This window comes from Mustela nivalis, assembly GCF_964662115.1.
Source record: "Mustela nivalis genome assembly, chromosome: 9".
NCBI classification, from domain to species: Eukaryota; Metazoa; Chordata; class Mammalia; order Carnivora; family Mustelidae; genus Mustela; species Mustela nivalis.
This window is the reverse complement of record NC_139028.1, coordinates 117,668,219-117,805,994: the sequence shown is the minus strand read 5'-3', so window position 1 is coordinate 117,805,994 and position 137,776 is coordinate 117,668,219. Positions and strand designations below refer to the sequence as shown.

Sequence of the window (137,776 nt, the reverse complement as noted above, 5' to 3'; positions counted from 1 at the left end):
TGTCTCTGTGGAACTCCTCCTCCCAGAACTTGGGCAGTTTGGAGAAGATGGAGTTGTCGGTGACCTCACTGCCAAGGCTGCCGTCCAGCCAGTCCGAGAGCAAGTCCTTTGCTTCCTCCAGCAGCACCTGAGCAGAAAGAGCGCAACGTCCACACACACGTGCCGGACCGCACCCCGCGCAGTCGGCCGTGGAGATCACGGCCTCGATCACGGCCGCGCACGGCCCTGCTCCACGGAGGGCTGCCGTCCCCGCGAGACGGCGACGCTCCTGTGATCGGCTCAGCACTGAGAGGCACCAGACTGCGAACGGGAGGCTCAGACGCTCGCTGATGCGATCTCAGGACGTCCGCGGCCAGGACGGGTGGGCAGAACCCATCCCAGATAGAAGCGCCAAGGCCACGGCGCCCCGAGAGGCAGCGGCCGTCAACCGAAGATGCCAGCCCCATGTCACGCAAGTGCGGCAATGGTAGGAGACCAGTCCTGTCACCGCAGCACCCACGTCACTCCAGAGAAACATCCATCTGGGACCGGATGTGGGTGTCACGGCTGCAGCCTGAGTCTCGTATGTGGGGGGGACCGAGGCCCACCTCTGGAGGAACCGGGGTCTCCAGCACGTGAACTGGAGCGACAGGGACGTGGGGACGCAGGCGGTCTGGGGTCCCCTGTGAGGGTGAGAGGGCAAAGAACAAAGGGCAGAGGGAGAAAGTGCAGGAAACGTGCATGTGGGAGACACGGGGAGGGCGTGCAGGGTGGGCGCGTGTGGATCCACGAGGCTGACAGGGAAGGGGCGGCTAGGGTGTCCCGCCAAGAGCCCCCAGGTGGGAGGCCAGCGGTGAGGGGGACCCGCCAGGCCACTCGGTCCATAGGCGCAGCACACTGGGGACTGAGTCCCACGCCTGGCCCACGGGCCCCCCTGAGCCTGGCCACCACACTGAGGACACGGGACAGCTGCAGAGCCAGACGTGGCAGGGATCCCGGGCTCTCAGCCCCGGGGCCGGAAACCACCAGGACGAACACGCTCGGGTTCCAGGGCACCAGGCCGCCCGTGGGCAAGAACAGAGGGCACGGCGAGCGGCCAGAAGGCAGTCCTAAGAAAACGGAAGGAGACACCAGAGAGCGGCGCCACCGGGACAGAAACGAAGACCGTCTTCGGTGGGATCATCCGCAGATCGGACGCGGCCGACGGAGGAGTCTCGGAGCTGGGGGACCCCCGAAGAGAAACCCCAATGGCACAGCAGACGGGCTGCCTTCACAGAGACAGAGCGGAGCCCCGCAGAATGGCCAGGGACCGTGGGACAAGCACCAAGAGTGTGCTGGGTGCTCGGGGAGACGCCAGAGGGACAGGAGGGGAAGGAGCAGAGGAACAGCTGGAGTCCACCGGCGGAGGGCGCCCCGCTCACGGCAGAGCCTGGACTGCAGGGACAGGGAGCCCCGGGAACCTCGGGCAGGACACCGCAGCCGGGCCGTCCACGGGCAAGCTGCAGAAAGTCCCAAAAGGAGTCCGAGGACAAACACTTTGCCCATGAGCGAACACGGTAAGAACCACAGCCCCCTCCTCCTCACAAAGCAAGGGATGCAGGGGACACATCAGTGTCCAGAGAAGACACTTGCTACCCTAGAACCTCGGGCCCTGTGAGGTCAACCTTCAAAAGCCAAGGGAAACGGAGGCTCTCGGGCAGGCAAAAGCCGCGGGAACTTATTGCCAGGAGACCTGGTTTGCAAGAAGTGGGAAAAGTTCTTTAGAGAGAACAGACAAAAGAAGTCAGAAGCCTGGGTCTGTGGAGAGCATCGGAGAGAAAATGCAAAGGTAAGGTGAAAACTTGGGTTTTTCCTTTTTAAATAAAAATTGTTTATGTGCTGAGAGGGAGAGTGTGTGTGTGGACGCGAGTGCAGCGGGGGTGGAGGGAGAGAGAATCTCAAGGCCACCCCTGCTGAGCACAGAGCCCAACACCTGGCTCCAGCTCAGGACCCCAAGACCAAGCCCTGAGCTCCACTGGCTGAGACCCCCTGGGCGCCACACAAGTCGCTTTTATTCATTGACTTAACACCTGTTAGATCAAAACAGTAACAGCAAGAAGACATCAGTCTGCGACGCACACGGAGCCCCGCACGCTGGGTTTCCAGACAGGTAAAGAGAGTGACAGTGGCAGCGTGAGGACGGGAGGCAGAAGTAGGTCACTGTCACTGTAAAGCACCCAGGGTAGGGTTGTGCCTTTGAGAGTGGACTAAAATTCATGGGGAGTGTTGCAAACTCTAGGGTGACCGCTAAAAAAAGGTTAACTGATTTGCTCTAAGAAGAGAGAAAGTGGAATCATGGGAAATGCCCAGTCAGAACCACAGACGGCAGGAAGGACCGGAGGACGGGAGAGGGAGCGAGAACGAGGGTGGCGACAGAGTGACCCAGCAGCGAGGGACCCAGCTGTCCCCGTGCCGCTGGGGACGCCAGCGGTCTAAATGCGCCTCACAGCTCAGTTTGGGAGATCAAAATACAAGCCCTGACCGTACGCTGTCACGGGAATCTGCTTTGACTGTAAGACACATACAGACTCGCAGTCGACGGAGACAAACGAGCCACGCTAACAAGAACCGAGACAGAGCAGGAGTGGCTGCTTTCCGACAGCGCCACGTCGCTGGGGGCAAGACGGCCATCAGCGCTAGAGAAGAGCTCGGAGGACAAAGGGGTCCATTCTGCGAGACAGCGGTACTCCCGGGACACGGGCCCAACGGCAGGGCAGCAAGCACAAGAGGCAAAAGCAAACAGAACTAAGGAGAAACAGATGAACCCACGAAGGTGGCTGGGGACTTCAGGACCCTCCCTCGGGCACGCACCAGCCCAGCAGGGGTCAGTGAGGACACAGCTGACCTCAACCACACCCTCGGTCAGTCGGACCTGAAGGACCTCTACAGATCACTGGGTCCCACAGCGGGACACACATTCCTCTCACGCTCTCCTTGAATGTTCACCAGCACCGTCCACAGGCCGGGCCCCACAACATGCCTGAACAAATTCGAAAGAACAGACGTCATACGTGGTGTCTGCTCTCGGACCACCATGGAACCGAACTGGAAATCAGTCAGAGAGAGAGCCGGAACATCCCCACAAACAACACGCTTCCAAAGCACACAAGGGTCAAAGAAGGTACCTTGAGAAAAAATTAAATTTTTTGGAATTAAATGAAAGTGAAAACACAGCTTATCCAAATTGGTGCGATGCAGCGAAATAGCAGTTAGAAGCCCGCAACAGCGGGCGGACGGGTTAGACTCACAGACAGATCTAATGTCTGTCATCCAAGCTTCCACCCCAGGAAAGTAGGAAAACAAGAACAAGTCAACTCCAAAATGACAGAAAAGAAGCAATAAAAATTAAAGCCGAAAACAAGAAATCAACAGAGGAAAATCAACAAATCCAGAAATGGGTTCCTTGAGGAAATAAATGAAATTGTTATGCCTCTAGCCAGGCTACTACCTAAGACAGAGAGAGGCCACAGATTCTAACACCCAAAACGAAGGAGGGACATCACTACAGACCTCACGGAAATTAGAAGCATAACAAAGAAACACTATACAGAACTCCGTGCCCCCAAGTTTGATAACTGTTAATGGTCTGATTCTTTGAAAGACACAAAGTGCCAAAACTTATAATGATACAAAGAATCTGAAGAAGCTTATGAGCCAGTGACGAGATTTAATTAATAATTTATGATTTTCCAAAACAGAAATCACCTGGCCCAGAGGGTTTCACTGGTGAATTTTACCAAACATGTAAGGGACAAATTATATGGATTTTCTATAGTTTCCCAGAGGAAGCAGAGGGACTAGTTCCTATGTCATTCTAGGAGGAAGGCATTACCCTAATACCGAAAACAAAGATACCCCAAGAACAGAAAACTACAGATCAATATTCCTCATTAACATAGATGCAAAAATCCTTAACAATATATTAGCAAATTACAGCCAGAAAAGTCCTAAAAGAATTATATACCGTAGCCGAGTGGCGGCTATCACAGGTATGTAGGGCTGGTTCCACAGCACAAAACCAATCAATGTAAATCATTCCAGCGGCACGGTAAAGAAAGCAAAACGCCGTAATCACACAGATGTGCGAAAAGCATACGGGCACAACCCACACCTGCTCAGGATAAAGTCTCAGTAAACCGGGAATAGCGCCGAACTTCCTCACCTTGATCAGGACAGCAACGGAAGTCACGCAGCTAACATCGTGCTTCGTGGTGAGACACGAGCTTTTCCGTTTAGGTCCAGGGCAAGGCGAGGACATGCTCTCTCGCCACCCCTCCTCCACCTCACCCTGGACGCGCCGGCTCACGTGGCGACAAGTGGAGGAAACAGAAGGCATACTCACGGGGAGCAGGACGTGAGACCGCACGCCAGCATGCGACACGGGGAATCCGCCACAAACACGTTATGTCATACGCCCCAAGACGAAATCCTCAGGTGTAAACCCAACGAACCGTGGGCAAGATCTACACGGGGACGACAGAAGTCTGATGGGAGAAGTCGGAGGACTAACGAGCAGAGCTACTTCCTGCTCACAAGCGGGAGACCCGACCCTGTTGAAATGTCAGGTCTTGCCAACACGATCCACGGATCCGACGCCATCTGCGTCGACATCCCAGCGCGGCACTGCAGTGACATCACATGCGGATTCTCCACTTCCATGGAGGCAAAAACCCCAAAGAGCCAACTCAGTACTGAAGGGGAACAAAGTCGGAGGCCTGACACCACCTGACTTCCAGACGTTCTCCGAAACCGTGGTGACTGGGATGGTGCGGTGTTGGCAGAAGCAGAGACACACAGATCCAGGAGCAGAAGAGAGGGCCCGACCCAGCCCACCCCGACGGAGCTGCCCGATCCGCGACGGGGGAGCAGAGGCCGCTCAGCAGAGACAAATACAGGCTCCTTCGGTAGAAGGTGCAGAACGACCGGACGTCCATGCTCAGAACGAGTCCAGACCCGGTCTCTCACCGTCCGAAACGTGGCTCAGACTGGGTCACCGGCCTGAGAGAGGAAAACCAGACAACTAGAGGGTCACAGAGGAGCAAGGCTCCGTGAGTGCGGGTGGCAGTGACGTCTGTGCCACAACTCTGACGGCACCGTCTGTGAGAGGACGGGGTGGCTACTGGACGCCATCAAAACTAGAATGTCTGCGGCCGGTGGGGGAGCAAGCCGTGTCTGCTGTGCATGGAGCCGCCGCCGGCTGCGTCCCCGTGACACCGCAGATGAGAGGACACGTCCACCCTCCTGGGGGGTTGCCAGACGTATGGCTGCTTCTGGGGATCCGAGAGTTACCCAGACTCCTGGGTCACATGCCCCACGGTCCGGCAGAGCCTTCCCAGGGTTACGGTCTCGAGACGCTTGCAAACGTGCGCCCAGAGATGGACAGAAAATTGTCCCCAACCGTGAACAGAGCAGGCAGATGCAAACCGACAGCATGATGGGACACCGCGTCACGCTCATCGGGAAGCTGATGTGGGAAACAGGGTGACCCGGGCCGGCGGCCATGTGCACAAACCGCTGGCGTGCTGCCGTGGGGGGCAGCGCGGCACTTCCTCCGCATCCCGCAAACCCACCGGCCGCACCGCCCAGCAGCTCCCCTCGGAGTCTCTGCCCAGAAGGACCCGACGCAGGGATCTGAGCGAATCCGAGCACGTCCCTGCTCACAGCTGCGTCACTCGTGATGGCCCGAAGGCGGGAATGACACACATGTGTGTCAGACTCTGAACTGAATACCATATCCGCCAGTTCCCCCTGGTCTGAGAAAGGACACTAGGACACCTGGCACAGCCAAGAGGACATCATACCAAGGGAAAGACACCAGCTGTGAGAGGAGACACCATAGCATGCTGCTTCTATGAAGCCCTGGCGTCCCCAGATTCACAGAGACAGAGGAGACGGTGGGTGCCGGGGCTGGGGAAGGAACGGGGGTCGGTGTCTCAAGGGGACAGAGAGTGGACGGTGGGCGCCAGGGGCGGGGGAGGATGGGGGTCAGAGTCTCACAGGGACAGTCTCTGTCTGAGAAGATGGAAAGTTCCGGAGATGGATAGTGGGACGGCCGCACAACAGTGTGAATGTGTTTAATGCCCCTGAACTCTGCCCCAAAAATGGTTAAGATGGTAAATTTGACAAGTGTACATTTCACCATACTTTCTAAAGGAGAAAGAATCAGTGGACCAATTAAGAAAAAATTCGCCGTGACGCTGCTAGCCATACGGGCACGCGACTGCCGCTCGAGGAGAGGGAGAGCGAGCGGGCGGCCCGTGGCAGGGAGGCCGGCCCGTGGCAGGGAGGCCGGCCGTGACCACGCAGGGGCCCCACGCAGGAGCACGCCAAGGGAAGGCCGCGTCCGCCACGCTCTTTCTCACCAAGCTCAGAACGAGCGGCGCCGGCAGCCTGACGTAAGCGAAGAGGAAAGCGAGAGGGAAGCCTAAACCGCGTGGGCTCCGGGGGCACCTCCTCCCGGGCCTCCAGGCGGGCAGACGCTGTGGCCCGTCTTTTCTGGAGCTCCCGCGTCCCCGAGTGTTGAGAAGGGCCGGCAGGGGGCGCCAGCGTGCAGGAGAAGGGACCCGTGGCGGCCTGCACTGACCGCCTCTCCGGGGAAAGGCTGGCAGGGAGCCGGGGCCGCTTGCACTCCTGCCCTCCGAGGGTCTGAGGGAGAACCTTCCCCAGGGGCAGGAGAGCCCAGCGCAACCTCAGCCTCCCTCTGCTCCCTGAGCAGGGGGACCCCAAGCAGCACCGGAGGGCCAGCGGGAAGACTCCGGAGTCCTGCCGCACACACTCCGGGACCCCCGGCGGCATGAGGACACTGTGTGGCGGCAGGTCGCCGGGGTGCGGCGGGCGTGGGGGGGCCTCACCTCCGCACAGCCGTTGGCTGCCTCCGCCGGGAGGCCGCTCTGCACAGCCCTCTGCAGTGGCTCGGCCGCCAGCTCCACCGCTCGCTGGGTGCGCTCCAGCATCTGCCTTCGGTCGGGGTCCGTGGTCTCCCGTAACTTGGCTGAAAAGGGCTGCAAGCAGAGGACAGGGCAGGCCCATGGGATGCGGCTCAGCATAGCCCCACGTGCCCGGGGGCCCCTCACTGGAGGCGAGAGAGAAGCCTGCGTCCCTAAGGGTGTGGGCCCAGCTTCCCTGCCGGACGGTAAGACGGACGGGGCAGACAGACCCTGAAGGCCGGCTCCTCACGCCTGCCCTGGGGCTGGTGGTCTGATGTCACAGGTTGTGCTCGGGTCACAGGGGCGTCACCTGGGGACTCTGTGAACGTCACGAAAGCACCCATGACCTAGCGGGCCGGCCCCTGGTCGGCCGAAGACGACTAAGCTCTGATTTCACTCCCAGCATTTCTTGTGGATGTAAAACATGGCGGCACACCAGGAATGACCGCCACGGCTCCTCGAACAGTCACTGCTGCTGGGAGCAGGAACCACGTGCTCTGACCTCACGCCCAGCAGGGATGGCCACCGCCTTAGGGACAGCAGGAGTCGGGGAGGAGACAGCGAGGGCCCACCTTCAGGGCGGCGTGAACGTCCTGCAGGACCTGGGCTGCCTGCGGCTGCTTCTCCCGATACCGCTCAAACAGGTAGTTCTGCCGGGCCCTCTTGATGATCTAGAAGGAGAGGGACCCTGGGGTCATGCCCTGTGTAGCAGGCAGGCTCCAAGCCCTGCGCTGCCACGCCACCGCTATTCCTGCGACCATGCTGGTCTCGAGGAAACGGGCCGCCCCCTCCCGGCCTCCCCACGCTGTGCTGCGCAGAAGAGCACGCGCGACCACAGGTCCTGCTGCCACGAAGCCCCACGGGCTGCCATTTTATCAAGTGGGCCGGGACACGCGGGGTTCTCTCGGCCCCCGCACAACGTTATCGGTATAAACTGTGATGCCGCGACGCGGAGATGGCTCACGCCCCGTGCATCCGGCTGAGGCCCCCGCATTTCATCCACAAACGCCGCTTCCTCCCCCGGCCCCACGTGGGCGGACGCGCCGGTCAGAGCCGCACCTTGTCGTCCACGTCTGTGATGTTCATGCAGTAGAAGACGTCATACCCGAAGTAGTCGCGCAGCACCCTCCGCAGGATGTCGAAGGAGATGTAGGACCTGGAGTGTGCGGACACACCTGTCCCACGGCCCGCCGCAGCCCACCGCCCGCCACACTCCCCAGCCTGCTGCGCCGTGGCCACGAGGGCCAGGGGAAGGCCTCCATGGTCCTGCCACCAGTGAGCTGCTGCCCCGTGCAGGGGCTGGGAGCGCCATGGGGCCCGGCCTGCTCCACACCTAGGTTTCCGCCACAGCTGCCTGGTGGGGAACCATGGCCTGCGGTCAAAACATCGGCGCGCAGCCCAGGACGCTGGTCGTGGCGCGACAGGGCAGTGAGCTCGTGGCCCGTGCGCACTCTCCAACTTTCCCATCGTCTACATGGATTACTTACTGAATGGGGGTGTTTGCCTCAAGAACAGGAGATCTCGGAAGGGCCGAGATGCTCTGTGGGACCCACGCCTCCAGACCCCTGGGGACCCCCGGCCCGTGCTGGGTGCCCGGCAGCAGCTCCTACCTGGCGTGCCCCATGTGAGACGCATCGTAGACGGTGGGCCCACAGCAGTACCACGTCACCCTCTTCCCGTGCTGAGGCACGAACACGTCCTGTGTTCAAAATGGAGAACGCCGACCGTCAGCCGCGGAAGAGACGCCGTGTGGGTGCACCTAGCTGGCGACGGAGGGCATGGCTGCTCTACAGAAACTCAACGAGAACAGTCCCGTTCCACGGACAGGAGTCACAGACGCTCGGTGAGGTCGGCTGGAATCGCCGAGACCCCTGCGTCCCCGTCAGCCACCGTGCTCACGGCTGAGATCCCAACCAGCCGCGCTGCTGCCACGGCCACGCGGAGCAGAACACACCAAGCAAACCCCATCCAACCGGGATCCGATCCTGCCGCCTCTCAAAACCCGGTCTCCTCCCAACCTCGCCAACCAGCACCCCCCGCGCCCCCCCTGCTGCGTTCAGCCTGCCCGGAGACAACTGCCGCCACCACGGGGCCTCCCTGAAAGCCAGCGGGCACGTGGCCTGGCTCCGAGTGACGTGTGGCCGGGGCGCTCCAGGCCGCAAGCCCCACAGACAGGCGGTCCTGTCCAGGCGTGCTGCCCCCGGGCGTGCCCGCTGTGGGAGCCGGCTCTGCCCACCCAGGGCCCCATGTGTTAAGGGAGCGAGTGCTGAGCCGTCTCCACTCCCACCTGGACCGCCGGCCGCGGAGCTCGTCCACAGCCGCCCCTGCGCCCCGCCACGCCCCCTTACCTTCCTCCGGGTGAGGCTGTTGTACAGGCGGAGCTTGCACGGAGGGGACCCAGCTGGAGGGCACCACTGAGGCTGCCCCCGCCGGCCTCTACCTGCCAAGGTGGAGAGAACACCAGTCACACTGCACCCGGGCACGGGGTTGTCCTCAGCATGTCGTGACACCGGGCTGGCCGGGGCTCCGTCAGCATCGCCCGTGCCCGACACACCGGTGTCTCTAGTTTGTTCCACTCACAGTCTGTGCAGCAGCAACCGCAGCACGGCCCAGGGTACCTAGGAGAAGGGGTCACACCCCTTCCTCCCCGGCTCCCCAAACCCAGGCCCTCCCTCCACCAACGGACACCACAGTGGACACAGCTCATGGCCACGAGACGGCATGGGCCCTGCAGTGCCAGACACAAGCGCAGCGTACAAGTGGGGGTGCTGGGTAGGGACACGGGCCACTGTCCGGAGCAGCACAGGGCTGACCGGGCCGCAACTAGCTCACAGCCCCAGACACGCGGTAAGAACAGGCTCCAAGCCAGCCCAGCTCCATCGGACGGCGGTAAGCAGCGGCCAGCCCCCCACAGGTCTGCTCCCGCCCCCCCCAGCGTGCTGTCACTCCCTGACTCTGCTGGGACAAGACGCTTGTGGCTTCCAGCTCCACACGGGGGCTCAGCCAACTTGGAAACTGTGGGGTGGCTCTGCCCTCGCGGTCTTCCAGGAGAGACCCTGCCCCCTCGCTGGCACTGCCTCGGGGCTACCCCTGCTGCTCTCGGTGTCCCAGGCCCACGCTGGGTGGCGTGGTTGCGGCCCGCGCCCCGAGAACCCAAGGGGGTGCACCCTGTGTCTGGAGCCCAGCTGCCCCCCAGCACTCGCTCACACTGCGCAGCATGGGCACACGGAGGCCGCCACAGTCCCCGTCCCGCCTCCCCAAGCAGGGAGGGGTCAGCAACACACTGAGCCACCCTCTTCCTCTCCAGTGCCCACCCCTGCCTCGGCCCCCCACGAAGGTTCTCTCTTGTGCCTGCTGGCCTGCCACCGGGGACCCCACAGAGCCCCGCTCGCTGCTTCTGCTGGGAGTCACGGGGAAGGCCGACCCGGGTGTGGCCACGTGCCCCAAGAGTTGCACCTGCCACACAGACGCTGACTTCAGTGACCCACAGCAGAGAGCGCAGGAGGAAGGCCATGGCCACGTGGGTGTGAACGCGAGCGTGTGCACAAGACCAAGTGCGTGTGCGCGGGTGAGCGCATGCATGGGGACGGGGAGCAGGCAGACGAGGAGAGAGCCCCGCACCGGACAGGGGCTACATCCTGCGGTGGCCGCCGGCAAACCGGGGTGGCAGGGCTGGGCGGCACCGTCGGTGTCAGCGGTGCGCACTCCCGAGCTTGGGTGGTGTCTCACGCGCCCCCTGCACCGCCGCAGATGCCCTGGGAGGAAGCTCCGCGGCTGGCACTCGGGGACGATCACCGGCCCTCTGCCTCCCCTCCTGCTCAGACCCCGTGCCCCTGAACAGAGCCAGCGCTGCCCCCTGGGCTGGGCAGGGCCGCCGGCCAGAGGACAGGAGCTTGGGGACCGGCAGCGCCCAGCCCGCCAGGCGGGAAGGCTGACCCGAGACGCCACGGGAACGTGGCAGGACAAAGCCAGGGGCATGACTGGGCTTGAGGGCGTGGGGCACACAAGGACCCCCGACTCAGTGAGGAAACTGTCCTTGAGCGGTCCCTTGTGCCATCCCTGCTAGGAGTCTGAGCCCGGCTCACTCGGGACAGCGGCCTCCTGCGATACTCCACCCCCGTCCGGGCTGCCGCTAGTCTCTCCACAACCCCCGCACCTCCGCCGTGGCAGCCGTCACCCGCGCACAGATTCTGTTTCGGTTTCTGCTCCAACCACTGAGCACAGACCACACACCCGTTTATCCAGCACACACCCAGCCCGCTCTAGGCCCTGTCCTGGGCACACGGTGGACACAAACCCCTGACTCGACAGAACTGCACACGCCGCCAAGGGGCGCTGTGCCCATCTCACCACCCAGGGAGGAGAAACGCTCCCCCGGGACATGGGGTGGGGGCCACGGGGCAGAGGGTGGAGCCGCACCGCGGGGCTCCTCCAGCCACAGGCCCTGAGCTTCCCGCCGTGGGGCCGGGAGCCGGGGCAGACGGGAGAGACCCCGCGGGCGGCGGCAGCAGCATTCCAGACAGAGACACAGCGGGCCAGGCCCTGGCGGGGCATGGGGGGAGGCTGAGGGGACGGGGAGGAGGTCGGAGGGCCACCCACATCCTACTTTTTGCACCTGCAGGTGCCTCGGGCTTTGAGGCCCACAGCCCCAGGGAGGGACACAGAGGGACAGACCAGGCACCAGCCGCCGGAGCAGGGACAAGCTGTCACAGGTCCCGGTGGGATGGGCTTGGAGGGAGTGGGGACAGGGTGCCAGCAAGTGGGGGACTGCGAGAGGCGGCGCTCGTGCCCAGGACAGGACATCAGAGCCCTGAGGCAGAGCAGTGCTCAATTCTGGCAGCAAAGGGGGGCGGCAGGTGCTCAGCCCCTGTCCTCCCGGCGATGTGAGAGATGGTCCTGGGGCCAGCCTGGTCAGCCCGGGCACACGAGTGGACTTGGAGGCAGACAGAGTCAGGAAACGCTGTGGGGTGTCTCTCCCCCGCCTCCAAGCCGCCCGGGACGTGTGGACACGCAGTGCGGCCCTCCACCTCGAGTGCCTGCCTCTGCACGGCTGAAGGGTTTCTGCTCGTTCTCCCGACAAAGTCCTGGACGGACCACGAGCCGGGCCGCTGCCAAGACTGGGATCCCCAGAAGCCCCGACCTCCGCCCCTGCACGCTGTCTCTCAGGAGCTGGGGCCCACGCGGATGTGGCTCCCGACACCATGGATATCACTGCGGTCACCGGACTAGATGCCCGCGGAGAAGACCATGTACACAGAGAGCTCCCACCCCGTGCTGGGGAAGGACTATCCAGAAAACCAAACCACACCCATGTGGGAGAAACAATGTCCGGCCTTGGCCTGCTAGGGCAGAGGGCCCAGCCCAGCGCAGCGGTGCAGGTGCTGGGCAATGCGGAAGGAGCCTGGGAAAGCCCCCAGGAGGCTGCCCCGCTCGGCAAGGACCGGCAGACACAGCACATGGCCCACGCCTCCCACGCAGCCACCTGAGTGCCCAGGCGGAGCTGCTCGACGGCATCAGGTGACTACGGGACGCAGCACCGGGGTTCATCGCAGGAGAGAAACCCTACGGGGCCTCAGACCTTCCAGAAGGACTCCTAAAATAATCGGTGTCATGGCGCCGCCAACAGGCCAGCACCCCAGACTGGAGCTCGAGCTCAAAGCCGAGAAATGACCTTGTTTGGATTTTCAGGGACTTCAACGTCCGCTAACAGTGCTTTAGGCCTTAACCGTCGGACGCCCGGCGGGAACACGCCCCGGAGCGCGGAGAGAACAAAGGAGAAGCAGCGGGTCCAACCGCAGCCAGGCCAGCAGTCAGCGGAGAATGCCAGGCCGCAGCCTGTGACCAGGCCCCCGCCAGACCCCCTCCCCGCCAGGGGCGGCATGCTCTTGCTGTGGCTCCTGCTGTGGCTCTCCCTGGGCTCTGCTACAGCGGCCACGGGCAGTTCGGATCCACGAGGGCTGACACCTCGGCAGAGTCCGTCCTAACCCGCACTCGGGGTGCGTGGTCGGCGGCCGGGGCACCTGCATGCGTGTGGTCACAGGAGCAGCCCCGCGGGCTCCACCGGACTGCCATCGCCCCCAGCCAGCGCCGCACTCCTCTGGGGCCCTGACCTTGGAGGTGGCCGCCGACGGGAGGCGCGCTACCAGCTGCAGAACTCCCTCTGCTACTCACTTGCTTGGCGCCCACAGGGCTCGCCTCTGCCGCAGGGGCCACCCAGGACGGCTTCTATGTGCCTGAACCAGCGGGCCACGTGGAAGAGACGCGGGTCAGCGGGGGGGGCCGAGAGCTGCCTGAACAGGTCCACGTCTGCCTGGGACAGTGAGTACCCTTGGACATAGCTACGCGTGCTGAGGTGCTCGTTCAGGGCCCGCACCCTGGCTGCCTCGTCACTAATGCTCAGGATGGACCTGTAGGCAGGAGCTGGAAAGACAGAGGCACACAGCGTGAGTCAGGGCCCGGGGGCCTCGGGACGAGCGCGGACACGCACAGGGCTTCCCCGGGGAAGGAACCCTGGAAGCAGAACGATGGCCGCGGGGGCTGGGGAGGGGCCCTGGGGAGTGCTGAGTGGGGTTTCGAGCCGCGGGGATGGGACAGCTGGGGAACGGGGCTGCGGTGGTGGCTGCACGGCACGGGAGGCGTGAGGGCCACCACACGGTGCACTCTCCGTAGCACTGCGACAGTGAACGTGACCTTACGTGCATCCCACCTCAACTGAGGGACAACCAGGTTTCCCATCGGCTGAGTCCAAAGCTGCTTTGAACCCCAAAGGCCCTGCCCAGCCAGAGCCCTGCTGCCCAGGGGGCACGCCGACAGGGGACACCCCTCTCGTTCACTCTAGACCTGCAAGAACAAGGCACCTTCCATGTCCACCGTTGGGATCGTCAGAGAAAGCAGACAGACCTTGAGGCGCCCCCCACACACCCCCCACCCCCAGCAGGTGGCTCTGAGGACCCAGCCCGAGGGCTCCTGGGGAGCAGCTCCCATGCCACGGGCCCCACATCCCTGTGGCTCAGATTCTGCCTGAGACCAGGAGGAACGTTCCAGTGGGTCTGTGCCTCCCTCTCTCCTATAGAGGGGCCTGCCCTTGTAAGCCCACCTCACAGCTCCAGCGGGGCATCGGGCTGGAGGCGAAATCCAGGGAGAAGGGAGGCCATGCCTGGCCGAGAGCTCCGGGAAAGCCTAACCCTACGTAAGCATCCGGCTTCCGGAGCACTTTCCGCTCAGCGCCTTCCTCCCAGGGAACTTGTACTTCACCGGGCAACGCGCCTCTGACAGCTCAGCGGCCTGCCAGGGCGCTGCCGGCACGCTCTCGTGATGCAGAAAACAGCGTCCAGTGAGCCCGACGAGAGGACCGGGCAGAGGTGCGGGCAGAGCCGGGGCTGGGGGCCAGCCTCCTGCAGCCCGGCGTCCTCCCCACGCTGGCCCTCCGCATCCCTGCCTCCGCTCCTGCCCGTGCCGCCAGCCCCGGGAGGGAGGGCGTCAGAGCGAGGACAGCACCGCCCCGGTCCAGCCCGCCCCCCACCCCCAGAACAAGCAGACAGGGACCCCCCACCCCCAGAGCAAGCAGACAGGGCACACTCCTCTCATTTGGAACGAGGTCCGCTGACCAGAGCAGACCCCCAGGGCCACGCAGACCCCCAGGGCCAGGCTGCACGTCGAATGGCCGTCCCCGAGGAGCAGGATCAGGGCTGACTGGTAGTTCCCTCTTTTCTCCCCACGTGTCCTCCGAAGAGCATGCACCATTTTTAAAATAAGAACAAGAGGTCAAATGTCCTACCTACCATGCTGGCTTTGAAGCCCCGGTGAGGGACTCAGGGGACACCTGTCCTGCAGGGCGGTGGCTGGGTGAGGCACCATGCCAGGGCAGTGCCGGGGGACTCGGCACTGGGGGGCTCGTGCTGGGGCTCAGTGCTGGGGTCGGCGCTGCGGGGTTTCAGCACTGGGGGGCTCGGTGCTGGGGCCGGGGGCTGGAGCTCCTCCCCGCCTCCATAAAACAGGCTCAGAACCACACACGCCTCGTAAAAGCTGCTGCGTCCCAGTAAAATTACCCTTGCAAACCTTTAAAATACCGCCTGGTGCACAGCCAGCCCCATCAGTCTGCCACTGACGACTACACTTGTCCCTCTGTCATTATCAGAACGGCCCTGAGCGAGTTCACCCGGAGACTACACGCACACTAAAAATGCAGCGTCGGCCACAGCCGTCCCAAGGAGAGGGCCGTCTCGGGGCGTGCAGGCGCGGGGCCCTGGGACGGCAGACAGAGGCCAGGCTCCCAGGCGGCGCGGAGCAGACAGTCGCCGCACTAACTGTGGGGGCTGCACTCAAGCGCGTCTTGAAGAATCTGATAGGAACCAGGTCAGCTCTGACGTGGTTACCGGTTTCGGCCACACCGAGGTCTGGCGAGCCCCGAAGCGAGGCCAGATGGGCCGGTGGGCGAGCAGGATCCCCAGGGGCGGTGGTGGAGGCGCTCGCTGTGCGCCCTGCGTCGGGGTCGGGGGGATGTCGGCCTGCCTGGGCCACCCGCGCACCCACACAGCAAGGGAGCGGCCCCTCTGACCCCGGGAACGCCGTTCTGTGCATGGCCAGCTCAGACCCATCTGTCACCCAGTTTCTCCAAGTTAACCGCTGAAGCCGTCCTAAAACACCTCCCGAGCTCACACAGACCGAACACCAGGCGATCCCCGCACCGGCGGCAACCCCAACCACGCGGCGCGAACCGCAGTCGGGACGCGGCTCCGAGCATCCCCTCCCTCTCCTCCGTCCCTGTCGCCAGCCTTTCAACCTGCCTCTTCTTCCTCCTCTGCTCCAGGCCCAGTGCTCGGGCCAGGCCCACTGAAGCCCTTCAGAATCAGCACCAGGGAGGTGAGGGGGGCCCACAGTGGGTTCGCACAGCAGCTCCCCGGGGGCCCCGGTGCTGGCCCACGGCCTGCAGACCTCCGTGTGCCAGCAGCTCCCTTGCTCAAGGCCAGACGCTTCGCAGGCCTGCCTTCCGCAGGAGCCCCAGGCCAGGGCTGTCTGTGTTTCAAAGAGCAGCCTGGGCTCTGGGGTCAGCACCCCTCCCGCCTCCCCGGCGTAAGGACACTCCGGGCTGCGTCCTGCAGTCGCTCTGCACTCCCAGCCCTACAAACCACTTCCCTTCCACAAACACTCCTCTGGCTCCCAGGCCCCCGTCCTCCATCTCTGGGCTTGGGGCCTGGCCAGCAGACCACTGGCCCCTGCTGCTGCTTGCAGGCCTGGCCCAGTGCAGCCGCCCCCGTGGTCGGATCTCTGGCACTCGGCACGGCCTGGCACAGCAGGTGCTCCACAAGTCCCTAGCGAGCAAATGGGCAACACCCGAGTACATCCTGTGAGCCTCTCGGCGACGCTCTCCTCCTGGACGGGAAGCCATAATGCTCTCACCTGGTGGTTTCACCTTCCCCTGCCTTTCGGAGCTTTCATCAGAATCACGGGCCGCTGCCCAGGTAGCTGCCACCGCGACACCGAGACGGCTTCATCTCTACCCCGAGGGCTCCCTCTCTTACGACTCTTAAATAAAGGTAAACACTCGGAGACATGGAAACACGAGTTCACAGCAGAGCAAATATTTGTCGTCTCTGCATACGCACACTCCATCTCCCTTCGGGAGACACAGCAAAGCACATGGGCTTGGTCTTGCACGCGCCCTGGCACGCACTCCGGCCCGGGGGCTCTCGTTGTGACTCTGATGGAATCAGTCCGATTCTCATCCAAGCCGGCACAGGACGGCGGCTGAGGTCTCCGCCAAGGTCAAACCGCCAGGGCCGGAAGCCTGCCTTGGCCTCCACCGAGCTGCGTGGCCCCGGACAGATCAGGCAACTTCTCAGAACGTCAGGACCGTCGCCTGGACAGCCAGGTAAGGGCAGTACCGGCCACAGGGGCTGCTCTCAGGACGAAAGGACACAACAGTTGTGCTTAGACCAGTGCCCAGAAGAGACGCCGCTGACAGAAATGCGACCAGAGCCTGGTCCGGCGGTCGGACCACATTACAAAGGCCCTTCGGATCACACGGCGTGAAGAATGAGACAGCAAATTTGACAGAGTCCCCCCCAGACTGCCGGCAGCCTGCAGGGCAAGGCCTCTGAGAGGAGCTCCGTCCACCCAGGCGCCCTCAGACAGGAGCCCTGTCTTTCCAGTGTGCCTGGACTGGGGCGGCCCCTCCGAGGAGCCAAGGAGAAGCTGCAAACCCGGTGTCGCCACAAGGAACCAAACACATTCTGAGTCCACCTGAGGTCGAGCTGAAACGGGAAGACGAAACGGGGACCTGGGGAAGGTGCCTGGGGGGCTCGGTCGGTTGGGCTGAGCCGTCTGCTCTGGCTCAGGTCATGATCCTGAAGTTCTGGGATCGAGCCCATGTCTGGCTCCTGGCTGAGCAAGGAGTCTGCTTTTCTGCCCCTCCCCTGGCTCGTGCACTCTCTCTCTCCTGCTCACTCTCTCTCAAACAGATAAATAAAATCTTAAAAAAAAAAAAAAAAAAAAAAAAAAAAACAGGGACACCTGGTGGCTCAGTGGGTTAAAGCCTCTGCCTTCAGCTCAGGTCATGATCTCAGGGTCCTGGGATCGAGTCCTGCATCGGGCTCTCTGCTCAGCAGGGAGCCTGCTTCCTCCTCTCTCTCTCTCTGCCTGCCTCTGCCTACTTGTGATCTTTGTCAAATAAATAAATAAAATCTTTAAATTAAAAAAAAAAAAAAAACAACAACCTGGGAAGACGGTCACTTTCGATGAATCCAACCATTGGAATAAAAAACTTTCAAAAACTGGAAACCGAGGCTAACTACGAGTCTAGTACCCCCCCCACAGCCTTTCCTATTTGATTTTATTTCTTGTTTCCTCGGGGTACGAACACAGATTCTCCACCCTGGAGGAAGCCTAGGGACAGGTGAGGGGAGGGGCAGCAGTGAAGGGAGAGCAGGCGGGCTGTGCTCTGGGCCCCCCTGTAGGACTAGAAAAGTCCATCACCTGTCCGGACGTCCTGGGGGCTTCATTCTAATCTGTAGATCAATCTCCAAAACAGGCCAGTACTTAACCAAGGCTACGAAAACCTGACTTTCTAAAGCAATTAAAAGAAAATACCAACATGTCATTTATGTTCACAAATGAAGCAAAACCACACTTTCATTAAAACACGAAAAAGAACAGAGAAACAAGCTCCAGGTTTCAACCCAGACACAGAGCCCGGCCTGTGCCAGGTGCTGCTGCTCTAAACCCTTTCCGAGGGATGCCCCTCAAGGGTCCATGTCATCTGAGGTGGGCCGCTGGCCCCTGTGTGCTTTCGAGAAAGGGGCTGAGCCCGGAGCCCAGGCCAGCCACAGCGGCTCCGGAGTCAGGGCTGTGAACAGGCGGCTCTTCCCCTGACGTCTGGGGGCCGCCAGGCTCTAGGCAGGTGGGGACGGTGCTGGAATCCTGGCACACCCGTCGGGTGAGGTCCAGCGAGCCCGTCACGCGGGTGCCTCCCACACCACGGGGTTACCCAGGTGGTCAGAGCTCCCCACTTGGCAGCCCAAAGCACTCAGGAGCAAAAGGGACACTCGTGTGTTACACTCGCGTGTTACTGTCACCCGCCAAGAGCAGAAAAACTCTAGTGCAATGTGTCCGGTGGAAGGTCTGCTTCATACCTAGGGATCCCGGTGACCATCTCTGGTGTGGCCAGCAGCCCCCGTCCTGCTTGATGGACGGTGGGAAAAGACCCAGCGCCAGCCCGGCCTGCCGACCGCCGGACCGGGCGCTGGTGACACCAGAGGCCCTGGTGGGCAGAGCTGCTCCCTGAACCCACAGGCGGCAGGCAGGGAAGCGGGGTAATAACGCTCTGACCGCGCAGAGGCCATAGCCAGTGTCTGTGGAGCCCCAGATGGAAGCCTTGTAAAACCCGAGGCCTTTCATGTGTGTGTGCAAACCCCGGCGTCTTCCGCCCACCCCGGCTCGCTGCCAGCCGGTCTGACAACCCCGGCCCTGCGGGTCCCCGGAGCACAGCTGGGGCAGGAGGGGGCGCGGCCGCCCAGGCAGCAGCTAAGGGAAACGGGTGGGGCGGGCCGCCAGGGGACCCCGGCACGGCCCCAGGAAGATGGGGAGGGGGTGGCCTCGGCACAGCCCGGGGCCAAGCGGGGTCCCGGCGAAGCGCGGACAGCGCAGGCCCAGGCCGGGGGTCGCGGGGTGGCCCAGCGCCCGCCAGGCCGCCCCGGAGACCCGCCGGCCCACAAGCCCAGGGTGGTCCCCTGCCCGCCCTGGGGACCCGCCACCCCCAGGCCCGGGGTCACTGCAGGCTGAGCCCGGGGACCGCCACCCTCGGGCCCCGGGTCACTGCAGGCTGAGCCCGGGGACCCGCCGGCCCCCCTGGCCCTCGGTCACTGCCCGCCCGGCCGAGACGCGCCGACCCCTGGGCCGGGGGTCATCCTTCGCCCGCCCCGGGCACGCGCCGAATCCCCGGGCACGCTGTCCCGCCTGCCCCGCCGCGCGCACTCACCCTGCTCCCCCGCGGAACCCGACATCGTGGAAATCCCCAAACAGCAGCCGCGGCAGCAGCTTCCCAGAATCTGATGCAACCACCGCCCCGGAAGTCCCGCCCCGCGCCCGGCCCGACTTCCGGGGCCCGCCCGGTCGCCAGGCAACCACCGGGACTGTAGACGCCGCCGCCTCGAGGAATGCTGGGAGTTGTAGTCGTCGCTGCCGCGCGCGGCCTCCTGGAGCATCCCTGGGGCACCCCTTCCGGGTCCTGACCGGAGACGCCGGACCGGCGCGGGCGCGGGCCTCGGTGCGGGCGTGGGTGCGGGTGTGGGTGCGGGCGTGGGGGGGGATGTTGCTCTTCTGCCTCGCTAGACAGGCATTAAAAACACCGCTCATGGGGCGCCTGCGTGGCTCCGCGGGCTAAAGCCTCTGCTTTCCTCTCGGGTCAGGATCTCAGGGTCCTGGGATCGAGCCCCGCTTCAGGCTGTCTGCTCCGCGGGGAGCCTGCTTCCCTCTCTCTCTGCCTGCCTCTCTCCTACTTTCGATCTCTCTGTCAAATAAATAAAATATTTACAAAAAAAGCAAACACGGCTCATGCATGCCTGTTTAAGTTAGCATTGCACCAAGGGGCATGGGGACAGGCCCCCGCCCGTCAGACGGGGCCGCCCAGAGACAGGAATGGGCTGGCCTGGAGAAGGCCCAGTTGGGAGTAAGCTTAGAGGACGGGCCTGGGGATGCCTGGCGTGCACTCCAGGGAGCCGGCGTCCCAGCAGACGGGCCGCAGCAGAAAGCAAGCCCCTGAGAGCTTCATGTGGGTGCAGGCCACGCTGGAGCAGGCCTGGTGTCATGGAGCCCGAGGGGGAGCCAGGGCTGGACCTTTTAGAAGCATCTTGTAAGCAGAGTCAAGAGGGGTTCCGACAGGATGGCGTGGGGCTGGATTTGTGCTTTAGAATGACCCCAGTGCCGGCTGGCGGCAGAATGGACTGAGGAGACCCAGAGGAAAGCAGGATCGAAGACTTTCAATCCAGAGGAGCATAAATGGCCCCCTTAGTGGGGCGAGCCCAGAGTCCAGGGAGCGCCCCAGGAAGCAGCAAACCCAGGGATGTGGCTGGGGCGCAGGGGGACAAGAGAGTGGGTGGTGACCCACCTCTGAGATGGCTGAGCGGGTGTGGCACCGACTTTCACAGGGAGGAGTTGAGGAGGCTAGGAGCCGGAAGGAAAGACAGACACATCTGCGTGGGACCCCAGGGACCGGTGACGTTCGGGGTGAGGGGCAGGGTGGAGCTCACATTCTGAGGCCATGGGAGGACAGCACAGTCACTTCCAGACACAGACACCCTGGGGGACACCACGCACCGGAGAGGCCCCTCCAGCCTCCAGTCCTCAGGGCAGAGCCCTCCCTCTAGCAAATGACAGCCGTGTGATCCGCTGGGTAGGAAGCCCCCGCCAAGGGCGTCACAGCCAGGTTGTGTGTTCTGTGCCCACCAGAAAGGAAGCAAGTGTGATTTAAAATATAAATCTTATTAGGTAAAGGTTAATTTTTAACTTCAGGAGTCTGGCAGTGGCTCAGTTGGAAAGCACCTGGCTCTGCACTGGACAGGGAGTCTGCCTGGGATTGATCTCCCGCCCCCCCGGCCCTCCCCCTGCTCACACACAAGCGCTCTCCAAGCTAAATAAAAGTACCTTAAAAAAAAAAAAAAAAAAAAAAGATGGGACTGGGGAGAAAGACACACCTTAAGACCCTTCATCTCAGGAAACAAACTGAGGGCTGCTGGAGGGGGGTGGGGACGGACACGGGGAGGGCGCGTGCTACGAGGAGTGCTGTGACATGTGTAAGCCTGACGATTCACAGACCTGCACCCCTGAAGCAAATAATACAATATATGCTAATAAACTTTAAAAAACTGATTAAATTTATTAAAACTTATTAAACTTATTAAAAACAAAAAAAGATTGAAAGAAAAAATACTAAATGCAAAAAAATTTATTAAACTTATTAAAACTTATTAAACTTACCAAAAACAAAAAATAAGATTGAAAGAAAAAACACTATAAATACACAAAACAAACTTATTAAACTTATTAAAAACTAAAAAATTAAGATTGAAAGAAAAAATACTATAAACACACAAAATTTAATTTTTTAATTTAATGCTATAAATATTGCCACTACTTCTGATGTATACATAAAATCAAATCATGATTTTTATAACTGAATTTAACTATATATACTTAAAAATAAAACACTTAACAATTAGGTAGACGGTGCCTGCCACTGAGTTGCTTATACTGAGGCTTATACTGAAGAACCTCAGTCACACTCACACCCCCTTCTACGTCACAGAGACGTCCCAGATCTGAGACCCAAGAGCTGATCAGGGCAGAAAACTCTATCCCCCATGCCTGGGGAAAGGGCTGCCGAGGGAGGGTGCTGCCTGCGGCTCCCCAACCACCCGGCTCAGGACTCGTGGAGACCATGACACCCTGCCCAAATGCAGCACCTCAGCCACAGGCAGTCCCACAGCTCGTCCTGTCAGGCAGGAAGCAGTCTTGCTGGGATCTAGACCCGACCTCCCCATCGCAAACAATCTGCGAATCTATTAGGAAGTGCGGACCGTTCTGTCACGAGCTCAAGAAGGTTCCAGTACGATACAAACTAGGAACGGAGGTCAGATCACATCCATTCAGGACGCCGGTACAGGCATAGCCCGAAGTTTATTGAGAGGTCTCCGCATGCCTGCCCAAGAGTCCTTCGTCGAGTAACCAGTTTATGATATTTTCCAGAGGCATCTGCAGCTGCATCTTATGGAGGGCCGCGAGCAGCCCGAACACGGAGGCGCCGTTCCCCGTGCGGGTCCTCCACACGCGCAGCATCTGGTGGTGCTGTTCCATCACGTCGCCGGGGTACTGGCACTCACAGTTGTCAATGTCACTGTCCCCTAGTCCGAGGAACCTCATGAATGGTTTCCAGTCTCTATCAGAGATGCTGCTTTCAAACTTATAGAAGATCTGGGCTGAGAAAAGTAAAAACGAGGGGGAGAACTGTTGACACGGCCGGTGGGGGGCCACGTGGCACCTGCTGGGGCCTGCTCACCCATGACTCTACCAAGGATTCCCTCCCCCGCTCACTTCTCCTGAAAAAGCACGAACACTTCCTCCCATCGACACGGTATTGAAGGTCCATGAAGCCCACACAACCCTCATTTGACAAACACTGTTCCCCTCGTGTCCCTCTGGAGAGGGAACACACGCATCTCAGGTGGCCAGATGGTCCCCGCGGGGTCACGCAGGCAGGCGGCCCGCTCTGGGAAACAAGGACGCCAGGCCTTGACATTCAGGCCAGACAAGAGGGAGACTTCTCAGTCCCTAGAACAGAGGGGTTCAGACACGTACCTTCGCGGGACGGGTCCCTCACAAAATACTTAGCTTCGTATTCCTACAGAGAGAAGAAACAGGTTGTTCCAGGAGGAGGAAGAAGGCGCGAGGCTGAAGCAGAAGCGCAATCAGGACTGCGGGAGCAATGGGTGCGGACAGGGGAGCCTCAGGGGACACGAGAAGGCATCTGGGGAAACCCCATGGGGGCCGAGCTCACAGCCCTGGCATGTGCTCCAGGTCTAGCCCCCCAACATCACACCCACCCCCCAGAGGTGGCCCCGTGGACCCGGCTCCAGTGGGCGGGCAGGTACCGCTGAACTGTATCACTTCGGGGTGACCTGCTCTGCTCCAGGGAGTACGAGCGGACAGCACAGCACGCCTGTCCCCAGGAAGGCTCCGTGAAGGGCCGGGGGGACGGCAAGGACGAGCCAGCGGAGGACAATGCCAGCGCAGAGTACCTGTGAGCGGCAGCCCCGCCGCCTGTGGTTCCCGCGCACAAAGTTAGACCCTGTCCTTGTCAGGCCGCCTGCTGCGGGCCCGAGGGCCGCACCTTCAGACCCCGGCTCTGCCTCCCCCACAGCTGGACCTGCATGGAACTATCCGCTCTGGGCAGGGGCTGCTCGGCCAGAAGACGGGTAAGAATGCAGGTGCTCCCGAGGCAGGGCTGAGAGGGCCCCCTGGAGCTCCCGCAGAGACGGGCACGGGTCCCGACTTCCACCCTGACCCGTCTCAGAGCCGGCTGAGAATCTGAAGAGTCAGGGGCTCCCTCCCTGCAGTGATGTCCGTGGGCACTCGGCCCAGGAACCCAGTCTCTGCGCTGGAGTTCCCAACCTCCCCGCCCACGCCACGGGACCCCACGGGCCATGGCCTGCGGAACAGGAGCCCTGCGATCTCCTCCCTGGAACCCTGTCCCTCTACTCCCCACCTGTGCCCTGACCTCAGAATTCAGACATCAGGCCTGGCCAGTCTGCAGACCCGAGCTCTGCCCCATGATGCACGCGCTGTCTCCTCTTCCCGAAGAGCCTGACTCCCCAGCACCGCAGAGCGGCTGTCGGCTCCTCCAGTCAAACCCTCCGCAGGGGTCACAAGGGGGACAGACTCCCGCAGCCCCGCTACGGAGCATGGGGGCTATTGCTCTTCCCCGGCGAGCCCGGCCTACACCGTGCAGGGGTGCTGCGTCCGCTCGCCCCTCCCTCGGAAGTCCCTGCTACGCAGAGGCTGGGCCTGGTGCACAGGAGGTGCCAGCCAAGGGGCGTTGGGCCGACCTGAGACCCACACGCGCTGTGGAGGCGATGGCGTCCACACCAGCCGGCTGGGCCTCCTCGGTCCCACTGCGCCCCAGCCACGGGACCCGGACAAGGACGCTCTGGGAGCCCCCGTGCCCACCTCGGTGTCACATCCCCTCCAGGAAGCAGGTGCAGGTGGGGCTCCTACCCCCAGACATGGATGTCCAAACCCCTAACCAGGACTGTAGCTGGGAATAGGCTCGTGGTGGACGACAGAGGCACAACGGCGCGAGGGTCAGCCTCACTGCAGCCTGACCGGCGTCCTCAGGGAAAAGGGAATCTGGACATGGACTCACACACAGGGAGACACCGCGAGGATGGACCCAGATCTTGGGGTGACTCTCCCACAAGCCACCGAGCCCGGCAGTCGGCCACATGCCAGCTGCCACCTGCGGAGAAGCCCGGCCCAGACAGTCTCTCAGCCTGGGCAGCAGCACCCGAGTCCCCACGTCATTCCTGGACTTCCACCCCAGGACGGGGACACAACACACACCCCGGGGGCCGCGGAAGCTGCCCTAGGAAAATCCCACAGGTACCGAGCAGCATGCACGTTGGTACTGAACGCGGAGCCCGGGAGGAGCTCAGGACGCACAGGCCGCCCCGCGGTCCCTCCCGGACGGTTCCGTACCTGCTCCAGGGTCCTCAGGCTGGGGGGCCCAGGGGCCATCGGGTCCACACTCTGGAGCGCCTGCTGTGGCATCACGGGGCTTCCCCCAACTGCCCCCTGCAACGGTTCGGTGGCCTCCGCCGGCTCCTCGGAGGGCGCTGGGCGGGGCGCGGCCGTGGGCGGCGAGGCTGAGCCCTCCCTCTCCAGCCTGGCTCCCGAGGAGGACGCTTCCACGTCAGCGGCGGGCTGCTCGTTCTCAGAATTCAAGGGCACCAAAGACTCACTGTGCCAAGGGGAAGTCTGTGGTCAAGGACAGGGTCGGACAAGGTCGTGTTATTTGGCCCCGGGGCCTGCCCACATAGGCACTTCCCAAGCCCCCACACGGCGGGAAATTCCTGCGGCTTGTGGGGCCGGCAGCAAACAGGCAATTTTAGAGAACAGCTCCCCTGAACCTGTTCGGTCTGAAAGGGACCCCAAAGACAGGGGCATATCTGGTCCTACCGCCTCCTCACAGGGGCGGTCTGCGGCGACCCTGCCCGGGCGAGGCTGGGTGCGCCGTCTTCCCAACAGTCTCGATCACGTCTGTCTCCGGCTCACACTCTGGTAATTCTTGCCGGCTCTGGGACTTTTCCCTGAGGACCCTGCTCAGTGACCTGTGCCACCTGCTGGCTGCTCAGGTGACAGGTAGCACTTAAGAATAGCAACGTATTTTTTCCACTGAAGTAGACCCCACGCCCAGCACGCACCTCAGCGTGGGGCCTGAACTCACAACCTGAGCTGAGTGAGAGTCGTACGCGGAGCTGACTGAGCCACGCAGGCGCCCCGCAATAAAGCATCTTTCGAGGAGGATGCGCACACTGGGTTTGGGGATGAAACGCTCCCGCACACTCAGAGTCTCCACCGTGGTGCAAGCACAACTCTGGAGCCCTCCGGGGACCGGACAAGTCATGCCTCTGGCCCTCTGTGCTTCCCGGCAGGGGTCTAGGACCACCCCGCAGCACCCCCGCGCTGTGCCCGTGGGTCTGCACCCAGAGCTCTACGTCTGCAAGCAGGACCCGACTACAGGAGGTCTCGCTGGACTGACGGGAGCCCTGCCGTAAGGAGTGACCGACCGCCATGGGGAGCGACCTCCAGGAGGCCGACTCGGGGATGCATGGACGCGGGAAGAGAAGCAGACGCGCTGAGACATCAATCCCACAACAACCTGGGTTCCCAGCCCGTCTGAAGAGGCGGGGGGGGGGGGATGCTCACCGGAGCCCTGAAAGAGCCCCGCCCCCGAGTCCAGCCCACAGATTGGAGGCAACAGGCTCTATTGCTTTGTGCTCCCCAGTGGCGCTGACCCGTTCCAGGAGCCCCCGCATGCTCACGCACAGCCCTCTGCCCCGCTGCCCCTCATTTCCACTCTGGCCTAGACTGGCAGAACGGAAGTCTCCGACTAGCATGTTCTGGGGATCCACCAAGGTAGAAGCACACGCGGCTGGAAAGCAGGGGCTCCCGTGCGCCCACTGACTGCCCCCACCCCCTGGAATGTGTTATGGGACTCTGCTGCCACCAAGGCCTGGTGCCATCGTCAGGGAATCCGAAGGGCTATACTTACAGTGCTGCCTGGCCCGTCTGCCGTTCCTGAGGACCAAGAGGAGAAAGAATCAGAACCGCTACCAACAGGGACAATGACTTCTGCAATGGACGACACTGCTCTGAATCTATGACATAGTGTCCTTACCTCTGCAGATGCTGGTGAAACACAACCGAGGCCACAAACCTGCGAGGGGGAACAGGACGTGAGCACAGAGGGTGAGAACAGGGCGGATCACAGGGGAGTACAGGGGGAGCTCAGGAGGCGAGTGTCCCCGGTGCACGGCCCGCACCCGGCTGCCCTGCCTCCCTCCAGGAGCCCCCAGGCTGACGTAACACCCGCCCCTCCCTGCGCCGGGTCCCACAGCGCCCGGACACGGTGTCTCCAGCCAGCTGAGCGGAGGCTCGCGTCTTAAGCGCTGTGTGCCGGGAGCGGGCGGCAGAGCTCTGAGCTCAGACCTGAGAATGCGAAAATGAAACGGCTCTGCTTTAACGGCAGAAGCACCATCGGGGACGCCCAACCGCAGGTCCCTTCGGAGCCCCCGGTGCACCCGCTGCTCTGCCTTCTCCAGGTCTGGCCTGACGCCGACTCACCTTTCCTTTTAAAGAGGCAACAGAAGACGCCAAGGAAGACGCTGATGATGATGAGAACGATCCCCAAAATGACAAGGACTATTTTGAACCAATGGGTGGACACATCCTCGGGTGTTTGTTTTCCTGGAACAGGGCGGGTGGAGCAGGGTCAGGCACGTGCTCCTCACTCACGAGACGAGCTACAGGAAGTCCCCGCTCCAGGAGGAACGGAGGTCCTTCAGGGCCCCAAGCCCTGTCTCCCGCTGACCATGATCCTGAATGTGACGTCCCTCCTGGGAGGCAGGAGAGGCTCATGCTTCCTGTGTCACAGACGAGGGCCCGGGGCTCACAGGACGTGGGATCCTGCGCAGGCGGCTGGAGGCAGCAGGAGCTCTGCATGACCAGATGAGTGGCGAGAGGTCCTGGTTTCCCAGGACTGGGCTCTGCCTCTGCACCTGCACCAGCTTGAGGCACAGGATGGTCAGTCCTGACGGCAGCAAGGCCCACCCACGGTGGCCTGAGGGGCAGGGCAGGTCCACCCTGGGGGAAGAGCTGGCAGAACCACTCAGGTGTCCTGGTCTCTCGCTGGTGACACCACAGCACCAAAAGGACACAAGGACACATGGACACATGGGGCAGGGCAGGCCTGTTAGAGCCTGGATGTCGGCCACCTGAGGCATCGGCATCGGCAGCCAGGGCTGTGAGGGAGGCGACCGGGCAAGTCTTTCACGTGATGCCACCATTTGAGCCAAAGATTTTCTTTATGCCCTGCTTAGGCCGTTCCTAACTTGCTCTTGTTATCTTTGGTGTTAAAAGATGCTTTAAAAGTGCAAGCTCCACGAGTCAGAATGTTCCGTGGGATCCACAAGCTGATGCGGCCACGTAAACGGACACCCCGGACACCCCAACATCCCAGGGCAGCCGGACGACCCAGAGGAAGAGCGAGGGATCCTGTGCCTCTGACGTAAGGGCCTGCTGTGAAGGTGGCCGTGGCCCAAGACGGGACAGGGATGCTCACTGTCCAGCCAGGGCGGCAGCTGGAAGGGACAGTCTTTGCAAAACACAATCATGGGTCATGCGGATGTGCAGGTGGGAAAAACATTCCGAACCCTGAGCTCCTACCCCACACCCGGCCGGGCTCACCGCAGCCCAACGTCTGCAAAGTGGAGCCATACAGAGTCCTTCAAGTGACCAGAGATTTCTCCCGCACGACACCCGCGCCCCAACCACACAGGACACGGTGATATAGGGATGCCATGAAAGTGGAGGTCCCGCCACCAAGACACCCTCGAGCGTCGGATGAGAAGGCACCCGCCGCGGCCGGGATACGACACAAAGGGGCTGTACCCACAAGTTGTGCGCCGGCACCGCCTCTACAGATAACGCTGACCGTCCACGACCCAGCGTGCAAGGGCGAGGGCCCACGTGCGCACGGACTGTTTCAGCGAGTGCGGTCCTGGGCCGCCGGCATGTGTGCTGGTCCGCACCGCCTCCTTAGCACCCCGGTCTCTCTAGTGTACGCTGCGGGAACAGCACAGCAAATGGGTGCGTGTGACACACGACCCAGGAAACGACCGACCGTCTGGGTCTTTGTGGAGGCTGCATTCTACAGGAGGCCCTTTGTAGTTAAGCTTTTGTGGGGAATCAAGGGTTCTCAGTGGATTTTCCACTGTGTGGGGAATCGGTGCCCTCGACCCCACGTTGTTCAGGGGTCCGCTCTAACCCTCAAAACCAAGGAGGGGTGCCTCGGTGGCTCAGTGGGTTAAGCCTCTGCCTTTGGCTCAGGTCATGATCTCAGGGTCCTGGGACTGAGCCCCGCATCGGGCTCTCTGCTCAGCAGGGAGCCTGCTTCCTCCTTTCTCTCTGCCTGCCTCTCTGCCTACTTGGGATCTCTGTCAAATAAATAAAATCTTTAAAAAAAAAAAAAGCTATAAAGCTGTAATACATAAAACAAACAAACAAACAAAAAACACAACCAAGAAGGAACCTGCCCACGACTCAACTTGAAAGCAGCACGAGTCTCGCTCAGACACGGAGCACAAGAGGCCCAAAGGTTGGGTCCTCACCTCGCCTCCCGACTTCTGCACACCTCAAAGGCCTGGGGCCCAACTGAGCACCCCTGAAGGCAGGGACCTGGTCTGGCTCGGGGTCCCACAAAGGCAGTCAGAAGAGGTGTTAACTGAGCGGGAGCAAACCCCAGGGCTCACGGAAGCCAGCCACTCCCTGCCCCTCCTGCTGTGTGGGGGCGCCGGCAGGGAGCGTCCCGGGTCACAAGCCCGGCTGTGTGGGGGCGCCGGCAGGGAGCGTCCCGGGTCACAAGCCCGGTACTGGAGCCAAGCAATCTGCTTGCTCTAGAGCCAGGGCTGTGCACCGCGGCCCTTGGGCCAAATCCAAGCCACTGCCCATTCCTGCACGCTTTCATGGCACCCAGGCCTGCAAAGCCTAAACGTCCTACTTTTATGGGGAGGGTCTCCCGACTTGGATGGAAGACAGAGCACCTGTTTCTTACCTGGTGTGTCTGCACCAGCGTCCGAGTCACAGACCGTATCATGTGTGGCATTGCAGGGCCGAATGACAGCACCAATACATCTGAAAGAGGCAGGACTCTCTCAGCATTGCTCCTCCCTGTCTGGACACGGCCCGAATCATCCTTCTCACCACCCACGGGTCAGGGGTCAGGAGGAACCCCAGCTCCCAGGATGGCTGCCAGCCTTCACCCAGTCACTGCCCGGCATCTCTGCGATGTCTGGCCCAGACTGGTAAACATAAGAGTAAAATAAAGCTCTGTCCTGTGCTCTGGGACCTGTGGGATGGGGGACACCCGCTCCTGGACAGCACTGTGTGTGCTGGGAGAACTGGCCTCCGCACCTGTATCTCTAGTTCCCTCAGGAAAGAGGTTAGCCCAAAGCCAAAGCTCTTGGAAAGGTGGACGTGCGAGGGGAGACAGAGCAGCCAGAGCCTTGATTGAACCTCACCTGAAAGCACTACTGACCTTGGACACTCAGTCCAAGGAAGCTACCGTTCAACACAGCCCGAGGCATGTCAGTTTATAACGTGCCTCACCAATGCCAGCTACTCTTTTAGTGGCTCTGCCACCATTAATGTTCCCCAGAAGGTCCTCCCACATCCGTGCCCACCCAGAACCTCGGAGGGGTGTCTGCAGAGATGCTCACATGACGGATAAGGTCACACCAGACTACGGTGGGCCTTCATCCGTGACCGGTGTCCTTGCAGCAGATCAGCGTGTGCTGGGATAGAGAGAGGGCCATGTGAAGAGACAGACACAAACACGCAAAGCCACCTCATAAAGACAGAAGTGGGCACAGCAGGTAAACCAAGGAGCCCCGAGGAGTGACAGCAACGTCAGAGGCTAGAAGAGGCAAGGCAGGGTCCTTCCCTAGAGTCTGCGGCGGGAGCATGGCCCTGCTGACCCCTGAGTTCAGACTTCTGGTCTCCCAAACTGTGAGAGAACACATTTCTGCTGGTTTTCTCACATGCACCCAGCTGTGGCCCAGAGACGGCAGCCACAGGCCACTCATGGCGCACGAGAGGTCACGCTGCTCTGCGCCCATTCCATCTGCGCAGACCGCTCTTCCCCCAGAACCCTCGATGGCTCCCTCCTCCCCTCCCCTCCCTCTGCGCCTCTTGGAGGTTTCCACCCCTGCTGGGGGCTCAGGGTCCGCCATAGTGTAACTACAGGAGGGCCCACACCCGTGGCCCCACACCTGTTACACCGGAAGCAATTCTCCGCGCAGTTCGGTGAGTCACAGTAGAAGCTCCCCGTCCTGCACTGACACTGCCGGTCGCTGGTCTGCGTGCAGGCTGCCACCACCTCCTGGTCTGTAGGAGGAGGGTTGAGGGTCAGCCCGGGGGACAGGACCGTCTGGCCCATACAGGGCTGCGCGCAGTCCCACGGTGGAGGCCATGGAACTGAGTCCCCCCCCCCGCCCTTCCTTGCAGTGGCAGAGAGGGACCGGACAGCCAGACCTCAGCCCTCCATCCTGGCGAGGGGCCGGGGCTGCCTGCTCTGAAACCACCCCGTGGTTCCGTTCATGTGTCCGCCCCACAGAGAAGAGCACCGCACTGCCAGAGACGCAGTGGGAGAGAAAGCCCAGACGAACAACGGTCCACAGAGACCCCCACCAACTCTGGCAATGCCCACCGCGGGCGTGTTGACGACCACCCCCCGCCTCCGTCCCTTCCTGGGTGCTTCAAGCCAAGAACAGCGTTCCGCGGCCAGATGACGCCAGAACAGAACCACACCCCGCTGGGGCCCGCGTCCCACGCACAGGCAGGATCAGCCCTCCAAAGCCCATCCCCGCGCTTTCGTGCTTCCCGAAACCGGACGCGCCGGCCACGGCACGAAATGGGCCGGAGCACAGCTGGATTCATAGCTTTCCGTACAACGTTCACATAAACGTTCTAGACAACCTCTGCTGGAGCGATCTCAGAGCACCTTGTTTCCTCTGCTAGCGCAGACGGTGTCTTCTTAAGGAATTACGTCCTTTAAAACAACGTGCTGCTCACACAGAAAAAGAAACTTCTGTGTATGTTTCTTGCACAGAGCGTCTCTACAGTCCCGACCCGCAGGCTCACTCTTTAACCACAAGCGCACGTCATCCCGTGTGTAAGAACACCGGGGACTGGTACCCTGGCAGCTCTCCCGTCGAGCCTAATTCCGTCGGGGGCCGTACCGACACGCCCCTAATTCCGTCGGGGGCCGTACGGACAAGCCCAGGCGAGGCGGCGAGGTTTTCCGATCCAAAGATCCCTCTGGGCGGGACGGTGGCTCACTTACCTGCTCGACATGCAGTGCACGGCTGGCAGCTGGTCTGCCCGTTTCGGTGGGCGAGGAAGGTTCCGGGTTCACACTGGCTACACAGCGGAACACCATGGTTTACAACACAGTGTCTGCTGACGTGAGAGCCTGGGAAGGGGGAGGAGGAGAGGTGAGGGAGGAGCCCCGGGGGGGGCGGGCCAGACCCGAACCCTGACGCCTCTACTCGAGGACCAACCCCTGCCAACCATCTCCTTGAAACAATCTTTTTTTTTTTTAAAGACTTTATTTATTTATTTATTTGACACAGAGAGAGACAGAGAGACATCACAAGTAGGCAGAGAGGCAGGCAGAGAGAGAGGAGGAAGCAGACTCAGCAGAGAGCCTGATGTGGGGCTCGATCCCAGGACCCTGAGATCATGACCTGAGCCGAGGCACAGGCTTAACCCACTGAGCCCCCCAGGCGCCCCCTCCTTGAAACATTCTTTATTGACACTTGGCCACACGTGTCCCAGGAACTGGGGACCTGGTGCCCACGGCTTTCAGCGACATGTCGGAACACGTTTCAGCACACGGTTCTGAGCACACACACCAGAGGACCGAGAGCCCCACGTCGGAGGGTCCACCCCTGGCTCCCCAGGGTGGGCTGCACAGCGTCCAACTCATATAAGGGGAACCCCGAGGTCTGGAGACAGAGGTCTCTGACCAGTCCCAGAGGCGCCCCTGCTCTACTGCCTGCCTCGGGCAAAGGCTGTAGTTGAGCCAAGCACACCTCGCTGGGAGAGGTGTGTCACACCTGTGCTTGGCCCACGGGCTGAGTTCACAAGGTTTCCGGGTGAAGAACCTGTGTCTCCTTCGTGCCCACACGGGCTGTGCGTGTGTGCTGTGGGTGCCAGTGTGCACAGGTGTGGACACACACACGCATGGTGCATGCATAGGTGTGCTGGGAGCGTGTAGGGTGAGGGTCCAGGTGTGGATCTTCGGGACCCGAAGCAGGAGCCCTGCAGTGGCCGAGAGTGTCGGAAGGGGAGTGAGGGACACAGTTGGTGAAGGGTGGAGGAACTGGTCACCCCCGAAGGGGGATCCGTGAAGGAACTCTCACGGATCACGTGTGCACATCTGTCTGCGAGTGGAGAGGAGGACGTGGCGTGGGGGCTGGGCAGAGCGGCACTGGGGGCCTGGGGCCCCCACCTGACGCATGGGACTCATTCAGAGACTCCTCACGAAGGCGGATGAGCCTCTGTGGACAAGCTGTGCTTGACGACAGGGCTCACTGCTGCCCCGAGAGGACCCCCTTCCTCAGGTGTCCACAGTCACCCCAATGGGAGGGCGGCGGAGAGTACCGGGCTTGGCCATGCGCCCCCACACTGTCCTCCATCCTCCTCAAGGTACCTCCCCGACAAAACAAGCCCACAACCCTGTTCACATGGGGTGGCCGATGGCCAAGGAGGGGCCCACCCACCTGAGCCAGTGCAGGTCTCCCCACCCAGCTCCTGTGCCAGCCTCCGGCTTTGCTCCAAGGGCCCACAGCTTCCCTTCTCCAGTCTGGGAGGGCCGTCCCACAAGGCTCCAGAAGGTTCCCTGGGACTCACCAGCAGGACACTTCTTGCAGCACCGCTCGAGACCGTCCGGCTTGTACTCATCCAGGCCGCAGTCAGGCTCACCGCCCAGCAGGGGCACCTTCGAGCAGAAAAGGAGATGGGGCCATCAGAGAAGCCGCCGCTGGAGACGGAGCCACACACACCCTCTGGTGGGACAGGAGCAAGCACACAGGGGACAGCCCCTGCCATCTCACGGGGGTCGGCGTTGCTGGGGGACACCTCGTGGGAACTTCCTACGTATCCCCATACTTTTGGACTGTTACTCTGGGGGAAAACGCTCTTTCGTTTCCCTACACAGGTGGCCTGGTCCACTGCTTCTACTGCTGCTGTCTAACCCCCTGGTCTGGCCAGAGCTGAATTGTTTGGGACTAAATATTGTTTTTGGGTTTTTTTCTTTTTTTAAATGATTTACTTCTTTACTTCAGAGGCAGTGCAGGACCGAGGAAAGGGAGCAAGACCCCAAGCAGACTGCGGAGAACCCCCCAAGCCTGCGGAGTGCACAGCCCGACACGGGGTTCAATCCCACGACTCCGAGACTGTGACCTGAGCAGAACCCAAGAGTCGGACGCTCAAAGGGCTGAGCCGCCCCAGCGCCCCGAGGGTTCCGCTTCTGTCCGAGCTCACAGGTGCAGCAGCTACGTGTGTACGAATCAGGAGAGCACGTGGGCCTCCGCTTGGAACAGGGGATGCAGAGTGTGTACCTGCCCCCGCGTGCACACACCGAAACCCCCGGACGCGGTCCCGTGACCGCCGTCCTCACTGCGCGCGCAGCTCGGGCTACTGCTGTGCGAGGTGCAGTCCGCCTCCCGCCAAGCGCGTGCGTCGGTAGGTGTCCCCGACGACGGCAGGCTCTGTGGTCTGCATGCTGAGCCCCACGGCGGGGGGCGAGGGGCTTCACGAGCGCTGCAGGGACGCCGGGCACCCGGGCCGCCTGCTGAATTCCGGTGTGCCAGGCTGCGCACTCGGCGACATTCTCCTCTAACCCGAGGCGGCTAGTGGCGGCCGCTCCTGGCTCCGCTAAGCGGCAGGACACTCTTGCCCGTTCGAGCCGATGGCACTCGGGCTGCGTCCGGCTGGGAAGAGCCTGCCACCCACCTGCGCCGCCCCTGACCGCGGGCCGGCCGCCTCCCCTCTGGCTCCGCAGAGCCCGCCTCGCCACATTTTCCCTTCTTCGCCCGCCCGATGGTTCGGGAAGGAGTTCGACCTGTTCGCAGGTGTGGGACGACAGCCGCGGCGGGGGACGCCGTGTCCGTACCCCACTGTCCCGTGACGACGGCCGCGGCGGGGGACGCCGTGTCCGTACCCCACTCTCCCGTGCAGTCCCTTTCCCTTTCTTTTCCGGCTTCTGCTTCCTTTATTCCTTGTCTCCACTTCCCTTTTCTCCCAGGAAAACGGATGAGATTCCGTTTTTAGTTTTTATTGGTTTCCGTTACATGTTGACTTAGACAAAACAAAACATGGCAGGAGAGTATCTGGATGAGCGCAAGGAAGGAAATCCCATGCAAGTGCGACGACAACACACGCTTCAGGCGGCCTCGAGCGGTGAGGGCACGCGTGCACGACAGCTCCGAGAACACGCACGCAGTGTAGGTGCAGTTCCAAAGGCAACGCCCTCAAGACACTGCTGACCACAGACGGAGAAGACACGGACTTTCCTGAGGCCGACACCCCCTGAACTGTCACCAAAGCCATCGTCGTCACTGAAGGAACCAACTGATGTCGGGCGTCTTTTGAGATGGGGCAGCCGGAAGGACACAGAGTCTCTCCCACGGCACTTTTGCAAAAATGCCAAACGCGAACTTATTCACAGAAAGCCAGCGACGAGCTCCAAATGGAGCCACATTCCCCGAAACCATGGATCAGTACTCGACAAGCACGTGAAGATCATGGAAGAGAAGACAGACTGACAACAATGCGGCCCGAGGGAGACAGGGGTGGGGTAGCAGGTCACTGGCAGGGCGTCAGGGACCCAAGGAAGGCCCCTGCTTCCAAGTCGGCCCCTGGTTCCGAGCGCGCGGCACAGGGGCCGGCTGTAGAGCTCTGCATGGGACCTACCAGCGCCCGGTCTCTGCTGTCTTAGCTCCCTGGGCTTGGTGTTGTGCGGGGCAGGGGAGGATCGTTTTTTCTTTGTTGGGGGCTCATGTGCACGCCCCTCACAAGGAACCACTGGGAAGTGTACAGTGCGGTGGCACCCAGCCCATCGACACGGTTGCACAACCATCTGGACTATTTTGGTAACTTCAAAAGTCAAGCCCTATCTCAAAATGAAACCTGAAAAATTAAAACCCTAGTGAAAAAGGAAAAAAACTCTCACGACAAGAGGAAAGCGGCTTTCCTTTCTGGAACTCAGCCTGGTCAAGAACATAATGGAGGCCGTTTCCTCTGTCCGCCTGAGGCTCTCCAGCTCAGTCAGCAAGCGGACGCTCCATGTGGCAAAGAACAGTAAAAGAAGTCGTGTCCTGTCCCCTACCCGCTCCTGACTCAGGACCACCGGCCTCCGCCCCCTCCGACACCCCAACTCTGCCCAGTGTCCAGTTCAGCCCAGTTCGGCCCAGTGTCCAGCTCTGGGGATGCTGGAACACGGTGCCCCAACCCCCAGCCAGGAGGAGAGCCAGGCTGGGGGGATGGGCGGTCTCACCTGCACCCCCGTGGCACGCTGGGGGCATGTCCTGTGTGTCCTGACCACGCAGGCCCACGACAAGGGTGTGGAAAAACGGAAGCCCACCCCCAAACTCAGCAACCGAGGTAAAGCTATGTGACGCGGTATTTCTAAAGATTGCATCAGCAGACGGCTGCAAGCCTTTGTGAACACAGCTTTCCTGCAGCCAGAGCTGGGGCGCTAGCCTGGCAAGCGGGTGGGCAGGCTGGGACCAAGCACAGGGTCCCATTCTCTTTATCTGAAATGTTTGTACTTTGGCGTGGATTGCTTTCACATGGATTTTCCTTTTATGGATTTTTTATTTTAGAGATTTTATTTATCTATTTGACAGAGATCACAAGTAGACAGAGAGGCAGACAGGGGGTGGGGTGGGGTGGGGGGGCAGGCTCCCTGCCGGGCAGAGAGCCTGATGCAAGGCTCGATCCCAGGTCCCTTAGGTCATGACCTGAGCCAAAGACAGAGGTTCAATCCACTGAGCCCCCCACGCATCCCAGATTTTCCTTTCTCAAAAAGACCACATCGGACTCTTCAGCACACGACCTGAGTTTTGTGGGGACTCCATCATTTTCCACCAGACACAAGCACCCAGCTCACCGCCTCTGGCAGGCACCTCCCTTCCAGATGACTAAGGGTCCCCCATGGTCCCACCGTGGCCCACCTACCAGCAGCAATGCCCCCACCGCCATGGGGCTCACCCCAGCCCCAGGTCCCCCTGCTCCCCGCCCTCCCCTCAGGCCCCTGCCAGCAGCCCCCCAAGCTCCAAGTCCCCTCCGACCCCTTCACATCTGGGCCAAGATATCCCTAAGGAATTGCTGTGCTGTTGGGAGCCACAGCCATCCAGCACTCCCAGACCCCCGGCACTCGAGGGGGGAAGCCCTGAGGGGCCTGCAAGCAGCCAAACCCGTCAGGGAACGAGAAAGTGCCCCCGCTCTCAAGTGAGCACTTCCCTCCCAGCAACCCTGGCCCCACGAAGTGGAAGGTCCTCTGGGGAGGGACACCGCGGGAGTCACCAGCCATGCCGCCTGCTTTGAAAAGGCCCCAGAGGGGTTCCCTGAGCCGCGGCTGTGACGCAGCCACGTAGAAGGGAAGGGACGCATTTGCCCTGCATCCTTTAAGGCAGGCCGGGGGGCTATTTCCAGAAGGCGCGGGTCCCCGGTTCTCCCAGCCCGGAAGCTTCAGCCTGTAGGACAGGAGGCTGATGGAAGAACCGACCCGAACAGGCGCCAAGTGACACACTCTGATGCATGACCGCATCTCGCGGACTCAAAGGCTCGCTGCTTCTGCACAGCACGGGACACCGTCGGAAGGGAGCAGACACATGCGAGCCGTACGTCCAACCAGGACTTGACACCCAGCACAGGCAGAGAGCTCACACAGCACCGTAGCAGAACACCGAACTGCCGGTGAAAACACGGGCATAGGACCCGAGCAGACACTTTCCCGAAGGACACAGATGGTCGTCAAACCTGTGAGAAGATGCTGGACGTCACTCATCGTCAGGGAAACGCAAATCAAAGCCCCAGTGACGTATCACCTGACACCTGTCAGAACAGCTGGATCAGAGACATCAGCAGTGTCGGTGAGGATGCGGAGAGGGACCCCCGCACACACACACACTGTCGCGGGCATTCGGATGAGAGCAGCTCCTCTGGGGAACACTCTGGAGGTTCCTCGCCAGACTAAACACAGAACTACCCTACGACCCAGCAACTCAACCTCTGGGTCGTCTGAGAAGACCCACGGAGCCCCGTGTCGCCGCAACATCATTCCCATCGGCCCCGACACAGCAGCAGCCAGACTCCACAGACAGATGAACACGCAAGGAACGCGTGGTAGATGGACAAGGTGCAATATTCGCCACAAAAACCAATGAAACTCACAATAAAAAGGAGAGAAAGAAATGCCCTCTGGGTCAAGTTTTTCAGCGCGTCCGAGTGGTCTTGCAAACATCACCAGACACACTTGACCTGGCGGCACAAAGGGACCCCCCCCAATCCAGGAAGCTGCGAGCCACCAGCGTGGACGGCGAACACACGAGGACAGGGAAAACGACAAGCCATCGGACCCGGCAGACCTTGCTCTGAACTCACTCGGGACCAACGTGCTTATGCACACCCGGCAAACGCGTGGGCAAAAGCAGGCAGCCCCGGGCGGAGGGCACATCTAAGAAGGTGTCCGCTGCCAGCAGCCTCCAGGCAGGAAAATGCCAAGACGGGACTGAAATCAGGAACTCCACGAACAACTCCCACTGGCACCCTGACCCTTATTTACAAAAACCACAATCCGGGGCGCCTGGGTGGCTCCGTGGGTGAAGCATCTGACTCGGGGTTCTGGCTCAGGTCAGGACCTCAGGGTCCTGAGATCAAGCCCTGCAGCGGGCTCTGTGCTGAGCTTGCAGAGTCTGCTGGAATTCCTCCCCCCTCTGCTCTGGTCTGTCTCTCAGTCAGGGGACCTGGGTGGCCCAGTCAGTGAAGCAGCAGCCGTCAGCTCAGGTCATGCTCCTGAGGTCCAGAAAAGTAAAGAAGGTCCATTACCAAATCCCCCTGACTCCTGGGTAGCGTCCCATGCAGGATATGTCAGAGGTTCCTGTGTGTCAAAAGCGACCAGAGGCGTCCCTCAAGATATCGCTATTGATCACCATCCTGCCTTCCCTGGGAAGACATTCCTGCCGTAAGAGGCCCTGGAGGGGTGCTGGCGTCCCTCCACTTCCCCATCGCATCCTAGGCTGCTGATGGGTGCCTGGTGAATGGACCAAAATGCTGTGCCATGCCATGCTCATTGTCTGTCCTGAAGACTGCATACTGTTTTGCCATTTTAACCCATGGAAATACTAGAAAAGTTTGGCAAGGGGAAATTACCCAATTTCATAGCTTTAGGCGGTTTGCAGAAGCCACTGACGAGAAACAGTAAAGATTGAAATCCATCATGGTCTATGCGACATTCCAACACATGTGGTCCTTACAGCCAACTTCCCTAGGAAACGGTCCCCGGTTGCGTTTTAATTCAATCGGGTACTGGTTTCGGCCGGCTCCCAGTGGAGGTCTCGCGGCCAGAAGTGGCTAGACCGGGCATGTGGAGGGGATCACATTAGATCAATCAGGAGGAAACCTCACACGGGAGTCTTAAGACTGGCAGCCGTCCTGGTGACTTAGGTGGCTGTCCCGTGCCCAAGAGAGACAACTTTCTATAAGAACAGGAATAGAGTGAGGCCATCAAGTTTCTGGGTCCTATTGCCATTCCGGCCAGGGTACTAGCTTACAGCCAAAAGGCAGACGCTCTCCTCCCCGTGGAGTAGCCACGGGCTAGAGGATTACAGCCTGAGCAATTGACATGCAAGTGTTCCAATAAGACCATACTCCTTGAAAAAGCCCTGGAATGAGAGTACAGGAAAAGGAGAGAAAGTACTCACCAATTTTGCACCGAAGCTCAGAGTCCAAATGTAAAGACTCACAAATCTCCTGGCTGGCTCGCCAAAAATGATGAAGTCCCAGAACCTAAGTCAGGTTCGGTGGGGTGAGGAGGTTTGGAGCCGACGACTAAAGAAAGAATTCTTAAGGCGTCATTGGTGCAAAATGGTGGTTTATTAAAGCACGGGGACAGGACCCGTGGGCAGGAAGAGCTGCTGCCCCTGGTTGTGAGGGGTGGTTGGTTATATACACAGGATTTGGGTAGGTGAGGACAAAGGGGTGTTCAGAAGGGCTATTGGGCAAAGAATACTATCAGGATATTGAAGGCCTGGTTGCTATCAAGTAAAGACAATTGAGAGTCTCCCGGTGGAATGTTACATTCCTGCTATCAAGCATCCTTGTTAATGAGATTTAGGTTTAGAAGACATTTAACTATTTACTTTTCCTTCTACCTCTGCCTCCTTCGGTGTTTTATGGAGGGGAGGGTGACATTAGGGCTTGAGGAACTGAGTTCTGTGCCTTTGGAAATTGGGCTATTGATAAGGTAACTTCTTTGTTTGTAAATCTCAAGGACATTTGCAAACCAAGGGAGACTCCTGTCTTGTAGGATTGTGATCTCAGCAAGTTAACTATTTATCGTTTTATGGCAGTCAGGGGTGCCTGAGGAACGCTACACCTATGGAGGGGAGCGGATGAAGGGGGGTGCAAGGCGCCAGCTCTTGCTTTGTCCTCAGCCAGCCTCCTGCTCCCTCAGCAAGCTCAGGTCAGGCTCCTGAGGTCCTGGGATGGAGCCCCACGCACTGGACTCCCTGCTCCGCGGGGAGCCTGCTTCTCCCTCTCCCCCTGCTCCTCCTGTGCTGTGCTCTCTCAGATAAATAAACAAAATCTTAAGAAATAAGTGAATGAGTAAACAAACTCTTTTGCAGAAATTAAAGGACTGTATGGAGGTTCCTCAGAGTTCCGCACAGAGCTACCCTATGACCCAGCAGTCGCACTATTATTTACCCAAAAGATACAAATGGAGTGATCCAAAGGGACATCTGCGCCCAAGGTTTACAGCAGCACGTCCAGGACAGTGAAGCCACACAGAGAGCCCAGACGGCCAGGGACAGACACGGGGACAGAGGTGATGCCCTACAGACCAAGGAAAATCCCTCAGCCTTCAAAACAACAACAGAAAACGAGAAATCTCGCCGTTTGCAGCAGCCCAGATGGAGCTCGTGGACGCCGCGCTAGGTGGGACGGGTCAGACGCGGAGACAGTGACCACAGGAGTCCATCCCGCGCGGAACGAAGCCACACAACGGAGCAGCGCGGGGGCAGGCAGGGGAAGAACAGCAGGCCCGAGAGGGAGACCGGAGGGCAGGAGACAGCCCGAGGCTTGCTGGTGCCCGGCGGGGGCGGCCTGGGGCACGCCCGCGGGCCGGAAGGAGCCCGCGACCGGGACCGCTGAGTCCCTGGCCTCTACCTCGGAACCAGGGATGCTCCAGAGGTCAGTGAACCGAATTTAACAAAACGAGGAGAAGTACAAGGTCAGTGAGATTCGTCCTTCTCGGGGGAGAAAACCTGCGAGGCCGCGGCCACCCGGCCTCGGGGACACTCTGGGCATCGCCGGGCGCGGAGGGCCGGGGCCTCCCGTCCGCGACCGCAGCGCCGGGCCCCACCGTGCGCGCGCTCGGGACCGCGACCCTCCGGCCGGCCGCGGGGCGGGAGCTGAGCCGTCGGAGCGCCCCGGCTCGCGCAGCCGCCCTCCGCGGCCCTCGGGCGAGAGTCCCGCACCCCAACCCGGCCGCCACCCCCAGCGCCGGCCGCAGCCTCGCCGAGCCGCGGGCGCCCCCAGCCGCCGAGGGCACCCGAGCGCCGGGACACGCCCGCGGCTCAGCCCGAGCCCGCCGGACCCCCCGCGGGACACCGGGCTCCGCGCGCGCCCTGCGGCGCCGCCCGAGCCCTCCCGGCCGCTCCCGGCCGCCGCGGGCATGCCCGGGCCCGCCGCCTCCGGGGTCCCCCGCCGCACCGGCCACTCTCTCCCGCCTGCACCCGGGCCCGACCTGCCCCGCCCCCACCCGGGCCCCCGACTGCCCCGCAGCCCCGCACCCGGGCCCGACCCGCCCCGCAGCCCCGCAGCCCCGCAGCCCCGCAGCGCTCACCGCGGCTCCGACACGCACCAGCACGACGGGCACGCACAGCACCAAGATGCACGCGGGCCGGGAGAGAGCGCCCATCCCGGCGGCTGCCCACGGAGCTCTGCGGCGCGCTCGCTCCCGCCCGGCTTTTAAAGGCTGAGAATGGCTCCGTGCTCCTTTGCAGGCGGGGGCGGGCTTTTATAAGCACCGGCTGCGTCCCCATTGCACGCGCGGGGCGGTCCTTTCCCCGCGGCGCTGCTACGTCATTCCGCCCGCCGTGGGGCCTCCGGCCAATCCTAGGTCCGGAAGAGCTCACGTCCGAGTCTTTGGGGGCGTGCCCCTCCCCGCTCCGCCCCCTCCCCTCCCCGCTCCGCCCCTGCCCCTCCCCGCCCCGCTCCGCCCCCGCCCCGCGCCCTCGTGCGCGTGCGCGCTCTCCCCCGAGAGGATGCGCGGGACGGAGAGGGGGAAGGGGCGGCGGCGGGGACGGGACCCCCGAGCCCGCGCGGCTGGCTGTGGAGCGGGGCGGCGGCGCCCCGCGCTCTCTGGGGCAGCCCCGCCGCACAGCGCCGGGGAGAGCGCACGGCGCGGCCGACGACCGCTTAGAAGTCGGGCGGGGCGGCCGAGGCCGGTGGGACGCCCCGTCCGACCCCCGCGTCTCGGGGGGGGTCGTGGGGCCGTCGCCGCAGAGCCGAAGCCCAGCGCAGCCGGCGCGGTGCTGTCCGGCTCCGCCGCACGCCCCCAGAGCGCCCTCCCGCCGGGTCTGGCCGCTGGGCCGCGGGGCGGGCTCCCCAGACGCCGCCCCGCAGTCCGCGCGGGTCCGCACCCCGCGCACGGCCGCCTCGACCCGCCCCGACTCGAAAACGGCCTCCGCTGCGCCCAGTCCCGAGCCTGTCCGGGTGGAGTCGGAGGGGACCCCCGAAGGCCCTCGGGTGTGACCGCGGGGGCCGGGACGGGGCCGGCCTCCTCCGGGACAAGGCCCCTGTGAGGACGAGCCGCCGCGGGCGAGGGGCGCCGCCGTCCCGCAGCTTCTGTTGTCCCGCACGTTCCCGCGGTCGCCGTCTCTGCCCGCGGCACCGCACGGCGTCGGGACCTTTGAGGTCGGGGGCGGGGAGCGGAGCCGCGCGGCCCCAGCTCGGGAAGACCCGTCCCAGCAGACGGAGGGGACACTCGGACTCTTCCCACCCGCCCGCACGGTGGGCAGGTGCGGGCCGGCCTGTCCGAGAGCCCGGGGGACCCGCGGGACCAGCCCAGCGCGTGCCGGCCGCGGGCAGGGCGGAGATCCCACGCGAGCTGTCGGGAGGGAGCGGATTTACTGACCGTGTAGATGGCAGGTACAGGCCGAGCCGGGGCGGGGTGGGGGTGGGGCAGACAGGAGAGGAGAGTCTCTTCTTTGCTTAGAACCAGAACACGCACGGGCCCAGGGGTCCTTCATAAAACAGCCCTTGCCTGGGGCCCAGGGGCCTGGGTGTGGAGCGTCTAGGGCTGGTGGTCTGCAATGTGCCTGGGATGGCTCCCCTGTCCCTCTCGCCCAGTGCTTCCTGAGGCTTGTGCTGGAAGCCTCTTGAGAAGTCTGGGGGCTGCCTGTCCTTACAGGGACGACAGACCCCATGTGCACTATGAGGCACGTGTAAAGTGGGGGGTCGGGTCCCAGCAAAGGTAGAAGCAGGTAAAGGAGCAAACCCCAGACTCGTAGGGAGTCCCGCAGGTGCCCCGCCTCGTGGTGCAGCCCAGGGCAGGGTGGGTGTCCCCAGACCACCACGGTTTCTGCTCTGCCGACCGCAGCCCGAGGATCCCGAGCTGGGCCCACTGCCTTGTTCCTGCTCACCTTGAATTTGGCGTCCAATGGACTCCAGATTTAAAACCATCTCCCCAGTCTCTGAGAGGGGAAAAAAAAGACAAACCACAAACTGCTTTAAGTTCAGCCTTATCGTCTAGCACACGGCTCTGGGTTTTCTTGGTTTTGGCACTTTTTGACAAATCTTAGTCAGAAACCGGCAGACTGTACCTTGGGTTCGAAGAACCCCAGAGAGGGTTCAAGGCGATGAGAAATGCCTGGATCAAGGCAAGGGCAGGACTGCGTGGCGGGGTGGGAGGCACAGCTCCGGACCCCCGGCACCCAAGAGTATCACAGCAGTGTCTACACACCCAGGTTAGCCCAAGGGACCCAGACACCATGCCCAGCTTTGTACTGTTTCCGAGGACCACGTGACGCCCTTGTAACTGCCCATCTGGGTTGGACCAGCTGCTCCCGCGGAGTCACGTCCACCCGTCTACCTTTCCCTGGTTGGTTTAGCACATCAGCACACCAGAGACACAGGGCCAGTTCTGGAGGGAATTCTGAGGCTGCCTCGGGGTGTGGCAGCGGAGCTGGTGAGTCAGGCCACACTTGGGGGAGGGGTCGGAACGGAAGAGGAGGTGGCCACAGGCTTCCTCTCAGGGGCAGCCAGCCCTGGTAAGGAGTCGTGGAAAACTATGATCTCGGGGGTACCCGACCTCTGCAGTGGGTGGCCTCTGGGATCCAAAGCCAATCTGGGGGCACCGCCCTCGGGGGGGTGATCCTGTTCCTGGGGTCCCCTCTGACCAAGGCAGCCACAGGGCCTGGAGAGGCATCACCCACCCGCCCCTGCCTCTCCCCAGCCGAGCCCCACCCTGTCCAGGAGCTGGGGGCCTGAGGGAGGGTGCCCGCACGCTGCCCCCCATTCTTCCCTGGATACTTCCTCCCCGTCCTCGGGCCCTCCTGACAGCATCCGCTAGCATGGCTTCTGTCCATGGGAACACCCCCCACGTTTCGGGAAGTCCCCCAGGAAGACAACACAGTGTGTGCGCCTGTTTATTTCCGGCCTGGAGTGCAGGCAGGGAACAAGAACATGGATATAAACTCTGCAGAATGGGGCGGTGGGTCCTGATGGCACCTCCCCCACATAGTTTAAAGCTCAGTGTGACTACACATAGGCTCACAGACGCTCACGGGCACACACGCGCGTGCACACACACACAGTGGCACTCGACACAGAAACAGGCGAGACGCCAGACGCTGCTTGCAGCCTGCCTAAAATATTGCAATTGCATTTATTAAAAAAGTGTAAAACAGGAAGACCGGGCATCAGTCCCAGCCAAGTGGCCAACCTGGGCTTCCCTGCCCCAGGGAACGCTGGGGCCCGAGAGGCCGCGCCCTGTGCACGCCTGCCCACACACGCACGCCTGTGCCGGCTCACGCCCAGGCTGTGGGAGGCGGGGTGGGCTCCCCGGGTGTGCGTTGTGGGGGTCCTGTCCACTCCGCACAGAAGCAGAGTAAAATCCCAGTGCTGTCTCCAGAGTAGCTCCAGTCTGCCCGGGAGGCCCCGGGAGGCCCCTCTGAGCATGCCTTGGGCAGCGCGGGCAGGCTCTCAGGAAGGACGGCCCTCTGCATCCGGACAGAGGAGGCGTGGGAACCTCTGGGACTCCAGGCTTGTCCCGCCAAAGCTCCCCAGCTCAATGCTGCTGGGGGGTGACCGTGCAAAGCCTGGGCAGTCCGTCCACGCCCGGTTCCGTCACTCCGGCGGGGCATGTGGACGCTGGACCAGGAGCGAGCAGGCGTGTTGACCAGGGGGCGAGAGGCAGGACGAAAGCTGCATTTGGCTTTAGCGTTAAGGCTGGCACCGGGCGGAGGGTCCCACCGGCAAGGTCAGCGGCTCCTCTGGAGGAGCCGGTGTGGCCCTCCGGGTGCCTCCTGCTGTCCTCCAGCCCCCGTGGGCCTCTCTGTCCGCCGGGGCCACGCTTGCCGGCTCTCTCTGCCTCTCCGGGGCTGGCTGAAAGTGCTAGGTGCCTGGAAGGGGGGGGGGGGCTGGCCGAGTTCTGCAGGCCACGCCCACACTGCCCCCAAAGGGCTCTTATTTGAGGATGTAATTAATGAGCAGCTGACAGGCCAGGAAGACGCAGAGCAGGAACCAGGAGCGGGGGCTCTGCAGGAGGCCTGGGGCCGGCACCTGCCTGGCCCTCCCTGTGGAGCTCAGCATGCCTGAGAGGTGCCTGCAAAGATAGGGAGGCTGAGCCAGGGCGGCCCCCGCAGGGCGGGCGGAGGGAGGCGGCTGAGCCAGGGCTGCCCACGCAGGGTGGGCGGCCCACGCAGGGCGGGCATCCCTACCTTCAGTGGACAGCCCATTACACTGGGCCCCCGGGCCCAGATTCTAGGTAAAGGGAGTCACAGCTGGAGAAGCTGGGACTCTCACAGCCTCTCTTCCACTCCTGCTGTGACGGGCTGACCTGGGTCGCCGTGCCCCAAAAGTCCCACGTTGGAGTCCCGGCCGTCGGGACCCCTGGTGTGACTTATTTGGAGATGGGGTCTTTCAAGAAGCGATTCAATTAAATTGAGGTCACCAGAGTGGGCCCTAATCCAGCCTGGCCGGGGTCCTTCTGAGAAGAGGGGACCGGGACACAGACGCACACGCAGGGATGACCCCGTGGGGACACAGGGAGAGCACGACCCTCCGCACACGAAGGCAGAGGCCTCCGGAGAATCTGGCCCTGTCCCCGCCTACATCTCCGGTGTCGGTCTCTGGGACGGGGGGACCATGAACATTTATCGTGAGGTCCCCCGTCTGTGGACGGTGTCACAGCCACCCGTGACACTCATGTCCTCACCCTGGACTCGGGCGGCACCGTGTGCAGAAAGGCTGGCTTTTCCCGCGGCTCCCTGCCTCACGGCCGGCGTCCTCTCCAGTGCCGGGGGCTGACTCCCTGACTCACCGCGGCTCCTCCAGCCCACCCCTGGCCTCTGGGCCTCCAGCCGCTGTTTTCTTGCACAGAGCTCATCGGCTGGTCCCGTTCCAGCAGGTTCCCCTCCAGCGTGGCACCTCCCACCCCCACCCCCGGGGCCTGCTCAGGGCAGAGCCTCCTGCTTCCGGTCCTCCGTCCACCAGACCCTCTGCCAACCCCCAGAGTCCTAGCTCTGAGTGACAGTCCAGATGCATGGTACCCCTGGCCTCGGTGGCGCCCTGGCTGTGTCCCCGGGAGCGGGGCTTACCTGTGCAGCTCCTGCTGGGCCTCCCGGATGGACACGATGGCCTCGTGCAGGGCCTGCAGCCGCCGTGCCTCCTTCCCGCACCGCGGGCACGGGCTCTCGCTGCCTGCGGTGTCCAGCCACCCGTCACAGGACCCAGGGGACAGGGGATGGAGGGAGAATCAAAGACGAGTGGGCATGTCCAGGGAGCTGGCATGTAGGGTCCCGGGGTCGTGCCCGGCTCGGGCCCCCACCCCACTTCTCAAGAGCCTTCAGGTGAAGCTAACGACACGGGGGGCTGAGGGGCAGGCATAGAGGGGACCCCAAGCTCAGCTGGCCTCTAATAAGCCCTGGGAGACAGAAACGGCAGGGAGCAGCTCACACACTGCAGAGACAGGCACGGAGTCGGGGAGGAGCGAGCAGAATCAGGTGGCCACACGCAGACGGACACTGTCCAGCCCCGCCCCTCGGACTGCCCCTGCCAGCCAATCTGAGTGCAGGGCTGGGGACCGCGGTCCTCCATGCCCCTGGGCTCAGGGAGGCCTGCTGGAGGACCCTGGGAGGACGGTCCAGGTGCGCCATACACCCGCCCGGGGAGGTGCTTCTCTGACCCTTCCCACCCTGCCGAGTAGCCGACCCGGGAGGGCTCACCGGGAATGAAGTCACCGTCCTCCTCCTCTTCCTCCTCCTCCTCCTCCTCATCGGAGAGCTCCGGGCAGGACTCGGGTGTGGAGCTGCTCTCGGTGACCTGGCTGTGGCCAGAGGGCTGGTCGCTGGCCTTGCGGAGCTGCCGGTCTGGGCCAGGCCCCTGGAGAGAGACGGAGCCACTGCAGCTGGGGGCACACCCAGGTCCACCACGGCTGTGCCCGCAGAGACAGTGATGTGCTGGCCTTGGGGACGGGACTGCTCTAGAAGGTGTGGCTGTGATGGCTGGTCCTGTCCTACCGCGGGAGCTGGCAGCCGGGCCTCCCCGAATGTTGCGGGGGCCTCTCCAGCGGGACTTGTGGGATTGGCTGACCGCCGCTAACTGCCCAGAGCACAGGAGTGGCCGAGGGGTGGCTGGCTGAAGAGGCTGAGGGGGACCCCGGGGGGCATCCAGGTCGGTGCCCGTGGAGGGGGGTGGGGCCACCCGGTTTGAGGGGCTACAGCAGGCGGGGAAGGGGAGGGGCTGGGACACAAGGGTAGTGAGATACTGTGCCCCTTGCTTGCTGGCAAATTGGGGCCATCGGGCCAGAAGGTCCGTGCCCGTTCTGCCCCTGTGATCGCTGGCCTCCCGCTGTGTACAGGGGAGGCAGCTGCGGGCACAGAGAACCAGCAGCATGTGGTGGGGACTGTCACGCAGTGGTCTCTGTCCACGTGGCACCATGGAGGACCCTCTAGGCTTCCCCACAAGCTGCACCTGGTGTTTGTCCCAGGAGACCCCCTGCAGGGTTCCTGGGGCCTCCCCACCTGCCCTCCCTGCCCCACTCAGCATCCCTGCGAATGTGGACTCCTCCTCCGCCTGCCTGAGCAACCCCCAGGCTGCCCTGAGCCTCAGTTTTCTCCTCTGTAGACTGGCGAGGGTGCTGTGAGCATCACAGATAGAAGCTCGGGGGGCAGGTGGGGGCTCTAGAAGCCAGGGCACCCCTGCACAGCGCCCCGTACACCGGGTATGCCCTGCACACAGCCTCCTGCAAATCCACCTCAGGGTGGGCAGAAGAACCTCTGCTGGGAGGGATAAGTGCACGGGGCTGGTGGGGGGACCAGAGGGGGAGCGGCAGGCAGGTAAGAGGTCGGTGGGGTAGGCAGCCGAATCTACACCCCACAGTTCCCTCCTGCCGCTGAGGCTGAGCCCGGGCAGGGACCCTGGGGGAGCTGACCTGGTGCCTGGGCCCTGGGCTGCCCAGGAGGGTGGTCTGGTGGGCCATGGTCTCCCGCCGCACGGTGTGCAAGACCCCGTCTTGCTCAAACTGGGCGACGTCCTTCAGGGGGTCCCACGGGCTGCGGCTAGAGGGTCCAGAGGGTATCCGTTGGCAGGGGCAGTGGCCCTTGGGGGCAGAGGGCCCCAATTCGGCCCTGCCTCAGTTTCTCAGTAGCAGCTGGGGCCCCCACAGGATCCCCTTCTCCTCCATCACCCGCCCCTTCAGGGCAGCAGGAGCCCCCATGGGGCCGGTCTGCCCACCCCGGGCCACACTCACTCCTCATGCCGGTAGCGCCACTCCTGGGTGGCGGGGTCCAGCCGGAACAGCTGCGGCTTCCAGGGCACAAGGTTCTGCTGGCGCTCGCGGGCGCGCTGCCGCTGCATCTCCTCCAGTGAAAACTTCTCCTGTGTGGCCCTGTGCTGGTCGCCCTCGCCTATGGCCCTGGTGACGTGCTGCCAGAGCCTAGGAGCGGGGCACGTGCTCTGAGTGGGTGACCTGGACGGTCCTACCACCCCGGCCCTGGAGCGGAGGCTCAGACAGCAACCTCCACTTGCTTGCCTCCATGGACAGGGAGCTCAGTATCTCTTGGGGAGCCCGAGGGGTTCTTAGAGTGCTGGAGATTTGCCATGAGGTGCTTCTCCCCAACCCTGAGCTCGTAACTCCCGCTGGCAGGCTGCCCTCTAGGGAGCTGCTGGGCATCTGGCATCCCCAGGTCTCACTCCTTCTCCTACAGCTGCCCCAGCAGGACATGTCATTTGTCACGGAGCGTCCCCTCCCTGCCAGGGACATCCGGGACCACGCTGTCTGCACAGCAACTCTGCCCAGCCATGCCAGGCCTGGGTCCAGGGGCCCCTTGGTGTCGGCGGGCCTTACCTCTCGGACTCCAGCTCCGTCTGCTCCGCCAGCAGCACCGTGCGCCTCCTCAGCCTCTGCCCCCGGACCTCCCTGCTCGGGTTCCAGAAGAGCTCCGCGCTTCCCCGGCCCTCCTCTTTGATGAACACTTCTCGGTCCTGCCCCAGACGCCCCAGGCAGGGTCAGAGGTGCGGGCCCCCGGCTGCTGCCGTGACTGCGGGCCCGCCCGTGCCTGCCCCGGACGGCGGCCTCTTACCCAGTGTCCGGTGAGGTGCGCCAGGACCTCCTCTCCTGACGTGATTTTCCCCGAGATCTGGTTGATGCTGGTGCTACCCCCAAAGAAAGGCTGTGGGGACACCCCGAGACCAGGCTGGTGAGGGGCTGGCAGCCTCCCCAGGCCCCTGGTGCCCTTCCGTGAGCCGGGCAGGAGGAGGGCTCTCCCTCACGAGGGCGCCGGCTCTCACCTCCCGGGACGTGGGAGCCCGGCTAGGATGGGACCCAAAGCTGGAGGCCGCCACACTGGCCTGATGCCTCTGCTTGAACTCAAGGCGGCAGGGGGTCTACCGGCCCTGTGTGCCCCACGGCGGGGAAGGGGTCTGGGCCTGTCCTGGCTCCGCTCGGGGGCCTGCGGGAGCCCCTTCCTCTCTCTGGGTCCTGCCTATGCTACGGAGATGCCAGGAGCTGCCCCCTCCTGAGTGCACCTGCTCCAGAAGCCACCCCTGGGCTCGGAGGGGGCTCCTCCCTGGTCCGAGCCCCCTCCCCTCGAGGCCCTCCGGTGGCCGAGGGTACTGCGGTCAGCACTACCTTGAGCTTGAATTCCAGCTCAGCTTGGAAGTTGGTCTTCTCACACTCGATGGTCACCCTGCCGCCCAGTTCCATGGTCATGGCACCGTACAGGATTCCTGAAACACAGGCGCCTGCTCAGCCCCTGCTCTGTGTCCCCACCCAGCAACGCTGACCCCAAGGAGGCCGGTGTTGGACCCTGGGGGAGAGGACAGGAGCCCCGGAGGCAGAGCCTCTGAGATGGAGAGGAGCTGGTGGGGCCGGGAGGCTGAACCCAGGGCCATGCCTGGCTTCTCAGTGACCCTCTGCCCCCAGGGCCTCTGCTGCTGAGAGTTGCTCTGTCCAGGGAATGTACCGCCCTTGGCGGGTTCCTTTGTCCAGGTCCCCTTCCCAGGCTCCCAGGCTCCCCGGTGCCCCGCTGCCCCCGTGAGACGCTGATCACCATCTGCATTTGCTCTGTAGTTTGGGCCCCAAGGTGGGCTCATCTGTCTTCCCTACTCCTGCATCCAGGACTGGCCCGACGTGTTTGTTCAAACTAGTGCATACATCATGTTTATGTACTCTAAAGATTATCTGATAGGTAGAGAGAGCACACAAGTAGGGGGAGCAGCAGGCAGAGGGAGAGGGAACGGGAGAAGCAGGCTCCCCGTTGACCAAGGAGCCCCATGCAGGGCTCAATCCCAGAACCCTGGGATCATGACCTGAGCCGAAGGCAGACACGTAACAGACTGAGTCCCCCAGGCGTCCCCAGTACATAATAATTACTGAAGGAAAGAATGGCCCTTCTGGGGCGCCTGGGTGGCTCCGTCGTTCAGCGTCTGCCTTTGGCTCGAGTCATGATCTCAGGGTACTTGATGGAGCCCCACATCGGGCTCCCTGCTGGCCGGGAAGCCTGCTTCTCCGTCTCCCACGCCCCCTGCTTGTGTTCCCTCTCTCGCTGTGTCTCCTCTGACAAATAATAAATAAAATCTTAAAAAAAAAACAAACCCACAACTGAATGGCTCTTCTGTGTCTTCCCACGTGGAGGACTGAAATCAAACAGAAAAGAAGAGCTTCGTGTCTTAGAAACAGTTGGGGATGTGCGATAAAACGGAAAGGGAAAAAAAGGCCGGCCAAGGGAAACAGCAGAAGGGCTGGGGGTGCCCCCCCATCCCGCCGCGTACAGGAGGCGGGAGCGGCCGCCGCGGGCAGAGGGTGCGCCCGATGCTCCCCGGGGCCGCGGATTGGTGGGGAGACGCGCCAGCCTTCTCTCTGCCTACACCTGCCAGGGGAGTTTTGAACCTTGGACCTGGTAAAGAACTGTATTTCCGTAGTTCTCTACGCAGGGAAATCTCAGCGCGAGGCTGAGGAACAAAAGGAAACCGAAACAAAAGGGAAGCGGGTGACACGGGAGAGGGACCTCCTGCTGACTTCTCACAAACCGCAGCAGCGGGGCATGCTTGGGGCACGGCAAACCCCAGAAGGAAGCGGCAGGCTGTTTCCAGCCTTGGCCCTCTTGAGCGGAGGGCCGGTTAGCCGCCCCTCTGACGGGTGTGTGTGAAGCGGGTTAGGGAGAGTAACCACAACCCACCACCGCCAGTTTACAAAGAGGCTTTCTCTCGGGGGCGGGGGAGGGGAAGGGAAGGGGTAGGGGAGCCGGTTCTGCTGTCAGCCCGCGGTCTACGGGACACCCGCTGCCTTGGATCCGGATCGGAAACCTATAAACTCAGGATCCATTTTAATCTTTAAGAAAAAAAAAATGTTTCTGTTTCTTTTATTGGAAAGTTCTAGAAACAAGGATAAAAGCCCTCTTCAGAAGCAGATCTGGCTTGCGGTCTGCGACAGGAAGCCTGCGGTTCAGGCTGAAAACATTTTGTTAGACAACCTGCCGGGGGACTTCCCTGCCAGGCTAGAAAGTCACAGAAGAGCACAGGGTAAACCGTCAACAAACATGCCAAGACCGGCGCTTTGTGTTGACGGCACCCGCCAGGGCTCTGCCCTCCCGGGGTGGGGGTGGGGTGGGCATGAAGCCTCTCACCTTTGCAGTGGGCGTAGGGCATAGTAAGCGTGTAGTCCTCCGCCCGGTTCAGGAAGGTGAGTGTGGCCTTGCCGTCCAGCAGAGCCGACAGCGAGTTCCCTGCAGACGTGGGGTGGTGGGTGACCAGGGAGTGGACACGGGCCCTCAGGACCTGGCCGCCCACCTCCTAAGTCACTTCTAGCAGGTGCGAAGGGTCCCCAGTCCCTCCAGCCGGGTGACCGTGGGGCCGCTGGGCTTCTCTACCTGACCTGTGGGTCACTGCACCTCCCTGAAACTCAGATTCTGGGAAAGCCCACCCCCCACCCCCGCCCCAGCCAGGGCGTACATGGCCCGGCTCCCAGGGAGGGCTTCTCAGGGTAGAGCCTGCATGCAAACCCCTGCTCTGACTGTCACCACCCCCCAGAGTGGGGACAGGCCCCCACGGAACTTCTGTGGCCTTGGAACTATTCCACTCTGTGCTGACATGGGGGCCACCAGCCACGCACGGCCACCCAGCACGCAGGATGTGGCCGGGCCATCTGAGCAGCTGCGGCTCATGTTCCTTCATTCTGATCTAAAAGCCACACGTGGCTTGTGGTGCCTGTTCACACAGGTCACTGAGCCACTCCCGTGGCTCAGGAGTGGGGGCCCCACGGGCTGCGCCTGGCTTCAGGAATCTTGACTCCAGGTTCTGGGCACCTCACTGCCCACGCGGTTCCTGGCCCGCAGAGGTGGGAAGGGACATAAAGCCGGCCACTGCCTTCGGGGGCCCAGCCCTGCCCCCATGTCCCACAGGCTCTGGCAGAGCCCGGGGAGCCCCCGCTCACCGTAAAACCGGGACTTGGCCGTGATGCTACCGCTGATGCAGAAACCGTCCCTCCGGTTGCTGACGTGGAAGGCGGACACAGGCGGGTGGTGGGACACCTGTGAGCAGAGAGGTGCTCTGGGATGGCCGGGGGGAGGGGAGAACCTGGCTCCCCCTGCCCCGTGGCGTGGGGCCACTCCCACACTCACACCGGCTGCCCGGGAAGCAGACACCGAGTCGTGGGCCAGGTGGCGATCTGCAGTGCCCCCGGGGAACGGGAGGCTCCCCACCACCCACCACCCCCCACTCCCCACCCGAGGAAACACTTCCTGCTGTCACAGCGCTGGGCCTGCGTCTCCTGGGGGAACTCCCAGAATGCACGCAGGGCTCAGACTCCGCCCACCGTGGAGCCCAGTGTCCAGGTGGGGATGGGGAGGGCTTGCCTGCTCCGCGATGTAGAAGGTGTGGCTGTTGGTCTGGGGGTGGAACCAGCAGCAGCGGAAGGTCTCTCCCAGGATGGGGTTGTAGGGCTTCTTGATCCCCTGCAAGCAACGAGTGGAAAGCTCCTGTGAGGACTCACGCGGGATGGGGTGTGGAGCGAGGGCCAAGGTGGGGGCTGCCCACTGCCCACACCTCAGGTGCCCACCGGGAGGGCCCACTACCCCTCTGGACGGGAGGGCCTGGTCTGACACCAGCACGGGGGGCCTCACCCCACTTGTGCTCTGGGGAGAACGTGCATTGCCCTCAGTTCACGTCCTGGGGGCAGCCTCTGAGATGTCCTGTCTAGTTCTTGGCTGCCGGGGGGACCTGAGACCCCTGGGCGTGCTGTCCCTGGACTTTGGATGGAAGGTGCCTAACCTGTTCAAGGCACCCCGTGGCTTCTACTGCCCGTTTGATAAAACCCCAGCTCCTGTCCCCGCCTCCTCTTCTGCCCTGCTCACCACCTTCCTGCTCTCCAGGTGGCCCAAGGTCATCCCCACTGGGGGGCGGGGACTGCTCCCGCTCAGGACAGCCCGTCTTTCGGGGCTCAGACCTCCGATCTGGTGGGAGGCAGCCGACCGCCCCTTATGCCACCTGCCAGACATGTCCCTTCCAGCTGTGTGGGTGCCTCCCTTCCCCCATCCCCAACACCCTGTGCTCAGCGGGGCCTGCATTTTGGGTTCTCAAAAAGGTTTCCATGAGTATGAGACAAACCACGAAAACCACAGGTCCCAGGGGACTCCCCGAGGTGCAGGGCTGAAAGCCCCTTTCCTGGCACTGTTGTGAGTGCTTCTCCACGGTGTGCCAGTCCCGCTTGGGCCCTGCAGGGAACCAGGACCACCCCGGTAGGCCTGGCCTGGCTAGGGGGTCCCTGGGTGGTGGGTCAGGGCGCTGCCCCCATCTCTGAGGACCGGGGGCCACAGTGGGGACCATCAGGGTCCTTCCAGGCTGTGTGGGGTCGGCGTGGCCCCAGGCTCTCTGAGGGGCAGGAAACTGGGGCTGGGTGGGGGAGAGCACACTGGGTCTCCCCTCTTACCTTGGGTTTCTTGTAGAACCCAGACAGGTACCACTGCAGCACCAGCTTGATGCGCCTGTAGGCGTCCCCCTCCAGAGCCGCCCTGGGAGAGACGGGAGACCCTCTCACGCCCTCACGCCGGGCCACCCTCTTCCCTGACTGCTTTCCCTCCTGCCCCCCACCCCGGGTCACCCACGCCCCTCCTGTCCCGCCCAGTCCGGGGCCCACAGAGACCCAGGTTCTCCACCTAACCAGAGGGCTGGGGCAGACAGGATGTTTCTGGCTCAGCCCTGGCAGGGTGCCTCTGCCTCCAGGCAGGCCTCCGGGAGCTCCCACGCTCCCCAGGTCCGCTGCACGGGCCCCTGAGCCTCCGGCTCTCTCCAGCCTCTCCAGCCTGTAAGCGGCATCTCGAGGGCACTGAGGCCAGGGTCCGGTACTCAGGACGCTAGAAGGTGCTGGGGACGGCCCCACAGTCATCTCTGATGGGGGGTTCCTGACTGGACACACCGCTGCCCCGCAGGACTGGGCCCACTAGGAGGGGAGCTGGAAGGGACTTCGGGCGGAGCTCAGCGGGGGGGCCCTCCGGAAACATCCACGGTGGTGGGGGGAGATGCCGAGGGGCGTCTGGGGTCTGAGGGCGTGTGGGGCGGCCCCCGCCCGCTCACCTGGACAGCAGGTCCGCGTGGAAGTAGTAGTCAGAGAGCTTGTCGAGGAAGGAGCGGGGCTCCAGGACGAACGTGGGCAGCACCACGCGGGACAGGTCCATGCCCGGCCGCAGCTGCCGCAGCAGGACCCACATGAGGCTCTTGTTCTCCTCCGACACCGTCTCCACCTGGGACGCCTGGCCCAGCTGTTGGCAGAGGGGCTGCCGTCGGGCCCGGCCCCAGGCAGCCGCAGGGAGCGCGGCAGGCTCTGGCTGCGGGAGGCGCCCCTCCGAGGCCTGGCCGGCCTGTCCTGCCTTGTCCTGTCCCCGCCCTCCCTGGCAAGTGTCCGACCCCTGCCCGGACGGGCACGGGTGGGCTCAGACCGGCTTCTGGAAGAGGCCCGGAGCCGGATTTGGGCACAGGAGGCAGGGAGCATCCAGGCTACCCGTGTGCCCCTCCTGCTCCCCATGCTGACTCCCCGCACTGGCCCTGGGACCCACACTGTGGTCGCCCTGGCCTTACCGAAGGGACACGTGACTTGCCCAGGCTCACACAGCTGGCATGAGGCCAAAGTGGGACGTGAACTCAGGGCTGTCCGCTTGTGGCCCGACGGCAGCCGCCCCCAGAGAGGATCAGGATCCGTCACGACCCTGCTGGGCCGCCTTCGAAAAGTTGCTTTGCTTCTCTGTGCCTGCACACCTGTCCTGGGATCTCCTGCCAGGTGCCCCGGCCCCCTCGTCCGTGCTCAGCCGAGCCTGCCTGTGCTCAGCCTCAGAAGGGTCCCCCGGGCTGCCCGCTCTCTGCCTCCAGCCCTTCGCCGGCATCATCCAGCCCCATCATGGGCCTGTCCCTACTCCCCGCTGCCAGGCTCCTGGTGGCCCTTCTCCATGGCTATCCAGGAGCAAGGCCCCCCCGGAGCAGCCTAGTGGGCCCAGGGCTTCTCCCTCTATCCCTTGGGCTTCTAAAGGCCTCGCCTGGACCCGAGGGGGCCCCGCCTAAACTGCCCCAGTGGTCTTCCCAGCACCCTCAGCCGAGCCCTCACGGCCCACCCACGCTCTCCGAGTTGTGGCCCCCCGATCTGCTCCCCCAGCCCCGGGGGCGCGGCAAGCACCCCCTCACCCCAATTCAGGGAGGCGGGTGAGGTGCAGGGCGACACCCGGTTCTCCAGGGGGTGGGCTCTCACCTCCCCGAACTCCTCGTGGACCTGCTCCACGTACGTGGTGCCCCTCGGCACGGGGCCCTCCAGGGTCTCCGACTGGGCGCGCCCGCTGTGCTCCTGCGTCTCGTTATCCGACTCCTCCGCGTTCTCCCGCTCTGACTTGTCTGAAAAAGCGTCATTCTCCAGGGAGGACCCGTTCAGCCTGGAGGGGCACAGCGCACCGTGGGTCCCTCCGGTCAGAGGCGCGGCCCGGGTGCCCCCAGCCCCTGATCTGAGGTTTGGGGGAGCAGACTCCCCGGTGCTTGGCCCCGCCCACATACTAGGAGACCCCACGTAGGAGTCCCAGCAACAGCCAGGGTCTTGGGGTCCCCAGTAGGCAGGAGACCCGGGCTTCTGGGAGGGACCAACCCTTGCCCGCCGCGCCCCTGCTCACGGGCATAGGTCCTGGTCATGGATGGCGGCCGAGGGGGGCAGCCCACAGAGCGAGGCGGGTGACGCATCTGGCGAAGACCCAGGCTCCCCGTCGCGGCCCTGCTTGCACGTGCTGAGTCGCAGGAGGCTGGAACAGCGCAGGGCCAGCTCCAGGGCGTCCAACCAGCAGCGGCCTGCGGGGCGGCATGCAGTGAGCCCACTCCACACCCGGGGGGAGGCCCCTCCGCTGCCAGGGACGCCCCGTCCCTTCCCCATCCTCCTGGGACGCAGGGACTGCGGCCGTGTGGGGGGGTGGGCTGGGGGGTGCAGACGTGGAGGAGGACGGGGGCTCAGCTGGCAGGCCCGGGTCGGGGGGGACGCCTGCCCTTGACAGGACGCTCCCAGCACGCCCTCGAGGTCACACCTTAGCAAGACTCAGAGCCCAAATTCCACCCAGACACCCGCCGCTTCTGCACACAGAGTCGGGGAGGAGGCCCTCCCTCCGGAGGACTGCCTGCCACAGGTCTCAGGGGCCACGGGGGCTCCCACGGGCCTGGAACACAGGCCCGGAGGGTGGGTGGCAGGCTGGGGAGGGGCCTGGAGCGTCCTGGAGGGCTGGCCGAGGCCTCCGAAAGTCAGCTCCAGAGGCTGGGCCAGGAGTGCAGCGAGTGGACCCCGGGGCAGAGCCACTGAATCCCCCCAGCCCTGCTGCCTTCCTGGTGGAGGCGGCCAGGGGGCTCAGCCAGCACCACCTCCGTGTCCCCGGGGTGTTAGCAGCTGTGGGGACATGTGTCCACTGAGGTGCCCCTGTGTCCCAGGGTGGCAAGGGTTTGCAGGGCTGGTGGCCCTGGTTCTCACGGGATGTCACTGCGGGCCCAGCCTGGGCTGAACATCGTGGGGGCAGAGGAGGTTGAGAGGAGCAGCCCCAGCAGCTGCAGCTGCCAGAGAGGACGAGCCTCCCTGCACTCTCTCATTCCGAGGCCCCCTCCTCGTCCTCCGGGGAGCCCGCCCTCACACCCGCAGGGGCCGTGGGCCCCTCCCTCCCTGCCCACGCTGTCCAGGCCCATCAGGGACCCAGCTCACGCCGCAGCCCCATCGGCCTCGTCTGACGGCTGCTTTTCTCTCCCCTCAGAATGTGGGCTCCGGGAGAGCATGACGGGTCCCTCCCGGAGCGTGGATGTGGTGTCTGTCCACCAAGGGGTGGCCGCCACCAGCCCAGGGCTCTGGGCCCTGAGGGCCGGGGAGGGGGCAGCCGCGTTACCCGGAGCAGCCACTGGAGGGCGCCCCAACAGCGTGCGCGGCATTGGGGAGTCCCGGGAACTTGGGATCCCATCCAGGCCGTGGCTCTCCTTGCTGGCAGGTGGCCGAGGCCCCGATTCGTCACATGTGGGTAGAACCTCCTGATTCAGGGGTGCCCGGCAAGCGCCTGGCATGCAGTGGCTGTGACCTGGCAACTTGAAATCAGGTCATGCGGTTCTCCTAACACCCGTGGAGCCGGGCCCTACCGTTCCTGTTTTACTTTCGGGAAACTGAGGCTCTAGGAGGTACTAGCGAGTGGCAGGCCTACCCGACCCAAGCCCAGGCTTGTCCTTCTCGGGGGGCAGTGGAAGCGCCTGAACAGCAGCCCCGCACACCTGCTCTACAAGCCGGCTGCGGTGCTCTCCTCCCTCAGGGTCACTGGGCAGACCCACAGGGCAGGCGGGGACTCACCGTCCGACTCAGAGGCGGCCCTGAAGATCAGGTAGCTGCTGGGGAGGGGCTGCGTGATGGAGCCCACGCTCTCGCCCTTGGGGCCCTGGAGAGACAGAGACCCGGCGTCACCCGGGGGGGACACCCAGGGACTGGGGGACACACGAGTCACGTGCACACCCACGCCGACACACATGGGGCCGCAGACCCGCCAGGCGGGGCCAGGCACCCGGCGACAGAGGGAAGGAGCCGCTGGCTCCCTGCTCGGCCCCTGAGCCCTGGGCGCCTGTGCTAGGGCGGCCAGAATCAGCCCGCTTCGCTTCAGATCTCAGAGAAAGGCCAGAGCGGAAGAGCAGAAGCGTCGCCCGTGCACTATTGGGGACACACTCACACCAACAGAAACGATTCGGTGCGTCCGAAATCCTAATCTCACTGGGTTTCTGGGTTTCATCTGATAACCGGACCCCCGTGAGTCCTGGGCCGGGAGCAGCGGCTCACACGAGAGACCCACCCCGCAGCCCCCACACCAGAGTGGTGACGGGCCCAGCTGGAACGCCGCCCCCCAGGGCCTGCCTCCCAGGGGTCGTCCCCCGAGGCCCCACTCCTCCCCTGGGGCCCGCGCCCTGGACCCCGGGCCCCCGCGGTACCTTCACGGCCCAGACGGACTGGTCCAGTGGGTGGAAGAGCTTGAAGCAGAAGCCGTCCTTCTTGGAAGGCCGCTCGATGAGCTCGCAGCAGTGCAGCAGGACGGTGCCCACCCACTGGCCCACCTTGGGCGTCTTGTAGATGAGCAGCACCCCCGGCTTCAGCACACACCACAGTTTGGTCCAGCTCTTCAGGGTCCCCCGGATCTGTGGGGAGGGGCGCCGCTGTCGGGGAGGCCGACAGCCCGGGGGCACCTGGGCAGCCTGGGCGGGGCGGGGAGCGGCGCTGGGGCGGGCCGAGCTCTGTTCCGGCTTCCCAAGGAGCGCGGAAGCGGGAGCGCACGGGACACGTGCACAGACGGTCGCCAGTCTGCAGACGGGCCTGGCAGCCGGGAGCAGACTTCCTGGGGAGGCCCAAGGCCAGGGTCAAGGCCTTGCCGGGGTCCCGCGAGCAGCCAGCCCCCCGCGACTGTCGCCAGCTCTGGAAGCCGTGACACACATCATGTCTTTTCTCATCCCCAAGAAAGACCCATTTTGACATCTCATTTTTCATTCATAATTTTGTGCGTTGGGGGAAAAAGCCCATGTGGGGCCCCGGTCCTCGCAGATGACCACGTGCGGACAGGCCTGTCCCTCTGGGCCTCTGAGACAACCCCAGGATTTGGCAGCTCTCCCCCGACTGCGGGGGCGCGCAGACACGTCCCCGGGACTCAGTAAGGACTGAACGCGGGCCTCTGACCCCAGCCCGAGAAGGCAGAGCGCAGCCTCCCCACCCCTGTGCCCCAACCCGGGGCTTAGTGCGCCTCCCGGGACCCCCATCTGCGGGCCGGGGCCCCCAGCTCAACCGGATATGGGGCGTCTGCAGATTGGAGCAGGTGGGGACGAGGCCACATTGACGTGGCGGTGGCATCTGGACCAGGCACACAGGGCCACGTGGAGGCAGAGGCCGGGAGGTGCGTCCCGCAGCCCGGGGATGCCTGGAGCCCCCAGCAGCTCGAGGAGCCAAGAGGGGCCTCGCTAGCACCTCTGGAGGCCTGAGGCCCTGCCTGCAGCTTGATTTCAGGCGCTGGCCTCCAGAACTGGGAGAGAAGGCCTTTCTGTCTTAAAGCCCCCGGCTCATGGTCCTTGGTCAGGGATGCCTCAGGACCTTGACACAGACCACAGGCCCAAACATGCTGAACTGCTCCTGAGTGACCGTGGAGGTGGCCAAGCCCAGACCACACACCTGCCTGCCCCGCGTACCTTGAGGCTGTCGGCCATGATGACCACGCTGGGGTCCGTCAGGGCGCTGAACAGCTGCTTTGTGGCTCGTTTCTTCTCCTGCCGGTAGTTCTCCTTCTGTGCCTGGACCCCGGGCACCCAGCGGGAACGTCAAGGGACAAGGGCCCGGCTGGCCCCCGTCCCACCCGCCAGCACCCCTACGATCCAGCCTGGGGCGGGGGAGGGAGGACGGGGCAGGGAGAGGGGAGGAGAGGCAGTGTGGGGGCGGGGAGCTGGCCAGGACGTGGTCTGCCCACCCTTTGGCAGGCTGGGGCGTGATGACCTCGCTCGCCCATTCCTCTGGCATGGGACACCCTCGTGTCCCCCTTCCCGGGCCCGGGCCCACCTTGAGAGCTTCCTTCTTGGTGACCTTGGCTGTTGGGGACACACATTCCTTGTCAGAACCATTGTACAGTCTGTACTCTGCCTGCAAGAGAGACGCAGGTGGGGGCGGACGGGGCATCAGCACGTGGACTGGGGTATGCCGAGGAGGGGGAGGCGGACGGCCCGGTGGGCCTGTGGTCACAGAAAGCTGCTCCTGTCCCTCACCGCGCCACACCCTGTTCGGCTCAGCAGCAGCACCGGGGGTGGGGGCGCAGAGACGGAGGACGCGGGGTAGCCAAGCACGGCACGTGCGCAGGAGCTCCGAGGTGCCCGGCCATGGGCCCCACCTCTGGGCGGGGGGCCACAGTGCAGTGGGGACTCTCGTCCCTGGTGCCCTGGGAGTGGCCCATGGCTGCGGCGAGGCAAGCGGACCGAGGAGATGGCTGGGCCTTCCTGGGCTGGATGTGCTGTGGGCCGAGAGCAGCAGTCAGGAGTCTGGGGCTGCAAGGGGCCGTGGCCTTTAACAGAGGGGAAACTGAGGCCCGGGCGTGGTGAGGGCAGCCAGGAGGCAGGGCAGATCGAGGCAAGGCCTGAGTCCGGCCCTCTACCTGTCTCGGTTCAGCCCGTGGGTCGGAAAGCTTTCCCATGTTTAAGTGGTTGAAAAGAAAGTCAAAGAGTCTTATTTTGTGAGACGTGAAAATCCTACGATTCGTGGCTGCTTTTTCCATGATGGCGGCATGAGCTCTTGAGACAGAGCCCGCGGGGCCACGAAGCCCCAGAGACTCGCTCTTGGTCCTCTCCAGAAAGCGCCAGCCTGCCCTGCGCTGCTCTCGGCCTGCCCTGTGCTGCTCTCTGGGCTGAGCGCCCTGGGCGTTCCCGCCACCGCCGTCCTGAGCCCCCACACAAGGGAGGGAGGCCCCGTGGCCCTGAGCCTCCGGCCCGCTGGAGCCATGGGCCCAGTCACTGTCCCATTTGACTGGCTGGGAAACTGAGGCCCAGAGAGGGCAAGAACCTCCCTGCGAGTCAGGACGCCGCAGGGCTGGGACCTGCACGCTTAGGCAGGCCGGTCGGCCCCACGGCGCCGTGTGCCAGGCGTGGCTTTGGGCACCGGGGGCGGGAAGGACACGCAGGCCACCCACGACTCTTGGAGCTGCGAGAGCCGGGGCTCTGTCTCGTTCTCCACATCCTGCAGATGAGGAGATACGGCACAGAGACGCTCAGAAGCCACCCGGGGTCACACAGCTCCCAAGGGGCCGAGCTAGGACTGATGGCAGGAGGGACGGGGGGGCCACGGGGACTCTGCTCTAGATGCTGTCTTTGAGCTAAAGCGGAAGTGACGACGTATATACCCACCGCTGGCCGGTGACAGGCCTCTGGGGGCCGGGGCTGACCCACGGAGGTGCCCCCAGAGTCCTCCTGGGGAGCTGGGCCTCTCGCGCCCAGCGCCCCAGCGCCCTCACGCAGGCTGTGCCCCCAGGCTGGAATGCTGTTCCCTGCTGAGGGAAGCCCCTGCTCCCCCCTCAGGCCCCTCCCAGCCACTCCCCAGGACGGGGAGGATGGCTGTGCCTGCCCTGCTGGCCCCTGAGCCCAAGGTTGTACACCTGCCCATGGCCAGCCTAGTACTGCTTGTGACGACCGCCATGCGGACCATCCTGTTTGTCTTCTACAGTTCCTGCCGGGGCAGTGACAGCCCAGCACACCCCGGGCACGGCAGCGGGGAGTGTGGTAGGCATCTTGAACGAATGGATGAATGCGTGAGGGAACCTCCGCCCAGCTCTCCTCCAGGCGTGGCTAGGTGCTGCTGTCCTTGCTCCGGGCAACAGAGGACGAGAAGCAGGCTCGGGGCCTGGGGAAGGTGGGCGGGACGGAGCGTCCGTGCCCCAACTCCCCGTGGGCCTCCGTCCTGCAAGGCCACCCGGGCTCCAGCCACCACAGCCCTGCCTGGCAGCTCCTTTGTCCTCGGGGCCACCCCGGGACCCAGCCCAGGCTTCCTGGGCCCTACCGCGCCCACCGACACACTGCTGCACATTGAGGAACAGCGAGGTGACATAGCACCGTGACAACACAGTGCAGAACGCAGGAGAAACGCAGCTCAGAGCGGGGACCTCCAGAGTCTGACCGCAAACGCGCAACCTGTAAGTGACTTCAAAAACCGTCTGCACTGCAATCACACACCTGACAAGGATCTGGTGTCCAGCAATCTGTAAAGAGCTCTTACAACCCAACAACAACAATTCAAAGACGGGCAGAGGACCCGAACAGACATGTCTCCAAAAGAGGCCTACGATGGTCGAGAAGCACCAGTGACAGGTCACTCACTGGTCACTAGGGACATGCACATCAGAACCACAGAGAGACCACCGCACACCGCTGGGACCACTCCAACAGCGATTAAGGAAAGACCCGGAAAATCCAAGTATGGTGCGGCTGTGAGAACAGGGAGCCCTCCCTCCCTGCCGGTGGGGCTGTGAAATGGTGCAGATGCTGTCTGTGCGGGCGAGTGGAGCAGCTCCCTGAAAAGCTAAACACAGAAAGCTTGAGAAGTCCACGTGGCCCGGGAGCAACCCCGGGCCCACGATCCTGGTCTTAGGGGCTCCTACACGGCCCAGGGGCTGAAGAACGAAGACAGCCCAGATGCCTGCCAGTGGGTGGAGGGACCAGACTGGTGTGGGCCGTCCACACCGGGAGGAGACTCGGCCCCACACAGGAGCGGGGCACGGCTACACGCTGCGGACCGGGGGGTCTTGGAACAGGCTCGGAGGACGGAGCCCACACTCACCACACGATTCCTTCGACATGAAACCTGCAGACAGGCAAGGCCACGGCCATGGGAGGCGGAGTCAGGGCCACGTGGCTGGTGAGGGGGCAGGGTTTTGGGCTGGGGGACCGGAATGTTCTGGACTACACAGAGGCGGCGATCGCAAGGCATTGCAGACGCACTGAATGTCCCTGAACCCACTTTCAAAGGCTGGTTTTAGGACCCTCGGATTCCACCTGACAAAAAAGATGGAGCACCACCCTAGCCTGTGTCTTTCTCGGGCTGTGTCTGTGGCAGCAGCCCTGAGCCGCCCTTGGGAATCTGGGGGTCCACAGGGGAGCCCTCCCTTCCGCCCCCCACCCCAGGCTCTGGCGCTGCAGGTTTAACTCGTTTCGTCGGGTGCTGCCCCCCACCAGGACCAACGCACTCTCCGTGTGCCCTCCCCGGGCACCCCCAGCCCCGCGGGCAGCTCAGACCTAATTATCGGATGCACGGGGGCTCAGGTTCGAGCCCAGTCACATGGGTCTGACGGTGTTTGTGTTTTATTGGGTTGTGGAAGGACGCAACTATGTTTTCAGTCTTTTTGTGCCAGAAGCTTGTATCCCGACTGCCGAGGGACCGAAGCATGGGTCAACAAAGTGTCCGTCCAGGCCACGAGGACTCCCCAGTCTTGAAAAGGCGGGACATTCTGACACCAGCCAGCGCCCATGGACCTGGGGGACGTGATGCGGAGCGAAACAGGCCACACACGGAGGGACAAATGCTGCAGCATTTATGTGTATGAGGATGAGGTCCTTAGGGGCGTCAAACTCCTCCGGAGAGTGGAAGGGGGTGCCGGGGCCGCGGGAGGGACGGGGTCGGGGTCTTATGAGACCGAGTTTTGTCTGGGGAGAGAGAATGTTCCGGTCACGGATGGGGGGGCGGCTGCACCACAGTGCGACGACGGTGCTTGACGCCCCCGAGCTTTGGGCTTAGAGACACACAGGTCAGTAAATTGGGGGTGTGCATATTTTACTGCAATGAAAAATGGGAAAAGAAAGTCTTAATTAGATAAAATAAGTAAGAAAATAAGTGTGCTTTGGCGGCTCCGCCCGCGGCGGGCTGCCCTGGTCCAGGAAGGTAAAAGGGAAACACAGGCTCCGGAGCGGGGTGCACCCCCCAAAGCTCTGGTTTCTTCTTCGCCTGAGGCAGACGCGGGGACAGGCCCCGCGAGCCGCAGCAAAGCCCCGTGTGACGGACGAGGACACGAGGTCCGAGAGCAGTGAGGCCGTCCCTCGAGAGCACACGGGGCCGCAGGGGGCTGGGCAGGGGGACCTGGGGTCTGTCTGCACTGCTCCCCAGCCCCATCACCAGAATTGAGAGCCACCAACCCCCACCAGTGTCGGGGGCCCGACACCCTCTGGGGGAAGAAGGTGTGCATGAAACCTGCCCGCGGTGCCCGGGGCCTCGGCACCCTCCCGGGGTCCGGATTCTGCCTGCAGGGGCAAAGCCAGGCCTGGGTGAAGAGGGGCTGGGCTGGGCAGCACGCGGCGGGTGGGCTGGGGGTGTGCGTGTGCTTCCAGGACTCGCCCTGACCCCTGCAGACGGGCGCCCCTGCTGGAGGGACAGCAAGTCACAGGCAGAGGGAGGGAAGGCTGGTCCCTCGGGGGTTCCCTACACAGAGACTCCAAGGCCTCCTCTCACGGTACGTTCTGCCCCTAAACGCCGCGAAGCAGCCCACCTTCCCCAGTTTCCGGCCTCCCCGCCTGTGTTATGCCAAGAAGGGGCCCCGGTAAACCAGCTGACAAGCCCTATTTGTCCCTCTGTCCCTCGTCCCAGCCTCCCCAGATGCGGCGTCAAGAGCTGCTCCTCCTAGCACACACGGGCTGGGGACGGCGGGCTGGGCCCGGTGCCCCTGCTCCTCCCACCCCCCCGAGCTACTTTCTGTTGTTCCCTGGGCAGACCCCCTGTCCCTGAGCCCTCCCACAGCCAGGCTCTTACCGGCGGCCCCTTTGTGGCAGAGCCTGGGGTCGGGGGCCCTTCATCCCTCGGCGGCAGCGGGCCGTTGGGCTCCGTGTCCTTCCCTGCAAGACAGTGGCCAAGGTGAGGACCAGGGCGCGGTGGGCAGACCAGCCCCTCCGGCAGGCACCCAGCCTCCCGTGAGGCAGAAGAGGGGTGGGCCACAGGCCCCCCGGGCAAGGCAGCAAGCCAGCCGAGATCTACCACCACCAGCCGGGGCCCCCCGCCGGGAGGGACCCTGGAGCTGGGACCCAGCTCCCACGACCGGCAGGAGGAGCCCAGGCACCCGGGGTGCGGGGGCAGCACGTCCTCCGGGGTCCCACAAGGCCAGGCTCCCCGTTTTCAGAGGAAGAATGTGGTGTCCAGCTCCGAGGCACGTGGTAGGTTCAGGGTGCCCGGACCATGCCTGGTGTCCCCTCTCAACCCTGACCCCCGGGGAGCTTGGCTCTCCCGGGGAAGCAGCCTGGCAAGTGTCTGGATTCAATCCGGGGGAAACGGGCACCCTTCCCCCGCCCCATCTATTCTGGAGCGGGTTTCCAGATGGGTTTGCGGGCCAGGGGCCAGGGGACGAGGGGTGGGCTCCGAGGAGGCACGGCGGCTACACTCTCCAGCTTACTCTGCTCCGGGAAGGGGGAGCACCGTCCTGGTGGGGCGGGCTGGGGGCGCAGGGGCTTTCCGCTCTGCTTCCAGGGCGCCCTTCCCTCCAGGCCCCCTCAACTCAACGGCCTGTCCTGCCGTCATCACCTCCCAGTGTGGGCGCTGCCTGCTGGCCTGGGACGACTGAGGGCCCTCGGAGCCCGCAAGGGAGGAGCTCTGTCCCTGCGGCCGTCAGAGCAGGGTCCCGACCGGTCTGTCTGCTCCGTCCAGGCCTCCCTCCTCACCCCTGTCCCCAGGACCTGTCCGCTCTTCTCCCGAGAAGGTCCCTTGCCTGCTGGGGCCGACACTACATGGGGCAGCCCCTCGGGGGACCAAAGACCCCTGAGACTGGCCACCAACTGGGACCTATCCTTTCCCTCCCCGGGCTCCTGAGGACACGGTGGCAGAGAACGGAGGTCGGACGTATTTCCCCAGCCGTCCCGTGTCTCTGGCCCATGTCACCTGACAAGGCATCTTCGATGTGGCCTGTTTCCATAATCCATTGGATTTTGGGCGGGGGTCCCCAAAAGCCCCCAAGTCCTGACGGCGTGTCGGCCTGAGGCTCTCCCGGGGTCTCCGGGGACAGGACGGACACCACAGCCAGGAAGGCCTCGGGTATTGCTCTCTTCCCTCCTCGGGCAGGCAGTGGGCGAGGGCCAGGGCGGCTGGAGGAGGCCAGGCAGGGACAGCTGTGGGAGGAGGCGAGGTCTCCCAGGACGGGAGGAAAGGCCAGCCTCTCTGGGGGCAGCAGTCGCAGACAGGGACAGCACGCTCAGCTTAGGCTCCACTGGGTGGGCCGTGCGGAATCAGGTGATGGGGCACAGAGCACCTGGAACCAGGAAGGCACCAGCAGGTGCAGGTGACCTGTGCCCTGTGCCCCGTGGGCTCAGTGCTTTATCACCAGAGGCCCAAGAGCCCCAGTCTGGACTAGGGTACTAATATCCCCATTTTACAGATGAGGAAACTGAGGCCCGGGAGGTCCTGCTGCTGGCCCCAGGTGGCTGGGACTCAGGCTGCCTGTCCTGGGGGGCTAGGTTTGAGACCGCCCCTCTACATTGCCTCTCCACAGAGGAGTGCCCTCAGAGCTGGGGCCGGGGGGCCCCCTGCCAACCTCCACGGCCAAGAGACCATCACCTGGCCCCATGGTCCCAGGGCTCCAGTGCTCTGCTAACCCTTTGTTCACACGGCACAGCCCAGCCCCCAGGCAGGGGTTAGCCAAGCACGGCTGTCCCCGCACGAGCTGGGACGGCACAGAGAGGAGAAGGGACCCGCCTGCGGTCACAGAGCCGCGCGCAAAGCCGGGAGGACCCAGGCCCCAGGAGCCGCCCCAGCCTGTGCCGTCCCCCAGCCCGTGCCGCCGCTGACCTGGGCTGAGGGGGTACAGCTCATTCTCCCCACCGAAGAGCAGGTTCCGGCTGAGTTTCCGGGGGTCGACTTTCTGGGGGGTGGAGGAAGGTGGACACAGTGAGAAGCGGCGGCGGAGAAAGGCCTCCTCCTTCATGGCCTGGGCACTGGGAGGCTTCTGGAAGGAAGGAAGAGACGCAGTCACACCTCATGTGCAGAGCAGGGGTGGCCCCAGGTGGGCAGCCTCCCACCCACCCTGACGGGGGGACAGAGGCACTTCCCGGGGCTGGGGGTATGTGGCAGGGGTGACCCGGTCACTTGGGGCATCTCAGAAACAGACAAGGAGGTTTGGGGGGCCCGCGGGCCAGTGGGGGGCACTGAGCCCAGGGAAGGCCATGCCTGGGCTTACCAGGGCAGGCGAGGGAGGACTGGGACCCAGCCCCGCCGAGTGCGGCCCGTCACGGGCGCCGCAGGACCCCTCTCTGCCGGCATCCCGCCCCCAGGCCCGGCTAAATGGGTTCTGTCGGACCCAGGCCACAGCCATGGGGACCTGAGATATGCCACTGACCCATGCGGGGCCTCCAGACCTTCCCTCCTTGGGGGCGGGGCTCTCGGTGGGGAGGTGGCTGCTGGTACACACGGGGGGGGGGGGGGGGGGGGCGAGCGCTGCCCCCAGAGAGGGAACGGTGAGGCCGCTGCCCTGGGACCCTGCGCCACGCACTCCCTCTGTCCCTCTGTCCTCCCGCTGCTGGGGCTCCTGCACGGGGGTCTCTGCTGCTGGCGCCCCAGCGGCTTCACACAGAGAGAGCAGAGGTGTGCAAAGCCAGGGGTGCCCTAATTCACACTCTCCCCAAGGCCGGCACTCCTGAATAGGCTTCCTTCCCGCCCCTAAGCCAGCCCGAAACAGCCCCGGGGCCACCCCGACCAGCACTCCTGAGCGGGCCTGGGCATCCTCCAGGGTCCCCTGTCCCCTCACAGCAGGGTCCAGGGCGGGCCTGGCGCAAGCAGGTGACCAGTGACGGTAGGTCCCAGGGGCTGACAGCTCACGCTACAGATGGGGAAATGGCAGCTCGAGGAGCTAAAGGCCTTGCCCATGGTCACGGCCGGGGGTGGTGCCGGACAGGGACTCTGGCTCCCATTCCCGTGCTCCGTCCACTGCCTGAGGACCTGCTCAGGAAAGGCCCACGGAGCCGCCTCACTGCCAGGTCTGGGGCCTGGGCCGCCGCACTGGGTGGGCCCACGGCTTCCCGCCAGGCCCAGGACAGATCCCGGGGCCTCTTAGGACGGAGCTGGGGCCTGGTGGGAGAGAGGACTGGACAGGGCTTCGGGGGTGGGCAGGGTGGCCCCCGAGCATTCATGGCAGCCCCGGCCTGGGGTCAGAGTGAAGGCCCCCGGGCCCCCAGACCCTCCCTTCTTAACCTTGTCACCGGGTTGAGCTTGTGGCCCTCGTGCTTTGACAGACAGGGAAACGGGTTTTCAGACAGGGTGGGATTCTGGCCCAAGGTCAAGACAGCTACTAACTGGCCAGACCCAAGCCTGAGGCCCCTGGGACCGACGGCGGAACCCCGCTCCCGCCCGCACTCCCAGGCCTCGGCTCAGCGTCCAGCAGCCCGGGGACCAGGCCAGCAGGGTGGGCGTCTGGGCGGCGCACCCGTGCGCGGCAGGGTCAGCGGACAGGGGCAGCCTGCCAGGGAAGTCAGGCATGACCTGGACCTAGAGGGGCCCCCGGGAGAGCCACGAGGGCCGGTGGCACAGGCAGGCCTCCCTCCCCGGGGGCCTGAGTCTCGCCCACATCGCCTGAGACCGGCTCACAGCCGCCTCAGCTCCATGCAGGGCGGAGTGGGGAGGGCACGAGGATCCTGTGCCCTGAGAAGGGCACGACCTTCTCAGACCCTACAGCGGGCCTTCTCCTGGCACGGCTGATGGCCACGGGCCTCTGGGAGCTCCCCCGCCCGTGCACCTGTGCCGTCCCTCCCCACCGTCCCACACCGTCTTCTCTCCCCCCCCCCCCGCCATCCACCGGCTGACCCTTCCTTCCCCATCCGCCTCTCTGTCCGTCCGTCCACCATCTGTCCACCGACCTCTCATCTCTCCCCCCTCCCTCCTCCATGGATCCTTCCGTCCCGTCAGCCGAGCAGCCTGATATCCCGCCTCCCCTCTCTTAGCCATCAGAGGTGACCCAGGTGACCCCCTATCAGGCCCATCAGAGGTGACATTCAAATGACCTAATGCGGGCACAGACGCCCTCCCCGCCGAACGCAGTGCGGGTGTGCCCCAGCGGGCGTCCCCTCTGTCCCGACGCCCCACATCGGGCTTGGGCCCCCGGGAGCCCCCTCGGATCGGGCGCGCAGCCCTCTTACTCAGTAGGGCCGCAGGGTCTCCACAGCTCCCTTGTCTTCCCACTGCCCGCCCCGGCTGCTGTGGACACTGGGTGCTTCTCTCCGCCGCGGTCGAGGCCGTTGGATCCACAGCAAAAGTAAATCCAGGTCACATCTCCCCAGCGGCGGAACACGGTCCAGACCCAATCCCTCCGCGCCCGTCCCCCGGCCCCTCCACGACCCCGCCCCTCCTCCCACTCCCCGTCTGGGCCACACGGGCCCCTTTCTGTCCCTGGGAAACGCAGAGCCCGTGCCCAAGGGCCTCCCTGGAACGCCCTGGCCCCCATCTCTGCCTGGTGGGGCCCTTCCCACACTCAGCGTCAATGCCCCTTCCCAGAGGGCTGCCCCCTCTCCCCTCACGTAGGCAAATTCTCCACATAGCACTGGGAGTTCAGAACCTTCAGTGTCCCTCTCTTGTGCTTTCCCCACAGGACGCCGCACACTCTAGGAGAGGGGGTGGCGTCTGTCTGTCCTGCTCACTGTCTATCCCACACAAGCCCGGAGTAGGGGCTCGCAGCATGGCCCAGCATGGCTCCGGGACCCCGGAGGTCCCTGCGGTGCGCCAAGGCCACACGACCAACGGCCCGTTCCTCCTTTCCTGCGGGTCAGGGGCGGATCCCAGAGAAGCGGCCAGGGTCGGTTTGGGAGGATTTGCAGCGCCGCCCCAGAGAGCTTCCTGTTCCCGCCTGCCTGCCAAGCCAGGTGTGGCGTGGGGCGTGAGCGTCAGAGAGCCCCGTGCGGCCAAGGGCCGAGCCCTGCGCTCTGGGTGCTGGCAGGGAGCAGGATGGGGGCCGGGGAACCGGGCACCGGGAGGCTGCGGGCTGCCCGGACTACCGACCCGGACGCTGGGCGTCCTCCTCGCGGTGAAACCTGAAGGCCCACAGGCCCTGGGAGGGGCATCCCCCCCGCAGCCCACCCCGGAGCCCGAGGGCAGGGAGAGAGGGTTGAAGAGAGGAGCGAGGAGAGATGAGGAAACAGCCCCCACGGAGCCAGCCCCCCCGCAGGGCTGCACCCCGATGGGCAAACTGAAGGCCCACCCGGGCTTGGGCTCCAGCTGCCCAAGGGCTCAGGGGTACCCCCTCCAGTCTCCCGCCTGGGGCATGAGAGCCCCCGGACATCCGTGGGCCACGCGTCCCCTGTGGGGCTGGCCCGGAGCAGACAGGTACAGGTCAGACTCTGTCCCGGCCTGGGCCAGCCCCATGTTCCCGAGTTCAAACACTAGTTTGGGGACCTGCCAGGTGACAGGCTCCCTGATTCTGAGCCAAGGCCCACTGGCCGAGAGCGAGGCCTGGGGTGTGGGCACAGAGCCAGCACGGTGCCCTGCCCCCCACTGCAAGCTGCGTCCTGGGCAGTTTCCTGCCACCGAGCACAGTCCCCTCTACCACCACCCAGACGCCCACCCTCGGGCCGGAACAATGAGATCCTTATAAAGAAAGGTCACTGGTGCCTTATCGGGGCTCGGCAGGCGGGACGCACAGCCTGGTTATCTGGGCCAAAACTCGCCAAGCCTCGGCTTTCAGTGGGAGGGCTGAGGCCAAGGAGGAATCCAGCAGAATCCAAAAGAACGAACTCACTTTCCATCCCCACTGCAGGCACAGAACTGAGGGGACAATTCTGAACACATTCCACCCCACAGAGGTCTGGGGGCCACACAGAGCTGGGGAGAAGCGTCCAGACTCTGACGGCTATGGGCCTCTCTCGGCGGCGTGTACCTCCGAGCACCTGTCTATGAATGGAGGTTCCTCTCCATCGCCGGTGGGAGCAGGAGACACGGGTGCCTGTGGTCTGGCCACTACCGCCACGGCCATGGCACCACCGACGTGGCTGTGCCTGCACTTTTGTCTGGACCCGGTGGCTTGTGAAAGGCTATGGGGAAAACACTCCGGAATCACGAGCTGCTCAGGGATGAAGCCACGTGAGGCCACCCGTTTGGGTCTCCAGCCTCCCAGCCCACGGAGAGCTCCGCAGGTCCCAAGGCTCGTGACCCCGAGGACCCTGCCGGTGGGAAGCCTTGTGGGGCTCCAGAGCCCCCCACGGAGGCCGCCTCATGGTCTAGCCCAGCAATGAGGGCCCTTCCGGAGAGCAGACACCAGCAGAGGTTTCCAGAAGCATGCTGGGCTGGCTGCGGTCCCCGGGCGGCAGCGACCACCTGGGCTCAAACCGGGCCACGGGAGCTGCAGCCTCTTCAGAGCACCCACGTGCGTTTTGGGGTGTGGGAGCTGGTCCCTCGGGACCATGCCGTGCCCACCCCGATGCATCTGGGCTGGGGTGTTTGGGGCCTAAGGGGCTTTGGAGCTGGGGTGTCTCCAGTCCGTCCAGGGACGGGCCCCTCCATGCATGTCCTCCACCGCAGGGGTTGCCTACGGTACAGGAGAGACGGGGGCAGACCTCACCATCCTGTTTTCAAGATGCAGAAACCAAGGCCCCAAAGGGAAAACGGTGAGGGGAGGGCCCGCGGCGGGACCCGTTCCCGTGCCCTTTCTGGCGATGCAGCGTCAAGCCCCGAGTCCCTTCTGTACTTTGGAGGCCCAAGCCCAGGCCCAGAAAGGAGCGGATGGGGCCAGGCTGGTGATGGCAGGAGCCTGGGCAGGAGAGACACTTCCCAGATACGGCCGCCACATGTGGCTGGGCCCTGGGGAAGCGGCAGGAAGTGCTTGCTGACCCGGGTGTTCCCAGGCTGGCTCAGCCGGGCCATGTGGCTGGGGGTTGAGACCGGGCCCTGGCACGCGCCCGCCCACCCTCCCCGGCACACACCGTTCCCACCCAGCTCTAGGGGACCCGGTCCCCCGGCAGGACTCCACGTGGTCCCCTGCGGGCCTGACCCCACTGTGTCCCTCCCCGACCCTGCCCTCTGTCCCGACAGCAAGGGCACTGATTTCAGATGCCACCGCTCGGCAGTGGGGCTCTCTGGGGCAGGGTTGTGGTGGGGAGGGCGACCAGAACGGGGGCACTGGGAGGCCAGCTAGGCGACCCAGGCCTGCAGGGGGCCCCGGATCACTCTCAGTGTCCACGTCTGTAAGAGGGAGGGGGCTTCAGGCCCCACATCCTCTTCCAGGAGAGATGCTCTCACCCCCATCTTGGGGGGGCCTGGCCTCTGTCCTGGGTGGCCTCTGCTGTCCCCACCGGCCACTGCTGCCCTGGTTGTGGGATAGACAGGCGGTTTGCTGGCTGCCAGAGCGGGGCACGTGGCTGGAGCCGGGCACATGGCCGTCTGCGGCCCACGCTGCTCACCTCCCCTCCCCGCGGGCTGGAGCCTCGAGGCTGGGCGGGCTCTGACAGGACAGCCGGACAAAGTGGGCCACCGGCTGCCAGGAGACGAAGCTCACGTGTGCCTCACTGTCCCCGAGGCTGGGACCCCGGGGCTGCAGACGGCCAAGCGCTGCTGACCCCAGGAGAGCCCCAGGAGCGCGGCCAAGCCTCTGCTCGCCTCCAGACTCCCCCGCCTGGTCTCTTCCACGGCCCACCCCCCTCACCCCCACGGGACCCTCTGCAGCTGCTCCCGTCAGGGGACTCTGGGGCCAGCAGGTAGGTAAGCGTGGGGACCCCTCCCTGAAGGAGCCAGAAAACAGCAGGGACAAGGACATGGGGCAGGGGTGGCAGGGAGGAGGGAGTGCAGGAGGAGCCCAACCCTGCTGGGGCCCTGGACGGGGGCATCAGCCCTCGGCTGAGGAGTCGGGAGCAGGCCCGGGCAGGGACCCCCCTAGTGACAGTCCTACCGAGGACCAGCCTGTGCAGAGGAGAAGCCAGGCCGGGCCCCTCCGACAGCCCCCCATGCCGGGCCCCACCAGCAGGCTGAGCCCTCAGGCTGGTTTCCCCCCTCCCTGCTCAGACGGCGGCTTCCCACTCTGCACATCTCGCATCTCAGGACGGGGCGGCCCACAGGATGGCCGGACCGTCCCGTGCCCTCTCTCCTTCAAGGGCTCTTGTGGCCTGTCTCAAATGCCAGCGTGCCTGAGCCCAAGCTGCTGGCACTGGGTGGGGACGCCCTGGCGCACTCGAGGAGACGGGCCCCCGATCTCGAAGGACCCCCTTTGCACAGCCCCTGGTCCCGGGCTGCTGGGCACGTGGGGTCTGTGGAAATGTGACGTCCAGCCTTCCCACCACAGAAATCCATCTGGTCTGTCCCCGAGGCCGGTCCAGGGCTGTGCCTGGAGCTTCACGGTGCCACCATGTCTGCCAGCCCAGCCTGGTCTTGGGGCCCTCCCCAGGCAGAAAGAGGGGAAGCCGGGACCTTGGGACAGGCAGTGTCCCCCTACCCACCTGTGGCACGGCATCAAGCCAGCGACTGGGAGGCCACTGGGGGCTCCCGGCTCCCCGCCTTCTGGGCTTGCACCAGCCCCGCCCCCAACACACCAGGAAGACCCTGACCCGCACACGCAGACACAGTGCTCTTCCTTCTCACTTTCATCCCCAATGGGAGTGGGGGGAGGGGAGGGGAGGGGGAGGCAGCATTCGGGGTGCACTGCTTGCCAACACACGTGCACTATTACTGGGGCTAACACTAAGCCCGAAGGAAGGAAGCCCGGTGTGGGAGGAGCACAGGTGCGCCACGGGTCCCAGGGAGGCTCGGCGCCAGGGCCCTCGGGAACCAGCGCGGTCTCCCTTCATAAGGAGCCGCGTCCCCACGGAAGCCACCACCTGGGGATGCCAGGCTGAGGGAGGGCTCAGACAGAGCTGGAGCGACCCTGGTGGCCGGGCCGACGGGCACACGGGGACCCTCGGTTTGCTCGCAGCCCCGGGGGAATCCGGGCCGGCGGACGCTGAGCGGTAATTACGCGGCTGTCATGTCCCAGAACTGGCCGCGGGCTCGGGCTGGGTGGGATGTCCCTGGAGCACAGTAGGATCTCGGCCGGCTCCTGCCCTGCCCCACTCTGGCTACAGCTGCCTCCCGTCCACAGCGCACCTTTGCTTTGCTAAGGTCCGGCCCCAGGAGGGCTGAGACAGGAGCAGGAGCAGGAGCCCGGGTCAACATGATTAAAGTTGTGCCCAGAACTAACTATTCAAAATACATCACAGAAGACACGTCGGACGGCTGCCCACCCGGCGGGCGATTCCACGGCTCCCTCCTTAATGCCTGGCTTCGGACTCCACACACCCACGGCCACATGGGCCCCCACGTCGGGGGGGAAGGCTCCTTTCCTAATGAAGCCCCCACTCTCCTCTGCTGGGAACGAGGCTCCAGACCTGGGCGGGAATGCCTCCCCGCCTTGGAGGGGCAGAACCCTGGCCCCCCGTTGTCTCCTCTGCTCCTACAAATGACGCTCGGCTCTAACAGCCTTAATACGGGTACCAAGAGCCCCGCCTGCACCCTGAGCGGAGCAGAGCCCCTGCTAGCAGGGGCCACCAAGGCCTCCTCGCGGGTGGAAACGCCACCCAGAGCCGTGACCGCTCCTGCCAATGGCAGGAAGTGTCTCACGGACCCCAGACTCCCTTCCACCCCAGCACACGGGTCCAGCCCTTTGGCCCCTGGTCCCCCACACAGTGGGGCTTCCAGAAGGGCTCAAGCTCATGCCTGCACAGCACGGAGGTGCACACAGGTTTCACGGGGCTCGGTCACCCCTCGAGCCGTGTGGATGGAGGGGCCGCAGGGAGGCCTGGCTTCCCCGGATTCGGAGGTGAGTCCTCGCGTAAACCAGGAACTCCCTCCTCCCCCTCAGTCCCAGTTCTCACACGGCAGAAGGTCCACCAACGTGCGCACGCCACCCCTGCACTGCGTCCTCACCGGCCCCGGATGCGGAGTGAGTCAGAGGAGGGCGGCAGGCACGATCCCCCGCCCTGCCTCCCCCTCTGTCCAGGGGCTGGGAGGAGGAACGTCTTGAAAGCAAGACGACCCCAAATACTCCCTTCTCCTGCCTTCTCTCCATTCCGCAGATGTGGTAACTGAGCCCCGAGGATGAGTGGACTTGCCCGGGGCAAGGGGCTGCTTAGGGGAGGCCCCCGACCGGCAGCTCACCTAGGGCAGGGGATGCTGAGCCCCAGGGATCGCCCCACAGCTGCCGGGACTGTCCTGAGAGCCGGAGCAGAACAGAATGTCTGCGGGGCTGCCCGCGGACTCCGTGCTGGACCCCCGGCCTTGTCGGCCCTGGAGGAGAGCCCTCAACCCCACTGGGGGACGGCTGTCCTTCATACCCTTGCTTCCAGGTGCCGCGCGCAGTGGGTCCAACAGTGGCCGGCTCCCACAGCCCAGCGCACCCACTATGTGCTGTGTGGCCGGGCCCTGCTGGTTCACGTTCAACCAGGGGAGCGGCTGTGCGCACCTCTCCTGGGCGAAGCCGATGGGGTCTCACATGGCCCGAGGCCCCCTCCCTTCAGCCTCCAGCACAAGGCCTTACACCCCTGCTGACGGGCTGGGTGGGCAGCTGCTGGGGTGTGAAGGGAGCCCACTTTCTGGGCCCTTCTGGGGTAAGCGACTGTGGCAGCTGGCGGTGACCCCGAGTCGGGCTGCAGACGGCCCACAGCCCCGGCTTCCCCCGCCCCTCCCTGGCAGCATCTGGGGAAACTGGTTCCGTCAGGAGTCACGTGACTGGCGCAGAAAGCGGGCCTGCGAGTCTGGCAGGACCAGGCAGGCACAGAGCCAAGCACCCTCTTCCTGTCCTGCCACGGTAAGGGACCGTTCAGGAAGGTGACCTGGCATCTCCAGGGTGTGGTGGCCAAGTCTGCAGGCCCCCAGGCCCACCCACCAGCCCCCCGCCCCCCCGGGAGCCTATCATCCCAGTCCTGAGCCAAGCCTGCACGAGGTCGCCTGACTTCCTGCTAAGAAAGTGTCACGGCCTGACCCGAGAAAACAGGGGGGCTGGGGGACCATGCCAAGGGTCCCTAAAGAGGCGAAGAGAGAAATGAAAACAAAGGTCCACACAGCAACGCGAACACACACGTTCAAGACCGCCCAAGCGTGCCGGCAGCCCAGCCCCCCGCAGACCAACGGGGAAGCGCGCCGTGGCCCGTCCACGCGGGGACTCAGACTCACCCGCGAGAGCAACGCGTCGGGGGGCGGGGCCGGGCGCCGTGCAGGAAGGAGCTGCGGCAGCGCTCGGTGAGGGCCGCTGCGTCTTCTTTAAAAAGCTGAATTTCACCATGGGACCCCGGCTCTCCCCAAGCCGTGTGGCATTGGCCCGGGACCCACGAGCCTTTCTCTGGAGCACGGTGGGCACGCCCGAGCCCATTTTCCGGATGTTGAAGCAGATGCCATCCAGCCCCAAATCCTGCCATCTGGGAGCTGTCCAGTGGAGTCACCGAGACACGGAGAAGGGTCCAGAGACCCCTGGAGAGCCGGAGCCCCAAGGCTGGGCCCCCCCACAGCTCTCAGGCCTGGGAATCTGAGCCTGCATTTTGGTCTGTTCCCAGACATGCGCTCACACGAGGAGATGACAAGTCCCAAGGCATGAAGCACCAGCAGGCACCTTGTGAACAGCGGGTGACAGCTGAAAATGACACCACGAGTGAGGGGAGGCCGGCCCCGGGTCATGATGTGTCCTTCCGGGTCGGGGTGGGCTTTACGGACACCTGCCCACCAGGTTGGGTACTGACAGCCCCCAGTCCCTCCATCAATGCCTGCCCTCGCGGACACCGCAGGGAACCCAGCCCTGGGCACGTGCCATTGGTCCAAGAAGCCTCAGCTCGGTGTCAAGAGACAGCCTATCCCAGCCCCTGCTGGTGATGCTTGGGGTCCCAGTGGTTTCCCGGCGCCAGGTGGGGTTAGATTCCCGGATCATCCGGGGTGTGGGAGGGCCCCCCATGGGGTGAGCACATGACCTCCCCTCCAGGCTCTCCTCTCTAACCAGGACAGAATGCTGGACATCCCCCCAGAGCCAACGACAGCCGGTGGAGGTGGAGGCAGAAGGCCTGGAAGGCTCCCCCCAGGGCCCTGGCCCCCTCCTACTCCCCCAGTTGAGAAGCAACCCAGTGAGCCCAAGTCCGGCCCCGTGTCAGCCGCTGACAATAGAGGTGGCCGGGCGGGGCTGGGAGGGCGGCTCCACTGGGTCTCAAGGCTTCTGGAAGACATCTAACAAGTTTCCCTAAAGCGGGGTGCAGGAGTGTCCTGGGGCCGCCAGGACAGCTGGCCACTCGCTGGACAGCTTGGCTGCAGTCACTCATTCTGTCCCGGTTCTGGAGGCCGGAAGTCCCAACTGCAGGTGTGGGCAGGACCCTGCACTCTCTGGAGGCTCCGGGGGACGGTCCTTCCTGCCTCTCCCCTGGGGGGCTCCATGCGTCTGGAGGCTGTGGCCGGTCCCTCCAGCCTCTGCCTCTGAGGTCACGCGGCCCCGTCCCTGTGTGTCTGTCTTAAACTCCCTCTCCTGTCTCCCACAAGTCACTGGATTTAGGGTCCACCAGACAATCCAGGATCAACTCATACCGAGACCCTTCACTTTGGTCCGACTGTAAGTCCCAACGTACCAAGGAAGGACACCTTCACGTTCTGGGGTTAGGACGATGGTCTATCTCTCCGGGGGTCACCCTTCAACTCCCGGCAGGGCTTCCCAATGGAGCCTCCGGGATCGGGGTGGCCCCTCACGCCCGCCTGGCCTAGGCTGATGACCTCCTGGCTCCTCTCACTGCTGCCGAGTGCCCTCAGCAGATCCAGCGGGGGCCCCTCGCCCCCTCAGGGCTCCAGCCACCTCCCGCGCGACGCCCCAGACCCTCCTGCCCCTGCCCTTCTACCAGAAGCCCCAGCAAGCCCCAGAAGCTGTTGGCCACCCCTGCTGGCCTGCTCCCACACCCGGCCCCCAAAGCCAGAGAGCTTCGGTCATTGTGCCTTTGGCCACGCCACCTGTGCATGTCCCTGGGCCAATGGTGCCTCACTGCTGCCCAAGTCCTCCTCCAGCCCCAGCAGCAGCCCCCCTCAGCACCCAGCTCACTGCCACCCACCCACCCCAGAACCTTCCAGCAAGCCAGCACGGCTCCCTGGGTGCTGAGCCTGGCCATGGTGGGTTGGATCTGGCTCTGCCCAGGGCCAGCTCAGGTCCCCACAGCTCAGAACAGCCATGTCCATCAGGGCCCTGGCATCCCAGGGGTTGGTGCGAGCTGAAGAAGGTATTCCAGACTCAAACCCCTTAGGCCCTGCCCAAACCAGCAAGAACCGAGTGCACGTCTTATTGGTGAGAGCACCAAGTCTAGGAAGGGTCGGGGCCGGGACCTTCTGGAACGGGTGCTGGCTCTACACATGCCTTTGCTTTGTCACTGGAGGAAGGTGGTGCCAACCGGCAGCACACCGGAGGACCTGGGTGGGCTGAGAGCTATCCAGGGATCAGCTTGAAAATTGCTCCAAACACGGTCCCTGGGAGCAGCCGCACCTGTGAACCGTCCGTCCGCCCCGCCTGGGCCACACCAGCCCCAGCGCCTCGGCCCCAGGAGCCCAGAGAGCCGTCTGGGCGTCTGCTGGAGCTCATGCAGGGAGGGAGACCCCGGGCGCTCTCTGGGAGGGCAGAAGGAAATCCTCGCAGTGGACCTGCAGGGCCCTTGCGTGTAGGGGTGACAGAAGATGCAAGGAGAGCGTCCAGCCCGGGAGGAGGCCAGGAGGCCCCCACGGGCCCCGAGGCTGGACCTGGGGACAGGGCGTCCGGGCTGCCTCTGGCTGGCTGCTTCAACACCGGGTTTCCACCGCACTGCCGGCCACGCGTCTCCAGCAGGACTGCTTAGTGGCCGGCGGGCGCCGGTGTGTGCCCCGGGGTTCCTGGGAGTGGGCAGGTTTCTTTTCGGCACGAGGGGGGAGTCTGGGGGCAGCTGCAGGGCTTGGGAAACAGCGTGTGGCACAGAGAAGCACGAACCGCCAGAGCACGGGGCCGCGTGGAGCACCCCTCACCGTGGGGGCGGCACCTCCATTTACTGCTCCCTCCCCGCCACGCCCGCCGCACAGGGGCTGGGATTCCAGACCCGGCTCAGTGGAGGACAGAGGGGTCTTGGTGCGACAGCCGCCCCCAGCCTTGTCCCCAGCGAGGACTACACAGACTGACATCCTCAGTTGGGGACGGCCCAGCACGGCTCCCGGGCAATCTGCCCACTCGCGCGACCTCCAGCCTTCCGCTTCCCCCTCGGTAAATCTAGGCACCCGGGCTTGACCGGGGAGAGACCGTGGACCTGGCAGAGGCGCTTTCCCACCAACGCCACGAGGTTACCCGCTGCACACCTCGCCCCGTCCCGAGGGCACCGGGGGTGGGTGTCCTCCGGACTGTGGAGGAGCCCCAGGCACCTGCCCCGGGACGGGGAAGGCTGGAGGCTGGAGCAGGCCTGCTCGCTCATCTGCAGCCCTCAGCGTGGACCTGTCTTATACTGTGTCCCCGGGGGGCCTGGCAGGGGGCTGCCCTTGACCTCGAGCTGCCCGGGGGTGGGGTGGGGGTGGGAGAAGCCTCGTCACAGAACCAGCCCGGACCACAGTGACAGATCGCGGTCTGCAGGTGGGAAGCGCTCTGCTTTGGGGACCCCCCGGCCCACTGTACCATGCCGGTCATCCCGGTGACTGACCACTGGCCCAGCTCAGAGGCAGGCACTGTGGACGCGCAGACGGAAGGGCCGTTTGTAACAGCGAGGCCGGCCACCCCGCGCTTGGATCTTCCGAAGATTCACTGCCGGGACCCAAATCCCGTCTCCTGGGCTCTGCGTGAGGGACGTGCTCTGCGGTGTTGTCCGCAGGAGGACGACGCCACGCACGGGTGGGTGTGGGCGGTGAAGGAGCCACGGACACCGAGGTCATACGCGCGGCCGCACCAGGGCAGCGGGATCCGTGTCTCGCAACGGGGCGGGGTGGGGGCTCAGGAGAAGCCACGTGCCACGGCGCCAAGCGGTGCCTCGGGACAGGGACTGTGGCCATCCGTCTGCGTGAACCAGCGTGTGTGACGGGGCCTCCCCCATCTGTTCGGGCCCCACGATGAGCGCGAGTGGCTTTACAGTAGAAAACGCCCCAGCAGAGCCATCACCAGCCGGGAGGAAGCACGGAGGAGGGAGGGCCTGGATCCTGGGGCCGCAGCGGGGCCGGGGCGCAGCCAGCACAGGCGACTAGCAGGTGCTAACGAATGCTTCCCAGAGCGTCCGGCCCACTGGGCTGTGTATACATTAGGCGCCTAGTAGCCACACTGGGCTGAACCACTGACCTCTCTTTCGCTTGAGCGGCCAAGAACAGATGGGGTCGGGGGTATGCCAGGGCAGAGCCCTCCAGCACATGCAGAGCTAGAGGCTCTGCTCCCAGTAGCCCACTGCGGAAGGAGGAAAGGGCGTGTTCTGGGAGGGTGGGCTCAATGAGGGGTCTCTGGGAGGGGGGCCAGCTCCAGAATTTTCCCTGCCTTTTGTGCTCTGCAGTGCTGGTGGGTGGTCACAGGGCCCCGTCCCAGGAACGGGGCACAGACCTGGAGGGGAGCCTGGGGGGGGGGCGGCGCCCTCCCACAGTCCACAGGTCCACAGGCTGCGGTCCTCCGACGGATACCTCCCTCCCTGCCGGTGCTGACAAAGGCATGTGGCCCAGGAAAGACAACAGGGGGAGGGAGCAGAGGGGTGAGCACAGAAAGCTATTTTAAACCGCATTCAGGTGGATGCGACACCGCCTGGCTGGCGTCAGCGACCACGGGGTGCCCAGGGGCCTCTGTTCCACCGTCCCCTCTGCTTCTGGGTGTATCTGACATTCTCCACGCTCTGCTCTACGGTGAAAAAGGAGAAGCTGAAAGCTTTCTCTGGAAGGCGTAAAGGGAGAATTTCTTGCAAGGTTTCAAGCAAGAGAAGAAACGAGCCCATGCCAGTCCCAACCCCCCAGGAAGGCTCAGAGTTTCAAAGACCGAAAAGGAGCCAGTCACCTCTGCAGAAAAGGTGACAGCGAGCTGGGTGGAGGCCCCCGGACCTCCCCGAGACAGGGAAGGTGCTGAGGACCCAGAGCCGGCGGGACCACGAGGGGGAAGAGGAGGCAGCAACCACCGCGGAGCATCCCTGTGGCCTGCAGGCCCCCGAGACCGTGCACTCCCACTGGCTGGGAACCCAACCCCCAGGACTCCCCAGCCTTCAGCGTAGCCCCCTTCAGAGGTGCCGGCCCTAACACACGGCCGCCTGGCTGCCCAGGGCAGATGCGACTCCCAACAGTCCCCCGGCAGGTCGTCAGTGCCGCCGAGCACCCCGGCCCCGGCACAGGTCGGAGCTCCCCCAAGGCAAGGGCAGCCTCCTGTCCCTTCCTGTCTGTCTGATCATCACCACCTCTCCCCGACCTGACATGTCTGCGGGCGGCCACCGCCCCAGCCTGGACCTGGACACTCTCCGTGCGCTCCAGGGCACAGCTGCTGGTGCCCAAGGGTGCAGAGTCTGCTTGCCCCCTTCTCCACCCCGAGTGCTCACTGCCCCCACCCCGGACACGCACAGCCACACACGGGCATGTGCACACAGCATGTGGACACCGGGCTGCACACTGTCAGCGCATCGGGAGTGACCTGAGCAGCCACCGTGCCCCCCCACTAGCCTGGCCTCCCCCGAGGGCACAGCTGTCCTGGGGGCAGCACTCCGGATCCAGACAAGAAGGGGCTTCAGGACCAGAGCGTGTGTGTGAGTGTGTGTGTCCGTGTCTGGGACAGCAGGGCCCCCGCAGAGGGGCACCAAGGAGATGATCTCAAGGTCCCGAGTCCCAGGGCACTGTTTTCTCCTTTTCCGTTTGGAGGTGGCCCTCTTTGAGGGATACGCTCTGGTTCCTGGGTGCCCTGGTCACAGCGGCACCCCCTTGAGCTCCCCCTCCAGGCCTGGGGGGCAGCAGAGAGCCGCCCAGTGGGAGGAGCTCGGAGCCTCGGAGACAGAGTTGTGCTGCCGCCTGGATGTGAACACTCAGGACGCACCCAGGTCTGGACGCGGCCGCAGCAGGATGCAAGGAGCCGCGGGCCGGGAGGGACGCGGGGGCAGGACATCTCAGGGGCAGGGCGGGGGCCTGGAGGCTGAAGACCCTGGCCTCCTGCATCCTGGATGTCGGGGCTGGTGGCCTGTGCCCAGCGGGGGTGGGTGCCGTGGAAACACATGGACACACTGGTGAGGGGGCGCAGGGCACAACCCCTCCCTCGTGGGGTGCATGTCCTGCCCCAGTGGTCACACTGTGTTCATTCCCAGCTCAGCTCTCGTGTATAACACAAGGCAGCTCCTGGACCCAGGCCCAGGACCGCTGGGAGGACGGTGTGACCGTACCTGTGTCACCTCCGTGCTTCTGGAACGGTCCCTCGTCTCTCCATCACCCCGGAGAGCTGAGCCCGGCTCTAAACTCTCCCTTTTCCGCATCCCAGCGAGCTCCCGGCTGCTGCCCGCTGTGGCCACCCTCTCCCGGGTACAGTGGGTTGAACGGTGGCCCCCCCGCAAGCTATGTCCACATCCTAACCCTGGGACCCGCGAATGTGGCCACCTTTGGAAGTAAGGCCTTTGCAGAGGTGACCAAGTGAAGACAAGGCCACAGGGGAGGAGGGTGGGCCCGGCCCGACCACGATGCTCCTGTATGAGAACAGGACACACAGAGATGCAGGGGGGGCCCGTGAAGACAGGGGAGAGGCCGGAGCCCTGCGGCCGCCGCCCAGACACAGCTACAGCCCCAGACGCCGGATGAGGCAGGAAGGGCCGTCTCCTCGAGCCTCCCCACACCTGCTCCGGAACGGGGAGATGCTGGGAGGCCTCTGTGGTTGTGGGTCCCACCCAGCATGCGGTCCTCGTCACAGCGGTTCCTGCCGGACACAGGCCCTCAACTCAAGGTCAAAGCTGTGAGTGGGAGTGGCCTGAACCGAAGCTGAGTGGGGCTTCCTCCCCTGCCCCAGGGACGAGGCCGAGGCCCCCTGCCTCTGGACACTGTCCAGGCCGGAGGGGAGTGACACGGCAGGCGGCTCCGCTCAAACACTTCCCTCTGCCCCATCTGGGGCACGTCCGAATCAGCCCCTTGCCCCGTCCTCCATGAGCAGTGTCCCCCGTCCCTCCCAGCCCCGTGTGGCTGAGACACCGTCCCAGCATCGACCCGGCAGAAAACCGGCCCGTGACTGCAGATGCCAGCCGGTCTCCTGGGGAGGGGTCTCCGGGCAACGCAGCAACACTGCAGCCCCACGGCTGGGGTCATCTCCTGCGGTCCGGCGGCAGCCTGTCCCTCCCACTCGGCCGGCTTCTGGAAGCCCCTGGAAGGGGCCACCATGGGCCCCTCTGCCTCCAGAGCCAGACTCCAGATGCGTTTATCACCCACACTCCCCGAAGCGTGGGCGGACAGCGGACGAGCCGCCGGCAGCGGCCACACTGCTCTCCTCGCTGGTCTTGGGGACGGCGTGCCTCTCTCTACAGTCGCCTTCCAGCCTCCTGCCTGTGACAAGGGAGGGGCGTCTGGTCTTTGTCCTGCTGACCTCCGTCTCAGGGAGGCGGGTGGCGGGGGCACTGACCCCCTGCTCCTGGCTTCGCGCAGCCCCCGGCTCTGTCTGACAGACGGTGGGGATTTTCTAGCTGTCGCAGCAACGGACCGGTTCTTGTCAGATACAAATTCGCTTATGTAAAAAGTGAGCGGATTTACAGAGCCGCGCTTCAGAGTAACAGTACAGACGGCGGTGGAGAAATTAAGCCATGGAAAGCCCGAGAAGCACCCGGAAGGCGTCCTGAACACGCCAGAAGCCGCTCAGAGTGTGGGGTCCCACCCTGGCCAGGGGCCCGCGCTCCCTCCACCTGAGCAGGCCCCGCCTTGACGGCCGGGGTCTCAGCCATAAAATAAAATGTGAATACAGAAAACCAGCCAGACGTTTGGCCTTGTGACTTTCCTAGACCAGGGCCGTACCCCCACCCGGGTCAGAACCCAGGTCGCCGGGGATGCCAGCCCCAGGCAGCGCCCTGCCCGCCCTCCGCCCCCCAGGGACAACCAGACGCACCACGCGCTGCACCTGTAGGGTCCAGGCTGGCGTCCCGTCCGCCCCATGTTCCACCGTTCCCCTCCCCCGCTCACAGTTTGTGGGAAGCCGGCGGCGTCTGACCCAGAGCTTCTGGACAAGCCCTCCCGAGCCTGAACCGAGCAGGCACCCGTGCGCACCGGACGCCCGTCCCCGCGAGACCCTGGGCGAGAACGAACACACCGAGACCAACCGTCCTGGCCGCGAAGTCACATCGCCGCGCGCGGCCTCGCTCACGACTCGCGGGCAGATCTCGGGTCGCCTTGCAGCCCCACCAGCTCGGGGTCCGCACACCCTCCCCACAACCTTCCTCATCTGGCTGCCTTGACCGGAGCAGGCTCGAAGCAGAAACCAGCTTTCAGAAGAAGAAAATCAAACAGCAAGTCTGCAACACGGAGCATCAGGAAAGGAGTCTGGGGCCATTTAGTGGAGGGACAGTCAGTCCCGGACGCGCTGGGGGCGCAGGGCACGTGGCCAGGTGGTCCCCGTCCCCTCGCGGATGTTCGCAGGCAGGCGTTCCTGCCTCTCTGAGGCCCGACCTGCGCATCCATCAGACGGGGATGCTGGTAGGGTTCGGTGCACTGGTGTGTTCAAAGGGTTAAAAGAGAGAGTCCATCTCAAACCCTTCAAAAAATGTTCATCCCTCGTAAAACGAATCGTTGCCAGAGAAGGGTTAAATGATTTCTCACACCTTAAAGCCGCGAGGAATCCTGCGGGGGCGCGGAGGTGGGGGGGTTAACTCACGCTGGCAGGATTTCCACGGAGTGTGTTCGAAGCTGCCCCATGAGGTTACTCCTGCTCCCACGGGCGGCCCGGCGCAGCCCTGGCCGTGACGCGCGGCCACGCCGGGAGAGCGCACCGGAGATAAACAGTGCATTCCCTGAGCGTTCGAGATTTAAAAATAAACTGAGAAGCAGACACGGTTCAAAATAATGACGGGTCGGGAAACAGTCTGTCGCCCGCCTGTCCTCCCCTGCCATTCACTCCGACACGGCGTAAAACCGGCGCGGCAGCCCCGGTGCCCTCTGGCAGGCAGGGGGAGGACAGGCTGGTGGGGCCCCGTGGCAGGCGGCAGCAACGGTCCCTCGGGGGGGACGCGCCCGAGGAACCACCCGCCCGCCCCTGGCCGGCCGCACCGAGAGTGACGGACCCACATCCACTTTGCCTGGAGGACGTCCCCCCCTTTCTTGGCTGCACTCGGCGTCTGGGCGGGGTCTGCAGAGTCCCGGCCCCGCTTCCGAAGCTCACGTGGTCAGCTCCACGCAGGGACTACGGGCACTGCCTGCTCTTCCTCCCGTGGGCTCCGGGCCGTTTGGACGGCGCTGGTTACGGGCACTGAAGTCCTCCTCCCCATCCTCTGAGTGTGCAGGGGGGCAGGGGACCCAGAAGACCCCGCCCCCAGCCAGAGTTCTAGAGGGCGGGGCAGGAGGGCCGACCCTGAAAGGCCCCCACAACTCCCCACGTGGCTGTCCCGGAGAAAGGCCGGCGGCATGAGCACCCACAGCCCACTGCGGCATCGACCACATCCTGCCGGGAAGAAAGGCCACGTCTGGTTTCACATGGGCCACTGTGGAGGGAGGGGCACCCGCGGTCCAGGGCGTAGCCATCACGGGCCCCTCCTCCTGCACCCTTGGCAGCAGCCCAGGTCCATCTGGGGGCCTGCGTACTCTGACCAGCTGGGAGCAGAGCTTAGTGGGACCCTGGACCCCGGGGGGCTTCAGGTCAGGCCGCTGCTTCTCCCAGCTCTATGGAGACGCAACCACACACACGGCTGAAGGACCCCGCCCCGTTACTGCCTCTGTCCCCTGCGTGTTCGTCTGTTCGGCGGAGGTGAGAAGTGTAAATTCTACCGTCTTGGCATATTTTAAGTCTAAGGTGGAGTCATCAACTAGCGCCATCGTGCCACGCGAATCTGCTGCTTCTAATTAACAGCGTGTGCTGGTCACCGAGAGTCCCCTTGGGGGCCCTGGCAAACCTCTTTGTCCCGCGTGCCCCCCGGGAGGGGCCGTTGAGCCTGCAGCCCCGTGCCGAGAGCAGCCGGGGACAGCTTCTCCCTCCAGTGGGGTGGGAGTCCGTGGTCTTCCCACGGGGACGGACGTGGCGGGTGGGGCCCCCGGGCCGGGCGGAGTAAGCGGAGTTGCTGAGAACATACGCCTCGGGCCCAGGACCCTGGCCCTGCTCGGAGCCGCGGCCCCTGCTCATCCACCCAGGCCCAGGGGTCTCAAGCTCCACATGCGCTCTGTGTCCTTCACCGATCCCTCCCCCAGCAGCATCACCAGTGGCCACTCGGCTGCATCCGGCTGGGCTGCTCGGGCGGGCGTGCACCCTCGGACCCTGAGACCCCACTTCAGGCCCCTGCCCTGGGTGGGCTCCCGGCCCCGCGGCCGGTGAGACCCAGACACAGAACGCGCTCCTGGAATAAATATGGAATAAAATGGAAACGAGCCGGTCGTCCCTGGGAGGCAGAGTGGGGACAGCCCGCGCCCGCGCCCTACACAGAGCAAGGAGGACGCGCAGGGACGCGCGACCCACAAGAACCGCAGACGGCCGCGGACGCGCGCTGGCGAGCTCTCTGCGCCTCCAGACCCAAGAGGAAGGAGAGAGGGCAGGAAGGGGACACCAGCCGGAGGCCCTGCGCCGTTTGTGGACCCGCCCATATATAGTCAAAACACGGAAACAGGCTGAGCCCAGCTGGGAAAGTCTCCAGGGGCAGGGGTGCGGCGGGCAGGGCGCCCTGCAGGCTCTCCTGGGCAGTCAGGGCCCTGTGCTCTGCTCGACCTTCCGGGCATTAAACCCGAAGCAACCAGAGCCGGACGGTACAACCTTGGCCCAGGGGAGTGGGGGGTTGTAGCCTTATGTGTGGTTCCTGTGTTTCAACATTTCACAAGCGTTGCCCATTAATCGCAGTTTTAACTGATGATAAGGAGTCGGCCCCTCCCTGTTCCAAGAGCCCAATGGCTTGGCAGCGCCTGAACTGGCAGAGGGTGGTCTGGGCTCGGTGGGCATCGTGGGCCGGCCCTGAGCTTCCCGCACAGGACTCAGCACTGTGACGCCCATTGTATGGATGAGAAAACCAAGGCCTGGAGCTCCAGGGGCTTGCCCAGGGCCGCTCGGCCAGAGGCGGTTCAGAGGAGGGGCAGGGACTCCTGGCCAGTGCGTCGACTGCGGAGCCCACGTCCTAACCAGCAGGCGCTGCGCATCCCCGGAGCCCCCACGGGAAGTCGGAGCACCTTCGGCAGAGGCCGTGTTTACAGACCGGGGCATCTGGCTTGACGAGTTCTAGCTCTCTGCCTGCCTCTGTGTATAACAAGACACCCCAACCGAACAAACAAAATCAGCAGCTCACTGTCCGGCCGGGGGCAAAACAAATGCCATTTTGCCGGCGCGTGGGAAGGAGGAGCCGCGGGCTCAGATCAGAGGGGGTCAGGCCAGGAGCAGGAGGCCCGACACAGGAGGCGAGCGGGACTCCTGCAAGCTTACCCCGAATACCACAGGCTCCACAGAGAAGGTGCCAGGCCACGCCTGAGCCTCCCCAAACAGCTGGTCCGCTGCAGGGCTGGAAGAGTGTTCCAGGCAAGGGAACAGCACATGCTAAGGCAGCAGGTGCAGTGACAGCCCCACTGCTTTCCTCGTCATCATACCTACAGCTCAGCTTCTGCTCTAATGCCAAGTCCTGGCGCCCCCTCCCCGTAGCCCCTCCCCTGGCCAGCACCCCCATGGTCCTACTGTGCAGCTGGCCTTGGGTCAGCACCGCCCACACCTGGTTTCTAACTCATGAGGAGCTGCCCAGAGCCACCAACGTGTGGCTGATGCTTACCCAGTGCAGACACAGGAGACCATCTGAGTTCTCAGGGGACTGCTGTGGTCTGCACTTACAGATAGCAAAGGAAGTTTCCGCTGCCCCCAGCACCTGGGGTTGAGAACCCCAGAGCCGTATCTTCCTTGCCCAGGCCTCCCCATCCACCCACCATGGGCCCAGCCTCGCCCCCACCCTGCCGCCCCCGGTCCATGCAGAGCGCCGGGGGCCTGGGTTGGGCATCTCTGCGGCTCCGAAGCCAGGCTGTGGGGTCACCCATCGCTCTGCTCGGCCCCGTGCAGCAGCTCGGCGGGGTCGGGCAGGCAGGGATCCAGGGCTCCCCACCGTCCCTGCTCAGGATTCCCCAGGACCGGGGCATGCGGCTCACCCAGAGACCCCGGCCCAGGCCTTGTTCAAGGGGCCGCTGCAGAACGGCGGAAACAAAGTGCCCCAAGCCCCAGACAGCCACTCTGGTCTTTAGGGTCCGAGCGGCTGGTGTGGAGCAGAGAACATCCCATCTCCCAAGGCTGGGGTGAGGGGCCTACAACCTCAAGGCCCATGCGAGGGCCATGCTGGCAAGGGCCCCGACCCCCCGACATCCTGAAGACCTCCTCTACCCCCAGGGTACACACGAGAACTGGCAGCCCACGCCCGTGCCCCAGCGAAGGAGCGCCCTCTTGAAACAGCCGAGGCACAGAAATCCACATTCCACCGACGCCATAAGCAACGGCAGGAGGGCTCTTCCCTGGGCTCCGGGTAGCCGGGGCCCCTGGCGCTAGTATTCATCCCACAGCGGGGAGACTGCAGGTCTGAGTGTGGCTATCCTGCCCCCTTGGCCCAGGGTTCTGGATTTGGGGGGCTTCCTGACAAGTGGGGTAGGGTCCATCCCATAAGGCCGATCTGGCCTCCCCATTTAGCTGCTCTGCTGCTCACTAGTCTCCTCGGGCTGCTGTAGCCCAGGGAACATGATATGCAGCCACGGGCCCTCTAAGGGACCCTCGCAGGCTGAAGCCCGCGAGGCAGGCAGGAACATCCCAGGGCACCCCCCACCTCCTGTCCCTCCTAGGCATCAGCTGGCCCTTTAAGCGACCTCCGGGTGCTCATTCACCCCAGGAAGCAGCAGGAGCTCCTTCCCCTCGGCCTGGATGCCCGTCCCTGTGTGCAAGCTGCTGTTCCCAGTGTGGCTGTGGCCAAGGGACAAAGACGCCACCCTGCCTGCCCGCTGGCCCGCAGAGGCCCCCACTCCCTCTCCTCCTCCTGCTTTCCTAGGGACCTGCCCGTCTCCAAACCAGAGTGCGGCCTGTGCCTGGTTTCCAGACTGCCCGGGCCTTAGACGGGGCAGTGACCCGTGGGATGGGGTATTGCCAGATCCCTCCTCACGGCCTCATTAGGCCTCCTGAAACTCCCCGTCACGGCTGGACACAGTTCCCTTGTGGGGCCTCATCTTCCCCGAGTCCTTCGTGCCTGTGAGGGTGAGAGGGGCCCAGGGGGTCCGCGCCGCTCAGCGGTAGCCTTTCCTCCCAGGTGAGCCACGGTGCGCTTTCTGTCTCTGACTCAGGAAGGACGGGCGCCCTGGGCAGCGCTGCAAGCTGGGCCTTTTGGACATGAGCACATCGGGAGACGCGGAGCGGGCGTCGTCTCAAGACGCTGGCTTCCCTAGACAAGGGCAATCCTGTGGCTTCCCGTGAGCACAGAGCACCTACTAGGTGCCGGGCCCCGAGCACACAGTCAGGCCACGAGGGCATGGCGACCGCTCGTGCTCACGCCAAGCGCCTGCCGCAGGCCTGGCTCTGGGCCGACCGACCGCCTTCTCCGCGTCCGGTCATTCCATGAGGCAAACCGAGAAGGGAGGGATTCAGACACGGATCCGCGTGGCCAAGAACATGAAGCCCGTCCAGCTACCTCGGAACGGGTGCCTCGTGACCACAGAGGGGCCCGGCGACACCTGAGTTGAGGGCTGCTTGGCTCCGAGGACGAGGGAACAGGGAACGCAAAGGCCCCGGGTAACAAAGGCTAGGCCTGGGGCCGGATGCCCGTGGGCAGGGGCGCGGAGGTGCGGGGGGCCTATCGGCAGGCGGGGACCGGCCGTCCGGCACCTCGTGAGGCCCAGAAGGGAGTGTGGGACTATCTGGAGGTCACTGTGAGTCACGGAGGACTCGAAGCCGGTAGGCTGCACGAAGCGGCCCGTATTTCAGAGATTGTGCTGGCTGCCGGCTGGAGACGGAGCCGGGGGGGCGAGACTGAAGCCTGCTGGGGGCTGGTGTGGTCTGAGCCCGGGGCAGAAGAGAGGCCGACAGGTGGCCTCTGGAGACTGAGGGAACCACTGGAGCCCCCAAAGCCAGCCGCCCAGCTCCTGTCTGAGCGGTGGGGACTGTCTCTCCCTGGCCCAATGGCCTAGATAATGTTGCTAGTCCTTTGGTGGTCCTGGGCCTCCCTAGGGCCAGGCCGGATGGCTCTGAGGCCCTTCCCAGGGGTCATCAAGCACTCCACCCCTCATCCGTGATCCTGGTCGCGGGGATTTCCTCCTTACAGATCCCCGAAGCTCTTCCGGGCTGCCCCACATCTTGGGCCAGCAGCATTCCTTGCACTGGGTGGCTTGTCCCCAGCTACCTTACCGAAGAACTCTAGGCGAGACCCACTGTTCTGCCCTGGCCCTGCCCGAGCCCTGCTTCCCCACTGGGCAGGTCCTGACCACACAGCTGGGGCCCACTCCCCTTGGCAGAGACACCAGGCCAGCAGAAGCCACACTCACACCCGCCAGTGCATGCTCCCAGGGCCCTGGCTCGGAACCGCCTGCTCCCAGCCTAAGTTCTTTGTATGCACCCATCACTACCCAGCCCTGCAGAAGGTCCACGGGCTGCTTAGAATCTCCCCAGATGAGTGGTCACCTTGTGAGGGTCACCAGTCCATCCCAGGCCGATGCAATGCCTCAGAGGGCTAAAGTTCTGTTCCCTCAACCTGTAGGCTTGATAGGTTATGAGCTGTAAGGCAAATCCGGCCCCCAGAACAGTGCCTTGTTCCTCCAGGGTGGCCATGAGCCGTGCAAGGAGCTCCCGGGCCAGCGCGCCTGGCCACTGCTGGGAGGTCACTGCACCACCCCAACCCTGCCACTCCCCCCAGCCCGGCACCCGACCCAGGGGCCCCATGGGGGGCAGCACATCTGACAGCTCCCTTTGTGCCAGAATATCTGGGTTCTCTTGTTGTGCACCGTTCAGCCCCCGTCCTGGGGTTCATGCCTCACCCCTATAACCGAGAGCTGGGTCTGCACGGTTGCTCAGCTGCGGCCGCATGCCTGTCGCTGGGACTACACACGGGAAAGGGGTAGGGCGTGCTTCTGTCACCTTGTCACCTTGGGGGGGATCCCCTCCAGCTGCACACCACGTGTGCACACCACAGAATCGGCAGAAAGCACGAGCCCCCCAAAACTCAGCGGCCAGAGACACCCAGCAGTCTGCAAACCAGGGGTTCCTCGTGCAGGTTTCGGCTTAGCATGTCGGGTTACTCCCCTGGCTGGGGAAGCTTCCCCGAAGAGACTGCAGGACTGACGCTGATCCCGGGCATGCTAAGGGGGACGGGCTGCACTCAGCGGCCGGAGCCAGAAGCAGGGCTCAGAAGAGAACAGACTCGCCGCCTTCAGGGCCCAGGAAGGACCAGCTTTCCAGCTTTGGGCTGGCGTCCAGGACGCCCTGCCCAGGCCTCTGCACAGGCCTCCCCCCTCCCCAGGACGAGGTGTGGTCAGAAGGCCCTCGCCTGGCCCATCTGCTTTGTCACCTTTTCTCAGCACAGCCTGGTAAGACACAGCAGACAGACCCACTGGCTGCTGCCTCCCAGGCCCCCACGGCCCCACACACGTGGGGCAGACAATGGGTTCCGAGATCCAGAGCCTGAAGCCTGAAGGGGGGCATCAGATGCCCCTGAGCCCCGCTGTTCGTAAAGCCGGTCAAGTTGGAGGAGCCACAAGGCCCTGCAAAGCAAGGCATTGGGGTAAGAGCACAACCAAAAGACCACCCAGCCTGCTCGCGCTGAGGGCAGGGTGTCTGCGCTCTGGACCCGGATCCACACCGTGCACGCGGGGCCAAGGACTCACACATCGAACCCGGAGGCCATGCCCACGTCCCTAGCTGTGACACCCTGAGGCTCTCCCTGGCCTGGGGGACACACCTGGGTACAATCCCAAAGGCCCACCTGTCAAAGGGATTCAGGCAGAGAGGCAGATGCGTATCTAAATTCTTTCCCCTGTAGACAGAGCAGCAAGTTCACAGAATCCCAAGATGGCAAAAGAGCAGGAACCCAGCCAGCTGCTCCAGCAAGGCCTGGCCTGGCCCAGCCCAGGGATGTGTGGGGGCAGAGAAGCCCACCTCGGCCCAGACGACCTGTGCGTGCTCCCAGACGCTCGGAGTCCCAGCTCCAGCTGGCCCCTGACAGCGGACAGCCCACCAGGAGGGAGGGGCCGAGCCCGGGGAGCCCAGGCGGGAGAGTGGCCCCCAGGGGCTGCCCACGGCGCCCCCCCCACCATGTCCCACCCTCCCCAGGAGCCTCAAGCGTTCCGGATCCTCTGGGAGACTCATGTCCACCGCCCCCTCCCAACACTGGCTACGACTCTATCTTTAGGTGTCAATGGCCTACAGATGGAGGGCGGTGGGCGAGGCAGGGGTCGTCCCTCAGCCCGGGCGGCCGCTGGCTCCGTGGGCCCAGACGCCGCCGCGCTCGGAGGGAGCCCACGGCGGCGAGGCCGGACCCGACCCAGGGTGCGCCGGGCTGGGGGCGCGCACGGCCAGCCCCCCGCGGCCCGGCTCCTCCAGGCCCTGCCGGGCGGGAGGCGGGCTGCGCGCGCCGCTCCCCACGCCCGGGCCCCACCCGCGCCCCGGCCCGCCCGCTCCTGGGACCGGCCCCGCGCCCCCGGGGCTCCCCGCCAGGCCGCTGTCGCGCGCGCCGGGCTGCGCCCCAGTCCCCGGGCCCCCGCCGGCCGCGGCAGTCCCCGGGCCCCGCAGTCGGCCGCCGCCGGACGCTCCGGGCCCTCTCGGCCGCGGCCCCGCCGGGCCCCTCCCCGGGCCCTCCCGGCCGCCTCCCCGGCCCGCCCGGCGCTCCCCGCCCGCCGCGCCCCTGCCCCTACCGTGCGGCGACGCGGGGCCGGGGGCCGGGCGCGCGGGGCTCAGCTGGCGGCGCGGCCCGACTGCAGGAAATGCCAGCGCACTGGTCCGACCGCGGAGCCCGGGCGGGGAGCGGCGGCGGCGGGAGGAGGGAGCGCGGCGGGGAGGGGGCGGGGAGGAGGCCGGGCGCTGGAGGACGGAGCGAGGGAGGAGCAGGGAGGAGGAGGGAGGGGGCCGCACGGGGAGGGGGCAGGGGGAGGGCTCGGCGGCCGCAAAACCCGGGAGGGATCCGCGGCGCTGGAGCCGGCCACGGGGACCCCAGACGTCCTCCGCGCCCCCGAGTCCCGGCCGGGTCCGCTGTGCCGCCACAGGTCCTGCCGCTGGGCAGGCTGGATGGCGGTGGGCGGGGAGGCCGCCTGGGTTCCCCGGTAGATGCCTGGCGACCTCCAGCCCACCCTAAGCACAGTCCCGGGTGCCCCCTCTCTCTTCCTGGGCCCCAGAAACTGTCATCAGTTTTCTTGCTGGGACAGAAGCCACCGGAACATGAAGAACCCCGGAAACCCCAGCCCTTTGTCCTTGTCCTACAGGTATGCCGAACAGGACCTCGAGGTCACACCCCATGTTTCTAACAGCACCTCTTCCTTGGGACTCTTGCTAGGAACCCACCCGCTGCAGATTTCCTTCTGTGGGTCCCCTTGTCCCTTCTGCTCCCAGAGACCTTTCTAGACCCCGATGCCCTCTGGTATGGAAGACGTTCATTCAGCAGGTGGGAGCTGAGGAGGTGAGGGTCTTCCCCAGCTCCTCACCTGTAGGCCCTGAAGCCGTGTGACCTCCTCACTGGCCCAGTGTCTCCCCAGCCCCCGCCCTCCAGGCTGAGGTGCTCTAGGATCTCAGAACCTCAGGACCTCAGGACCTCTTCAGAATTGCCAGCAGCCTTCCGATAGCATCTGTCCCCCCCGAGGCCAAGACGGGGTGAGCTGGCCTCTTCCAGGCATTCCCCAGACCAGGGAGGGCATGCAAGGGCACAGAGCCTTTTCCAAATGGAAACGCTCCCTCAGTCCGTTCCCTTCCGAGGGATGGGACCGACCCTCAGCCGAGCCCCAGCCTTTCTGATTTTATGCTGGGCCAAGAGTGCCCCCAGGGCAGCCCCTAAGCCTGATGGTCAGGCAGGACTACATGCAGGACACATTCCACTGCCTTGGGGGGCCCCCTTCAGGCCCTGGGACTGGAGTGGGCATGGGGTAGCCACCACCTACCTTGGCTCTGCTCCCAACCAGCCAGGTGGGTGGCCCGGACCAAACCCCCTCCCCCAGCCTCAGTACCGGGCCCACCCACCTTAGACCAGGTGCCTTCCCCAGGGGGGCACAGAAGCACCAGCCAGGGATGGTTATCTGAGGGGCCATGGGCCGGGGGCCCTGCTCTAAGCTCATCCCCAGGACAAGCCCGCTCCTGCCCCATTGTCACCTTGCAAGGCCTTTGGATGCAGAAGTGTTCAGACAAGATGCTCAGGGCCATAGCGGGGCCCGCTCTGCTCCTGCGGCAGGCGGCCCCCCGCAGAATAGGGTCCGCTCAGTGTGCCAGGCTCTTCACTCTCCAAAGAGCCTCGCATCTACACAAAGCTGGGGTGTGCTGGTTGCCGGGCCAATGCGCAGGGGACTGAGCCAGAAAACAAAGCAGTTCTCCCCCGGGGCGGAGGTCTCCGGGGCCCACACGGGGCAAGTTTCCAGTTACAGATGATACTGGCTATTTGAAGGCAGCTTGATCTCTCGAAATGAGACTGCTGAGGGCAGAGGTCAAAGGGACACCTGGCCAAATAGAGGGGTGGGGGTGGGAAGCCCCCTCCAAGATGACAAAGCAGGGGTGGGTCAGAGGGCGGAGCTGGGCTCACTGGGACTGGTCAGCAGGGGGCCGCAGGCCCGGGAAGAAAGGAAGTTTCCACGCACTGGACACAGATCTGGGCTCTTCCAGATCAGTCCCGGGCAGGTGACGTGCTCCTCTGGGCCTCTGTTTACCTACCTGTCAAATGGGGGTGTGTATGGGCACTGTGGTCAGTGCAGGAAACACGACTGTGGAGGGGCTTGGGGGTGAGCAGAGCAGGGCTAGCTAGCTGCCTGGGAGCTGGGGTCGGGGGAGCGGGCGTGGGCAAGGCTCTGCATTGCCCTGCCTTGGTTTCCTCACCTAGAAACAGGGCCGACGACCGTAGCTTCGTTCCTCCTCCAGCCTAAGCGGCCACGCATCCCCAGGGCAGAAACAGACTTCTGAGCTGAGCCCAGGGGAAGGGACGGCTTGCGCAGTCTGCACAGCAGCCACTGTCTTCTTCCCCGGCTCTGATCTTAGGATCAGAGAGATCCGCCCGTGGGAAGATGTGTGAAAGGGCCTTTGCACGTGCAGACTTCACTCCTGGGCGAGCATGGCGCATACCTGGGCCCGTTTCGGAGAGGGTGCCTGCAGGGATGGGCTGCCGGGGCTCCAGCCTTGGCAGGGCCACGCGCCGGCCGGCCGAGGGCCACAGGGGAAGAGCGCTGAGCCAGACGTGGTGCCAGCCCCATCCTTACCCGTGCTTCCCGAACCGGCAGAATCTGCATATGATTTCTCCCCATTTCTCAGGCAAGGAGACTGAGGCCCAAGGAGCAGGCCTGTGGGTGGGATCCCTTGCTCCTAGCTGGGTCCCGATCCTGTTCCTGTGGGCAGCAGTGGGGGAACCTGGAGGCTTGGGCAGGGCAGGTGAGCCTGGGCCCTGAGGCCCTCCCTGCTGCCCCAAGGGCAGGGCCACCTTAGGCATATGGCCTGCGGAGCTTGACAGCCACTCAGAGCCAGCTCCGGGAACATCTCTGCGGCGAGACCCTTCACTCCCTGGTCTGGGTCCTTACCTGGGCCACGGGGCGGAGGCAACACCCCCCGCGCGGTGCGTCATGCGGAGTCTGGAGCCCACACGGCCTCCAGAACCCAGACCCTAATCCTATAAACAACAGTGCCGTTCATGCATCTCCCGCCCTGTGGCTGGCGCTGTGGCCCCACTTTCCGTGTGTGGCTCCACGGCATCGCCCGCTCCCCGTAGGTGGCGGTCACCATTCTCCGCACAGTAGCGAGGGTTGGCCCTCCGCTCGGGCAGGCGGCTGGGAAGGGGCCGACACCCAGGCTCTCCCTCTCCACTCCCCCAGACTGGGCGGGCCTGGGCGGGCCTGGTGTCTGCGGCCTCACCTCCGCCCCCACGGTGGAGGGTGGAGCAGGAGGTCGGGGCCTGGGGAAGGAGCAGGGAGGCTCTCTGTCCCCTGACGCCGCCCTCCTTCTCCGGCCCAGAGTCGCTGTGTGATGTGTTCACAAGCTGAGTCACCAAGCAGGTGTGGGGGGCCGGGCAAGGGTGTTTTCTGGTTCTCTCGGGGAAACCTGGGAAGTCCAGCTGCAGAGTCTCCCTTGGGAAGGCTGGGGGTGGGCGGGGGGGCCTGCCCCAGTGCTGGGGCTCCCTGAAGAGGCTCGCTGCTGGGGCGGAGCTCACACGTGCTCTTCCTCTCTCTCTCACACACATACCCACCCTCCAGGAGGACACATCCCAGCCCCAGGTTCAGGCGAACACCGGATGGTAAAGTCCTACTCTCCTGCTGGCCGTACTCGCTCTCCTGCCTGGGGAGACGAGAAGGTGCTGTGTATAGGGCACACCTCGGGGCCAGACGCTGGGGAGGCTGGTGTGACATCTGGGGCTCGTGAGGAGCACATGGTGCCGGGGATCTGCGGATGTGCTCATGGACCCGGGCCCGGACCCCTCCCGTGCATGAGCTGGCTCTTGCAGGTGGGAATCCAGGCTCGCAGACACAACCTCTGATCCTCCCATGTGGGGTCGGTGCCGGCAGCGTCCTCTGGGGCACTCAGTGCTGGGAAGGGAGCAGGACCACGGAGGGCACAGCTGAGAGGTGGGGAAATGCCCCGAGGGCGAGGGCGGACGGTGCCCGGAGGGGCAGGGCTGGCTCACGGACCTACAGCCCCCGATCCCCATGGCCCACCCACCGCTGAGCTAGGCCAGCGGGGCCTGTTGGAGGCTTCTTCCCTGGGCCACAGCAGCGCTCAGAAGCTGGGATGCGGCTGGCGGCCCTGCTGGCGGTCCTTGGCGTTCCTCTGCCTGTGGGATGCGTCTCTCTGACCCCCGCTTCCATCCTCCATGACCTTGTCCCCGCCCACCTCCTGTGTCCGCTTCTCCAATCTCCCTCTCCTTCCTCTTATTAGGACACAGTCATTGGATTAGGGTCCCCCAAGATCATCCAGAGTGATTTCATCTGGAAACCCTTAACTACACTTGAAATTGCACCTTATGTCCAAATAAGGTCCCATTCATAGGTCCTGAGGTCTTGGATGTGGACGTATCTTTGTGGGGGACACACGTCACCCCATGACAGCAGGTAACTCTTGAACACCTGCAGTGCTCGTATCGCTGGGTGGGTCCTTGGTCCACTGGGCTTCTTTCCTGTTCTTAATGCTTCTGTGTGTGTCTTCACGTGAGGACAGTGTCAGAGTCCTGGAAGCCACGGAAAGTCAGTCCAGAATGGACGCCTATCCCCTGCCCTCCCTGCCCAGCGACAGAGAGGACAGGATGAGCAAGGAGGGCTTTCCCTGGAGCCCTGAAGGCCTGAGCCTTCCCTGGGGGCTGCCCTCTCTGTCTGGTGAGCCCTGCTACACTGGGGGTGACCCAACGTCCTGAGGCCCAGGGTTTGATCGAAGGCTGGCTTTCTACGGCCTGCCTTTGGGAGAACCAGGGTGAATCTGGCACATCCTGTCTTCCGTGTCTGGGGAGGGCCTGGGGCTGCTGCCTGGTGACACACGGACAGGGAGTGTTAGAGGAGGAGTGCCCAAGGCGAGCAGAAGGGCCCCGGCTTGTATGTGCCTGAAAGAGGGGCCGCCCTTTCTCCTGGGATGTGGAAACCCGTCCTGGGGAACGGGGCTTTGCAGACCCGTGGAGCTGGGCCTGCTGGTAGGTTCACTTGCCGCTCCCCTCAACGGGATGCTGCTCACCAGGCTCTTCTGTAGGGGTGGGTCCTGGTTTGCGGGTGTAACTCGTCCGCCGAGAGGCAGACCAGAAGCCCAGCCAACACTCGGGGAAGGTAACGGGGAAGATGAGGAAGGAAGATCACGCAGGTCACGTGGCAAGTCCCTCTAGAGAGCTTGCGCAGCCCCGGGGAGCCCCTGCTGCTCCTGCAGAAGCTCCAGGACACCCCACCACTGAGACGTCTATACTCGCTTGGGAGGGTCTAGAGCAGTTCTCCAAGTGTGCACTTGGAACCCGCCTGGGGGTCTCGGAGACCTTCCAGGGGCCCCAAACATGAAAGTGATTATTTTTTTTAAAGATTTTATTTATTTATTCGACAGAGTGAGAGAGCGCAAGCAGGCAGAGCAGCAGAGGGAGAGGGAGAAGCAGGCTCCCCGCTGAGCAGGAGGCCCCATGTGGGACTCGATCCTGGGGCCCTGGGATCAGACCCTGAGCCGAAGGCAGATGCTCAACCGACTGAGTCCCCCAGGCGCCCCCCTGAAACCATTTGTGTTCATTCTCTTACAGCCCACAGGGGCATTTTCCAGAGGCCACAACCATGTAATAATCGCAACAGACGGACTGTGGAAGCAGATGTGAGACTCTAGCTGGCTTCCATTAAGCTTGGACATTAAAAAGTCTCTCAAAAAATGCAAAAACAATGCCACGCTTTCCACTAAATACTTTTATTTTGGAAAATATAGTTAGTTTTCATAAGGAGTACATTATTTATATTAACATAATGGATTTCTCATTGTTCTTTTTAAATGAATAATTAAATATATGTTTTAAAAATTAGAGTAAACATTGAGAGACTCATCTATAGACGTAAATGTTCTTTGTGGTCCCAAATATATATTTTTTAAAGTGCAGAGGATCCTGAGGTTAAAAGGCTGAGAGTCACTGATATAGAGGCTGCTGGGAGGGGGATTATAAAGATTTCAGTACAGTATGCTGATACGAGCTTGGGCTTGGAGTCAGAACACAGTGTGAATCCAGGCTCTTCTACCCTCACCATTTCCCTCCTACTGTCATCACCTTCATCACCGCCATGATCATCACCATCACCACCACCATCACCACCATCAGCCATGACCACCATCATCACCATTACTATCATCACCACCATCACCACTATCACCATCACTACCATCACAACATCACCATCACCACCATTACCATCATCACCACCATCACCACAATCACCATCACCATGACCATCACCATCATCATCACCATTATCACCACCACCACCATTACCACCATCACCATCACCACCATCACCACTATCACCATCACCATCACCACCATCATCATCACAACATCACCATCACCACCATCACCACCATCACCACTATCACCATCACCATCACCACTATCATCACCATCATCACCATCACCACCATCACCACCATTATTGTCACAATCACCATCTACCCTTGGTACCCTTGGTATGCCAAAGTCCATGAAATATTAAAATGTAATGTAACAAAATATGCAAAAAGCCTATTTGCTGAAAATACAAAAACACTGATGATAAAACACTAAATAAGACATAAACAGGGGTGCCTGGGTGACTCAGTCAGTTAAGCCTCCGACATTTTATTTTGGCTCAGATCATGATGTCAGGGTCCTGAGATTGAGTCTCCCACCCCCACCCATAGGCCCCCTCACTCAGCGGGAAGTCTGCTTGTGATTCTCTCCCTCTGCCCCTCCACCCTGCTTGTGGGCGCCCACATGAACTCTCTCTCTGAAATAAATAAATAAATAAATCTTTTTTAAAAAAGACAGAAACAAATGGAAAGTCATACCACGTTCATGAATTAGAACAACTCTATACTGTTAAGATGTTAATTTGCCTCAAACCGATCAATCGAGTCAATGCGATCTCAATCCAAATTCTGGCAGGAATTTTTGGTACAGAAAGTCACAAGCTGATTCTAAAATTTACATGGAAAATTAAAGTAACTAGAATAGCCAAAACTGTTTTGAAAAACAAAATTGGAAAACTCACACTGCTTGATTTTAAGACTTACTCTAAAGATAAAGAAATCAATTTGTGCAGTATTGGCAGAAGAGCAGACACAGAGATCAATGGGACAGGAACCTACATGCATAGGGTCAATCAACTTTTGACAAAGATGACAAATCAATTCAATGGAGAAAGGAGACTCTTTCCAGCAAATGGTCTTGAAACGGTTGGGTATCCACACATTAAATAAACAGACGTATACATAGACAAATGCATCAGCCTTGGTCCATAACTTGCACCTTAACCAAAGATAAACTCTAACTGGATCATAGACCTAAGTGTGAGACATAAAACTATAATACATCTAGGAAAACAGCCTGCATGAAAACATTTACATTTCCATACTCATAATCATCCTAGACTGAAACGGCCGAATGTCCCTCAACACGAGGGAGTCAAGAAAATGCGGTGCATCCCTTCGGTGGGAAATTGGCCAGCCATCAAAGAAGCAAACCGTAGACTCCCTTGACAACACAGATCAACACAGCCCAACCCCACTTGCCCTCCAAGTGAGTGAAACCAGACGTGAGCACTGACGTATGGTGTGGTTCACGTGATGTTCTGGAAAAGGCAAAGTGTGGGGACAGGAATCACGTTGGCTTTGCCTAGGGCTGGGGGCTGGCTGTACTAGCCACACGGGGAGACACCAGGAGATCCGGGTGGGTTGCTGCCACAGGTCTTCACCTCGGTTGTGGTGGTGATGACACAATTCTATACATTCGTCTGAACTCTTACAGTTATACCCTGAAAAGGATGGATTCTACAGAATATAAATTACACTTCAAAAAGCAAGTCAGTGAAACAATGAAAAAGTGTGTATATGTAATTGGTAAGTGACAATTTGAAAGTAAGTCAGTATGGGCGTGCATCAGGAAGAAGTCAGTGGGGACCAGACCAGCTCGGTCAGCACAGAGACACGCGCCAGGGCTCATAAGCGCTCTGGAGAGGACCCAGCCTGTGCAGGGTCAGCTCTAGTCTGCTCCAGAGATGCTTCCAGTTCCGGTTCCCTGGAGTCTTATTGCAAGGGCCCCTCAAAAGCATGGATCCCAGGAGACAGGGGTGCCTCTGGACATAGGCCATCCGCAGAGGCTAATGTGACAGCCCCATGGGGCCCACTCAAGACAAGGGAGCTGCCAGGCTGTAGAGGGCCGCTCCTGGGACCACAGAGAGCAGGGCAGGAGCTGGGCAAGCCAGAATGCCAGTGCCTTCAAAGTCTCTGAAAACATACCTAGAACCTGGAGCGCACCGGGCCAGGAAAGGACCACAGCCTTGTCTGGGCTGGAAGAGGAGTGGCGCCTGTCACGGGGGCCTGACGGGTCCTCCATCTGGTCCTCTCCGGAGGAGTCTGGCCACGAGTGTGGGGCAGTCCTCCCAGACACAGCTGCTGATGGGGGGCCTGGCACTGTTCGCAGACGCGGGTGTGTGCGCAATCAGGCCCTCGCCCACAGCTCTGCAGCTCATACCTCCTCTTGCTGGCTGAAGAGGAAGGGGCACGTGGTGGGCCTGGGGGGAGGAGGCTGCTGCCGGAGGCCCAGCTTTGGAGGGGGCGGGGGCAGTGGGTGGAGCTACCGGGTGCCAATCACAGGAGGAAAGAGGGAGCCTCATCCATTTACTGCAGGGGGAGGACACAGAGGGGAGTCTGTCCAGTATGATCTTTATAAGAAGAGAACGGGGCCTGGGTCTCCTGTCCCCAGATGCACGTGAGACCAGGCTGCCTGCAGCTCCTGCATCTCCTTGGTGTGAGAGGTGGCCTCCAGATAAGCCCTCCTGTGTGCACCACCAGTGTCCACCCCTCCCCTCCTTCCTCCCTGCTTTGTAATGAGAATCAGCTCCTCCACATCCAAGTCCTCCGTCAGGATTGCAATGTTGCCTTCCAATAGCTGACTGCAGTTGCCTTGATCTTCAGGGAGGTCCTACTTTGGAGGCCCTACTTTGTGGAAAGAATCAGCCTGTTCAGCATGGGGATTTTTATATTTCCACTTTGGGCCTCCTGTAGCTGAGCCAAGTCTGGGCTGGACCACCATGTGCAGGGAATGTAGCAGGACCCCTGCCTCAGAGCACGTACCAATCAGGTCCAAGTGGGTGACAGACCCAAACGTGAGATCAGGAGCCTGAAAACTCCTCCAAGAGAACTCAGGCAGCAGTAGCTCTGACATCAGTCTTGGTGGTGTGTTTTTAGGCAGGTCTCCTCAGGCAGGGGCAAGAAGAGCTAAAATTAACAAGCAGGACTACAGCAAACCAAAGCTTCTGACCGGCAAAGAGGCCACCAAGACGAGAAGCCCACCTAGTGCATAAAAGAAGATCTTCGCAAATTATACATCTGATGGGGGTTAGTCGCCAAACTATATAAAGAACTCCCTGCAGCTTAATAGTAAGAAAAAAAAAAAAGCAACCTGACTTAAAAATAGGCAAAAGACATGAACAGACATCTCTCCAAAGACACACAGAGAGCCATCAGGCACAGGTAAAGACGTTCAACATCCCTCATCACCAGGGGCATGCAAATCGATGCCACAATAAGATACCACCCCACACCAGTCAGAATAGCTAAAATCGGACACAAGACACAAGAAGTGCTGGCGAGAATGCGGAGAAACTGGACCATCTCTCATGGCTGGTGGGAATGCAAGCTGGTGCAGCCACTTTGGAAAACACTGTGGAGGTTCCTCAAAAAGTTCAAAATAGAGCTACCTTATGAACCAGTAATCAAACTACTGGGTGTTCATCTTAAAAAAAAAAAAAACAACAACACCAACAAACCCACGAATTTGCAAAGATATCTGCAGCCCTGTTTATTGCAACATTATTTACAACAGGCAAGATATGGAAACAAACTAATTGTCCACTGACAGATGAATGGATAAAGACATGGCGCACGCACGCACACACACACACACACACACACACACACACACACACACGAGATGGCCTATCACTCAGTCATAACAAAGAATGGAATCCTGCCATCTTCCACGACATGGACAGACCCAGAGGGTATTATGACAAGTGAAATAGGTCAGACGGAGATAGACAAGCACTGGGAGGTCTCACTTCTATGTAGACTCTCAACAAAACAAAAACAAAGAACCGGAAACAGAAACAGACCACAGAAATAACTGGTGTTTTTGCCAGAGGGCGGGGGCATGGGTGAGGAGGAGTGGGCTGAGAAGAAGACACTTTTGGCTGCAGGATAAATAAATCACAGGAGGGAGCGCACGGCCTGGGGAGCACAGGGCACAGTGTAACAGCTTTGTAGGGTGATGGACGGTGGACTCACTGGGGGGAATCACATCCTACTGGATTAAAATCCCACATCACAATGATGAACTCCCGAAACCAAGATGATACTGTGCACCAGTTATGCTGGAAAAAGAAATATGTGGGTCATGTTTGAAGTCTTAGTCTTTCTTTTTTTTTAAAGATTTTATTTATTTATTTGACAGACAGAGATCACAAGGAGGCAGAGAGGCAGGCAGAGAGAGAGGCAGGGAAGCAGGCTTCCCATTGAGCAGGGAGTCTGATGTGGGGCTCAGTCCCATGACCCTGAGATCATGGCCTGAGCCAAAGGCAGAGGCTTTAACCCACGGAGCCACCCAGGTGCCTGTGAGTATATATATTTTTTATTGTCCATTTGCTGGAATAAAAAAAAGGAAACTTTTTTTTTTTTTTTTTAAAGTTGAGGATGGCACCATTCAACACAACTTTCTGAAGTGATGGAAACATCTGGTAAGCCACATGGCCCTGTTTGGTGGCCACCAGCCACACGCAGTTGCCGAGCACTCAGAGTATGGCTCTTGTGACTGGGGAGCTGAGTTTTAATGAATCTGGCATCTGTTTGAGTCTGTTTGGGCCAGTGCGACTGGCGGTGGCTGTAACGGACCGTGTAGGTCAAGACTCTGAAAAGTAGTTTCTCTCCTTTTCTGCAGGGGCCTCTCTGCCTTTGGACTGTAAGCTGGTTAGCAGGTGGGAAGGGTCCAGGGCAAAAGGGAACTGCCTGTTAAGACGTCAATACGACTCGAAGTCATCTACAGATTCAATGCAATCTCTAGCAATATCCCAGTGATTCCTTTGCAGAAATGGAAAAATCCATCCAAAAATTCATATGAAATCACAAGGGCCCCTGAACACCCAAAACGACATTGAAAAAGAAGAACAAAGCTGGAGGATTTGCGCTTCCTGATTTCAAAACTTACTACATGATCAAAACAGCCAGTGGTCCTGGCATAAAGACAGACGGACAGACCAGCGGAAGAGAGAGCCCGAGATAAAGCCTCACACATGAGGTTAAATGCTCTGCAACAAGACTGCAGAGACCACTCAATGGGGGGTTTTCGGGCAATGGTGTTGGGAGAACCAGACACGCACGTGCAAGAGAATGGAATTGGACCCAACCTCACACCGTCTACAGAGATGAACTCAGGATGGAGCAAAGCCCTCAAGGTAAGAGCCGGAACCATGGAACCTCTCGAGGAAAGCACAGAGGAGAAGCTTCGTGACATTGAGCTGGGCAGTGGTTTCTTGGATGTGACGCCAAAGACACAGGCAACAAAAGAAAAAAATAGCTAAAGTGCGACCTGATTAAGATCAAAAACTTTTGTGCCTCACAGACCGCCCCACCAGGAGACAGTAGGCGACCCAAGGAAGGAACAAGCATCTGCAAACCACATACCTGATAAGGGGTTGGTATCTACCATATATAGAGATTTCCTGGAACTCAACAACAACAAACCCGATTCAAAAATGGCGAAGGACTTGGAGACACTTCCCCAAAGAAGACATGAATGGCCAATGAGCACACGGAAAGATGCTGGACGTCACCGATCCTCGGAGACATGCAAATCAGGGCCGTAAGGAGAGACCACCTCACACCCAGCAGGACGGGGGCAACCGTCCGAGGAGAGGCGCCCTCGCTGAGCGCCGTGCGCGTCCAGCCCACGGAGCGCAGGAACCACGAGGACATCTCCGTTTCCCCATGCCTTCATTCTTAGGCTGGGACAGGCAGGTGGCGCAGCTCTATTCTGGGTGTGTCTGGGAGGCTGGCACTGGATCCAGCGGACCGAGTAAAGAACCCGCCCCCTCCAGTGGGTTGGGGATCGTCCAGTCCAGCCAGAGCCCGAACGGGACCAAGGGGTTTAGGAAGGGAGGATTCGTTCGTTCTTCTGGAGCTGAGACATCCAGCTTCCCTTGGCCTCCGTGGTTCCATCTCCTGGGTCTTGGGCTTCCGGACTCTGGATTTACACCTGCGGCCCCTGGTGCTCAGGCCATTAGACTCAGACACATCGCACCTTGGCTTCCCTGGGTCTCCAGACTGTGGACAGCAGATCAGGGGACTTCTTGGCCACAAGTGTGTGAGCCTATTCCTATGACAAGCCTCCTCTTGTGGACACCTCTTTACACCCCACTGGTTCTGCTTCTCTGGGGACCCCTGGCGAGTACGCGTGTGACACCCCATGTGGGGGAACCTGGAGGGGAGCCAGCGGGGTGTCCCTGGGAAGTGGGGTGGCCACCCAGAGCAGTGTGTCTCCACGCTCATGTCTCAGGCCTGGGCGGGGGCGTCCAGCAGGGGTGTCGTCCTTGGCAAGGTCCTTTGAGGGCACAGTGGAGGAGACCCAGAGCCTGGCTGGCCCCACTGAGGGCCGCCTTGCAGCTGAGTCTGATGGAGACAAGGGGCTGCCACGTAGGCCCCACGCATGTGGGCTGGCTTTGCTATTTTGTAGTGTGATCTGTTTCTCATAGGGCCAGTGGGTCAGTGATTCTCTTACCCAGGGCCCTCAGTAAAGCCAAACATTGTCTCAAGGAGATCCTCATTAATGTGTTACTGGGCCATGTGATACAGACGCTACGCACACACACAGGTCACATTCACAGAGGTACAGTGTATGCATCATAGGAGGTGATGGTCCAATGTATCATAACCTGCTTACCCTGGGCTCTTGAGACCAGGAGTGGGCACAAAGACAGACACAGACAAATAGGAGTGGACCGAGAGAGCAGACTGACCGCTGAGGGGTCACGTGGTCGGGTCCTGGCAGTGGGGTATGTGTGGGGGAAGTGGGATGCTTGAAAGTGCTGCCTGTTGTGAGTGGCCCCAGGGGCAGAATCAGGCCCAGTGCTTTCTCTTGGGGATTCAGAGGCTGCAGCCGGCTCGGTGGGAAAGCATTCCACTGCTGACTCCTGAGTCCGTGTGGGCGATCCTCCCGCACAGGTGACGTCGCTGCCGCCGGGGGCGGGAAGACCGGCCGGCACCGCGCATCCTTCGAGCTCCGGCAATCTACGATGACGGTGTGCGCAAGGGGGAGCTTCTTCCCTGGAGACTTTTTTCTGAAGATTTTTGTTAATGAAAATAAACTTGGCTTAAAATGGAACCACGAATTTCAAAGTGTTCAGATTTAGGGATTTACGTGGTGCAGTTGATGTCAACATAAACAGGGCGTCAGGTCTAAAAAAGGCGCAGTAGAATGTGATTTCCCGAGAGTGCAGGCCAGTCCCGGAGGATTAGCTCTCCTGCTGCATTTGTGGTCAAAATGCCGGCCTCAGGAGGGGAAGGATGGGGCAGGTTTGGGGTCCGTACTTGTTGCAACCAGAGTGTCACCGTTTTATCCGCTGCGTCGTTGCTGTCACGAGCGTTCACTGGCAGGCGATCATCTGTCCCCGGAGGAGGCCGAGGAAGCCCCGGGCCCCACTGTGTCCGCACTCAGCATGGGGGTGGCGTGGGGGGGGTGTTTGTGCACACCACGTAGAGGCAGAGCCTCTGCAAGCACCCGCCCATGGGCAGATGGCTGGTGGTGCCGAGGTGTGTCCACTCACCGGCCTGGCTTCACTGGAAGGGCTGCCGGGAGCTGGGCACGGTGGGTGCAGAGAGGCGGCCTCTGCTACCAGGATGTGGGGGCTCATCAGCTTAGAGCACTGAATGCAGGGTCCAGGGTCCTGGGCGAGACCCACTAATTCCTGGAGGGGTCAGGACATTGGCACTTTTGGCGTTGGCATTCCAAGAACAGGGGCCCCAGAGGATGGCTATGCGGGAAGCGGTTGGCTCCCAGCGAGGAAGGGAGTGGGCCTGGAGAGCTGAGCTGTTTGGGAACCCGCAGCGTCTCAATGAAGCCAGGGGGCGTGAATGCGGGAGCTGATGCCAGGACCTGACCGCACGTGGGCCAAGAACACGAAAGGGGAAACATAACTCGACGGAAAGGTGCTTCAGCCTGGCACGCACCTGGCATCCTCCCTCCTCCCAGCCTCTACCACGTCCGCTTCCGCTCTGAGCTCTGGCCTCGCTTCCTCCTGGAAGCCCTCCCAAACACCCCCTGGCTCATTCGCTCCCCCCCACCCCTGCAAGTCCCAGTGAGCCCCAGGGGCGGCCCCGCACCTGTGAGGCTCTGGAGCAGACAGGGACTCAGCGGGGCTCGAGGTCCAGGGGCGAGTCAGATGGGATTCCCAGGCCCTTCCTCCCGGGCTGTGGTACTCTCCTTTGGTCCTGGCAACTGGGGGCGGGGTGCGGGGGGTCCAGGCCTCGGGAGTTCTGCAAGCGCCCCAGGTCATGGACGCACAGCGAGGCAGATGAATTGTGTCCTCAGAGCAGTCCCCGACCTCAGACACAGCAGGTGCGCCGCAAAAAGCACAGCTCCCATTGGCTCATTTGCTGACCCAGGGCCCAGGGCACTGAACGCCAGACCCCCAGGTTCGGGGCTGGAAGGAGTCCCCCACCCCCGGAGGATCACAGAATGGAAGGGAACGGGGAGGGAGCGACAGCCCGGCTGGACTTGGCTGCCCTCCTTCTCCGGAAGCGGCAGGTCGGTGGGTGCGGGTACATGACCCCCGCCCCCCACGCACGCACAAACGCCTCTCTATTTTAGAAATAGGTCACTTGGAGCAAAGCACTGTGAGTGGTAGTCTCCCTCCACCCCTGCGGGCCGCTGGAATTTCAGCGCTGGGCTTGGGCTGCGGGGGTGCAGGGGAGGAGAAGAGGGGACCCGCCGGGGCTGTTGCCCCGGAAGTCACGGGGCTGCCTCAGCACCCAGGGTGGGGGGAGGCTGCTGTGTCTGAGAGCCGGCCTTTGGGGAAGATGGTGGCGTCTGCCGTCGCCCTGCCATGAGCAGCCCCCCCCCCGTCCCGCCGCAGGGACACACACTCTGGGTGCAGCTGGCACGGAGCCCCACGTCTCCCAGACGAGGGGTGTGGCTGGGCTTGGACCGGACAACTGGCCGGGAAGCGCCCCAGGCCTGCAGACAGCCGTATTCTTTCCCACCAGCCCACGTGATCTTTCTGGCATTTTCTGGCCTCCTGGCCAGGGTAGGTCTTTAGGGACCCTGGGTCAGGTCCTTCCTGACAAACTGGAGGCTGAGGGAAGAGAGGGGGGTGGCAGGTCTCAGAACTGTTAGCCGTGTCCTCCCCACCCAGGTTAGGCTACCCCTTTCCTGGCTAGAGAGAGGAATGGCAGAAAGGGGACCCTCCCCCAGGGCGCCTCCGCCCCCCCGTCCTGGGTACAGGGCCTCTAGGGACGGAGACGGGCTTCTTGCCCGGCCCGGTGGGCTGCACATGCCTGGGGGGCCCTGATTTCTCTGCGGCGCCTCCTCACCTCCCCAACCCTTTGGTCCAGGGAGAACCAGAGGCTCATCTCTGCAGGTGGCCCCTGCCAGGCAGACCCTGGACCCAGGGTGGGCAGTGTTGAGGGTAGACACTCCTCTTTCTGAAGAACCGGCTGGGCCTCTGCTGCCTTCTGGGGCTCCCCTGCGAGGTGCACCCCGGACGCAGGGAGCTCCCCCGAAGCCCAGTGCTCCGCTGCCTGTCCTAACAGCCCCTCCTGCTTCCTGCCGGGTCACACTAAGCGCGAGGGACTGCCCCGGAGAAGCCGTCTTGTCCCTGGGAGGCAAAGCCGTCATCACCTCCGTGGAAGGCGGCGGCGCAGGAGAAGCAGAAGAGCTGTAGGGGCTGAGAAAGGTGTGCGGACGTGGGATCCCAGACGTCACTCCAGCCCCCGCTCCCGGAGAAGGGAGGTTTTCCCGCCCCTTCGGCCAGGCTTCTCGCAGGGCTTAGAGAATGCTCCCGAGCCCCGGCTCTGTGCCTGGCATGCAGTAGGCGCTCCATTAAGGCTCCGCGCGTCCCAGGGGTCAGCAGGGGTGAGTAGCCGTGTTGCCAAGGGCCCTGGGCCGGCCCAGCGGTCCTCACCCGGCCATCGGCCGCGGGCTCGGAGCCCCTCCTGGTCCCGCAGCCTCCGGCTCCAGCCCCGCCCTGCGGGGGCTCCCCCGACCCCAGCCCCGCCCACCTGCCCGGCCCCCGCCGGGGCCCCGCCCACCGCTTCCCCGGCGCGGCGGCTCCCGGACCCGCTGGCCTAACCCTTACCCCACAGCGCCCTCTGCTGGGCAGAAGGGAAGTTGCTCCGGGGCCCGCGGGGAGGCGGAGTCGAGCCTCCACACCTGCTGGAGGCCACCGGCGGGGCCCCTGGGCATCTGTACCCGCGCGCTGACCGGCCGCGCAGCGACTGCTCACCGGGCCGGGCCGCAAGCCGCGGGAAGTCTCCCTGCGGGCGCGTGGGGCTGCGGCGGGCTAGAGGCCTGGCGGGCGCCCGGCTGCTGGCTCTGCTCACCTGCCCGAGGCAGCGTCCGGGGATGCCCCGGCCAAGGAGCGGCGGACTTGGCCTGCGACCCCAGAAGCCAGGGCACATGCGGGCGCCAGACGGCGGACTTGCGGCTCCCAGGTCTGGAAGGGACTAGACGCCGTGCCGGGGGGCGTCCCGGGCTCTGGCAAGGGTCTCGGCTGGGCTCGTGAGTGGGTGACGGGTGACAGGCAGGTGTCGTAAGGGCACTGATGCCAGGCTTTGATCACGTGGCCTGCGACTTGCCGAACTGAACGTGGCCCCTCCCTGTCTTGGAGAAAGGAGAAGACTCTGGGGCGGAGGAGAGGACAGGGCTGGGTGGGGGCTCGCCAGCTCAGGGATCCCGCCCGGTCCTCCTCACCTCCTCCGGGGAGCCTTCTGGTAGCTTCCTGAGCCCCTGGCCCCTGCTCACACCTGTTTGCCCCCCTGCCCACTCCCCACCGGTCCAGCTCTCCGACATTATTGATTGTCCTGTTTGACCGTGAGCCCCTCCAGCCGGGGTGGTGTCCATGCTGTTCTCCAGACCCCCTCAAATGGTCCACGGTCCCTGGGGCCCGGGGAGGGGGTGGGGCGCCAGGTGGTCCTATCGGTGCTCAGCGGCAGCATTTGCAGGAAGCCCTGAGCCCGGGCCTGGCACCTGGGAAGCCCTCCTTGCTGACACCCTGGCCCTAGCAATCCCTGCCCCCGTCCACCCACGTGTCTCACGTCCCTCTCGAAGTTGCAGAGAACCCCCGCAGGGCAGGGGGAAATGAGTGAGAGCCTGCTCAAGGAGAGAGGGAGGAGCCAGCCTTGCCGGCTGGGGGAGCGAGCTGTAATCTAAGGCTGTGATTTAAGGCAGCTGACAAAACCCATCTGTGCCAGGAGGCCTGCGCGACCTGCCTTCTCCTTCACACACGGGATGAGGACGCCTGGTGGAGGCCTATGGTTACAGCAGGCTGCGGGGGTCCGGGCAGCGACGCCTTCCCCCAAGCCCCGGCCTCCAGCAGGAGGCTGCGAGCCCCGTGGCTGTGGCCTGCGCTGTCCCAGGGCACAGGGGCTGTCGGAGCTCAGGCCCAGGATGAGGCTGGCCTGCGTGGGCCCGACCCCATCTGCCGGCCTGCCTCTCTTCGGAGGAGGTCCTGGGAGCCTGGTCTGCTCGGCAGGAGGGCCGGCAGGTGGTGGCCTCGAAGCTGGGGAGTCCAGTGTCAGTACCAGGCCGCCCTTGACCCCGTGCTGTGTGCACCTTGCGAGCCCTGCGAGGAGCAAAGCCAAGAGGTCCTACCTCCCGGGGGGCGACCACTGGGGCAGACAGAGAGAAACAGGCGAATGGAAGGACAGCAGTCCACCCAAGGGCGTATCCCCAGCTATCTCTCCCAGCAGCCTTGCCCCCAGAGTTCCTCGGCAGCAGGGGCAGCCGGGCCTCTTCTCGAAGGCCTGCCCTCGCACAAACCACTGTGGACTGGGTCTAGGAAGCAGGGGTCTCTTCCCTCCCTGGTTCTGCCCGGCACCTCTCAGGGTCTTTGGCCGGTCCCCGTCTGGACAGCCATGTGCTGGGTCTGGAGGGAGGGGTTGAGCCCAAAGGCCCTCCTGTCCCCCTTCTGCGGTCAGGGTGTTTGCTGCCCACACAGCTGGCCGCCCCCTCGGCCCTCCAGGCCATGCTCATGCTCTGACTCGGCCCCCGTGGCTCCCACACGCATGTGCCTCCTGACGCCTGGGCTCGGCACTCCCTCCCTGGTGGGCTGGTTCCCTGGAACCCGGCCTCCTGGGTTGGTGGCCACAGGACAAGCTGCGTGACTTGAAAGTGGTGAACCTCTGGGCTGGCAGAGTCAGGAGGCCCGGGACCCCGCCCTGGGCGGAGGAGCGCGCGAGGAGGAGAGTCACGTGACTCGCAGCCTCGATCTTCGCTGATTCGTGGAGGTCCCTGCTGGGTTGCCGTGGGGTGCCCGGGGGACCCTCAGGATGGGCCTTCTGGCTGGGACGGGGGTCAGAGACAGAGGAGCGGGGCCCCGAGTGTGAGAAGCCGTCTGTGGCTGGCTCCCAGATGGAGGGGCTCGGTGGCAGGGGACCTCGGGGGGCCCCGCGGGCAGGAGCAGGGAGACTGGATTGGGTCCTACAGCGGCAAGGAGTTGACTCTGGCCGACCACACGCCTGGATGAGCGCGGGAACAGAATGGCCCCCAGCCTGCAGAAGCAGCGCCACCGGCCGGGCCCTGACTTCTGTCTGTGAGCCCCTGAGCGCGGGACCCAGCGGGCCAGCCGAGACCGTCAGCTCACAGGAGGTGGTAGCTGGGGCTCATTTTAAGGGGCTAAGTGTAGGGTGGTTTGTCACAGAAGAGCAGCTAACTGGTATGACCGGCTCATGCCTCAGGTTTCCCAGCTGTAAAATGGGGCCATGGGGCCCTTACTCACGGGTGGTGGTGAGGACTGAAGGAGGGGCCGGGGGGACGGCGCCCCGCCCCCCGCGGGCCCGCACACACCCCACCGCCCTGTTGCCCACTTCCTCCAAATCTTGCCTCTGGGGGCCTCCCTGAGCTCTTCCCTGCACCTCCTGGCCCTAAAGGGTGACACACGGAAACAGGGCCCGTGAAGTGTCTGCTGGTGACAACACCCATGGCCAGACAGACAGAGGAGCGGCCGGTGAGGGAAGGGCTGTGGGTCGCCGGTGGGATCTGGCGTGCGCCCTCGCTGTCCATGGCCGGCAGGGCCCCACTGAGGGAAAGGGCCGGTCTCTCGGTGCTTCTGTTGTGAGATGGGGGGGCTCCTGCCCCAGCCTGTGAGCCACCCTCCTGCTGAGCTGGTCCTCAGAGCCCAGAGGGAACTGGGGAAGAAGCCAGGACAGCCCGAGGGACGGGACAGGAAGAGCCGGCGACCCAGGACTCCGGGGAGGGCAGGGGTCTGGCAGACCGGCGCGTGTGTGACCGGGGTGGATGGGCCGGCAGAGGACCATCTTCCAGACCATCCGGAAGACACTGCCTCTGACTCAGCCCCCTGAAATGCGAAATTCGCCGGCTGGAAATCAAGGCCCAGAAGGTCCCCAGGACACATCCGCGTTGCCCTGGTGCTGGACAGAGAGTGGGCTCCTCGGGCTGGCAGGATCTGGGCGTCCTTGCCTGCCCCAACCTCACGCGGTGGAGAGAGGACAGGAGGAGGCAGCCCTGCCAGAGTGCCCCACCCCCCAGGGGCAGTGGGGAGGCCGGGCAGCGAGGGTATGGTGGGAGGTCTGGGCAGCAGAGACTGCGTGGGCCCCGGAGGTCCAGGGGGGCTCCCTGGGAACGGAGGCAGGAGACCAGCCAGGAGGCTTAGCCTGGGGCTGTCTAGCCCCCTCTCATCGCTCATACCAGCCCAACAGCACCCCCAAACTATCGAGTACCCTCACCTCCTTCTCTGGCTCCTGCCAGCTCCCAGCCCCCCAACCTGCCCATCACCACAGGACTCCGCAGAGAAGAGGCAGGGAGAGGCCAGCATCTGGGGAGGGGCCCGGCCCCGGCGCCTGCAGCCTCTGCCTCAGCCAGGCTGTGTGCCCAGTGCCGCGTCCTGGGCCGCCCTCCTTCCCTGCTGTGGGGCAGAGCTTGGGTGTGAGAGGCTGCTACTTAGCCTTCTTCTCCTCCCCTCCTGCAGCAGGCGGCCAGGGCCAGGAGCCAGCCACAGGCAGTGGGAATGTCGAGGAACTGGGAGCCGCGTCCCCTGAGGGGCTGCAGGCGGGGTCCAGCCCTCAGACCTGCAGGTATGTTCCAGCCCTCGGACCCGCACACAGCGCCTCCTGGGAGGGTGACTGGAGACTGCCCAGCCTGGGGCTCCATCAGGACATGGGGATGCTGAGAGGACCTGAGAGCCCCTTTCTGTGGAGGCCGGGAGAGTCTGGGGGCTCCCCTGTCGGCCGCGGTAGTGGAGGGATCTTACTCGCTGGGGTGGGAGGCTCAGACCCAGGCTGGCGGCTGCAGAGCGTGGCTGTGGGGTCAGCTGCGCTGTGGACAGAGCCCGGAGGGACACGGGGCACCTGCAGAGCCTTCTGTGTACCCTTGCATTCGGGGGCATTTCATGGAGCACAGGGGCTGGCCTGGGGGCGCTGCGTCTCCCCCGTAAGCCCATCTTGCCCCATAACTGCCCGAGACATAAATCTGTTTCCCCGCAAAGACGAGTACATGACACACATCAAAGCTAATGATTGTTTCGTTAAACACCCGGTGACAACAGCCCGCACGCACGAAGCATCAAGTCGGGAAGGGCCAGACCCTCCCCCCACAACTCCCATCCCCCACAGGGGCTCATTTAATTCTCCCAAAGATGGCCAAGCGGGCCCAATGATTAATACCACTGCTCCCATTTCACAGACCGGGAGAGCAAGGCAGAGGGAAGAAGCCAGACTGGGGCCCAGGCCCCGCAGGGCTCAGGCCATCCCAGCCCCGTCTGACTAGGCGTCACCCGATAACCAGAGCTCCAGCCCCACGCCTCTCCCTGAGGGTCCTGAGCGGGCCACTCCTGCCCCGGTGGGTCCTACTGTGCTTTCCTCTCCGGGTTCTGCAACCCCAAGCCCCGGGGCTGCAGCCGCGCCTCATTGCATCAACACAAGAGGAGAGATGCGGCGGAGGCCACCTCGGGTGACCTTCCGGGCAGCGGGCCAGCAGGAGCCCGTCTATGCAGCCAGCGCAGCCATCTGGGTAAGTGAGGGGCTCCCACAGGGGCTCCCGTGAAGACGGAGCCCGGAGGGAGCTGGGCTTGCACTGGTCCTTCTGAGCACCTGAATGTGACCCACAACTGCCCCACAGAGGAGCCTCCAGTGACACTGTCCCCCCATGATGCCAGGGGGCACGCTGGACTTCAGTTGGAGGGGCCACTGGCCCGAGGATCTCAGGCCCCAGGCCGGGCTTCCTCCGGGGCGGGGGGTGTGTGAGCCCAGCTCAGTGCCACCCCTTGGGCGGGGGGCCGGGGAGGCTGAGCCTGCAGACCCCGCGCTGTCTCCCAGGTCCAGAGGAGCGCCCCGTCCTCCGCCTCGGCCTCCGCTCTGCCCAACACCCTTTTCAAGTCTGGGTTTTTAAAAAAGAATCTGTTGAGAGCCAAAAACGTGGAACGTTGCCGGCACGGAGAAGGCGAGAGAGAGCGCGGTGCACAAGTGACCCCGAAGGGGGCGCGTGGCCGCTTACAGGTCGCCAAGCTCCCATCCCGCCAGGCTCCCTCACCCGGGAAGAGGGGGTGGGCCAGGCCGGTAGCCCTGGAGGTGGCGCTGGCCCCCGCGAGCGCCCGGCTGTGGGCGCAATGCAGCACCGCCTGGCCGCTGGCCGCGTCCGGCCGCCCACCCGGCTCCGCCCCCAGGTCCCCGCCCGGCTGCGCGCTGCTGGGGACCGCGGCCGAGTTCCTGCCAGCGCCCACCGGAACTTGGAAGAAGTCTGCAGAACGCCGGGCGCTCCCGCCGCCTGCCGCTCCCCGGCCCCTCCCCACGCGGCTCCGGATCCCCAAGCCTGGCATCCACGGCGCCCACCAGCACACCCCACCCCGCCCCCGCCTGCGGGCCGTGAGCCCCTTCCCCGCGGCCCCGGGAGCCCCCTCCCTGGGCGGCACTCACCGTGCAGCAAGGCATGTGGGCGCCGGCTCGTTCCCCGCTCCGGGCTGATTCTCCCGAGTGTCCTCAGCTCCACGGCCTGCCGCCCGGGCTCTGCCAGCCTGCAGAAGGCGCGAGCCAGTGCCGCGGACCCCGGTGCCCCTGGCTGGGGCTCTTCTTGAGGGGAGCCCTGCAGCTCCTGAGTGTGTGCCCGGTGGCCAGGCAGACGTGTCCAGGACTGTGCAGCAGGGTGTGTGGCTGGCGGCCAGTGGCTGGTGGCGGGGCAGGGTCAGGGGGTTATGGCAGGGGACCTGCGCTCCCGGGGGTGCGGGGGTGGTGGGGGGGTGTTCAGGAGAGCAGCGCTGGAGCTGGCCTCCAGCTGCTCCTGCGTGTGCTCCCCGGAGCCCGCAGCCCCCGCGGCCAGCGGGACCAGCTGCTGAAGCCGCCTCCTGGGCGCCCGGCAGATCTGCTTCCAGCCCTGGCTGCGTCCTTCTGAGGTGCACAAGGGACACGCCGGGGTGTTACCTAACAGCCCCCGGCAGCCCTGACTTCTCTTTAGTAGGTTTGCTTAGTGATGACGCAGGGAAACGCCAAGAAGACCCACAGGACCTCCGGGGCCAGGTGGGGCAGAGCCCGAGGCACAGAGAGGGTGGGCCACCGCTGGGGTCACACAGCACAGCAGAGGAAGTGGAGTCTTCCCTGTCTTCTAGTGTAACTCCCCATGCCCTTGGGCGTCCAGCTCCTGCCCAGCCCAGGCTGGTCCTGCTCGTCCCGGCCCTGCCCACCCTCCTCGCCTCCAGCCGGTCCCTCTCCGCCCAGTCCTGCTCTGCCCACCCCTCGCCCGCCTGGCAGTGCCCGGGGTAAGGCCCGCAACAGCCTTAGTTGACGAGTCTGTGCAGCGAAGTCAGGCGGGAGAGCCGCAGGTCCCCGGTCTCGGGTGACTCCTCGTGGGAGCTGGGGAAGAGGGCAGTGGGGCAGAGTCTTCGTCCGGAACGGGTCCGCAAGGCCACCCTGGCTCCTGGCTGTGCGTGTCTCCGCCTCCCGGGTAGCAGCCTCTCTTTAACACGCTCAGCTCTGCCGCTGGCCGGAGTGGCGTGTGGGCTGCAGGATTCAGGGTGGGCGGTGGGCTCAGACAGGGGGCCGGGGTGGCCCGAGCTTCTCCTGTCCACCTCTGCCCTGCCTGGTCGGCTCCTTGGCCCAAACTTGTCACACTGAAGTGGAGGCAGAAAACCCTGCGGGTCCAAGGCCTGGGCTTTATTGACACACTTCCCCTCCCTCAGCCTCTCCGTGCCTCAGTTTACCTGGCCTCATGGGGATGTGGGGTGGTGATCTCTGTCGGGAGCCAAGTTCGTGGCGAGTAGTAAGCGCTCAGGAAAGGCACTGTGAGCTGTTCGTTCTCTCACTGGATCCTCCTGAGAAGGCTTCCTGGCCGGCCGCAAGCTCCGGTTTCACGGATGTGTGCACGGAGTCCCTGCGAGGCTCCCTGGGTCATCCGGGGCCACTGAGAGGATGCCTCAGACGATGGCGAGCCTCAGCCTTGTGTCCACGTGAACCAGAAGGCAGGGGTGACTATGGCTAAAGGAGGCTCGTGGAGACCTCTGGGGTGTGGAATGCCCAGAGTGTGAGCGCGCGTGTGTGCACGTGTGTGTGCTCAGGGGGACTGCCGGGAGATGGCGCTGAGAGGGGGTAGGTGAGGCAGGGGACTTCCCATTTGGAGACCAGGGAGGCTGAAGGCAGCCAGTGGGCCAGGACCCCTCGGAGAGGGGTCAGCTTGGCAGAGGCAAGAGTGGGGAGGTACGGTGGAACCCAAGCAACGAGCTTGCTCACCCACACGAACGAAGAAGTTTCGGAGCTGGGTCAGTTCCAGAAGTGGAGAACCCCAGCCTGTCCCCATGCAAGTCCGTGGCTGTGAGCCCCCGGCCCAGGCCCCTCCAGGGCCCGACACTCAGGGACCGGCTGGGCCTCTCGAGACCCAGGACAGGCTCCAGTGACAGCAAGGCTCTGCGGGCTGCCCTGCCCTCAGCCTCCAAGCCCCGGTCGGTCCTGGGACCTGCCCCACAAGCTTCTCTGACAGAAGGTGATGCCTGGAGGCACCAGGCTGATGTTCAGGATCCCTGGGACGACCCTGACATCACGGCGGCTTGGGATCACAGGAGCAGGGGTGGGCACCCACTCTCAGCACTGAGAAGCCAGGGCTGGCCACCCCTCTGCCAGGCCCATGATGTCTTGACTTCCAGATGGACACCAGGCAGCACCGTCCTTGCTTCAGAGGCGCTTGCCTGTGGGCAGTCTCGGTCTCGTCCATCTTGGGGGCTCTTGGCATTCTGGGGTACTCCGCACACATCAGCTGGAGCCAGGGGCTCCCAGCATTTGCCTCTGAGAGCTCCTCGGGGACCCGAGCACAGAAGCCCTGACTGTGCGCCAAACAGAGGCTGGAGGAGCCAGCTAGAACCTTCCAGATGTCCCGATGACAATGTGGGGCATGGGGCCATCGGACGGTCCACTCCCACCAAGGGAGGGGGACGCCCCAAACAGGTGTGAGGGGTAAGGGTTGGGGCCTCCGCTGCTCAGGCTGGAGCACGGCTGAGCAGTTGCATACCCTCTCATGCTCCCCGCAGCTGTCAGGATTCCGTGGGCCTGCGAGGCCTTCTCTGGGACCCATGGCTTGTTCGGGTATGGACCCAGGAGGCGGGAGTCTCTGCAGTGGAGTTCCAGTGGCCTTGCTCCAATGCCCTTCGGTTTACGGAGCGAGAGAGGGAGTCTGCCGTCTGATAAACAGGAAGGGCAAGGTGATGTGTCTTTATTTTGGTTTCCTTTTCTTACAAAGGGCAGGAATTTTGTCCCTTCTGAGGAAGGGAACTTTGCAGAACCGGAGGGTTTGGCAGGACCCCTTCGTCAAGCTGAGTGGGGTCTGGAGAGCTTTCACTTCCAGGGGGTCTGTGAGTCTCAGCCAAGAGGGAAAGTTTGATCTGCGACACTCTCCTTCCCGCCCCCAGCTCCGTGCTCTTCGGTCCCGTCCTCTTCCTCCTCTCCTTCCTCTTCCGCTCGCCCTCTCTTTCCCCACCCTCCCCTGTTCCCTTAGTGTTTGCTGAGCACCTGACAGGGCTTTGCCCGAAACAGGGAACATCAAATCAGAACATGGTTCCTGAGGCCCAGGCTCACCGGAGCTTGCACACAGGTGAGTATATCGGCTGTGTAGGCTAGTGGCAGGTTAGGATATAGAGATGGCTGCGGTTGAATCCAGGGGACGGGGACACTGGCCCAATGGAGGAGACTATGTGTGTGCACGGGGTTGGGGAGGGCGTCGAGGCACACAGGGGTGAGTGCAGGGCACGTCCTGAGTGGAGATGTGGAGCATGGAGCTGCGGGATGGGCCTCTTCCTTCTTTCCTTCATCCTTGGCAGGGATTTGGGGATGTCTTGAGGAGGAGGAGGAGGAGTGATGGCGAGGAAGATGGTGGTAGTGATAACTGTGGTGACGGTGGTGATGGTGGTGATGGTGACGGTGGTGACGGTGGTGACGGTGGTGATGGTGATGGTGGTGATGGCGATGACATGGTGACGATGATGATGGTGATGATGATGGTGGTGATGGTGATGGTGGTGATGGTGATGGTGTTGGTGGTGATGATGGTGGTGGTGATGGTGATGGTGTTGGTGGTGATGATGGTGGTGGTGATGGTGATGGTGTTGGTGGTGATGATGGTGGTGGTGATGGTGGTGATGATGGTGGTGATGGCGATGACGTGGTGACGATGGTGATGGTGATGATGATGGTGGTGATGGTGGTGATGGTGATGGTGTTGGTGGTGATGATGGTGGTGGTGGCGATGACGTGGTGACGATGGTGATGGTGATGATGTAATGGTGAAACAGAAAAGGTGTCATGTCAGGCCCCTGGTGCAAGGTGGCATCAATAACCCTTGGGTCTCCTGGAGGCCTTGTGGGTCCCCCACCCCCTCTTAGCAAAACAGTTGAGGCCATATTTAACCTTGAACGTCTGCTCTTCCGGCCTCTTGGTTTCTGGCCAGCCCTCGTCCCGGCCCAGCCCTGGGAGCCAATCTCCATTCTGCTGTCGGTTTATCCCACTCTACCCGCCAACGTGATGCTAGTGGTGGAGCTTCAGACCCCATGAGGGTCAGTGGAGGCAATATTTTAGAGCAGGGAATAACCCCATCCTCAGATCTCTTCCAGAAAGGCTGCCCTATGATCAGGTTGGACTTTCCCCTGGGCACAGACACTGAGTGGTGTCCTAAAGAGACACTAATGAGGAGGAAGCTTGGCTTGGCTGGTCTCGCTGGCTGTCTGCGTTCTTCTCCATCTGTCTGCTCAGGGCTCCCACGTCTCTCTGGCAAGACAGGGCCTGGCTCCCCATAGGAAGCCACCAAATGTGCTTAATTGGTGTTTCTGCAGTGGCCTTCCCGCTTCCTGCAGGCCATTAGCTACACCACGGGCCACCTGCTGCCCCCCTGCCGGAAGGCCCCCACAATTGTCTGCAAGGCAGGCAGGTCATCTCCAATGGGCCCTGCGGGGTTGAGATGGGGAGGGTCCTCTTCAGAGCCCCCACTGTTGTGGCTCCCAGCATCACAGATGTGCTCACACATCTGGGGGGGGGGGCTGGCTGTGTGACCTGAGGCTGGGCACTCTTTGTCTGGGGCTCAGTCTCTCCATCCAAACAACGAAGGGGTCCGGTGGGGGGATTCTTATCCTCGGAGGGGAATTCAGGGCCATGTGCTTTTTGTTGCCCATCCGACATGAAGGAATGTTCACAACCACAAAGGAATGAGCCCTCTCCTATTTTTTTCTTGGGGGTCACTGGGCCCGTTTCTCCCCACTTTTCACCAAAAAGATGGGAGCAAAAAGGCCCATTCACTTTCCTCTTCGGTCAGTGAGGAGTGGTCTGGGCTCAGGGTGACATCAGGGAAGGGGCCCCCGGGGGAGCGTGAGGCAGCCCGACCTTCGCAGCCAACTGGAAATGCGGGTGAGGTTTGCCGATCTCTGACCTTCAGGAGAGACCTGAAATCTGGATTTTGATGTGAAATTCCCCAACTGATAAGAGCTGACAACTAATTAAAACATATTTAATCCCTGTGAATGCCAGAAAGGCTGTCTGCAGGCTTGCTGGTCACAGTTGCTGACCTCTGGCCTTGTGTTGTATCTGTTGAGCCCTTGGGCCCAGCAGGGTCCCAGTTGCCCAGGAGAGATGCTGGGTGCTCTCCAGGGTGCGAAGTGTTCTCATCAGCAGCTCCAGACCCTGAGTTTGGAGGAGCTGGGTCTCTTTTCAAAGCCTCTGCCTGGTGCCTGGTGTTGCTAGAGGGTGGTCCAGTGTAGACAGGTCCCCAGGAGGCCCTGGCTGGCAAAGGTCAGCTGGTGGGCGGGTTGCTAGGATTCTACAGCAGAGCACCGAGGGAGGACGGGTCCAGGCAGAGGGCTTTCCTGGACCCGAGAGCAGATTTCCTTAAGGTCCAACACTGCAGTAACTCTGCAAACCCTCAGCTCCTGCCTGGGGTCAGGCCTGCACTCTGCGACGGGCACAGAGCTGAGTGCGGCAGACTCAGCATCCAAAGATACCAAGGTGCCTGCTGGGAGGAGTGATGGCAACCCTTGGGGACCCCTTCTCTGGGAGAGGAAGTATGCTTGCGCACAGGCACCTATGAAAGGAGGAAACCAGCTCTCCAGCCTACTCGTTCTATGGGGAAGTCCTGCCAATTTGCCCATAAGCCGGAGGCCTGGATCCCTCCCCTTTCCCTCCTTCTGATGGTAACCCGCTGCCATGGACTGAAATCATATTGCGAAGCCCTAACCCCTAGCGTGGCAGTATTGGACGTGGGCCTCTAGGATGCGGTTGGGTTGTGAGTGTGGCGCTCTTGTGAAGGGATCGGTGCTGTTGTAAGAAGAGCCACAGCGAGACGATGGCTCTGGCTCCACTGCGGGAGGACGGTGAGACGGCCACCATCCCATCCGCACAACTGTTGGTGTGTTTTCTCTCTCCAAGCTTGCTTCCACCATCTTCTTTCTGCTCTCTCTTTTCCCTGGTCCTCCTGCCTCCCTTTTATAAGGACCCTGGTCCTTATTACATCGGGACCCCCAACTAATCCAAGGGAATCCCCCCCCAGCCCAAGATCCTTAACTTAATTACACCTGCAAAGTCCCTTTTATCACGTAAGGTGACATCCCGAGGTTGCATGGGTAAGGATCTGGATGTCTTTTAGGCGGCCTCGTTCAGCACCCCACCGACACACGTGTTTAGAGTCGTTGTGTCTTGTTGACGGAAAGATCCCTTCATCTTCAAAGGAAGGTCCTTCTTTGTTCTATTTACGTAGAGTCGATTTTGTCTGGTGCTAGCATAGCCACGCCCGATTTGTGCCTTTGAATCTACAGCGTGTCTTTTATAGACAGATATAGTGTATGATTAGAAAAAGTCTATTCTGGCCATCTAGGCTCCCAGGCGGAGTATATTTACATTACAAAGGGCGTAGACATCACTGGGGAGGCCTTATCTGGGAAGCTCAGTGAATCCCAAGCAGAACCAATACGAAAACAACCCCATCAAAGCACTTCATGGTCAAGCTGATGAAATGCAGAGGTAAAAATTTCAAAAGCACCGAGAGAAAAGACGCATTGTATTGAGGGAAACAATGATAATAATTAAATGTGACTTGCCCTCTGAAATTATGGGAGCCAGATGCCATTTTTAAATGCTGAGAGAGAGAGAGAGAGAGAGAGAGAAAACCCTGTTAAGCTGAGTTTTATACTCAGTGACAGTATCCTAGAAGACAAAGGGCAAGTAAAGACATTTCAGACAGACAAAAGCTGCAATTGTGGTCATAAGACATGAAGTGTGAAAGGAAGGTTTTCGGGCTGAAGAGGAATAATGCAGATGAAAGTAGAAATAGAGGAGCGCCTGGGTGGCTCAGTCGGTTACGTGTCTGTCTTCGGCTCAGGGTCATGATCCCAGGGTCCTGAGATCCAGCTCCACATGGGGCTCCCTGCTCCGTGCGGAGCCTGCTTCTCCCTCTCCCTGTGTGTGTGTGCTCACGCTCTCTCTCTAGCTCTCACTCTCCCTCAAATAAAAAACTAAAAAATAAAATCTCTTAAAATAAATAAATACAAAAGAAAGTAGAAATAGAGAGTGCCAGGGAAGACAAATACATGGTGACTATACAGGGACACTTTCTCCTTAATTTATTTAGAAATCTACAGACCATGTATAGCAAGAGCAATGAATGTGGAGGTTTGGGTTTATCACCGATGTAGAAATAAAATATCTAGCAATAGCCCAAAGGGCTGAAGGAGGACCAGGGACTTGATCGATGCTGCAGAGCCTGTACGTTATCAGCAATAAGTTAAAGGGGCATGTCATAGTCTCCGGAGAAAACTGCCAGAATAAAAACAAAAAACCGGTAAAGTAGATGAACTGGAACGCCAAACATCATTTTCTGAAACCAAGAGAAGCGGGAAAGGAAGAACAGCAGGACATCGACCATGAGCCTTGAAGAGGAAGCCCATGACAAGATGGCAAGCTTGCCCACAGTCGTATCAGCAATTATGTTAAATGTAAGCGGACTATACCCTCTGATTAAAAAGCAGAGATTTTTCCCCCTTGGAGAAAGAAAATACTGCCCAGCAATATGCTGCTTCCAAGAGACAGACTCCAAGTATCAAGACGCAGGTGGACGAGAAGAGAAAGAAGAGGGGGCCGTGTTAGTGAGAATCACAAGGCAGCCTCGGTCGTGGCATTAATTTCATGCTGAGCAGACTCTTGGGGGTGGCGCACTGCCAGAGACAGAGGGGGCATCTCATAACGATTGCACGAGGAATCGATTGCTTCACAACCAAATACTCTAAAATGTAGCATCTTAAAACACCTAGCTTGAATCATCTCGCAGCTTCTGTAGGTCAGGAATTTGGGGGGGACTTCCATGGGTAGCTCTGGCTCAGGGTCTGTCCCGTGGCTGCCGACATGCCGGGAACCTGGTCTGTGGACCCCTGATGTCCTGGCTGGAACTGGAGTGTCCACTTCCAAGACGGTGTGCTCACTTGGCCGTGGGTTCTGGCCCACTGTTGGCAGGAGACCTTAGTTCCTGGCCACAGGAAGTGGGCATCTTTGCAGCCTGGGTGACACGGCGGATGGCCTCCCTCTGCATGAGTGATCTGAGAGAGCCAGGAGAGAGCCACAGTGCCTCCTGTGACCTCGGTCTGCACCACATGTCATTGTGTCTGCTTGAGTCCATTCACTCTTCCAAGGGATGAGCGGTGCCTCCCCCCAGGCAGGGAAGCGAGCCTCCAGGCTCAGATGTGTGGAGCAGGGAATCATCCCTGGACATATCTTAAGATCCTCACATGAGAAAGTGGCCCCTTCATCAGAAGCACATAAGAATCCCAAACGGGCGTGGGTCTAATGACTTCAAAATATTGAAAGCAAAACCCGGTAGAAAGAAAAGGAAACATTCTGCGCTCACAGGTGGAGATCTCAGCACTCTTGCCTTAGTGACTGACATGACCCACGTAAAACCGCTCGGTACAAATGTAGGAAAACGGAACATTGTTTAGAGAGCTCCTTGCGACAAGGACGCGCGGCCGGTCCTCCATGCGCACTCGGGACGCACGCCCTGGCAGCTGCCCGTCTCAAGGAACCCAAGAGAACTGAAGAACGGTTTTCGGACCCGAGAGGAATTGTGTTAGAAACTAACAACAAAACGAAGAGATAAATAGAAATTCCCTCAGTGCTGAGAAGTCCGTGACAGGCTTTTGATAGGAACTACAGAGAAAACGAGGAATTACTTTGAATCTGCAGAAGGCGAACGCGGCAGGAAGCGGGTGGGGAAGCTCCGGAAGGGGAACCGTGGCTTTCGTGTGCACTCCTAGAAGCAGGAAAGATCCAGAAGAAACGGTGGAAGCGACTGGACTCGGGAAGCTAGAAGAAGCGGAGAGAATTCAAGCTCCGGGGAGTGGGAGCAAAGACATAATGAAGACGAGCAGAAACCCGCGGGTGGACCACAGATGGACGACAGGGAAAGCCACCAAACGGAGAGCCCGTTCTCTTGAAGGATGAAGGGTATTGATCAAACCTGCCAAGAGAGGGCGAGAGACCAACGCAGATGTCCCCCAGGAGGCACAAAAGAGACAGTGCGTGGGTGTGACCCACGTAACATGGCATGGGGCGTGTCCCCTCCAGGTTTAGGCTAAACTCCTGTTGGCTGGAAGGGAAGCATTCCTTGAAAACTAAAACTCTTCCCGTCTAAGGGAAAAAGAGAAAGGGACCCTGAAGCCCTCTGCGGGTGGAAGACACGGAAACTCTGTTTTAAACCCCGTTCACGAGAAGTCTAGATCCGATGACTCGCCGGGTGGGGTAATGCTGGCTTCAGCCACAGACTCAGAGAGGAGGGACGAGGAGGGGTGGCTCTGATGCCCCGGCCTGGCAAGGACATTGTCCGGCAGCCAAGTGAGAGAACATCGCTCCGGAACTGAAATGCAGATGCCCTTACCGCAATACTGGCAGATGGAGTCCGCGGAGACGTCCAGAGCACAACACACTGTGTCAAGGGGGGTTCATCCAAGGAGCTCGAGGTCCGCCTGACAATGAATCGGTGTAATTCACTGCGCCAACAGAGGAAGGAGAAAAGCAATAGCATTGTCTTCCTACGCCAGGTTTATTCCTCCCTCCCTCTCTCTCTCTTTCTTTCTTTCTTTCAGAGGGTTTAGGGGGTAGAGGTTGAGGAAGAGGGAGAGAGAGAATCCCAGGCAGGCACCACAGCCAATGCAGAGCCCAACGTGGGGCTCGATTTGACGACCCTGAGATCATGACCTGAGCCGAAATCAAGAATTGGTGGTTGACTCACGGAGCCACCCAGGCGTGCCTGCGTTGTTGTCTTCACACATGACGGAAAGCATTTGATAAAATTCAATACCTGTACATGACTTACAGAAACCCACACTCTCAGGAAACTAGGAATAGATGGGAATGAGATCAACACGACGGAGGAAATAAAGACCAGCAGATGACATCGTACTTAATGGTAAAATGATGAACGTCTTTCCTCTAAGATCCGGTACGTCGAGGATGTCCGCGTCAACCATTTCTACTCACCGTGGCGTGGCAGGTGTCCGCCAACACAGGACGTAGAGAGACTGTCTCCATTTACAAATGGTGGGATTGCGTCCGGAGGAAGTCCTCAGTCATCTTCAAAGAGACGACTGGAACCAGCCAGGACCTTTAGCAATTTGGCGGGATGGCTGTTAGATCGTATAACAAGTCAGGATCAATATAAAAAAACCAAGACACCGTCGGTGAACAGCTGGAAAATGAAATGCAGAGGTTATCCACGTGACATCCGGAAACCTCAGGTCCCTAGGAATGGGGTTTACAAAGCACGTCCAGGAGACCACGATGGAAGAGAACTGTGCCGGGCAGACTGTGCACGTTCATTGGAAAACTCCCCGTCGCTGAGGTGCCCGTTCTCCGTTCAACAGGTTCAATGCAATCTCGGCAAAAGTTTCCACGGGCTTCTGAAGACCTTGTCAGGCGGATTCTAAAACGTATGCTGAAGTGTGGGTCCCCAGAAAGAAACAGAGCACTGTAGGGCTCGGACCACACGACTTCAGGACGTACGAGCTCGCCATGGTAACGACACGGTGGTGTTGGCAGAAGGACAGGCAAGTAGATCGGGGAAACAGAGTCAGAGACAGACCCGCCCTGGACGATCAAAGGATTTACACCGGTGGTACCGATGCGATTCAACGAGAGAAGGGAAATCTTTCCGAGTGGGCTGGAACGCCCGGATATCCGCTTGGGAAAACCAAACCAAACCAAACGAATCCACGGAGCTTCGATCACCGTGTCAGACCAGCCACACGTAATTTGAGATGAACCACAGGAAAGGCACTTGGGAGGAAGTCCACTCGTGTGCCTGTGCCCGGTTTCCCGGGGGGTGTCCGCCGTCCCTGTCTGGTAGACACGCGCTCCCATGCTGGGGCCCAGGGCAGCGGCCTCCCTCAGAGGTCCCTACCTTTCTCTTCTTCGTAGCAGACCTCCCCCTCCTCCCACCGATGGCGGCACTTTCCTCCTCATCCCATACTACCTTTGTGAGGCTCAGGCAGATACCCCCTCCTCCTGGAAGCCCGCCTGCTTTCCACGTGGGGATATGTGACCCTCCTCCATGCTTCGCTCACACTCGGGCAACCAGGTGATTTGTCAACCCTGGAGGATGACACTGGGGACACTTGGGAGAACAAAGGGCACAAGGGCCATGTGGCTGAACGGGGATGGTCCGGGGCAAACTGCGGTGCCTCCCTAGCCCTCTGCACACGTAAGTGTACACCCTCGCTCAGTGCTGTCTTTGAACAGTGTTTATGACTGTCCCTTCTCCAGACCCCAGACTCCGTGGGGCCAGGGGCCACACTACAGCGCATCCATGTCTTGGGCCCAGCTCGGAGTTGGCTCTAATGATGTCTGTTGGCTGGAAGGGGAGGGTGTGGCTAAGCGGGGCCAGGGCTGGGGTGCCTGGGCTCTGCAGGGCTCAGCCGGGCTCTCTGTAACCAACACCCAGCTCAGGGTTCAGGTCAGTGGTCACAACTTGGGCTGCCTGGGAAGGTTCTAGAACCCGGGATCTGCCGAGTCCAAGTCCGCTCAGCTGTACCTTGCTTCATCCATATCACTGATTCTTTGACCATGTCACGCACCCTTCTACCTGGCTGCCATTCAACAAATGCCCCTTGAGCCCCTCCTCCTGTCTGTCTGAGCCCCCAGCTCGAGGGAGGCAGCAGCGGATAAAGTCACCTGTTCCCTGCCCCCTGGAGCTCACCTTCTAGTGAGCTGCGGACAAGGACAGGGGAGCCACTGAGGGCTCAGGACGGAGGTACTGAGGTGGAGGTGGGGGCTCCTGTGGACCAGGTGGTCACCTCGAGAGCTCAGCCAACGCAGGGGCACACCTGAGACCATGTGCCCACTGACAGCTGAGTGGGACACACCAAGAGCGTGGTGGGGTGCCCAGGTCAGGGCTGGCTGCGGACATCTGGAGCTCTGCTGGGTATGGGAGGTGATGCTGTTGGCCCTGAAGGTCAGGAGAGGCAGATGGTACCTGGGATGGCCTCTCCCAAGGACAAGCCGTCTTGCCTTTGTTGCTCTGAATCAGATCTGGAAGGAGACACTGCCCCGCCCCCTATGCGGACGGGGCCTCTGGGCTGTCAGGAGACTTGCTGGAGGTCACCTAGCTAGAGAGGTGCCGCAGGACGGGAGCCAGCACAGTGACAGCCCCGTCCCTCCAGGACCGAGGACGCTCACTGGCTTGTTTGCACTCAGGCGGGTGTCCCCACAATGCAGCAGCGGGTTCCTGGCCAGAAGCCCCTGCCCTCCTCATCCGTCTAGACAGGGCTGTTTATCACGAGCCCTAGACACTGCTAGCGGCCTGTCTCCTCCTGTCCCCACCTGTTCCTGCCAGCAGACAGATGGAGGGCCCCACAGGGGGCTCACCGCTATTTTCTAGGGCTGGGAGGATGGGGCTGATCCTGGGGCACCCCAGCTCCGAACCCTCACCCCATTCCTAGGCCTTCCAAGAAAGAGGCCACACCCCTCTTTGCGGTCTGGCAAGAAACGTCGCAAGAATGGGCAGCCCCTCGCACCCCACCGCATCCCACCCCCAAAGCAGCCTCCCTGACCTCTCGAGGCTCAGGGCCCTTTCCCTACACTACACTCCCAGAGCCTCAGGACGGCCTTTACACTGGACGAGAACAACGGTGAAGAAGTGTAGGTAAAATCAAATGTCCTTACATCCTGCAGCCCACTGACAAGTGCGGGAGACAGGCAGAGCCACCTTCCTCGGAACCCAGCCCCGCCACTAACACTGCTGGCAAAAGTCATCTTAGCCTGACAATAGCCCTCCGGGATCCGGGGGTCTTCTTTAACATACGAAGATGCTTTGGGAATCATCCTTTATTCTGCCCCCCCCCCCAAACCTGTACAAGATCACCAGCCCTCCCAGCCCCAGGGCCCCTCCTCCTGCCCACGGGTCCAGTTCCTGTGCTTTAAATAAAACCGTTTTGCACCGAAATAGTCTCAAGAATTTGATCTTGGCGTTTGCTCCTTGGCGCACATCATCAGACCGAGTTCTCGAGGCCATCTCCTGGCGTTGGTGGCCCGGGGAGACCCAGCGGGCGGGGGTGGGGGGGGTGTGAGGGGCTTGGTGTGGCCAGAGCGGGTCCCATGCAGCACCCTGCGCCCCCTGCATGGAAAACGTGCAGAAGCAGGTGACTCCGGGTTGTGGGTGGGGACGCCTCCTTCTCTCCACTTCTTAACGGCCTGACCTTCCCGCAGGGAGCCGCGGGGCGCTTCCGGGGAGACGCACCGACCACTTTCTCCAACAAACCTCCTGGGCTCGTAAAAGGCTTCGTTGTGACAGGCTCAGAGTTGGGGTGGGGGCAGTGTCCTCCTCCGGGTTACACAGAGACGAAGGGCGGGCACCCAGCGCGCCTCCCTCTGACTCCGGAGTTTTGGCATCTCCCGCGGGGCTTGAATGCTGGACCGTGGACGTGAGCTACCTTCTTCAATGCCCGAAAATCCACAAAATGATTTGCACTTTGAAAGCTAGAAAGCTTGGCTGCATGCCCCTCCCCCCCGCCCCGTCCGCCCTTGTCCCTGTCCCTGTCCCTCCCTCCCCCTTCCTGTCCCTCCCGGTCCCTCCCTGTCCCTCCCGACTGTCCCTCTCTCTCTCTCTCTCACTTCCTTCTCGAGGAAAGTCCCAGGGCGAGGCGCGCAGGGGAGGGTCTGCAGGGAGCGGGCAGGGATGGGGCGAAGAGAGGAAGAGCGCAGGACTCGGGGGAGGTGCGGAGGATGAGGGTGGGGGTCTCCGGCCGCAGCAGCCTGAGCGCGGCGGGGTGCCCGGGACGCTCGACCGGGGGCGGGGCCGGGAGGCTAGCCCCGCCCCCAACCGAGACTGTGCCCGCCCCTACAGCGAGCCCCGCCCCCCCCGCGGCTGTGCCCACCCCCTACAGCGAGCCCTGCCCACCCTTCCCCGCGGCTGTGCCCGCCCCCTGCAGCGAGCCCTGCCTCCCCAACCCCCGCGGCTGTGCCCGCCCCCTGCAGCGAGCCCCGCCCCCCTGCGGCTGTGCCCGCCCCCTACAGCGAGCCCTGCCTCCCCAACCCCGGCGGCTGTGCCCGCCCCCTGCAGCGAGCCCCCCCCCCCAGCCCCGCGAGCCGCACTTGGTGAGGATGCAGCAAGGTGCGGCGGGCCGCCGGCGAGGAACTGCTGGGGCGCCGGGGCGCGGCCGTCGGGGTTGGGGGGGCGCCGGGACGCGGCCGCCGAGGGCGGGGGGCGGGGGGCGGGGGCGCGGCCGGGTTCCATGCCCCTCCGCGTTGGAAGAGTCCAGCGCGCGGGCACCGCCATCCCCTGCGCTCCCATCCGTCCAGCCCGGTCCAGCATCCCTGTCAGCCCTGCTTTTCCAGGTGCGCGTCGGCGCCTGCGGCCTGAGCTGGGGCAGGGTGGAGAGGAGGCCGAGCCCGGGCGGGGGCTCTGCCTGGGGATGCGCTGCTCCGCGCCCCTGGGTCCTTCCCCACCCCTGGGCTCCTGGACCTCCTCAGGCTCCGGGGACTGCAGGGGTCAGGACCACCGCCCTGGCCCTGTCCTCAGCCTGCGGTCCCCTGGGCCGCTGAGCCGGGGCTGCCGCGGGGTCCCCCAGGAAGGGTCCGCCCGGGCTGGCAGCTACAGGAGGCCCATGGGCAGGGACAGCCCCCCGGCCTCCAGCGGAGCCTGCTCCCCCAGGGCTCGCTGGAGCACGGCCCGCAGGGGCTGCCGGGGGCCCGGCTGGCGGCCGGCCATGAAGTGGAGGAGCGGCCTGGCGCTGCCGTGGACGCAGGCCAGCAGCGTGGCCAGCGGGAGGAAGAGCGGCAGCAGGAAGCCGAGCAGCGGCCTCAGGCTCCAGCAGAAGACCAGGGGCAGGCCGCAGAGCAGGAGCAGGAGCACGGAGCCCAGCGTGACCCCGAAGAACTGGGGCCGCGGGCGCTGGGAGCAGCAGCCCCCCCAGACGAAGAGCACCAGGCCGGCCCCGCAGGCCCCGCACACCAGGGACAGCAGCCACGTGACGCTGGCTGCGTGGTACCGCAGGCAGGTCCCCGGGCGGGCACGGCCCCCCAGCAGGCCGCAGGCGTGGGCTGGCAGCAGCACGGCAGGTGGCGTCAGGGCCCAGATGAGGCCGCAGACCACGGCGGAGGTGTGCCTGGGCCGGCGGCCCCGGTAGCAGGCCGGGAAGAGGTGGGAGAGGCAGCGCTCAGCGCTGAAGGCCGCCAGCAGCCAGAGGCCCGCAGAGAAGCCCAGGAAGGGGACCACAAAGTAGAGGCTGTCCTGGGTGCCCAGGGCGGCCTGGGCCGCGGAGAGGCCCACCTGGCAGCCGAGGAACAGGAAGTCGGCGGCCGCCAGGTGGAGCAGGTACAGGGACAAGGGGCCCTTCTTGATGTGCAGGCCCAGGTGCCAGAGGACCAGCCCGTTGCCCAGCAGGCCTGCGAGGCCCACGGCCAGGGTGAGGTAGAAGAGCACATTGTTGATGGTTCTCCAGAGCCCGAACATCCCGGCTGGCTCGGCGGCGGGCGGCCCTGGGGGGAGGCAGCAGACGGTGCTGCTGGCAGTGGGGTCCGGTGTAGGGGGCGGGGCATGGCCCCAGGTCGTGGTGTTCCAGCCCCCGGGGGGGGGGCACCCTCCCCGGCCCAGGCCTGACACTTCAGGCCTCAGATTGGGTGACAAGCTGTGCCTAGTGTGGGGTACGGGAGGGGCACTGACTAGTGGGTGCGGGCCCTGCCCTCTCCCTGGCAAGGGGGTGCTCCACGGAAGGCACCTAAGATTTCTAGGGCCCTGCACAGTGGCCGAGGTCTGCAAATGGCAGGCAGGTCTCTGCAGGCACAGGGACCCCCGTGAGGCTCTGCCATGCAGGGGCTTCCTGCCTCCTCCATCGGGACCTGGCTTCCCACCAGGAGGGCCTGGACCCCACTCCTGCTGAGTCCCCCACCTCAGAGGCTCTGAGGCCCAAGGACACTGTCCTGCGCTGGCGAGAGGGGGAGGAAGGTGTCGCGGTGGGAGCAGCTGGTGGCTGGGAGGTGGAGACCCCAGCCTCGCTGGGCAGAGGTTAACCCCCCAGCGCTCCTGCTGTAGGGACGTTGGGGACGGGCTGCTCTGACTGCAGCGACGGGTTCCAGAGCCCTGGGTCCTCTGGGGAGAAGCTAATTGGAGTGCTTGCCACCAGCAGCTGACAGTTCTGTCCCCGTCCAGGCTGTGCCCTGCTGGGGACAGTCTCCAGGGGAGGGAGAATGGGTCCCAGGGACGTCTCCTGGGGCAGCTGAGGGTCTCTCGAAACCTGTCCCTCTCCTATACCCCTCCTCCCAGACCCACAGTGGGCCTTGTTCTCAGCCCAGAGATGCCACCTCAGAGGCTGGCAAGACCCTGGCTCCAGGTTAGGGGGTGTGGGGTGCGGAGAGCAGTGGGGGGAGGACAGAGACAGCGGAGGGGGACAGAGACCGGGTGACACTGGAAGAGTCAGAGACGAAGAGGGAAACAGACGGCGGACAGTGAGAGATAGGGCGCACCTGACACCCCTCACACACCTTTGCTGGGCTGTGTCCTGCTGGGGTACCCTGACCCCCTCCCCACCTCCCCAGGTCCCATCTACCCTAAGGACCTGCTCTCTCGGCTCCCCTTCCTCCGCCTGCTCTGAGCACCGCAGCCTGGCACCCCAAGCATCCTTCTCTTGGTCGCCCTTGTCCCCCGTGGGGTCTCGCCTTTGTCCCCTCGAGCCTTGTCCCATATCAGGGCACATGGCGGCTCATTCTCAGGTCCAGTGAGCTGGGTCGGCCTTTGGTGTCCTAGGTGACTGTGCTGGCCCTCTCCTTTCTGGGCTGTGATGCCCCTAGTGTATGCCAAGAGGACTGAGTGGACTCTGGGCTTGGAAGCCAGCAGTGGGGAGACCAGGCTGCGCCGGGGAGGGGGACGTGCTGGGATGGCTCAGGGTCTGGACTCTCAGGACAGGTACACCTGCCCGTTGACCCAAAAGGGGACCCAGAGCACCAGCTACCTCTGTCTGCTTCCCCAGACCCATGTCCCCATGCCGGTCCCCCAGTGTCCTTGGAGGACTGTCTCCTCACCTGGGCAGAGCAGGTGCGTGGCTGGAGGGGCACCGAGCCTTCTCACCTGCTGTTGGGAGCCTCTCTGAGATCTGCTGGAGCCGCTGCACTCACCACCCGCCCTAAATCCTCTCGTGTCCTCTGGGGCCTAGAGGGCTGGACCGAAGGCGTCGGGGCCAGTTCCCTGGAAATGGGAGGAGTGTGCTGCCCGTTCACAGGGATGAGCTCAGAGATGTCCAGGCAGTGTGGGCTGGCCCGAGCCTTCCTCCTCAGCCCATCCTGGATACCAGCGCCCCTAACGCCCACCCGATGCTTGAAGGGGAGGAAGCGGCAGGCTGCAGACCCCATGTCCAGCTCGGCCGGCCACGCCTTCTGGGTGGTTCCACGGCGCTTCCTCCAGAGGTCCTTTGGTTTGTGGCAGAGATGCATGGGAGGCAGGAGCTGTGGGCATGTCCTGGACCTTGAAAGAAGGACCTGCCACCCCCATGCCTCAGTTTCCCCCTTCTTGGACTGGCTCTTGGTGTAGAGCTCAGCGCCTGGCTTGGGGCTGGGTCTTGTGAGGGGTCATTGGCGGGCGTTGCTGTAGGCGGTCCGCAGAGGTCGGTTCCCCTTCCCAAGGACCCCCCTTCCCACCATATGCGGGCCGCAGACCCTGGGTGCCAGCCGTCAGCAGATGTTTTGGGGCTAAAATACTTTCCCAAGTTGTGTTCTGCAGAGCCGTAGAGCCTGAGACGTTCCCGATGAGGAATTTCCTCTTCCAGCGACTGTGTTCTGTCTGTGGTTGCTGGCGACTCCCGAGCTCGCCCACTCTGCGTCAGAAACAGTGCTGGAAAGATGCTGTGTCCTCGTGGTTCCCAGGGGCCTCGGGCTCATTCCCCTAACACAGGGGGCCTGCCCGAGCCCAGACAAGGGTTGCTGACTCCCCAGCTCCCGGCCTTCCTGCGCTTTGCCTAAAAATGTGAACTGTGTGTGCAGCCTGCAGGCCAGGTGGCCAGGTGTCCTCTGCGGGACGCACCCGTACCTGCCCTGCCTGCTCCCCCTGCAACATGCCGGAGCCTCAGGACCTCCAGACACTCAGCGCCTCCAGAAGCTCCCTCCGCCCTGCCCCTGCCAGCTTTCCCGGGGAGCTGCCCCCAGCACGCCTCAATCGCCCAGCCATGCTGACTATCCCATCCCGATCCTGGGGGGAGGTCCTACCTGGCGCTTTCTGTCCCCGCCGTGAGTGGAGCCTCACACCTGCCAGGCTCTCCATTGGTGGCAGTAGGAACAGTGGCGTGACGCCTGCAGCGGGCTGCACGGGGCCCTGGGAGACCGTCTGTGGCCAGCCTCTGCAAGCTAGGAGGGCGGCCTTATGGGGGAAAAGGGTCTGGCAGAAGTGAGCGAAGGTTTTGAGATGAGAGCATCCTGGATTACCTGGGCAGACCCTAAACCCAGGGACAGGTGTCCTTAACAGAGGAGACACGCACACAGGGAAAGAAAAAGCCACAAGACCACGGAGGCAGAGGCTGTTGGGGGAGGGGGGAGGGTAGCGTGGCCACAGCCCAGGGACACTTGGAGCCCCAGGAGGGGCAGAAGAGGCAGGAAGGACCATCCCTGGGACCCTGCAGGGAGCACGAGCCGGGAACACCGGGGTTCAGACTTGCAGCTTCCAGACTGGGAGAACATCCCTTCTGTCGCAGGCGGCTGTCGTGGCCCTCTGTCGTGGCCCTCTGTCATGGTCCTGCGTCGTGGCTGCCCCAGGACAGGGAGGGGAGGCCGCTCTGCTGTCCGTGCTCTCTGGGGGTCACCCCACTTACTCCTGCGGCCACCCCCAACACGTCTGGTCCCCTGACTTGCGGACGGGCTCCCCGAGGCCAGGATGTGTGGCTTACGTGTCTGGGGCAGTGTGGGCCTCGTGGGGGCGGCGGCCACGTTGTGTAACTCTCCCCCCCAGAGCACACAGGGCGCTCAGTTCCGAAAGGCTCCACGTTCTCAGGCCCTCGGAGGCTGGGCCGAAGCCAGAAATGCCGCGTGCTGTATGTTTAGACGCGTCTTTCCTGAGCTGCTCTCGCAGCCGGTGCCTGACTGTGCCACGCGGGGCTCCGTGGGGTAAAGTGGCCGGAAGGAGACTCTTCTTGACTTTCGCCATGGGCAGCGTCACCCGGTTCAAGCCCAGCCCAGTTCTGAGGCGGCAGGAGGCCAGCGTGCCTCGGTCCCTCGGGTCCCAAGTCCACAGGTGAGGGGGACGTCACAGGTTAGGGACATGTCATGGAGGAGTCAGTGCACATGTCAGTGAGGAGTCCACATCGGGAGAAACCGAGGGACAGGCAACGGGTGGGGGTGTGGGGTGAACCTGTTCTCACACGGATTCCACAGCCGACATACCATCCGAGCCCCTGGACAAAATCAGCACCTCTGAGAGCCAGAGTGGGGAGCCAAGATTGCCCAGGCCCCCCAGGGGCAGATGGGGACAGAGGGAGGGGCCCCCACTCCCTGGCAGCGGGGCCGCCCTGCACCACACCCAGGCCACTGGCCAGCCCGCGTCGGCATGTGGGCATTGAGGCCCGCGCGTCGGGGGCGATCGTCGGGGGAGGGCAGGCTACTGGAGACCACAGCTGGGAAGCGGCCGAGGCAGGAGGACGTGTGGGCAGGAGCCCTTCCTGTGGTTTTAGTCGGACTTGGCCAGGCCGGGCAAATGGGCTGAGGATGGGCCCCTCTGAGTAAGTCAGGGGCTGTCCTTGCTGTCTGAGACCAGCCGGCTTGACTAGGGCGGGAGATAGCGGGCCACTGGGCCACTGGGCCACTGGGCCACTGGGCTGGTTTGCACTTGAAAAGCAAGCTCCCAGGCAATGGTTCCTGTGCCCGGGAGGGACGGTCCCTGTAGGATCACCGAGGCCCCAGAAGCCAGAGCTTCAGAAATACGGATAATAAAGGCAGAGGGGACACAGGTCAGGGGCTCTGTTCTTCCTGTCCCGGGCTCGTGGGTGGGGCAGCCTGCTGGGCTGGGAGAGCCCCCTGACCCCGCCGGCTCAGTCCTCGGCTGAACCGGACCCCCGGGTCAGTCCTTGGCTCTGCTGCCTCCAGCGTGGATCCTGGTCTGGGGTGTTCGTTCCTAAACCTCAGCTTTCCATGGCTTCCTCGTGAAGTCGGCACACTGTCATGCGTGTTTCACATCTGATCCTGTGCCTGGCACGAAGACTGACCCGTGGTGGCCGGGACTTTTGTTGTAGCTCTTGTACTTGTCGGGAGGGTCTTCTCTAAAAACACCCCTGTGGGGGCGCCTGGGTGCCTCGGTGGGTTAAGCCGCTGCCTTCGGCTCAGGTCATGATCTCAGGGTCCTGGGATCGAGTCCCGCATCGGGCTCTCTGCTCAACAGAGAGCCTGCTTCCTCCTCTCTCTCTCTCTGCCTCTCTGTCTACTTGTGATCTCTGTCTGTCAAATAAATAAATAAAATCTTTAAAAAAAAAAAAAAACCCTTTGTGACAAGAACCAAGCTCAGCCCCCATCATGGCCACACGGAGCGGGTCCGGGGAGGTGGCTGAGTGGGTCGGGGGGCCCCAGAGTCCCTAGAACTAGCCCCAGTCCACTGGCCCGTCCCAGATGCCCGTGGAGGGGTGGGTGGGAGCAGGTTTTGGAGAGGAAGGAGTGGGGGCCTCTGGAAGAACTGTGCGTTTTCCTGAAGAACAGATACAAGTCCAGTGGACTGTGTTTGGGGTTGAATACTTTCGCTGTTTCCCCCTTCTGAGATAAGTACATAGCTGAGCCATGATCCGGCCTCACGTGACCAGGACACGCCCCCGAGGGACAGTAACTGTCACACTTGCATCCAAGTCAGGGCAGGGTGGGGATGGCGGGCGGCTCCCCGGGCCCCTGGCGGACAGGCTGTCCCGTGCCCTGAAACACGCAGGCGTGGGGCCAGCAGCCCTCCCCACAGGTCCCGGGAGAGGGGAGAAGGGTCCCACACCCTTCCTGGGAACCACTGGCTGCCTGATCAATCGGGGGACCAGGGACATGCTGCTCTGCTGAGGTCAGAGCAGGTGCAGGCAGGGCAGGGGGGGTGACGCGTGGAGACTGTCCTTGCCCGGTGGAGTCTGGAAGGTCTGCTCCCTGCTTGGCCAGTGGCTCTAGCTGGAAGGTCGCCCCCCTCAATGCTGGTGTCCTGAGGTCTTTGAACCCCAGGGCAGGGCTAGCGGGCAGATCCCAGCCTGGAGAGCGCCTCACACCTGACCACACACCCGCTGTTACATGCATGACCGGGGTGTGGGGTGGGGCCCAGTGCCCATAGAGACCCCAGGGCACGCAGTTCTGCAGTTGCTCGGGGAGGTACCCCTGCTCACGGGCCTGATGAGGAGGAATTTAGGCCCCCCCAAGCCCCTGGACCCTGGGCGTGGGCTCTCTGGGAAGGGCTGACCAGAGGGTCACTGACCTGGGGCTTCCCAGAGAAAGCAACAGGCTGTGGGGGCAGGAGGGACTCGGGGCAGCCAGCCTGGGGCAGAGGGGTCACTTTGGGATCTGCCCCTCTCTTGCTGGGCTCGAGCGTCAGTAACTGAGCCGCTCTGGATGGCCCAGGGTCTCACATACAAGACGGGAGCACTTTTCCCGCGTGAGGCGAGGGTCCCCTGGGGTACCACGCTCAGTGCGGGGTCATCGGTGCTTCTCCTCCGCGGCTCTCCCTTGCCTGCGGGAAGTTTACACCCTTTGGCCGAAAGCAGAATTTGAGGCCACTTCCTCTTCTGGGTCCTGTTTCCCCAAACTGAGGGAGGTTGATGCCCACTCTGGAGGTGGAGCTGAGGACACTTGGTAGGTCCAGCCCCGGGAGGTGGGAGGCCCCAAGCCGCTGGGGGCTCCGTCTGCTCTGGGAGAAACCGGCCAGCCCAGGGCCTTCCAGCCTCCCGGACCCCTAGACCCAGCCCTGCCCGCGACGCCTGGGGTGGGGGCAAGGCACCCTGCTGGCGGGATGTGGCCCCAGCCCCACCTGTGTGGGGCCTGCCCAGGTTGGCCGCACCTCTGATTCCAGAGCCCACCCAGCCTGGCAGGCGTCTGGGCCCTCACCCTGACGGGACGGGCCCAAACCCGGCGGAGGCCCAGTGTCCCTCCAGCTCTGAGGCCCAGGGGCCTGAAGTCAGAATGATCCTCACTTAGGGAAGGAGAAACCGGTCCCTGGGTCATGACTCAGTCCTGGGTGTGGGGTCCTGGGGACATCGTAAAGCTGGCTTGGGAGGTGCTGGACCCAATTCAGAGCATCAGCACGTTCAGGTCTCGGGGTGCTGTCCTGCCTGCAGCCTGGGCTTCAGGCCAAGGGGCGCTGCTCTGGGTATGAGGCCAGGACCCTAGGGGTCCCCCTCAGTGGGCTCTCCACATACCCAGGGCCCTTCGTCA

The 137,776-nt window shown here is 62.9% G+C and overlaps 4 protein-coding genes across 7 annotated transcripts in view; all 4 read right to left on the bottom strand.

Moving 5' to 3' along the window:
* The window catches only part of CARS1 (cysteinyl-tRNA synthetase 1), a 40,345-nt gene extending 20,817 nt beyond the window's left edge, over nucleotides 1-19,528 (bottom strand). For 2 of the 4 annotated variants that reach the window (XR_014316379.1, XM_082749168.1), the window contains exons 1-7: nucleotides 19,420-19,528; nucleotides 9,293-9,384; nucleotides 8,555-8,643; nucleotides 8,004-8,100; nucleotides 7,517-7,615; nucleotides 6,870-7,019; nucleotides 1-127 (exon numbers count right to left, since the gene is read on the bottom strand). The exon at nucleotides 1-127 is cut by the window's left edge and continues 14 nt beyond it. Coding sequence is in view for 2 of the 4 variants with exons in the window: in XM_082749168.1 (XP_082605294.1) it covers nucleotides 1-127; nucleotides 6,870-7,019; nucleotides 7,517-7,615; nucleotides 8,004-8,100; nucleotides 8,555-8,643; nucleotides 9,293-9,384; nucleotides 19,420-19,444 (679 nt within the window). In the remaining 2 variants the exon portion in view is untranslated. Of the gene's footprint in view, nucleotides 128-6,869; nucleotides 7,020-7,516; nucleotides 7,616-8,003; nucleotides 8,101-8,554; nucleotides 8,644-9,292; nucleotides 9,385-13,115; nucleotides 13,365-19,419 lie in introns of all 4 variants that reach the window. The other 2 variants (XR_014316380.1, XM_082749167.1) reach the window with 2 other exon arrangements.
* A 1,762-nt stretch (nucleotides 19,529-21,290) lies between these two features.
* On the bottom strand, nucleotides 21,291-41,619 carry LOC309873489 (tumor necrosis factor receptor superfamily member 10A-like). Its single transcript, XM_082749235.1, has 11 exons — nucleotides 41,407-41,619; nucleotides 33,186-33,273; nucleotides 31,615-31,743; nucleotides 30,542-30,656; nucleotides 29,326-29,405; nucleotides 26,838-26,960; nucleotides 26,392-26,430; nucleotides 26,266-26,291; nucleotides 24,690-24,968; nucleotides 22,794-22,836; nucleotides 21,291-22,414 (listed from the first exon to the last, which is right to left on the bottom strand). Exons 1-11 carry the CDS (start codon nucleotides 41,479-41,481, stop codon nucleotides 22,116-22,118), a joined length of 1,296 nt encoding a protein of 431 aa, XP_082605361.1. The 5' UTR covers nucleotides 41,482-41,619; the 3' UTR covers nucleotides 21,291-22,115.
* Nucleotides 41,620-44,420: 2,801 nt separating this feature from the next.
* OSBPL5 (oxysterol binding protein like 5) lies at nucleotides 44,421-115,362 on the bottom strand. Its single transcript, XM_082749275.1, has 22 exons — nucleotides 115,343-115,362; nucleotides 67,081-67,237; nucleotides 65,062-65,144; nucleotides 60,346-60,426; nucleotides 59,982-60,083; nucleotides 58,743-58,946; nucleotides 58,117-58,201; nucleotides 56,429-56,600; nucleotides 56,020-56,197; nucleotides 54,858-55,042; nucleotides 54,214-54,295; nucleotides 53,141-53,239; nucleotides 52,720-52,816; nucleotides 51,914-52,012; nucleotides 49,918-50,015; nucleotides 49,370-49,459; nucleotides 49,135-49,271; nucleotides 48,538-48,723; nucleotides 48,220-48,346; nucleotides 47,012-47,168; nucleotides 46,385-46,487; nucleotides 44,421-45,390 (listed from the first exon to the last, which is right to left on the bottom strand). Exons 1-22 carry the CDS (start codon nucleotides 115,355-115,357, stop codon nucleotides 45,252-45,254), a joined length of 2,676 nt encoding a protein of 891 aa, XP_082605401.1. The 5' UTR covers nucleotides 115,358-115,362; the 3' UTR covers nucleotides 44,421-45,251.
* Nucleotides 115,363-128,483: 13,121 nt separating this feature from the next.
* MRGPRG (MAS related GPR family member G) lies at nucleotides 128,484-135,767 on the bottom strand. The gene is made up of 4 exons (XM_082683264.1): nucleotides 132,440-135,767; nucleotides 129,515-130,900; nucleotides 128,682-128,856; nucleotides 128,484-128,537 (listed from the first exon to the last, which is right to left on the bottom strand). The coding sequence occupies exon 2, from the start codon at nucleotides 130,872-130,874 to the stop codon at nucleotides 130,014-130,016; it is 861 nt and encodes a 286-aa protein (XP_082539390.1). The 5' UTR covers nucleotides 130,875-130,900; nucleotides 132,440-135,767; the 3' UTR covers nucleotides 128,484-128,537; nucleotides 128,682-128,856; nucleotides 129,515-130,013.
* Between the last annotated feature and the right edge of the window lie 2,009 nt (nucleotides 135,768-137,776).

Bases quoted from the DNA above. Each gene is read 5' to 3' on its own strand.
- LOC309873489 (XM_082749235.1), bottom strand. From the start codon at position 41,481: ATGGGCGCTCTCTCCCGGCCCGCGTGCATCTTGGTGCTGTGCGTGCCC. The intron at 26,961-29,325 runs GTAAGAAACAGG...GCCCTGTTCCAG, and splicing joins CGCTGGTGCAGACACACCAG to GAAAACAAACACCCGAGGAT. The intron at 26,292-26,391 runs GTAAGGACACTA...CTTGGTCCTCAG, and splicing joins TTTCACCAGCATCTGCAGAG to GAACGGCAGACGGGCCAGGC.
- OSBPL5 (XM_082749275.1), bottom strand. The intron at 54,296-54,857 runs GTGAGCGGGCGG...CGTCTCTCCCAG, and splicing joins CACGCGGACCTGCTGTCCAG to GGCGGCTCTGGAGGGGGACG. The intron at 50,016-51,913 runs GTGAGAGGCTTC...CCTGTGTTTCAG, and splicing joins GCCCTACGCCCACTGCAAAG to GAATCCTGTACGGTGCCATG.
- MRGPRG (XM_082683264.1), bottom strand. From the start codon at position 130,874: ATGTTCGGGCTCTGGAGAACCATCAACAATGTGCTCTTCTACCTCACC.